The sequence below is a fragment of the Oncorhynchus gorbuscha genome, unplaced genomic scaffold (assembly GCF_021184085.1).
Source record: "Oncorhynchus gorbuscha isolate QuinsamMale2020 ecotype Even-year unplaced genomic scaffold, OgorEven_v1.0 Un_scaffold_766, whole genome shotgun sequence".
Taxonomy (NCBI): domain Eukaryota; kingdom Metazoa; phylum Chordata; class Actinopteri; order Salmoniformes; family Salmonidae; genus Oncorhynchus; species Oncorhynchus gorbuscha.
The window spans coordinates 7471-131172 of NW_025745801.1; the positions used below are offsets into that span (position 1 = coordinate 7471).

General features: G+C 43.3%; 4 protein-coding genes, 1 long non-coding RNA gene and 2 other non-coding genes across 8 annotated transcripts; 5 read left to right on the plus strand and 2 right to left on the minus strand.

Annotated features, from left to right (window-relative positions):
- Positions 1-8966: 8966 nt before the first annotated feature.
- Positions 8967-32460, plus strand: LOC124020185 (zinc finger protein 79-like). Its single transcript, XM_046335518.1, has 3 exons — positions 8967-9286; positions 31769-31928; positions 32021-32460. The coding sequence occupies exons 1-3, from the start codon at positions 9278-9280 to the stop codon at positions 32458-32460; spliced, it is 609 nt and encodes a 202-aa protein (XP_046191474.1). The 5' UTR covers positions 8967-9277.
- A 22459-nt stretch (positions 32461-54919) lies between these two features.
- Positions 54920-63234, plus strand: LOC124020189 (zinc finger protein 239-like). Of its 2 annotated transcripts, XM_046335522.1 has the most exons (3): positions 54920-55747; positions 59081-59171; positions 63186-63234. In XM_046335522.1, the coding sequence occupies exons 1-3, from the start codon at positions 55465-55467 to the stop codon at positions 63217-63219; spliced, it is 408 nt and encodes a 135-aa protein (XP_046191478.1). In that variant the 5' UTR covers positions 54920-55464; the 3' UTR covers positions 63220-63234. The 2 variants fall into 2 exon arrangements, with proteins under 2 accessions (XP_046191478.1, XP_046191477.1); XM_046335521.1 differs by lacking the exon at positions 63186-63234 and having other exon boundaries at positions 59081-60272.
- Positions 63235-73703: 10469 nt separating this feature from the next.
- LOC124020190 (zinc finger protein 239-like) lies at positions 73704-85226 on the plus strand. The gene is made up of 2 exons (XM_046335523.1): positions 73704-73845; positions 84408-85226. The coding sequence occupies exons 1-2, from the start codon at positions 73773-73775 to the stop codon at positions 85148-85150; spliced, it is 816 nt and encodes a 271-aa protein (XP_046191479.1). The 5' UTR covers positions 73704-73772; the 3' UTR covers positions 85151-85226.
- Positions 85227-97888: 12662 nt separating this feature from the next.
- Positions 97889-100704, plus strand: LOC124020186 (zinc finger protein 436-like). Its single transcript, XM_046335519.1, has 2 exons — positions 97889-98345; positions 100532-100704. The coding sequence occupies exons 1-2, from the start codon at positions 98033-98035 to the stop codon at positions 100702-100704; spliced, it is 486 nt and encodes a 161-aa protein (XP_046191475.1). The 5' UTR covers positions 97889-98032.
- Positions 100705-109278: 8574 nt separating this feature from the next.
- Positions 109279-109360, minus strand: trnal-aag. Its single transcript has one exon. It is a non-coding gene; the product is annotated as a tRNA-Leu (tRNA).
- A 3042-nt stretch (positions 109361-112402) lies between these two features.
- On the minus strand, positions 112403-112484 carry trnal-aag. The gene has a single exon. It is a non-coding gene; the product is annotated as a tRNA-Leu (tRNA).
- A 1245-nt stretch (positions 112485-113729) lies between these two features.
- LOC124020191 lies at positions 113730-120231 on the plus strand. The gene is made up of 3 exons (XR_006835929.1): positions 113730-114919; positions 115055-115232; positions 120096-120231. It is a non-coding gene; the product is annotated as an uncharacterized LOC124020191 (long non-coding RNA).
- The last annotated feature ends 3471 nt before the right edge of the window (positions 120232-123702 follow it).

Consider the following 123702-nt stretch of genomic DNA (forward strand, 5'->3'; position numbering starts at 1 on the left):
CCAACAGTGCAGTAGTATCTAACTAAATGCTTGTGTTCCTAGCTCCAACAGTGCAGTAGTGTCTAACTAAATGCTTGTGTTTCTAGCTCCAACAGTGCAGTAGTATCTAACTAAATGCTTGTGTTCCTAGCTCCAACAGTGCAGTAGTATCTAACTAAATGCTTGTGTTCCTAGCTCCAACAGTGCAGTAGTGTCTAACTAAATGCTTGTGTTCCTAGCTCCAACAGTGCAGTAGTATCTAACTAAATGCTTGTGTTCCTAGCTCCAACAGTGCAGTAGTGTCTAACTAAATGCTTGTGTTTCTAGCTCCAACAGTGCAGTAGTATCTAACTAAATGCTTGTGTTCCTAGCTCCAACAGTGCAGTAGTATCTAACTAAATGCTTGTGTTCCTAGCTCCAACAGTGCAGTAGTATCTAACTAAATGCTTGTGTTCCTAGCTCAACAGTGCAGTAGTGTCTAACTAAATGCTTGTGTTCCTAGCTCCAACAGTGCAGTAGTGTCTAACTAAATGCTTGTGTTCCTAGCTCCAACAGTGCAGTAGTATCTAACTAAATGCTTGTGTTCCTAGCTCCAACAGTGCAGTAGTATCTAACTAAATGCTTGTGTTCCTAGCTCCAACAGTGAAGTAGTATCTAACTAAATGCTTGTGTTTCTAGCTCCAACAGTGCAGTAGTAAATGCTTGTCTAACAATAGTGTCACCTAAATGCTTGTGTTTCTAGCTCCAACCAGTAGTATTAACTAAATGCTTTGTAAAGCTCCAACATTTATCTAACTAAACTTCATTTCTAGCTCCAAAGTGCAAAAGGATGGAATTAATGAAATATAGCTAACATCAGTAGGACGAGCAATGTCATGTTGTGTTCCTAGCTGAGTGCAGTAGTGTCTAACTAAATGCTTGTCCCACATTTACCTCCAACAGTGCATTTACATAGGGAAGTAGTATCATTAACTAAAGGGACGTGTCACATTTCATAGCGTGTTGCAGTAGTATCTAATAAATGCTTGTGTTCCTATTCTTAAGTGTCATTTACTTCATTTCCACATTTACAGTGGAGTAGTATCTAACTAAATGCTTGTGTCAACAGTGCAGTAGTGTCTAATAATGCACATTTCTAGGGAGCTCCAACAGTCAGTAGTATCTCTAAATGCTTGTTTCATAGGGAGACTCTCTGACATGGAGTATCTGGCTTGTGAACATTTGCAGGTAGTATCACATTTAAATGAGGGTGTTCCTATTTCCATAGTGGAGGGACGTGTCACATTTACAAATGCTTGTGGAGTGGGTATCTAACTAAATGCTTGTGTCAACAGTGTCTAACAATTCACAACAATACACACAAATCTTAGTAAAAGGATGGAATTAAGTCACATATAAATATTAGGAGGGCAATGTCAGAGTGGCATTTACTAAAATAGGGAGGGACCCTTTATTTTAAATATTTTCTTACGTGTCACATTTACTTAGGGCATTGTTGGTTAATAATGACCCATCAGTCAGCTCTCTGTTTCCACTTTCTGAATGGAGCTGGCCTGAACTGCTCAGGTTTCACACCCCACATTTACATAGGGAGGGACGTGTCACATTTACATAGGGAGGGACGTGTCACATTTACATAGGGAGGGACGTGTCACATTTACATAGGGAGGGACGTGTCACATTTACATAGGGAGGGACGTGTCACATTTACATAGGGAGGGACGTGTCACATTTACATAGGGAGGGACGTGTCACATTTACATAGGGAGGGACGTGTCACATTCTCTGGCCTATCCAGAAAAATGCTAAATGTCTCTTCCTTTGAGAAAGTAAGCTGAGAGACCAGCACCCAGTGTGGAATGATGTTTACCCGCTGACTAAACTAAATACATTTAGATGTAAATGGACAATAAAGTATCAATCATTTAAAAGTAAAAAAATGTATGTACCAATCGCAGACTGCCCCTTTATCAATTCCTCCAGTACTGAACAACATATTTGAGAGCATAACTTCAGTAGAATGCCCCTTTAAAACCACACCGTAGCCTAGTTCAACAACTGCTGAGTTGTTTTTAAGATAATACTCACTGGTGTTAATAAGATCTTCTGTCTCCTCCTCTTTCACTCCCAGAACGGCTTCAACCTTCTCTTTTATTGAGACAGCCTCCTCTTCCTCCTCCCCAAAAGGTTTGTCTTTCACTGAAACAGCCTCCTCTTCCTGCTTTTTCATTCTGAAAGCTTCTACCTCCTCTTCCACTGTGAAAGACTCTATCCCCTCTTCCTCTTTCACTGTGACAGCCTGTATCCCTCTTCCTCTGTGACAGCCTGTATCCCCACTTCCTCTTCCACTGTGACAGCCTGTATCCCCTCTTCCTCTTCCTCTGTGAAAGACTGTATCCCCTCTTCCTCTTCCACTGTGACAGCCTGTATCCCCTCTTCCTCTTCCACTGTGACAGCCTGTATCCCCTCTTCCTCTTCCTCTGTGACAGCCTGTATCCCCTCTTCCTCTTCCACTGTGACAGCCTGTATCCCCTCTTCCTCTTTCACTGTGACAGCCTGTATCCCCTCTTCCTCTTCCACTGTGACAGCCTGTATCCCCTCTTGCTCTTCCACTGTGACAGCCTGTATCCCCTCTTCCTCTTCCACTGTGACAGCCTGTATCCCCTCTTCCTCTTCCACTGTGACAGCCTGTATCTCCTCCTCCTCTTCCTCTGTGACAGCCTGTATCCCTCTTCCTCTTCCTCTGTGACAGCCTGTATCCCCTCTTCCTCTTCCACTGTGACAGCCTGTATCCCCTCTTCCTCTTCCACTGTGACAGCCTGTATCCCCTCTTCCTCTTCCGCTGTGACAGCCTGTATCCCCTCTTCCTCTTCCTCTGTGAAAGACTGTATCCCCTCTTCCTCTGTGAAAGACTGTATCCCCTCTTCCTCTTCCACTGTGACAGCCTGTATCCCCTCTTCCTCTTCCTCTTCCACTGTGACAGCCTGTATCCCCTCTTCCTCTTCCTCTGTGACAGCCTGTATCCCCTCTTCCTCTGTGACAGCCTGTATCCCCTCTTCCTCTGTGACAGCCTGTATCCCCTCTTCCTCTTCCACTGTGACAGCCTGTATCCCCTCTTCCTCTTCCACTGTGACAGCCTGTATCCCCTCTTCCTCTTCCACTGTGACAGCCTGTATCCCCTCTTCCTCTTCCACTGTGACAGCCTGTATCCCTCTTCCTCTTCCACTGTGACAGCCTGTATCCCTCTTCCTCTTCCACTGTGACAGCCTGTATCCCCTCTTCCTCTGTGACAGCCTGTATCCCCTCTTCCTCTGTGTCAGCCTCCATCCCCTCTTCCTCTGTGACAGCCTGTATCCCCTCTTCCTCTGTGACAGCCTGTATCCCCTCTTCCTCTGTGACAGCCTGTATCCAACACCCTCTTCCTCTGTGACAGCCTGTATCCCCTCTTCCTCTGTGACAGCCTGTAACCCCTCTTCCTCTGTGACAGCCTGTATCCCCTCTTCCTCTGTGACAGCCTGTATCCCTCTTCCTCTGTGACAGCCTGTATCACCCTCTTCCTCTGTGACAGCCTGTATCCCCTCTTCCTCTGTGACAGCCTGTATCCAACACTCTTCCTCTTCCTCTGTGACAGCCTGTATCCCCTCTTCCTCTTCCTCTGTGACAGCCTATATCCCCTCTTCCTCTGTGACAGCCTGTATCCCCTCTTCCACTGTGACAGCCTGTATCCCCTCAGACTTCCTCTTCCACTGTGACAGCCTGTATCCCCTCTTCCTCTGTGACAGCCTGTCCATCAACACTCCTCTTTCTCTGTGACAGCCTATATCCCCTCTTCCACTGTGACAGCCTGTATCCCCTCTTCCACTGTGACAGCCTGTATCCCCTCTTCCTCTTCCACTGTGACAGCCTGTATCTCCTCTTCCACTGTGACAGCCTGTATCCCCCCTCTTCCACTGTGACAGCCTGTATCCCTCTTCCTCTTCCACTGTGACAGCCTGTATCCCCTCTTCCACTGTGACAGCCTGTATCCCCTCTTCCACTGTGACAGCCTGTATCCCCTCTTCCACTGTGACAGCCTGTATCCAACACTCTTCCACTGTGACAGCCTGTATCCCCATCCCTCTTCCACTGTGACAGCCTGTATCTCCTCTTCCACTCAGACATCAGCCTGTATCCCCTCTTCCACTGACATCAGCCTGTATCCCCTCTTCCACTGTGACATCATTTACCTGTATCCCCTCTTCCTCATTCATTTACCTAAAGTTTCATCAGACTCTTCTTTCAATGTGATAGCACTCAGACTCTTTCTCCTTTTTCATTCTGACAAGACATCATTTCCTTTCACTGTGATAACCTCAGACTCTTTTAAGTCAATGTTCAGCCCCAGAGCTTCTTTCTCCAGGGTACAGCAGACCTCCTCACGTAGCCATCTGCTGGCTGCATTTACCTGTAAGGGTCACAGATGGCTCTGACATCAAACAATATCATAACAAATCATTTCAGTACGTTTTTTTACCACACTACTTTTTTACCTGTAGCCACAACTCCAACACTCAGACATCATTTACCTGTAGTTCAACTCCAAAAGAAAAGCCAGGGTCACACTCCAAAAGACATTTCCGGTTTTCAGGGATATCAGATTATGTTTAACCCAAATGATCATGTATCGGTAGCGTGGCTCCAGCGGTCAGACATCAAGTAGCGCTGGATTAAGGCTCAGAGTCATTTCTTCGGAGGCGCGGTTCAGACATCATTTACCTGTAGCCAGGGTCGCTCCAACACTCAGACATCATTTTGTAGCTCACCTCGAACACTCAGCATCGGTCTAAGGCACTGCATCTCAGTACCTGTAGCACTGGTTCGATTCCAGGCTGACATGATTGGGTCCCAGGTGTCACACAATTAGTCCAGACATCGGGTTTGCAAGGGTTTTTGTAAAATAACAATTTTTGGCTTGACTAGTTATATAAGGTCACACTCCAAAAAAATAACTGAAGTTCAAATTGATTACATGTAGCCAGGGACTTTTTTTGTCACTGGTGTACACATCATTTACCAGAGGGTCACATCCAACACTCAGACATTTACCTGTAGTCTAAAAAAGTACTCAGATTGTCATACTTAGAGTAAAAGTCAAAGATTTACCTGTAATCACAAAATCAGACTCAAGTAACCTGTAGAAAGTCACACTCCCAGTAACATCATTTACCTGTAGCCAGGGTCACAAAGTCTAAAAGTATCTGGTTTTACATGTACACAGTATCAGAAGTAAAGGGTCACACCAACACTTTGAAATTAATTTACCTTAAGGGTCACACTCCAAACTCAGACAAACCTGTAGCCAGGGCACAATCAGTATTTTTAGCCAGGGTCACACTTCAGACATCATTTACCTGTAGCCAGGGTCACACTCCAACACTCAAACATCATTTACCTGTAGCCAGGGTCACACTCCAACACTCAGACATCATTTACCTGTAGCCAGGGTCACACTCCAACACTCAGACATCATTTACCTGTAGCCAGGGTCACACTCCAACACTCAGACATCATTTACCTGTAGCCAGGGTCACACTCCAACACTCAGACATCATTTACCTGTAGCCAGGGTCACACTCCAACACTCAGACATCATTTACCTGTAGCCAGGGTCACACTCCAACACTCAGACATCATTTACCTGTAGCCAGGGTCACACTCCAACACTCAGACATCATTTACCTGTAGCCAGGGTCACACTCCAACACTCAGACATCATTTACCTGTAGCCAGGGTCACACTCCAACACTCAGACATCATTTACCTGTAGCCAGGGTCACACTCCAACACTCAGACATCATTTACCTGTAGCCAGGGTCACACTCCAACACTCAGACATCATTTACCTGTAGCCAGGGTCACACTCCAACACTCAGACATCATTTACCTGTAGCCAGGGTCACACTCCAACACTCAGACATCATTTACCTGTAGCCAGGGTCACACTCCAACACTCAGACATCATTTACCTGTAGCCAGGTCACACTCCAACACTCAGACATCATTTACCTGTAGCCAGGGTCACACTCCAACACTCAGACATCATTTACCTGTAGCCAGGGTCACACTCCAACACTCAGACATCATTTACCTGTAGCCAGGGTCACACTCCAACACTCAGACATCATTTACCTGTAGCCAGGGTCACACTCCAACACTCAGACATCATTTACCTGTAGCCAGGGTCACACTCCAACACTCAGACATCATTTACCTGTAGCCAGGGTCACACTCCAACACTCAGACATCATTTACCTGTAGCCAGGGTCACACTCCAACACTCAGACATCATTTACCTGTAGCCAGGGTCACACTCCAACACTCAGACATCATTTACCTGTAGCCAGGGTCACACTCCAACACTCAGACATCATTTACCTGTAGCCAGGGTCACACTCCAACACTCAGACATCATTTACCTGTAGCCAGGGTCACTCTCCAACACTCAGACATCCTTTACAGATGAAGCGTTTGTGTTAAGTGAGTCCGCCTGAGCAGAGGCAGTAGAGATGACCAGGGATGTTCTCTGTTTAGTGAGTCCTCCAGATCAGAGGCAGTAGAGATGACCAGGGATGTTCTCTGTTTAGTGAGTCCTCCAGATCAGAGGCAGTAGAGATGACCAGGGATGTTCTCTGTTTAGTGAGTCCTCCAGATCAGAGGCAGTAGGGATGACCAGGGATGTTCTCTGTTTAGTGAGTCCTCCAGATCAGAGGCAGTAGAGATGACCAGGGATGTTCTCTGTTTAGTGAGTCCTCCAGATCAGAGGCAGTAGAGATGACCAGGGATGTTCTCTGTTTAGTGAGTCCTCCAGATCAGAGGCAGTAGAGATGACCAGGGATGTTCTCTGTTTAGTGAGTCCTCCAGATCAGAGGCAGTAGAGATGACCAGGGATGTTCTCTGTTTAGTGAGTCCTCCAGATCAGAGGCAGTAGAGATGACCAGGGATGTTCTCTGTTTAGTGAGTCCTCCAGAGCAGAGGCAGTAGGGATGACATGGGATGTTCTCTTGATAAGTGTGTGAATTTGACCATTTTCCTGTCATAATGTAACAAGTACTTTTGGGTGTCAGGGAAATGTATGGAGTAAAAAAAGTACATTATTGTCTTTAGGAATGTAAGTGAAGTAAAATTAAAAGTTGGCAAAAATATAAATGGTAAAGTACAGATACCCCAAACAACTACTTCATTTTTACTGAAGTACATTACACCACTGCATACACACACTACCACACAATGTCAAAGTGGAATCATGTTTTCAACGGTTTTAAATGTTTTCAATGTTTTCAAATGAATTCAAAATGAAAAGCTGAAATGTCTTGAGTTTATAAGTATTCAACCCATTTGTTATGGCAAGGAGCCTAAATAAGTTCAGGAGTAGACATGTGCTTTTTAACAAGTCACACATAATTAGTTGCATGGACTCACTCTGTGTGCAATGATAGTGTTTAATATGACGACCTCATCTCCGTACCCCAGATATACTGTACAATTATCTGTACGGTCGAGAAGTGAATTTCAAACACAGATTCAACCACAAAGACCAGGGAAGTTTTCCAATGCCTCGCAAATAAGGGCACCTATTGGTAGATAAAGAAATATATATATATATATATATTAAAATCCATTTTGAATTCAGGCTGTTTCACAACAAAATGTGGAATAAGTCAAGGGGTATGAATACATTCTGAGGGCACTGTAGCTCGAGATAAATCATGATAATGAAAGTATAACGAAAAGCTATACATACCCAGAAACTCTATCATCGATTAATTAGGCATGCAGCCAATTAGACACGTCACTATTTCAACACGATGGACAGCGATCCGTTTGTGAGATGGCTGACTGGCTGAAATATTGGATTTTATTTTAGAGCGGGGCCCAAACTCCAACCTTGCGGGGCCCAAACTCCAACCTTGCGGGGCCCAAACTCCAACCTTGCGGGCCCAAACTCCAACCTTGCGGGCTCAAACTCCAACCTTGCGGGGCCCAAACTCCAACTTTGCGGGGCCCAAACTCCAACCTTGCGGGGCTCAAACTCCAACCTTTCGGGGTCCAAAGAAACTGCCTTAACTTTAGAAAATGAGCGACTAAAATCAGAAGGCCACCAACGACTGGAGTAGTATTTGTATTTCCAATGTTTCAGTTAAACAGGTGCTGTGCCGAATAGCTCCCCCCTGCCAGAATCCCCCTTCGCGTAAACGCGCAAGCACTCAATTCTTCATCGATTTACTTGCTCGTTGAGATTTCTCATCACGTTAGGCTGCATTTCATTTTTTTAATGTCATTTTGATTTCACTAGTAATGTCTGCAGTTTTCGGTTTGGCTATTTGTTTCAAGCGTATTAATCTATAAATAAATATCTTTGCCAAAAGTCGTCATTTCTCCCGTGTCTTATTCGACTAGTAGTTGTTCTGAAAAGTGTATTGCTTTCCTACATTTTACTCCCTCCTCTGTTTAATATAACACACATACATTAAGTATTCATTTCGGTTGTCTATCCTGACATGAATTTTGTTCTGTATAAAGTATTTGACTCTAGTGACAGAATTAAGGAAATTAGAAGGGGGTTTTCTTGCCGACCGAAATTCCTGTATTTTAGTGGCCATCTAGTCAGAATGTGGATCAAAGATAAACCTTGAAAGATCCATATAATTTTTTTATATACAATTATATTAAATTGAACATATTTCTGCTGTTTCTCTCATGATGTTAACATCTTTGTCCATATTTGAAAAGACAATCGACACCAATACTCAAATAACAAATCAAATAACATGAAACACAGTGATCACTGACAGCTGCCTTGAAGAACACACATGTACAATTATTTCTGCTTCTAAGATCAGTGAAATGGAGGCTGAACTGACAACGGAGTGAAGAGCAAAGAAAAGCAAGTCGCAGCAATGAAGAATTGAATGAAGAATTGAATGAAGAATTGAATGAAGAATTGAATGAAGATTTGAATGAAGAATTGAATGAAGATTTGAATGAAGATTTGAATGAAGTGAAGAATTGAATGAAGATTGAATGAAGATTTGAGTGCGCAGAATTCTGGCAGGGGGGAGGCTTTTCTGCACAACACCGGAAGTGAAGGTGGAGCCTCGGCTCTTTTGTCTTGTGATTTTGGGCAGAGAGCCACGTGTTGAAATATAACGTCTCAGACCTCTACCTCCCTAATCTACAATATCAGTAGACTAGACGTAAATATTCCCATCTGGTTAACTTCGCAGGATCTCTGTAATCGACAATAACGGAAGAATCTACAATGAATAAGGTCGGTTTATATACATTTAAGACCAGGGGTCTTTGTAGCCAACTTCCTGCTTTTACACAGCACCCGTTTAACGGTCAAAACAAATGCTATGGGTAACATACACTATTATTGCGGGTGTAGCGAAATGCTATTGACATTTGTGCTGTTTTTGTACGTGAAAATAATGTATTTGTTATTTTTAAACTCGTTAGGAAGGTTCGTAAGCAACCATTTCACTGTGAAGTCGCATGCTGAAAGTTGGTGGCCATATGCATAAATCGCTCCGCCATTTCCTTGTTTGCAAAAAAATATAATAGTTTACCTAATTTCAGTTTATGTGACAAAAGAAGCACGCACAGTATAGAGAATCTTTGTACCATCTAAACCACTGAAATATATTTTCAATAACCAACCATATTGTTTTTTGAAGCTGGTGAACAAAACCAAGTATACAGAACAAAAAATACAAACGCGACATGCAACAATTTAATAGATTTTACAGAGTTACAGTTCATTTGAGTAAATCTGTCAATTTTAAATAAATTCATTAGGCCCTAATCGATAGATTGTACATGACTGGGAATACAGATATGCATCTGTTGGCCACAGATATCTGTGGACATCGGAGGGTTGGAGTAGTTCAGATCAGAATGAATGGTGGATTGGCCGCTGTGGGTGAAAATCCAGCACTCGAAGAAAAAGGAAATTAACAATATCTGTAATTATTTAACTACAGGTACTGTGCCTGAGAGAGAGAGAGAGAGAGAGAGAGAGAGAGAGAGAGAGAGAGAGAGAGAAAGTAGCAGTATTGTTGTCAGTTTAACTCTAACTCCAATCAATTCGTTTTCCCCAATATGAAATCGGATCTGCTGTAGCATATTATAAATAGTCTTGTAAATCCCTGACCTCGGGCACAGCACATGGTCTGGGACAAGTGGGGGGGTTGAAAGGGGTAGGTAGCATAAACGTAACCACGTGGGGTTTCATTAGTAATATGCATCAAAAGTCCCAATGCCAAGTTACTCCTCACGTGTGTCTATTTTTCTAGTTATTACATCAATCCGATCATAATGCGGAAGTATTGCAGGAAAACTGGTTTGCAGCGTTTTTTTTACTAGTGTAACGGATGTGAAACGGGTAGCTTAGTTTCAATCGGTGACGTCACTTGCTCTGAGACCTTGAAGTAGTGGTTTTGTGGAGAGATGGGTAACGATGCTTCGTGGGTGACTGTTGTTGATGTGTGCAGAGGGTCCCTGGTTCGCGCCTGGGTATGGGGCGAGGGGACGGTCTAAAGTTACACTGTTCCACTAACATAGAGGACCTGGTAAACTAGCCTATTCAGACCTGGTAAATAGCCTATTCCCTATCATGTTATTAACTATAACCCCAACAGAAATAACTTCAAACCAAATCGTTTGGGTGACTGTTGTTGATGTGTGCAGAGGGTCCTGGTTCGCAAACCCGGGTATGGGGCGAGGGTCCCTGGACGGGTCTAAAGTTACACTGTTCCACTAACATAGAGGACCTGGTAAACTAGCCTATTCCCTATCATGTTATTAACTATAACCCCAACAGAAATAACTTCAAACCAAATCGTTTGGGTGACTGTTGTTGATGTGCAGAGGGTCCCTGGTTCGCGCCGGGTATGGGGCGAGGGACGGTCTAAAGTTACACTGTTCCACTAACATAGAGGACCTGGTAAACTAGCCTATTCCCTATCATGTTATTAACTATAACCCCAACAGAAATAACTTCAAACCAAATCGTTTGGGTGACTGTTGTTGATGTGTGCAGAGGGTCCCTGGTTCGCGCCGGGTATGGGGCGAGGGACGGTCTAAAGTTACACTGTTCCACTAACATAGAGGACCTGGTAAACTAGCCTATTCCCTATCATGTTATTAATTATAACCCCAACAGAAATAACTTCAAACCAAATCGTTTGGGTGACTGTTGTTGATGTGTGCAGAGGGTCCCTGGTTCGCGCCGGGTATGGGGGCGAGGGGACGGTCTAAAGTTACACTGTTCCACTAACATAGAGGACCTGGTAAACTAGCCTATTCCCTATCATGTTATTAACTATAACCCCAACAGAAATAACTTCAAACCAAATCGTTTGGGTGACTGTTGTTGATGTGTGCAGAGGGTCCCTGGTTCGCGCCCGGGTATGGGGCGAGGGACGGTCTAAAGTTACACTGTTCCACTAACATAGAGGACCTGGTAAACTAGCCTATTCCCTATCATGTTATTAACTATAACCCCAACAGAAATAACTTCAAACCAAATCGTTTGGGTGACTGTTGTCATGACTACTCATGACTACTGCTTTCAGACAGTTTACAAGCAAATGCGATGTGAATGTATTTTTTAATAAATAGCTTGCAATGTTGCTAACTAGCCTGCTAATGTTCTGTGACTGCAGGAGACAGACAGCAGCTATCAACACCAATTCTTACAGCTACATTAAAGTAAACCGATGTTACTGGTATATAGTTATCTAAGCCAGCCAGCTAAGCCACAGCACTCTGTTATATTCTATCAAAGCCCCCCCACAGCACTCTGTTATATTCTATCAAAGCCCCCACATCACTCTGTTATATTCTATCAAAGTTCCACTAACCCCCTGGTAAACAGCCTATTCCCCTCTGTTATATTCTATCAAAGAAATAACTTCCCCCCACAGCCCTCTGTTATACTGTTTCTATCAAAGCCTATTCCCTATCCTATAACCCCACAGCACTCTGTTATATTCTATCAAAGCCCCCCCCCACAGCCCTCTGTTATATTCTATCAAAGCCCCCCACAGCCCTCTGTTATATTCTATCAAACTGTTCCACTAACATGTTATATTCTATCAAAGCCCCCCCACAGCCCTCTGTTATATTCTATCAAAGCCCCCACAGCACTCTGTTATGTTCTATCAAAGCACAGCACTCTGTTATATTCTATCAAACCCGTTTAGGTGACTGTTTGATGCCCCACAGCACTCTGTTATATCCTATCAAAGCCCCCCCCACAGCACTCTGTTATATTCTATCAAAGACCTGGTAAACTAGCCTATTCCTATCTGTTATATCCTATCAAAGCCCTCCCCACTCTGAAATATTCTATCAAACCCCCACAGCACTCTGTTATATCCTATCAAAGCCCCCCCACAGCACTCTGTTATATGTTCACTATCAAAGACCCCCCCACAGCACTCTGTTATAACTATAACCCCAAAGCCCTTCCCCACAGCACTTTGGGTGACTGTTATATCCTATCAAAGCCCCCCCCACAGCACTCTGTTATATCCTATCAAAGCCCCCCCCCCCCCACAGCACTAACATGTTATACCTATCAAAGCCCCCCACATCACTCTGTTATATCCTATCAAAGCCCCCCTTCAAACAGCACTCTGTTATATCCTATCAAAGCCCCCCCCACAGCACTCTGTTATATCCTATCAAATCCACAGCACTCTGTTATATCCTATCAAAGCCCCCCCCACAGCACTCTGTTATATCCTATCAAAGCCCCCCTACAGCACTCTGTTATATCCTATCAAAGCCCCCACACTCTGTTATATCCTATCAAAGTTTACAGCACTCTGTTATATCCTATAAATCAGCACTCTGTTATATCCTATCAAAGCCCCCCCCACAGCACTCTGTTATATCCTATCAAAGCCCCCACAGCACTCTGTTATATCCTATCAAAGCCCCCCCACAGCTCTGTTATATCCTATCAAAGCCCCCCCCCCCCCACAGCACTCTGTTATATCCTATCAAAGCCCCCCCCCCCCACAGCACTCTGTTATATCCTATCAAAGCCCCCCCCCACATCACTCTGTTATATCCTATCAAAGCTTTTACACATCACTCTGTTATATCCTATCAAAGCCCCCCCACAGCACTCTGTTATATCCTATCAAAGCCCCCCCCCACAGCACTCTGTTATATCCTATCAAAGCCCCCCCCCACAGCACTCTGTTATATCCTATCAAAAAGTATTGTGTTCTAAACAGCACTCTGTTATATCCTATCAAAGCCCCCCCCCACAGCCCTCTGTTAATCCCAATATGTTTGTACAGCACTCAAATCCGTCATCCCCCTGTCCCCACAGCACTCTGTTATATCCTATCAAAGCCCCCCACATCACTCTGTTATATCCTATCAAAGCCCCCCCACATCACTCTGTTATATCCTATCAAAGCCCCCCCCCCCCCCCCCCACAGCACTCTGTTATATCCTATCAAAGCCCCCCCCCCCCCCCCCCCCACAGCACTCTGTTATATCCTATCAAAGCCTGTTATATCCTACATGTTCTGTTTATACTCCACAGCAGCACTCTGTTATATCCTATCAAAGCCCCCCCCCCACAGCACTCTGTTATATCCTATCAAAGCCCCCCCCCCCACAGCACTCTGTTATATCCTATCAATCAACAGCACTCTGTTATATCCTATCAAAGCCCCCCCACAGCACTCTGTTATATCCTATCAAAGCCCCCCCACAGCACTCTGTTATATCCTATCAAAGCCCCCCCCCCCACAGCACTCTGTTATATCCTATCAAAGCCCCCCCCCCCCACAGCACTCTGTTATATCCTATCAAAGCTCCCCCCACAGCACTCTGTTATATCCTATCAAAGCCCCCCCCCACAGCACTCTGTTATATCCTATCAAAGCCCCCCCCCCCACAGCACTCTGTTATATCCTATCAAGCCCCCCCAGCACTCTGTTATATCCTAATGCCCCCCCCCCCCCACAGCACTCTGTTATATCCTATCAAATTTTACAGCACTCTGTTATATCCTATCAAAGCCCCCCCCCACAGCACTCTGTTATATCCTATCAAAGCCCCCCCCCCCACAGCACTCTGTTATATCCTATCAAAGGCCCCCCACAGCACTCTGTTATATCCTATCAAAGCCCCCCCACAGCACTCTGTTATATCCTATCAAAGCCCCCTACAGCACTCTGTTATATCCTATCAAAGCCCCCCCCCCCACAGCACTCTGTTATATCCTATCAAAGCCCCCCACAGCACTCTGTTATATCCTATCAAAGCCCCCCCCCACAGCACTCTGTTATATCCTATCAAAGCCCCCACAGCACTCTGTTATATCCTATCAAAGCCCCCACAGCACTCTGTTATATCCTATCAAAGCCCCCCCCCCCACAGCACTCTGTTATATCCTATCAAAGCCCCCCCCCCACAGCACTCTGTTATATCCTATCAAAGCCCCCCCCCCCCCACAGCACTCTGTTATATCCTATCAAAGCCCCCAGCACTCTGTTATATCCCCCCACAGCACTCTGTTATATCCTATCAAAGCCCCCCACAGCACTCTGTTATATCCTATCAAAGCCCCCCCCCCCCCCCCCCACAGCACTCTGTTATATCCTATCAAAGCTCCCCCCACAGCACTCTGTTATATCCTATCAAAGCCCCCCCCACAGCACTCTGTTATATCCTATCAAAGCCCCCCCCACAGCACTCTGTTATATCCTATCAAATTTTACAGCACTCTGTTATATCCTATCAAAGCCCCCACAGCACTCTGTTATATCCTATCAAATTCCCCCACAGCACTCTGTTATATCCTATCAAAGCCCCCACAGCACTCTGTTATATCCTATCAAAGCCCCCCCACATCACTCTGTTATATCCTATCAAAGCCTCTCCACATCACTCTGTTATATCCTATCAAAGCCCCCACAGCACTCTGTTATATCCTATCAAAGCCCCCCACAGCACTCTGTTATATCCTATCAAAGCCCCCCCACAGCACTCTGTTATATCCTATCAAAGCCCCCTACAGCACTCTGTTATATCCTATCAAAGCCCCCCCCTCCCACAGCACTCTGTTATATCCTATCAAAGCCCCTCCCACAGCACTCTGTTATATCCTATCAAAAATTTTACAGCACTCTGTTATATCCTATCAAAGCCTCCACAGCACTCTGTTATATCCTATCAAAATTTTACAGCACTCTGTTATATCCTATCAAAGCCCTTTCCCACACAGCACTCTGTTATATCCTATCAAAGCCCCCACAGCACTCTGTTATATCCTATCAAAGCCCCCCCCCCACAGCACTCTGTTATATCCTATCAAAGCTCCCCTACAGCACTCTGTTATATCCTATCAAATTTTACAGCACTCTGTTATATCCTATCAAAGCCCCCCCCCCACACAGCACTCTGTTATATCCTATCAAAGCCCCCCCCCCCCCACAGCACTCTGTTATATCCTATCAAAGCCCCACAGCACTCTGTTATATCCTATCAAATTTTACAGCACTCTGTTATATCCTATCAAAGCCCTCCCCACAGCACTCTGTTATATCCTATCAAAGCCCCCCACAGCACTCTGTTATATCCTATCAAAGCCCCCCCCCACAGCACTCTGTTATATCCTATCAAAGCCCCCACAGCAGCACTCTGTTATATCCTATCAAAGCTCCCCCCCCACAGCACTCTGTTATATCCTATCAAAGCCCTCCCCCACAGCACTCTGTTATATCCTATCAAATTCCACAGCACTCTGTTATATCTATCAAATTTTACAGCACTCTGTTATATCCTATCAAAGCCCCCCCCACATCACTCTGTTATATCCTATCAAATTTCCCACAGCACTCTGTTATATCTATCAAATTTTCCCCACATCACTCTGTTATATCCTATCAAAGCCCCCACATCACTCTGTTATATCCTATCAAATTTTACAGCACTCTGTTGTAATCCTATCAAGCCCCCCCCCCCCCCACAGCACTCTGTTGTATCCTATCAAAGCTTTTACATCACTCTGTTATATCCTATCAAATTTTACAGCACTCTGTTATATCCTATCAAATTTTACAGCACTCTGTTATATCCTATCAAAGCCCCCACAGCACTCTGTTATATCCTATCAAAGCCCCCCCCCCCCCCCACATCACTCTGTTATATCCTATCCCCCCCCCCCCCACAGCACTCTGTTATATCCTATCAAAACCCTGTTGTAATCCCAAATTTTACAGCACTCTGTTATATCCTATCAAAGCCCCCCACAGCACTCTGTTATATCCTATCAAAGCCCCCCCCACAGCACTCTGTTATATCCTATCAAAGCCCCCCCCACAGCACTCTGTTATATCCTATCAAAGCCCCCCACAGCACTCTGTTATATCCTATCAAAGCCCCCCCACAGCACTCTGTTATATCCTATCAAATTCCCCACAGCACTCTGTTATATCCTATCAAAGCCCCCCCCACAGCACTCTGTTATATCCTATCAAATTCCACAGCACTCTGTTATATCCTATCAAAGCCCCCCCACACAGCACTCTGTTATATCCTATCAAAGCTCCCCCCCCCCCCCCACAGCACTCTGTTATATCCTATCAAAGCCCCCCACAGCACTCTGTTATATCCTATCAAATTTACAGCACTCTGTTATATCCTATCAAAGCCCCCCGACAGCACTCTGTTATATCCTATCAAAGCCTCTGTTATATCCTACAGCACTCTGTTATATCCTATCAAAGCCCCCCCCCACAGCACTCTGTTATATCCTATCAAAGCCCACAGCACTCTGTTATATCCTATCAAAGCCCCCCCCCACAGCACTCTGTTATATCCTATCAAAGCCCCCACAGCCCTCTGTTATATCCTATCAAAGGCCCCCCCCCCCCCCCCCACAGCACTCTGTTATATCCTATCAATTTTTACAGCACTCTGTTATAATCCTATCAAAGCCCCCCACAGCCCTCTGTTATATCCTATCAAAGCCCCCCCCCCCACCCCCCAGCCCTCTGTTATATCCTATCAAAGCCCCCCCCCACAGCACTCTGTTATATCCTATCAAAGCCCCTCTATCCTACAGCACTCTGTTATATCCTATCAAAGCCCCCCCCCACAGCACTCTGTTATATCCTATCCCCCCCCCCCACAGCACTCTGTTATATCCTATCAAATTTTACACAGCACTCTGTTATATCCTATCAAAGCCCCCCCCCCACAGCACTCTGTTATATCCTATCAAAGCCCCCCACAGCACTCTGTTATATCCTATCAAATTTTACACAGCCTCTGTTATATCCTATCAAAGCCCCCCCACAGCACTCTGTTATATCCTATCAAAGCCCCCCCCACAGCACTCTGTTATATCCTATCAAAGCCCCCACAGCACTCTGTTATATCCTATCAAAGCCCCCCCCCCCCCCCCACAGCACTCTGTTATATCCTATCAAAGCCCCCCACAGCACTCTGTTATATCCTATCAAAGCCCCCCCCCACAGCACTCTGTTATAATCTATCAAAGCCCCCCCCCACAGCACTCTGTTATATCCTATCAAAGCCCCCCACAGCACTCTGTTATATCCTATCAAAGCCCCCCCACAGCCCTCTGTTATATCCTATCAAAGCCCCCCCCCCCCCCCACAGCACTCTGTTATATCCTATCAAAGCCCCCCCCCCCCCCCCACAGCACTCTGTTATATCCTATCAAAGCCCCCCCCCCCCACAGCACTCTGTTATATCCTATCAAAGCCCCTACAGCACTGTTATATCCTATCAAAGCCCCCCCCACAGCACTCTGTTATATCCTATCAAAGCCCCCCACAGCACTCTGTTATATCCTATCAAAGCCCCCCCCCACAGCACTCTGTTATATCCTATCAAAGCCCCCCCCCCACAGCACTCTGTTATATCCTATCAAAGCCCCCCCACAGCACTCTGTTATATCCTATCAAAGCCCCCCACAGCACTCTGTTATATCCTATCAAAGCCCCCCACTCCCCCACAGCACTCTGTTATATCCTATCAAAGCCCCCCCACAGCACTCTGTTATATCCTATCAAATTTTACAGCACTCTGTTATATCCTATCAAAGCCCCCCCACAGCACTCTGTTATATCCTATCAATTATATCCTACAGCAGCACTCTGTTATATCCTATCAAATTTTACAGCACTCTGTTATATCCTATCAAAGCCCCCACAGCACTCTGTTATATCCTATCAAAGCCCCCCCACAGTCCTCTGTTATATCCTATCAAATTTTACAGCACTCTGTTATATCCTATCAAAGCCCCCCCCACAGCACTCTGTTATATCCTATCAAAGCCCCCCCCCCCACAGCACTCTGTTATATCCTATCAAATTTTACAGCACTCTGTTATATCCTATCAAAGCCCCCCCCAGCATCTGTTATATCCTATCAAAGCCCCCCCCCCCACAGCACTCTGTTATATCCTATCAAAGCCCCCCCCCCACAGCACTCTGTTATATCCTATCAAAGCCCCCCCCACAGCACTCTGTTATATCCTATCAAAGCCCCCCCCCACAGCCCTCTGTTATATCCTATCAAATTCCACAGCACTCTGTTATATCCTATCAAATCCCCCCACAGCATCTGTTATATCCTATCAAATTTTACAGCACTCTGTTATATCCTATCAAATTTTACAGCACTCTGTTATATCCTATCAAAGCCCCCCCCCACAGCACTCTGTTATATCCTATCAAAGCCCCCCCCACAGCACTCTGTTATATCCTATCAAAGCCCCCCCCCCCCACAGCACTCTGTTATATCCTATCAAAGCCCCACAGCACTCTGTTATATCCTATCAGCCCCCCCCCCCCACAGCACTCTGTTATATCCTATCAAAGTCCCCCCCCACAGCACTCTGTTATATCCTATCAAAGCCCCCACCCCCCCCCACAGCACTCTGTTATATCCTATCAAAGCCCCCCCCACAGCACTCTGTTATATCCTATCAAAGCCCCCCCCCCCCACAGCACTCTGTTATATCCTATCAAAGCCCCCCCACAGCACTCTGTTATATCCTATCAAAGCCCCCCCCCCCCCACAGCACTCTGTTATATCCTATCAAAGCCCCCCCCCCCCACAGCACTCTGTTATATCCTATCAAAGCCCCCCCCCACAGCACTCTGTTATATCCTATCAAAGCCCCCACCCCCCCCACAGCACTCTGTTATATCCTATCAAAGCCCCCCCCCACAGCACTCTGTTATATCCTATCAAAGCCCCCACCCCCCCACAGCACTCTGTTATATCCTATCAAAGCCCCCCCACAGCACTCTGTTATATCCTATCAAAGCCCCCACAGCACTCTGTTATATCCTATCAAAGCCCCCCCCCCCACAGCACTCTGTTATATCCTATCAAAGCCCCCCCCACAGCACTCTGTTATATCCTATCAAAGCCCCCTCCCACAGCACTCTGTTATATCCATCAAAGCCCCCCCCCCCCCCCCCACAGCACTCTGTTATATCCTATCAAAGCCCCCCCCCCACAGCACTCTGTTATATCCTATCAAAGCTCCCCCCCCACAGCACTCTGTTATATCCTATCAAAGCCCCACAGCACTCTGTTATATCCTATCAAAGCCCCCCCACAGCACTCTGTTATATCCTATCAAAGCCCCCCCCCCACAGCACTCTGTTATATCCTATCAAAGCCCCCACAGCACTCTGTTATATCCTATCAAAGCCTCCACAGCACTCTGTTATATCCCTATCAAAGCCCCTCCACAGCACTCTGTTATATCTATCAAAGCCCCCACAGCACTCTGTTATATCCTATCAAAGCCCCCCCCCCACAGCACTCTGTTATATTCTATCAAAGCCCCCACAGCACTCTGTTATATCCTATCAAAGCCCCCCCCCCCCCCCCCCACAGCACTCTGTTATATCCTATCAAAGCCCCTACAGCACTCTGTTATATCCTATCAAAGCCCCCCACAGCACTCTGTTATATCCTATCAAAGCCCCCCCCCCACAGCACTCTGTTATATCCTATCAAAGCCCCCCCCACAGCACTCTGTTATATCCTATCAAAGCCCCCCCACAGCACTCTGTTATATCCTATCAAAGCTCCCCCCCCACAGCACTCTGTTATATCCTATCAAAGCCCCCCCCCCCCCCACAGCACTCTGTTATATCCTATCAAAGCCCCCCCCCCCACAGCACTCTGTTATATCCTATCAAAGCCCCCCCCCCCCCCACAGCACTCTGTTATATCCTATCAAAGCCCCCCCCCCCACAGCACTCTGTTATATCCTATCAAAGCCCCCCCCCCACAGCACTCTGTTATATCCTATCAAAGCCCCCCACAGCACTCTGTTATATCCTATCAAAGCCCCCCCCCACAGCACTCTGTTATATCCTATCAAAGCCCCCCCCACAGCACTCTGTTATATCCTATCAAAGCCCCCCCACAGCACACTCTGTTATATCCTATCAAAGCCCCCCACAGCACTCTGTTATATCCTATCAAAGCCCTCCACAGCACTCTGTTATATCCTATCAGCAAGCCCTCCACAGCACTCTGTTATATCCTATCAAAAATTTTACAGCACTCTGTTATATCCTATCAAAGCCCCCACAGCACTCTGTTATATCCTATCAAAGCCCCCCACAGCACTCTGTTATATTCTATCAAAGCCCCCCCCACATCACTCTGTTATATCCTATCAAAGCCCCCACAGCACTCTGTTATATCCTATCAAAGCCCCCCCCCCCACAGCACTCTGTTATATCCTATCAAAGCCCCCCCCCCACAGCACTCTGTTATATCCTATCAAAGCCCCCTCACAGCACTCTGTTATATCCTATCAAAGCCCCCCCCCACAGCACTCTGTTATATCCTATCAAAGCCCCCCCACAGCACTCTGTTATATCCTATCAAAGCCCCCCCCACAGCACTCTGTTATATCCTATCAAAGCCCCCCACAGCACTCTGTTATATCCTATCAAAGCCCCCCCCCCACAGCACTCTGTTATATCCTATCAAAGCCCCCCCAGCACAGCACTCTGTTATATCCTATCAAAGCCCCACACAGCACTCTGTTATATCCTATCAAAGCCCCCACAGCATCTGTTATATATATCAATTTACCCCACAGCACTCTGTTATATCCTATCAAATTTTACAGCACTCTGTTATATCCTATCAAATTTCCACAGCACTCTGTTATATCTATCAAAGCCCCCCCCCACAGCACTCTGTTACATCCTATCAAATTTTACAGCACTCTGTTATATCCTATCAAAGCCCCCCCCCCCCCCCCCCACAGCACTCTGTTATATCCAATCAAAGCCCCCACCCCCCCACAGCACTCTGTTATATCCTATCAAATTCCCCCCCCCCACAGCACTCTGTTATATCCTATCAAAGCCCCCCCCACAGCACTCTGTTATATCCTATCAAATTTTCCACACAGCACTCTGTTATATCCTATCAAAGCCCCCCACAGCACTCTGTTATATCCTATCAAAGCCCCCACAGCACTCTGTTATATCCTATCAAAGCCCCCCACAGCACTCTGTTATATCCTATCAAAGCCCCCACCCCCCCACAGCACTCTGTTATATCCTATCAAAGCCCCTTTACAGCACTCTGTTATATCCTATCAAAGCCCCCCCCACAGCACTCTGTTATATCCTATCAAAGCCCCCCACATCACTCTGTTATATCCTATCAAAGCCCCCCCCCACAGCACTCTGTTATATCCTATCAAAGCCCCCACAGCACTCTGTTATATCCTATCAAAGCCCCCACAGCACTCTGTTATATCCTATCAAAGCCCCCCCCCACACAGCACTCTGTTATATCCTATCAAAGCCCCCCCCCACAGCACTCTGTTATATCCTATCAAAGCCCCCCCCCCCCCCCCCCCCACAGCACTCTGTTATATCCTATCAAAGCCCCCACAGCACTCTGTTATATCCTATCAAAGCCCCCCCCCCACAGCACTCTGTTATATCCTATCAAAGCCCCCCCCCACAGCACTCTGTTATATCCTATCAAAGCCCCCCACAGCACTCTGTTATATCCTATCAAAGCCCCCACAGCACTCTGTTATATCCTATCAAAGCCCACAGCACTCTGTTATATCCTATCAAAGCCCCCCCCCCCCCCCCACAGCACTCTGTTATATCCTATCAAAGCCCCCCCCCACAGCACTCTGTTATATCCCTATCAAAGCCCCCCACAGCACTCTGTTATATCCTATCAAAGCCCCCCCCCCCCCCACAGCACTCTGTTATATCCTATCAAATTTTACAGCACTCTGTTATATCCTATCAAAGCCCCCCCCACAGCACTCTGTTATATTCTATCAAAGCCCCCCCCCCCCCCACACATCACTCTGTTATATCCTATCAAAGCCCCCACAGCACTCTGTTATATCCATCAAAGCCCCCCTGGCACATCACTCTGTTATATCCTATCAAAGCCCCCCCACAGCACTCTGTTATATCCTATCAAAGCCCCCCCCCCACAGCACTCTGTTATATCCTATCAAAGCCCCCCCCACAGCACTCTGTTATATCCTATCAAAGCCCCCCCCACAGCACTCTGTTATATCCTATCAAAGCCCCCCCACAGCACTCTGTTATATCCTATCAAAGCCCCCCCCCCCCCCACAGCACTCTGTTATATCCTATCAAAGCCCCCCCACAGCACTCTGTTATATCCTATCAAAGCCCCCCCACAGCACTCTGTTATATCCTATCAAAGCCCCCCACATCACTCTGTTATATCCTATCAAAGTTATATCTGTTATATCCTATCAAAGCCCTCCCCCACACAGCACTCTGTTATATCCTATCAAAGCCCCCCCACAGCACTCTGTTATATCCTATCAAAGCCCTCCCCACAGCACTCTGTTATATCTATCAAAGCCCCCCCCACAGCACTCTGTTATATCCTATCAAAGCCCCCACAGCACTCTGTTATATCTATCAAAGCCCCACAGCACTCTGTTATATCCTATCAAAGCCCCCCCACAGCACTCTGTTATATTCCCTATCAAAGCCCCCCCCCACATCACTCTGTTATATCCTATCAAATTTTACAGCACTCTGTTATATCCTATCAGCCCCCCCCCCCCCCACAGCACTCTGTTATATCCTAATCAAAGCCCCCCCCCCACAGCACTGTTATATCCTATCAAAGCCCCCCCCCACAGCACTCTGTTATATCCTATCAAATTTTTTACACAGCACTCTGTTATATCCTATCAAAGCCCCCCCCCCACAGCACTCTGTTATATCCTATCAATTTTTACAGCACTCTGTTATATCCTATCAAAGCCTTTTACAGCACTCTGTTATATCCTATCAAAATTTTACAGCACTCTGTTTATATCCTATCAAAGCCCTTTTACAGCACTCTGTTATATCCTATCAAAGCCCCCCACAGCACTCTGTTATATCCTATCAAAGCCCCCACCCCCCCCCCCACAGCACTCTGTTATATCCTATCAAAGCCCCCCCCCCCCCCACAGCACTCTGTTATATCCTATCAGCCCCCCCCACAGCACTCTGTTATATCCTATCAAAGCCCCCCACAGCACTCTGTTATATCCTATCAAAGCCCTACAGCACTCTGTTATATCCTATCAAAGCCCCCCCACAGCACTCTGTTATATCCTATCAAATTTTACAGCACTCTGTTATATCCTATCAAATTTTTACAGCACTGTCTGTTATATCCTATCAAAGTCCTCCCCCCCCCCACAGCACTCTGTTATATCCTATCAAAGCCCCCCCCCACAGCACTCTGTTATATCCTATCAAAGCCCCCCCCCACAGCACTCTGTTATATCCTATCAAAGCCCCCCTCCACAGCACTCTGTTATATTCTATCAAAGCCCCCCACAGCACTCTGTTATATCCTATCAAATTTTACAGCACTCTGTTATATCCTATCAAAGCCCTTCCACAGCACTCTGTTATATCCTATCAAAGCCCCCCACAGCACTCTGTTATATCCTATCAAAGCCCTACATCACTCTGTTATATCCTATCAAAGCCCCCCACAGCACTCTGTTATATCCTATCAAATTTTACAGCACTCTGTTATCAAATCCTATCAAAGTCCTCCACAGCACTCTGTTATATCTATCAAATTTTACATCACTCTGTTGTATCCTATCAAATTTTACAGCACTCTGTTATATCCTATCAAATTTTACAGCACTCTCTGTTATATCCTATCAAAGCTCCCCCCACAGCACTCTGTTATATCCTATCAAATTTTACAGCACTCTGTTATATCCCTATCAAAGCCCCCCCACAGCACTCTGTTATATCCTATCAAAGCCCCCCCCACAGCCCTCTGTTATATCCTATCAAAGCCCCCCCCCCCCACAGCACTCTGTTATATCCTATCAAATTTTACAGCACTCTGTTATATCCTATCAAAGCCCCAGCACTTGTTATATCCCCCACAGCACTCTGTTATATCCTATCAAATTTTACAGCACTCTGTTATATCCTATCAAAGCCCCCCTCTCTCTCCCCACAGCACTCTGTTATATCCTATCAAAGCCCCCCCCACAGCACTCTGTTATATCCTATCAAAGCCCCCCCCCACAGCACTCTGTTATATCCTATCAAAGCCCCCCCACAGCACTCTGTTATATCCTATCAAAGCCCCCCACAGCACTCTGTTATATCCTATCAAAGCCCCCTCCACAGCACTCTGTTATATCCTATCAAAGCCCCCCCCCCCCCACAGCACTCTGTTATATCCTATCAAAGCCCCCCCTACAGCACTCTGTTATATCCTATCAAAGCCCCCCCCCACAGCACTCTGTTATATCCTATCAAAGCCCCTCTCTACAGCACTCTGTTATATCCTATCAAAGCCCTCTACAGCACTCTGTTATATCCTATCAAAGCTCCCCCCCCCCCACAGCACTCTGTTATATCCTATCAAAGCCCCCCCCCCCCCCACAGCACTCTGTTATATCCTATCAAAGCCCCCCACAGCACTCTGTTATATCCTATCAAAGCCCCCCCACAGCACTCTGTTATATCCTATCAAAGCCCCCCACAGCACTCTGTTATATCCTATCAAAGCCCCCCCCACAGCACTCTGTTATATCCTATCAAAGTCCCCCCCCACAGCACTCTGTTATATCCTATCAAAGCCCCCCCACAGCACTCTGTTATATCCTATCAAAGCCCCCCCACAGCACTCTGTTATATCCTATCAAAGCCCCCCCACAGCACTCTGTTATATCCTATCAAAGCCCCCCCACAGCACTCTGTTATATCCTATCAAAGCTCCCCCCCACAGCACTCTGTTATATCCTATCAAAGCCCCCACAGCCCCTGTTATATCCCCCCACAGCACTCTGTTATATCCTATCAAATCCCCCCCCCACAGCACTCTGTTATATCCTATCAAAGCCCCCCCCCCCCCACAGCACTCTGTTATATCCTATCAAAGCCCCCCCCACAGCACTCTGTTATATCCTATCAAAGCCCCCCCCCCCCCCCCCCCACAGCACTCTGTTATATCCTATCAAAGCCCCCCCACAGCACCACAGCACTGTTATATCCTATCAAAGCCCCCCCCCCCCACAGCACTCTGTTATATCCTATCAAAGCCCCCCCCCCCCCACAGCACTCTGTTATATCCTATCAAAGCCCCCCCCCACAGCACTCTGTTATATCCTATCAAAGCCCCCCCCCCCACAGCACTCTGTTATATCCTATCAAAGCCCCCCCCCCCCCCCCACAGCACTCTGTTATATCCTATCAAAGCCCCCACAGCACTCTGTTATATCCTATCAAAGCCCCCCCCCCCCCACAGCACTCTGTTATATCCTATCAAAGCCCTCTGTTATATCCCACAGCACTCTGTTATATCCTATCAAAGCCTCCCCCCCCACAGCACTCTGTTATATCCTATCAAAGCCCCCCCCCACAGCACTCTGTTATATCCTATCAAAGCCCCCCCCCCACAGCACTCTGTTATATCCTATCAAAGCCCCCCCCCCCACAGCACTCTGTTATATCCTATCAAAGCCCCCCCCCCCCCCCACAGCACTCTGTTATATCCTATCAAAGCCCCCCCACAGCACTCTGTTATATCCTATCAAAGCCCCCCCACAGCACTCTGTTATATCCTATCAAAGCCCCCCCCCCCCCACAGCACTCTGTTATATCCTATCAAAGCCCCCCCCCCCCCACAGCACTCTGTTATATCCTATCAAAGCCCCCCCCCCCACAGCACTCTGTTATATCCTATCAAAGCCCCCCCCCACAGCACTCTGTTATATCCTATCAAAGCCCCCCCCCCCACAGCACTCTGTTATATCCTATCAAAGCCCCCCCCCCCCCACAGCACTCTGTTATATCCTATCAAAGCCCCCCACAGCACTCTGTTATATCCTATCAAAGCCCCCCCCCCACAGCACTCTGTTATATCCTATCAAAGCCCCCCCCCACAGCACTCTGTTATATCCTATCAAAGCCCCCCCCCCACAGCACTCTGTTATATCCTATCAAAGCCCCCCCACACACACTCTGTTATATCCTATCAAAGCCCCCCCCACAGCACTCTGTTATATCCTATCCCCCCCCCCACAGCACTCTGTTATATCCTATCAAAGCCCCCCCACAGCACTCTGTTATATCCTATCAAAGCCCCCCACAGCACTCTGTTATATCCTATCAAAGCCCCCCCCACAGCACTCTGTTATATCCCCCCCACAGCACTCTGTTATATCCTATCAAAGCCCCCCCCCACAGCACTCTGTTATATCCTATCAAAGCCCCCCCCCCCCCCCACAGCACTCTGTTATATCCTATCAAAGCCCCCACCCTGTTATACAGCACCCCACAGCACTCTGTTATATCTATCAAAGCCCCCACAGCACTCTGTTATATCCTATCAAAGCCCCCACAGCACTCTGTTATATCCTATCAAAGCCCCCCCCCCCCCACAGCACTCTGTTATATCCTATCAAAGCCCCCCAGCACTCTGTTATATCCTATCAAAGCCCCCACACTCTGTTATATCCTATCAAAGCCCCCCCCCCACAGCACTCTGTTATATCCTATCAAAGCCCCCCCCCCCACAGCACTCTGTTATATCCTATCAAAGCCCCCCCCCCACAGCACTCTCCCACAGCACTCTGTTATATCCTATCAAAGCCCCCCCCCCACAGCACTCTGTTATATCCTATCAAAGCCCCCCCCCCCACAGCACTCTGTTATATCCCCCACAGCACTCTGTTATATCCTATCAAAGCCCCCCCCCACAGCACTCTGTTATATCCTATCAAAGCCCCCCCACAGCACTCTGTTATATCCTATCAAAGCCCCCCCCCACAGCACTCTGTTATATCCTATCAAAGCCCCCCCCCCACAGCACTCTGTTATATCCTATCAAAGCCCCCCCCACAGCACTCTGTTATATCCTATCAAAGCCCCCCCCCACAGCACTCTGTTATATCCTATCAAAGCCCCCCACAGCACTCTGTTATATCCTATCAAAGCCCCCCCCCCACAGCACTCTGTTATATCCTATCAAAGCTCCCCCCCCCCCCCCCCCCCCACAGCACTCTGTTATATCCTATCAAAGCCCCCCCCCACAGCACTCTGTTATATCCTATCAAAGCCCCCCCCCCCCCCCCCCCCCACAGCACTCTGTTATATCCTATCAAAGCCCCCCCACAGCACTCTGTTATATCCTATCAAAGCCCCCACAGCACTCTGTTATATCCTATCAAAGCCCCCCCCCACAGCACTCTGTTATATCCTATCAAAGCCCCCCCCCACAGCACTCTGTTATATCCTATCAAAGCCCTGTTATATCCCCCCCCCCACAGCACTCTGTTATATCCTATCCCCACAGCACTCTGTTATATCCTATCAAAGCCCCCCCCCACAGCACTCTGTTATATCCTATCAAAGCCCCCCCACAGCACTCTGTTATATCCTATCAAAGCCCCCCCCCCCACAGCACTCTGTTATATCCTATCAAAGCCCCCCCCCACAGCACTCTGTTATATCCTATCAAAGCCCCCCCCCCCCCACAGCACTCTGTTATATCCTATCAAAGCCCCCCCCCCCACAGCACTCTGTTATATCCTATCAAAGCCCCCCCCCCCACAGCACTCTGTTATATCCTATCAAAGCCCCCCACAGCACTCTGTTATATCCTATCAAAGCCCCCCCCCCACAGCACTCTGTTATATCCTATCAAAGCCCCCCACAGCACTCTGTTATATCCTATCAAAGCCCCCCCCCCCACAGCACTCTGTTATATCCTATCAAAGCCCCCACAGCACTCTGTTATATCCTATCAAAGCCTATCCCCCACAGCACTCTGTTATATCCTATCAAAGCCCCCCCCACAGCACTCTGTTATATCCTATCAAAGCCCCCCACAGCACTCTGTTATATCCTATCAAAGCCCCCCCACAGCACTCTGTTATATCCTATCAAAGCCCCCCCCCCCCCCACAGCACTCTGTTATATCCTATCAAAGCCCCCCCCCACAGCACTCTGTTATATCCTATCAAAGCCCCCCCCCCCCACAGCACTCTGTTATATCCTATCAAAGCCCCCCACAGCACTCTGTTATATCCTATCAAAGCCCCCCACAGCACTCTGTTATATCCTATCAAAGCCCCACACAGCACTCTGTTATATCCTATCAAAGCCCCCCCCCCCCCCACAGCACTCTGTTATATCCTATCAAAGCCCCCCCCACAGCACTCTGTTATATCCTATCAAAGCCCCCCCCCCCACAGCACTGTTATATCCTATCAAAGCCCCCCCCCCCACAGCACTCTGTTATATCCTATCAAAGCTCCCCCCCCCCCCCCCCACAGCACTCTGTTATATCCTATCAAAGCCCCCCCCCCCCCACAGCACTCTGTTATATTCTATCAAAGCCCCCCCCCACAGCACTCTGTTGTATTCTATCAATGCCCAAGGGACTGGGCCCCGAGAAATACTTATTTTCCACCATAATTTGCAAACAAATTCATTAAAAATCCTACAATGTGATTTTCTGGATTTTTTTCCCTAATTTTGTCTGTCATAGTTGAAGTGTACCTATGATGAAAATTACAGGCCTCATCTTTAAGTGGGAGAACTTGCACAATTGGTGGCTGACTAAATACTTTTGTGTGTGTGTGTGTGTGTGTGTGTGTGTGTGTGTGTGTGTGTGTGTGTGTGTGTGTGTGTGTGTGTGTGTGTGTGTGTGTGTGTGTGTGTGTGTGTGTGTGTAGTTGCAAAAAAAATCTAAACTGTTTTTGCTTTGTTATTGTGTGCAGATTGAGGAGAGAAAAATAACTATTAAATCAATTTTAGAATAAGGTGGTAAATGTAACAACGGTGGAAAAAGTCAAGGGGTCTGAATACTTTCCAAATGCTCTGCATGAAACGCACATGTCTCAGTCATAGTTCGTAGATTAATGCATGGATTGGTAACATTTTGGCACCGTCATGTTATACTGCCTGGTAACATCTGGTACATGTATTTCGTGAAACACATTTGCTACAACACATAAATTCCTGTTGTTGTGGGAGTGGATTTACGGGTCTGTTAGCTAATCTTTATCAGGGAGTGCAGGACCGCAAAACATTCCTGTTGCTGTGGGAGTGGACTTACGGGTCTGTTAGCTAATCTTTATCAGGGAAGTGCAGGACCCTTTCAGGGCCGCAAAACAACAGCTCTGAATTATAGCCCCTCTTTCACGTGACGCTCCGTGCAGAGTAGAATACTTGACCACGTGATGGAACAAACGAGGCATGTTAAAAGGCTATCGGACGTGTAACTTTTGAAAAAATGCGCTATAAGCAGAAGCCTACGGCTGGACTGTTATTTGTATGTTGGCCGAAGTCCTCTTTTTCAATCGAACGGCAGTGAAAGTGGAGTCCGTCTCTATTCTCCATTTTCTCTTGTGACTTTACACGCTGACCAAACTGACGCGAGCGTTGCAAAATAAATGTACAACGTGCATGTTATTCAATTATTGCGCCCACACTGCTCGCACGCGCCAATGAACGTCAGCGTTGCCATTGTGCGTTTCAGGTAAAATAACAGCTCGAAATGTATATCCCAGGACAAATTAGCTAGCAACTGCAAGCTAGCTCATTTAAATTGTCATAAATGTTTAATGCTTTTCGAACCTGTCGACGAAATGATTATAATTGGTTCAGAGTTTGTTTTGATATTTCAATCTGCCATGTCGTGTTCGCTTTTAGTGTGTTGGGGACAAAATACATTTGCACGCGCCTCCGGTCTGGGCATGGTGTTAGGCAGAGAGTAACGTGTTGGAATGATTGGGAGAGCACATGCTGATCCTAGATCTGTAGTTGAGGGAGGCTTCACCCCCGTTATATAATAAACACACTAATAGTTAGGATTGGGAGATCTTACGCTGATCCTAGATCTTAAAATCTATTTTATTTTTGTACTTGTTGCAGACGCCTACTGTAGCATATTATAATTGGTCTCTGGTATCCCTGACCTAGGGGGGACAACACGAGGGTCTGGGGTCTCTGGTATCCCTGACCTAGGGTCTCTGGTATCCCTGACCTAGGGGGGGGACAACACAGGGGTCTGGGGTCTCTGGTATCCCCCTGACCTGGGTCTGGGGGGACAACACGAGGTCTGGGGTCTCTGGTATCCCTGACCTAGGGGGAACAACACGAGGTCTGGGGTCTCTGGTATCCCTGACCTAGGGGGGAACAACACGAGGTCTGGGGTCTCTGGTATCCCTGACCTAGGGGGGACTACACGAGGTCTGGGGTCTCTGGTATCCCTGACCTAGGGGGGAACAACACGAGGTCTGGGGTCTCTGGTATCCCTGACCTAGGGGGAACAACACAAGGGTCTGGGGTCTCTGGTATCCCTGACCTAGGGGGAACAACACGAGGTCTGGGGTCTCTGGTATCCCTGACCTAGGGGGAACAACACGAGGTCTGGGGTCTCTGGTATCCCTGACCTAGGGGGACTACACGAGGTCTGGGGTCTCTGGTATCCCTGACCTAGGGGGAACAACACGAGGTCAATCCCTGACCTAGGGGGGGGGGTCTGGGGTCTCTGGTATCCCTGACCTAGGGGGGGGACAACACGAGGTCTGGGGTCTCTGGTATCCCTGACCTAAGGGGGGAAAATGAGTACCTTTTTTTTTTTAGTTAAATTAATCTAGGCACCAAAAGCCATGTATCTGTAACAAGATGTGTTTGTACTAATCAAGCATTATGAAAGCACTTATATTAGGAAAGTATTTTATGCAATAAATGTATTATTGTATTAATATCATGGCGCCGCTACCAATACAATCTAGACTGAGCGAAGATCAGTCAGGTCTCAGATTAGATCATCATTGTGTTTTATCCTTGTGTTCTAACATGAGATCAGATCTAAGATTAGATCATCATTGTGTTCTATAACATGAGATCAGATCTCAGATTAGATCATCATTGTGTTTTATCCTTGTGTTCTAACATGAGATCAGATCTCAGATTAGATCATCATTGTGTTCTATAACATGAGATCAGATCTCAGATTAGATCTATAACATGAGATCAGATCTCAGATTAGATCATCATTGTGTTCTATAACATGAGATCAGATCTCAGATTAGATCATCATTGTGTTCTATAACATGAGATCAGATCTCAGATTAGATCATCATTGTGTTTTACCCTTCAGTGTTGTAACTTCACTACCCTCTTTTTCGGATTTACAGGAAACACCTATCCCACCCCTCTCCTCCCTCTCCCTCCGACCCTCCTCCCCCTTCACCCTCCCGGGGGCCCCAGGTCGTGCCTCTCCCGGTAGCGCCTCACTGCAGGGTATGATGAGGTTGTCTGTGTTGTTGGTGGACTGCAGGAAAACAACAGGGCTGAGTGGGTTTATGTTCTTACATACATTTATTTTGGGACACTCCCTAGATGTTCTTAATTACCATTCAATATAACGGTCTGTCGTTGTTTCACAGGGGACAGCCGTAACCGTCGCTCTCTCAGTAGAAGAGTCATATCTGGGGAGGCTAACGAACATGATGCTGACGAGGCAGAGAACAGTCTCTCCAGATCAGAACACCTCAAACACCAGCAGAGAGTGGCAGGGAAGAAACCTCACCGCTGCTCTGACTGTGGAAAGAGTTTCACCTCTTCGTCAAAACTTAAAACACACCAGAGAATTCATACTGGAGAGAAACCGTTTCACTGCACAGACTGTGGGAAGAGTTTTGTTCAATTAGGCAACCTGAAAATTCATCTGCGGACACACACACAAGAGAAGCCTTACCACTGCTCTGTCTGTGAGAAGAGCTTTCAACATCACATGGCAATAAACTGCACCAGAGAACGCACACCGGAGAGAAGCCTTACCACTGCTCTGACTGTGGGAAGAGTTTTTCTCATTCAAGAAATCTGATAAAGCACCAGCGCATACACACAGGAGAGAAACCTTACAGCTGTGATCAATGTGGGAAGAGATTTACTAGCTCAAATGACATGATAGTACACAATAGAATACACACTGGAGAGAAACCATACCACTGTTTGGACTGCGGGAAGAGTTTTACTCAGGCAAGCAACCTGAAAACACACCAGCGCAGACATCTGGGCCAGAAGCTTCACCACTGTTCAGATTGTGGAAGTAACTTTTCAACATCAAGGGGTTTAGAGCTGCACCAGCGAACACACACAGGTGTGAAGCCTTACTACTGCTTCAGCTGTAGTAAAAGTTTTGCTAGATTAGACGGACTGACAGTGCACCAGCGAACACACACAGGTGAGAAGCCTTTTAGCTGTGATCAGTGTGGAAAGGGATTTACTCAGGCAGCACACTTGACTGTACACCAGAGAATACACACTGGAGAGAAACCATACCACTGCTCAGACTGTGGAATGAGCTTTATTAATTCAAGTCACCTTAAGGTACATCAGAGAGTACACACAGGAGAGAAGCCTTATAACTGTGATGTATGTGGAAAAAGTTTTGTTACATCAGGAAGTCTGGCTTCACACCTTCGAACCCACACAGGAGACAAGCCTTACCATTGTACCGACTGTGGGACAAGCTTTGGCAAGTCAGGCCATTTAAAAGTGCACCAGAGAACACACACAGGAGAGAAGCCTTACCATTGTGCCGACTGTGGGAAAAGCTTTTCTGTGTCAGGCGGTTTAAAGTCACACCAGAGAACACACACAGGAGAGAAGCCTTACCACTGTTCTGACTGCGGAATGGACTTAACCACTTCAGCTGGACTTAAAATACACCGGAGAACACACACAGGAGAAAAACCATTCCACTGCTCTGACTGTGGGAAAAGATTTAATCAGTCTGGGCAGTTGGTTTTACACCAGCGAATACACACTGGCGAAAAGCCTTACCACTGCTCAGACTGTGGGCTGAGTTGTACTTCTTCAGGGGATTTAAAAGTACACCTGCGAACACACACTGGAGAGAAGCCTTTTGGCTGTGATCAGTGTGGGAAGAGGTTCGCTAAGTCAGGAAGCCTGGCTGGACACAAGAGAACACACACTGGAGAGAAGCCTTTTGGCTGTGATCAGTGTGGCAAGAGGTTCAGTCAGTCAGGAAGCCTGGCTGGACACAAGAGGAAACACCACACTGGTGGGTAACCTTTCCATTTTTTTTTAATAGCTGAAACCAGTTAATGGTAGACTATCAGAGAGAAGCCTTGCAGGGTGAGCTTTCTTAATGTGGCCATGCTTGGTGTAAGAAGGGAACTTTAAATAACTGTCCATTTAATTACAATATTTTTAATTTATTTAACTAGGCAAGTCAGTTAAGAACAAATTCTTATTTACAATGACAGCCTAGGAGAACAGTCTCTCTAGGAACAGTGGGTTAACTGCCTGTTCAAGGGCAGAACAACAGATTTGTACCTTGTCAGCTCGGGGGTTTGAACTTACAACCTCCCGGCTACTAGTCCAACACTCTAACCACTAGGCTACCCTGCCGTCCCAATATGAGTGACAAAGTCTGTGTTTGAATGGTGTGGGCGTATACCGGTCATTAAAATGATTCATGACAAGTTAACAGTGGATTTGTCAGCTCAGAGAAATACACCGGGGAAAACACACACAGCTCAGGAGGTAGCTCCTCCCCCTCTCTCTGCAAGTTTCAGGCAAGTCTGTCCTTAGGGATAAGGCAAGGGTCCGTTTGAAAATGTTCAACCCTGTCCACCATCCAACTCACCATGGTCAACCCTGTCCACCATCCAACTCACCATGGTCAACCCTGTCGACCATCCAACTCACCATGGTCAACCCTGTCGACCATCCAACTCACCATGGTCAACCCTGTCGACCATCCAACTCACCATGGTCAACCCTGTCGACCATCCAACTCACCATCACCATGGTCAACCCTGTCCACCATCCATCTCACCATGGTCAACCCTGTCTACCATCCAACTCACCATGGTCAACCCTGTCCACCATCCAACTCACCATGGTCAACCCTGTCCACCATCCAACTCACCATCACCATGGTCAACCCTGTCCACCATCCAACTCACCATCACCATGGTCAACCCTGTCCACCATCCATCTCACCATGGTCAACCCTGTCTACCATCCAACTCACCATTATTAACCCTGTCTACCATCCAACTCACCATTATTAACCCTGTCTACCATCCAACTCAACATGGTCAACCCTGTCTACCATCCAACTCACCATGGTCAACCCTGTCCACCATCCAACTCACCATGGTCAACCCTGTCTACCATCCAACTCACCATGGTCAACCCTGTCTACCATCCAACTCACCATGGTCAACCCTGTCTACCATCCAACTCACCATGGTCAACCCTGTCTACCATCCAACTCACCATGGTCAACCCTGTCTACCATCCGACTCACCATGATCACCCCTGTCCATCATCCGACTCACCATGATCAACCCTGTCCACCATCCGACTCACCATGGTCAACCCTGTCCACCCTCCAACTCACCATGGTCACCCTGTCCACCATCCAACTCACCATGATCAACCCTGTCCACCATCAAACTCACCATCACCATGGTCAACCCTGTCCACCATCCAACTCACCATCACCATGGTCAACCCTGTCCACCATCCATCTCACCATTATTAACCCTGTCTACCATCCATTTCACCATTATTAACCCTGTCCAACATCCAACTCACCATGGTCAACCCTGTCCACCATCCAACTCACCATCACCATGGTCAACCCTGTCCAACATCCATCTCACCATGGTCAACCCTGTCCACCATCCATCTCACCATTATTAACCCTGTCCAACATCCAACTCACCATGGTCAACCCTGTCCACCATCCAACTCAACATGGTCAACCCTGTCCACCATCCAACTCACCATCACCATGGTCAACCCTGTCCACCATCCAACTCACCATCACCATGGTCAACCCTGTCCACCATCCAACTCAACATGGTCAACCCTGTCCACCATCCAACTCACCATCACCATGGTCAACCCTGTCCACCATCCAACTCACCATGGTCAACCCTGTCCACCATCCAACTCACCATGGTCAACCCTGTCCACCATCCAACTCACCATGGTCAATCCTGTCCACCATCCAACTCACCATGGTCAACCCTGTCCACCATCCAACTCACCATCACCATGGTCAACCCTGTCCACCATCCAACTCACCATCACCATGGTCAACCCTGTCCACCATCCATCTCACCATTATTAACCCTGTCTACCATCCAACTCACCATTATTAACCCTGTCTACCATCCAACTCACCATTATTAACCCTGTCTACCATCCAACTCAACATGGTCAACCCTGTCCACCATCCAACTCACCATCACCATGGTCAACCCTGTCCACCATCCATCTCACCATTATTAACCCTGTCTACCATCCAACTCACCATTATTAACCCTGTCTACCATCCAACTCACCATTATTAACCCTGTCCACCATCCAACTTGGCTGCCATCAGAATATATGTTCTCTTCTTCTTTCCTTAAAGTTCATACTTTACCTGTCAGTGAGACAGCCTTTGATACAGCCATGTCCTTCTCTTGTCTGTAAACTGCAGTTCATATTGTACCTGTCAGTGAGACAGCCTTTGATACAGCCATGTGTATGAGTGTTAGTGGAATTTATGTTTAAATTAATGATTAGAATATTCCACCCCGAAACCATATTAATTGTATGAAATTGATTAGAATCATAAAATTATTATTAATGATGTGTGTAGTTTTAGTCAGTAAAAGCATAATTAATTATGTGTGTAGTTTTAGTCAGAATTAGAGTAAAACAATATATCTGTACAATATATCTTTATAGTATCTTAAAACACAGACTGTCTGAGCAAAATTCGTTGCCGACCTTGCTAGGGCCCTCTGAGAGATTTGGGAGAGGGCGGGAGTACTTCTCAAGTCCTCCTAATCTTGGGGAGGACAAGGAGTGCTTCCCACAGTCTCCTAATCTTGAGGCAGGACAAGGAGTGCTTCCCACAGTCTCCCTAATCTCGAGGGAGGACAAGGAGTGCTTCCCACTGTCTCCCTAATCTTGAGGGAGGACAAGGAGTGCTTCCCACAGTCTCCCTAATCTTGAGGGAGGACAAGGAGTGCTTCCCACAGTCTCCCTAATCTTGAGGGAGGACAAGGAGTGCTTCCCACAGTCTCCCTAATCTTGAGGGAGGACAATGAGTGCTTCCCAAGGTCTCCCTAATCTCGAGGGAGGACAAGGAGTGCTTCCCAAGGTCTCCCTAATCTTTGTCGGCTGGGTGGTGATACAGCGTGTGCGTATGATACCTACTGTCTGTGTGTGAATGTAAGTGCGTAAGGAGCCAGTATAATATGAATGGTTTTGTGCAACAGACTAGCGGTCTCGTGAATAAACATTTTGACTTTAATAGCTGGGCCTCCGTCTGTTTCATTCAACCAGAATCTCATAGCTGGGCCTCCGTCTGTTTCATTCAACCAGAATCTCATAGCTGGGCCTCCGTCTGTTTCATTCAACCAGAATCTCATAGCTGGGCCTCCGTCTGTTTCATTCAACCAGAATCTCATAGCTGGGCCTCCGTCTGTTTCATTCAACCAGAATCTCATAGCTGGGCCTCCGTCTGTTTCATTCAACCAGAATCTCATAGCTGGGCCTCCGTCTGTTTCATTCAACCAGAATCTTACAAATTCTGGGTTGCAGACTGAGTAGTTTAATTGGTTTATGAACATTGAGAACATAATTCTCGCAACAATGAGACAGCCTAACCAATCACAATAAAGCATTGATATAACCATGTTTATGAGACAGCCTAATTTAATAAAGCTTTGATATAACCATGTTTATGATATAACCGTGTGTGTGTGTGTGTGTGTGTGAAGGTTGATTGAATGTTTTAAAGTATGGGACAAGAGGTCTGCCCTTCTCGCTCCTTCCTCATTGTAAATGCATCTCTAACCGGTTCCATCTCCACTATATTGCAACAAAGAGCCAGGAGATAAGATGTTGCTAAACAACCAGTTTAGTAAATAAAGCTTAGAGCCAGGAGATGAGATGTTTCTAAACAACCAGTTTAGTAAATAAAGCTTTGAGCCAGGAGGTGAGATGTTGCTAAACAACCAGTTTAGTAAATAAAGCTTTGAGCCAGGAGATTAGATGTTGCTAAACAACCAGTTTAGTAAATAAAGCTTTGAGTCAGAAGATTAGAGATTTTGCTAAACAACCAGTTTCATAGTGATCATATTTGATTGTTCACTTTTCTGTCATCTTAGATTGTTTGTTTGTGTAGTTTGACATTTCTGGCCATTGGCTGATTTTTCTAACACTTCCAGTTACCTTAAACATTAACACTTCCAGTTACCTTAAACATTAAAAACACTTCCAGTTACCTTAAACATTTTAAAAACACTTCCAGTTACCTTAAACATTAACACTTCCAGTTACCTTAAACATTTAAAAAACACGTCCAGTTACCTTAAACATTTAAAACTCTTCCAGTTACCTTAAACATTAAAAACACTTCCAGTTACCTTAAACATTTAAAAAAACACTTCCAGTTACCTTAAACATAAACACTTCCAGTTACCTTAAACATTAAAAACACTTCCAGTTACCTTAAACATTAAACAACCACTTCCAGCTAACCTTTAAAAAACACTTCCAGTTACCTTAAACATTAAACAAACACTTCCAGATAACATTTAAAAAACACTTCCAGTTACCTTAAACATTAAACAACCACTTCCAGCTAACATTTAAAAAACACTTCCAGTTACCTTAAACATTAAACAAACACTTCCAGCTAACATTTAAAAAACACTTCCAGTTACCTTAAACATTAAAAACACTTCCAGTTACCTTAAACATTAAAAACACTTCCAGTTACCTTAAACATTAAAACACTTCCAGTTACCTTAAACATTAAAACACTTCCAGTTACCTTAAACATAAAAACACTTCCAGTTACCTTAAACATAAAAAACACTTCCAGTTACCTTAAACATTAAAAACACTTCCAGTTACCTTAAACATTAAAAACACTTCCAGTTACCTTAAACATTTTAAAAACACTTCCAGTTACCTTAAACATTAACACTTCCAGTTACCTTAAACATTAACACTTCCAGTTACCTTAAACATTTAAAAAACACGTCCAGTTACCTTAAACATTTAAAACTCTTCCAGTTACCTTAAACATTAAAAACACTTCCAGTTACCTTAAACATTTAAAAAAACACTTCCAGTTACCTTAAACATAAACACTTCCAGTTACCTTAAACATTAAAACACTTCCAGTTACCTTAAACATTAAAACACTTCCAGTTACCTTAAACATTAAAACACTTCCAGTTACCTTAAACAAAACACTTCCAGTTACCTTAAACATTAAAACACTTCCAGTTACCTTAAACATTAAAACACTTCCAGTTACCTTAAACATTAAAACACTTCCAGTTACCTTAAACATTAAAACACTTCCAGTTACCTTAAACATAACACTTCCAGTTACCTTAAACATAACACTTCCAGTTACCTTAAACATTAACACTTCCAGTTACCTTAAACATTAAAAACACTTCCAGTTACCTTAAACATTAAACACACTTCCAGTTACCTTAAACATTTAAAAACACTTCCAGTTACCTTAAACATTAAACACACTTCCAGTTACCTTAAACATTAAAACACTTCCAGTTACCTTAAACATTAAAACACTTCCAGTTACCTTAAACATTAAAACACTTCCAGTTACCTTAAACATTAAAACACTTCCAGTTACCTTAAACATTAAAACACTTCCAGTTACCTAAAACATAAACACTTCCAGTTACCTTAAACATTAAACACTTCCAGTTACCTTAAACATTAAAACACTTCCAGTTACCTTAAACATTAAAACACTTCCAGTTACCTTAAACATAAACACTTCCAGTTACCTTAAACATAAACACTTCCAGTTACCTTAAACATAAACACTTCCAGTTACCTTAAACATTAAAAACACTTCCAGTTACCTTAAACATTAAAAACACTTCCAGTTACCTTAAACATTAAAAACACTTCCAGTTACCTTAAACATTAAAAACACTTCCAGTTACCTTAAACATTAAACACACTTCCAGTTACCTTAAACATTTAAAAACACTTCCAGTTACCTTAAACATTAAAAACACTTCCAGTTACCTTAAAAACATTACCTTAAAACACTTCCAGTTACCTTAAACAGTTTAAAAAAAAACACTTCCAGTTACCTTAAACATTAAAAACACTTCCAGTTACCTTAAACATTACTTCCAGTTACCTTAAACATTAAAAACACTTCCAGTTACCTTAAACAAAAACACTTCCAGTTACCTTAAACATTAAACAAACACTTCCAGATAACATTTAAAAACACTTCCAGTTACCTTAAACATTAAACAACCACTTCCAGCTAACATTTAAAAAACACTTCCAGTTACCTTAAACATTAAACAAACACTTCCAGCTAACATTTAAAAAAACACTTCCAGTTACCTTAAACATTAAAAACACTTCCAGTTACATTAAACAAACACTTCCAGCTAACATTTAAAAAACACTTCCAGTTACCTTAAACATTAAAAACACTTCCAGTTACCTTAAACATTAAAACACTTCCAGTTACCTTAAACATTAAAACACTTCCAGTTACCTTAAACATTAAAACACTTCCAGTTACCTTAAACATAAACACTTCCAGTTACCTTAAACATTAAAAACACTTCCAGTTACCTTAAACATTAAACAACCACTTCCAGCTAACCTTTAAAAAACACTTCCAGTTACCTTAAACATTAAACAAACACTTCCAGATAACATTTAAAAAACACTTCCAGTTACCTTAAACATTAAACAACCACTTCCAGCTAACATTTAAAAAACACTTCCAGTTACCTTAAACATTAAACAAACACTTCCAGCTAACATTTAAAAAACACTTCCAGTTACCTTAAACATTAAAAACACTTCCAGTTACCTTAAACATTAAAACACTTCCAGTTACCTTAAACATTAAAACACTTCCAGTTACCTTAAACATTAAAACACTTCCAGTTACCTTAAACATTAAAACACTTCCAGTTACCTTAAACATTAAAACACTTCCAGTTACCTTAAACATTAAAACACTTCCAGTTACCTTAAACATTAAAACACTTCCAGTTACCTTAAACATTAAAACACTTCCAGTTACCTTAAACATAACACTTCCAGTTACCTTAAACATTAACACTTCCAGTTACCTTAAACATTAAAAACACTTCCAGTTACCTTAAACATTAAACACACTTCCAGTTACCTTAAACATTAAACACACTTCCAGTTACCTTAAACATTTAAACACACTTCCAGTTACCTTAAACAAAACACTTCCAGTTACCTTAAACATTAAAACACTTCCAGTTACCTTAAACATTAAAACACTTCCAGTTACCTTAAACATTAAAACACTTCCAGTTACCTTAAACATAACACTTCCAGTTACCTTAAACATAACACTTCCAGTTACCTTAAACATTAACACTTCCAGTTACCTTAAACATTAACACTTCCAGTTACCTTAAACATAAAAACAAAAACACTTCCAGTTACCTTAAACATTTAAAAACACTTCCAGTTACCTTAAACATTAAACACACTTCCAGTTACCTTAAACATTAAAACACTTCCAGTTACCTTAAACATTAAAACACTTCCAGTTACCTTAAACATTAAAACACTTCCAGTTACCTTAAACATTAAAACACTTCCAGTTACCTTAAACATTAAACACTTCCAGTTACCTTAAACATTAAAACACTTCCAGTTACCTTAAACATTAAAACACTTCCAGTTACCTTAAACATAAACACTTCCAGTTACCTTAAACATTAAACACTTCCAGTTACCTAAAACATAAACACTTCCAGTTACCTTAAACATAAACACTTCCAGTTACCTTAAACATAAACACTTCCAGTTACCTTAAACATTAAACACTTCCAGTTACCTTAAACATTAAACACTTCCAGTTACCTTAAACATTAAAAACACTTCCAGTTACCTTAAACATTAAAAACACTTCCAGTTACCTTAAACATTAAACACTTCCAGTTACCTAAAACATTAAAACACTTCCAGTTACCTTAAACATAAACACTTCCAGTTACCTTAAACATAAACACTTCCAGTTACCTTAAACATAAACACTTCCAGTTACCTTAAACATAAACACTTCCAGTTACCTTAAACATAAACACTTCCAGTTACCTTAAACATAAACACTTCCAGTTACCTTAAACATAAACACTTCCAGTTACCTTAAACATAAACACTTCCAGTTACCTTAAACATAAACACTTCCAGTTACCTTAAACATAAACACTTCCAGTTACCTTAAACATAAACACTTCCAGTTACCTTAAACATAAACACTTCCAGTTACCTTAAACATAAAAACACTTCCAGTTACCTTAAACATTATAAACACTTCCAGTTACCTTAAACATTAAAAACACTTCCAGTTACCTTAAACATTATAAACACTTCCAGTTACCTTAAACATGAAAAACACTTCCATTTGATATGAGACATATTGACAACATGACGGTGAAAACATGTAGAAAAATAATGTTGAAATACAAATGTGATAATAATATAAAACTGACAGCTGTCAATGGAGTTCGCAGCCTTACCCGTTTCTCAGTCGATTCTGTTGAGACTGTATCATGGCCTTCATGTCCATCCATCTAACACAGCAGACAGAAACTCTGGTGATCGCTAGGAAACCTTCTAGCAGCCCTTTATACAGCCTTACCTGTTTCTCAGTCGATTCTGTTGAGACTGTATCATGGCCTTCATGTCCATCCATCTAACACAGCAGACAGAAACTCTGGTGATCGCTAGGAAACCTTCTAGCAGCCCTTTATACAGCCTTACCTGTTTCTCAGTCGATTCTGTTGAGACTGTATCATGGCCTTCATGTCCATCCATCTAACACAGCAGACAGAAACTCTGGTGATCGCTAGGAAACCTTCTAGCAGCCCTTTATACAGCCTTACCTGTTTCTCAGTCGATTCTGTTGAGACTGTATCATGGCCTTCATGTCCATCCATCTAACACAGCAGACAGAAACTCTGGTGATCGCTAGGAAACCTTCTAGCAGCCCTTTATACAGCCTTACCTGTTTCTCAGTCGATTCTGTTGAGACTGTATCATGGCCTTCATGTCCATCCATCTAACACAGCAGACAGAAACTCTGGTGATCGCTAGGAAACCTTCTAGCAGCCCTTTATACAGCCTTACCTGTTTCTCAGTCGATTCTGTTGAGACTGTATCATGGCCTTCATGTCCATCCATCTAACACAGCAGACAGAAACTCTGGTGATTGCTAGGAAACCTTCTAGCAGCCCTTTATACAGCCTTACCTGTTTCTCAGTCGATTCTGTTGAGACTGTATCATGGCCTTCATGTCCATCCATCTAACACAGCAGACAGAAACTCTGGTGATCACTAGGAAACCTTCAAGCAGCCCTTTATACAGTAGCTGTGTCCACAGGAAGTAGTCACTTCAGTAGCTTCAGACAGATGAACACCTGATCACAGGAAGTAGTCACTGCAGTAGCTCCAGACAGATGAACACCTGATCACAGGAAGTAGTCACTGCAGTAGCTCCAGACAGATGAACACCTGATCACAGGAAGTAGTCACTGCAGTAGCTCCAGACAGATGAACACCTGATCACAGGAAGTAGTCACTGCAGTAGCTCCAGACAGATGAACACCTGATCAAGTCCGAGGCCTCTGTTGATACACAAACTACCAGTCTGAGCATTGGCGTGTCAGCGGAAGGTATAACTGTTTATAACTGATTATTCTGAGGAGTAGGAGCGGCTTCCACCTAACTCACCTGTATACTGTGAAAGGTAACTTCCTGTTTTTGTGGAACCCTAAGGCTAAGGACAGAAAGTAATTGCATTGGGTTATAGAGTAAAAACATATATATATATATTTTTTAAATAAGATGCCTGAGGCTTCGTCCAGCAGTAATTATGTTGATCTGCGCTCGCTCTCTCCCCATGCATATGGTGGTCATGTGACCAGGACGCAGACACGAACAAGCCGCAGTGTTCCATATTGCCGCTGTCAACGGAATCGGACCAACTGAACACAATAGATGGGAAAATAGAAGAGAATTACTAAAGCTATGTTTCGGCTTGAGCAAAGAGGATGTAGGATTATCCCGACCAGGCTAAACTAGGATAGTTAGAAGAAGCCTAATCATTTCAACCATTATTATCCAGCCCAGGCTAAACTAGGATAGCTAGAAGAAGCCTAATCATTTCAACCATTATTATCCAGCCCAGGCTAAACTAGGATAGTTAGAAGAAGCCTAATCATTTCAACCATTATTATCCAGCCCAGGCTAAACTAGGATAGCTAGAAGAAGCCTAATCATTTCAACCATTATTATCCAGCCCAGGCTAAACTAGGATAGCTAGAAGAAGCCTAATCATTTCAACCATTATTATCCAGCCCAGGCTAAACTAGGATAGCTAGAAGAAGCCTAATCATTTCAACCATTATTATCCAGCCCAGGCTAAACTAGGATAGCTAGAAGAAGCCTAATCATTTCAACCATTATTATCCAGCCCAGGCTAAACTAGGATAGCTAGAAGAAGCCTAATCATTTCAACCATTATTATCCAGCCCAGGCTAAACTAGGATAGCTAGAAGAAGCCTAATCATTTCAAACATTATTATCCAGCCCAGGCTAAACTAGGATAGCTAGAAGAAGCCTAATCATTTCAACCATTATTATCCAGCCCAGGCTAAACTAGGATAGCTAGAAGAAGCCTAATCATTTCAACCATTATTATCCAGCCCAGGCTAAACTAGGATAGTTAGAAGAAGCCTAATCATTTCAACCATTATTATCCAGCCCAGGCTAAACTAGGATAGCTAGAAGAAGCCTAATCATTTCAACCATTATTATCCAGCCCAGGCTAAACTAGGATAGCTAGAAGAAGCCTAATCATTTCAACCATTATTATCCAGCCCAGGCTAAACTAGGATAGCTAGAAGAAGCCTAATCATTTCAACCATTATTATCCAGCCCAGGCTAAACTAGGATAGCTAGAAGAAGCCTAATCATTTCAACCATTATTATCCAGCCCAGGCTAAACTAGGATAGCTAGAAGAAGCCTAATCATTTCAAACATTATTATCCAGCCCAGGCTAAACTAGGATAGCTAGAAGAAGCCTAATCATTTCAACCATTATTATCCAGCCCAGGCTAAACTAGGATAGTTAGAAGAAGCCTAATCATTTCAACCATTATTATCCAGCCCAGGCTAAACTTGGATAGCTAGAAGAAGCCTAATCATTTCAAACATTATTATCCAGACGATTTATTTTTCTTCCAGCCTGTCTTGTTTCTATCAGTTTTGAGAATTGTGATGCGGCAGAAATATTGCTATGCATTTTATAACCCTGGTTGTACGGACATAATCTGCGTAGAGGAGAGAGTATTAGCTGTTACTTTAATTTAAAACATTTTTTTATGTACAAGACAGGTCAAATAAGAACAAATTGTTGTTTATTATGACGGCCTGGTAAGAGGCAAAAGGCCTCTCAAAAGTGATAAGAAGTAAGTGTAACGGTATAACTTTAGTCCGTCTCCTCGCCCATACCCGGGCCCCTCTGCACACATCAACATCAGTCACCCACGAAGCATCGTTATACCCATCACTCCACAAAAGCCGCGGCCCTTGCAGAGCAAGGGGAACCACTACTTCAAGGTCTCAGAGCAAGTGACGTCACCGATTGAAACGCTATTTAGCGCACACCGCTAACTAAGCTAGCCGTTTCACATCCGTTACATAAGAAAACAAATATCTGGTTATTTTGTTATGACATATTGTTTGGCAGAATAAACACGGTGTAGTGAATATTTTCCAAAATTGCGTTATCCACTCCAGTCAGCAGATGGCGATGTGAGTCTTTCAAGTAATTTTTCTTGCGTGACGTATAATCTAGTGGACGGAGCGGGAAGCTTTTTCAACAGCAAGACGGACTCGTCAACAGTTAGCTTGCTAGCAAACATACAAACCAAAACATCGGAGCTCTTTTCACCATTTTGTGTATATTAGGTTTTTAAGCACACAGTCTGTCTGCTTACTAGTTATTAAATGTCAAAAATATGTTGTTAGTCAGCTAACTTGTTAAGATAGCCTAGCACTACGGTAGTCGCTAATGCTAATTAACTAGCTAGCCAACTAACATCCACCACCATGAGCTCAATAAGCTACTCGACCCTATTAAAGAAGAGGTCTGCAGGTCGGAAAAAGAAGCTCTGGGGCTGAACATTATCATGAAAGAGGAAGAGGAGGATGATATCACCGTGAAAGGCGAGGATCCAGAGATGACTGTCACAGGAAATGGGAGGAAGAAGCTGTGTTAGTGAAGGAGCTGTGTTAGGGGAGGAGGGGAGATGACTGTCACAGTGAAAGGGGAGGAAGAAGCTGTGTTAGTGAAGGAGGAAGAGGAGGGGGAGATGACTGTCACAGGGAAAGGGGAGGAAGAAGCTGTGTTAGTGAAGGAGGAAGAGGAGGGGGAGATGACTGTCACAGTGAAAGGGGAGGAAGAAGCTGTGTTAGTGGAGGAGGAGGGGGAGATGACTGTCACAGGGAAAGGGGAGGAAGAAGCTGTGTTAGTGAAGGAGGAAGAGGAAGGGGAGATGACTGTCACAGAGGAAAGGGAGATGGAGGAAGAAGCTGTGTTAGTGGAGGAGGAAGAGGAGGGGGAGATGACTGTCACATGGAAAGGGGAGGAAGAAGCTGTGTTGGTGAAGGAGGACGTTTTAAGAGTGAAAGAGGAGGAAGAAAAGGAAGATATGACTGTCACGGTGAAAGAGGGGGAGGAGGGTGAGGAGGAGAAGAAGGGTGAAGAAGAGGACACTGGAGATCTGATTAACACCATTGAGTACTGTCTTAAAAACAGTGGCACAAACTCTGCAGTTGTTTAAAAAATAGTGTTTTTTAAGGGTATTGTACTGAAGTTCTACACGTGAATAAATTATTCTGTATTGTAGGAATTGTTAAAGCTACAAAGACTGAGGGCCATCAACAAAACATTAACGTTGAAAAACAGCATCACTATAGGGAAAGAAGGAAACACCCAGATTGGAGAAAAGGCCATAGGTCCGTAGTATTTGATTCTACAAGGTACGACAGACCGATCCGATTGAAATCTCTACGGTGTTTATTAATCGGTATCAGCTTTTTTGGTCCTCCAATAATCAGTATCTGTATCGGCGTTGAAAAATCATAATCTGTCGACCTCTAGTCCTTTATAGTGTGTTGATGATAATAATCCACAGGGCTGAAACAATCCTTTATAGTGTGTTGATGATAATCCACAGGTCTGAAACAGTCCTTTATAGTGTGTTGATGATGATAATCCACAGGGCTGAAACAGTCCTTTATAGTGTGTTGATGATAATAATCCACAGGGCTGAAACAGTCCTTTATAGTGTGTTGATGATAATAATCCACAGGGCTGAAACAGTCCTTTATAGTGTGTTGATGATATTAGTCCACAGGGCTGAAACAGTCCTTTATAGTGTGATGATAATAATCCACAGGGCTGAAACAGTCCTTTATAGCGTGTTGATGATATTAGTCCACAGGGCTGAAACAGTCCTTTATAGTGTGTTGATGATATTAGTCCACAGGGCTGAAACAATCCTTTATAGTGTGTTGATGATATTAGTCCACAGGGCTGAAACAGTCCTTTATAGTGTGTTGATGATAATAATCCACAGGGCTGAAACAGTCCTTTATAGTGTGTTGATAATAATCCACAGGGCTGAAACAGTCCTTTATAGTGTGTTGATGATGATAATCCACAGGGTTGAAACAGTCCTTTATAGTGTGTTGATGATGATAATCCACAGGGTTGAAACAGTCCTTTATAGTGTGTTGATGATAATAATCCACAGGGCTGAAACAGTCCTTTATAGTGTGTTGATGATATTAGTCCACAGGGCTGAAACAGTCCTTTATAGTGTGTTGATGATGATAATCCACAGGGCTGAAACAGTCCTTTATAGTGTGTTGATGATGATAATCCACAGGGTTGAAACAGTCCTTTATAGTGTGTTGATGATAATCCACAGGGCTGAAACAGTCCTTTATAGTGTGTTGATGATAATAATCCACAGGGCTGAAACAGTCCTTTATAGTGTGTTGATGATGATAATCCACAGGGCTGAAACAGTCCTTTATAGTGTGTTGATGATGATAATCCACAGGGCTGAAACAGTCCTTTATAGTGTGTTGATGATGATAATCCACAGGGTTGAAACAGTCCTTTATAGTGTGTTGATGATGATAATCCACAGGGTTGAAACAGTCCTTTATAGTGTGTTGATGATAATAATCCACAGGGCTGAAACAGTCCTTTATAGTGTGTTGATGATAATGTTAGACTAGTAGCCATGGGTTAATGATGACCGTATGCTTATATGCTTTTCTTCCAGTGGAGATTAGTTTATGAATTACCTGGCTGGGCTGTGGGACAGTGGAGATTAGTTTATAAATTACCTGGCTGGGCTGTGGGACAGTGGAGATTAGTTTATAAATTACCTGGCTGGGCTGTGGGACAGTGGAGATTAGTTTATAAATTACCTGGCTGGGCTGTGGGACAGTGGAGATTAGTTTATGAATTACCTGGCTGGGCTGTGGGACAGTGGAGATTAGTTTATGAATTGCCTGGCTGGGCTGTGGGACAGTGGAGATTAGTTTATAAATTACCTGGGTGGGCTGTGGGACAGTGGAGATTAGTTTATAAATTACCTGGCTGGGCTGTGGGACAGTGGAGATTAGTTTATAAATTACCTGGCTGGGCTGTGGGACAGTGGAGATTAGTTTATGAATTACCTGGCTGGGCTGTGGGACAGTGGAGATTAGTTTATGAATTGCCTGGCTGGGCTGTGGGACAGTGGAGATTAGTTTATAAATTACCTGGCTGGGCTGTGGGACAGTGGAGATTAGTTTATGAATTGCCTGGCTGGGCTGTGGGACAGTGGAGATTAGTTTATGAATTGCCTGGCTGGGCTGTGGGACAGTGGAGATTAGTTTATAAATTACCTGGCTGGGCTGTGGGACAGTGGAGATTAGTTTATAAATTACCTGGCTGGGCTGTGGGACAGTGGAGATTAGTTTATAAATTACCTGGCTGGGCTGTGGGACAGTGGAGATTAGTTTATAAATTACCTGGCTGGGCTGTGGGACAGTGGAGATTAGTTTATGAATTACCTGGCTGGGCTGTGGGACAGTGGAGATTAGTTTATAAATTACCTGGCTGGGCTGTGGGACAGTGGAGATTAGTTTATGAATTACCTGGCTGGGCTGTGGGACAGTGGAGATTAGTTTATAAATTACCCGGCTGGGCTGTGGGACAGTGGAGATTAGTTTATGAATTACCTGGCTGGGCTGTGGGACAGTGGAGATTAGTTTATGAATTACCTGGCTGGGCTGTGGGACAGTGGAGATTAGTTTATGAATTGCCTGGCTGGGCTGTGGGGCAGTGGAGATTAGTTTATAAATTACCCGGCTGGGCTGTGGGGCAGTGGAGATGAGTTTATAAATGGCCTGGCTGGGCTGTGGGGCAGTGGAGATTAGTTTATAAATTACTCGGCTGGGCTGTGGGGCAGTGGAGATGAGTTTATAAATGGCCTGGCTGGGCTGTGGGACAGTGGATCTTTTGGGATAATTCAAATGGAACTGTTAACCAGTATTACCAGTCTATTATTGCAAATGTGTATCAACCAATTAGCATTCAGTATCCATTCAGGATCCAAACTACACATTTTCTAATGAGGAATCTAGACTTGATTAAACCGCATACGACATTTTTATCATGTGTAGGTTTCATTCATTCTGTTTGAACCAAATACTATGTTTGTCTTTGACAGGAGAGAGGCCAGACTCTCGCTCTGACACTAGGAAGAGTCCTACAGGGGAATCGGCCCCAGAGACGTCCAAACCAGCAAGACCCCACCACTGCTCCCAGTGTGGAAAGAGATTTATCCGGTTAGGGCACCTGAAACAACATAAGAGAACACACACAGGGGAGAAGCCTTATCACTGCTCCCTGTGTGGAAAGGGTTTTGGACACTTGGGGTATCTAAAAGTGCATGAAAGAACACACACTGGAGAGAAGCCGTATCAATGCTCCCAGTGTGAAAAGAAATTTTTGTCATCAGGGTACCTGAAATCACATGAGAAAACACACTTAGTAGAGCGGCCTTTCCAATGCTCTCGGTGTGGAAAGGGATTTATCCAGTCATCGCATCTGCAAGACCATGAAAGAATACACACAGGAGAGAAGCCATTCCAATGCTCCCAGTGTGGAAAGAGTTTTACCCAAAGGGGGAAGCTGAAAGATCATGAAAGAACACATACAGGGGAGAAGCCTCATCACTGCTCTCAGTGTGGAAAGGGTTTTGGACAGTCAGGGCATTTAAAAGTGCATGAAAGAACACACACTGGAGAGAAGCCATATCAATGCTCCCAGTGTGAAAATAAATTTTTCTCATCAGGGGACCTGAAATCACATGAGAGAACACACTTAGTAGAGAGGCCTTTCCAATGCTCTCAGTGTGGAAAGGGATATATTCACTCATGGCATCTGAAAGAGCATATGAGAATACACACGAGAACAACCATTCCAGTGCTCTGTATGGAAAGGGGTTTAACTGGGTAGTGAGCCTGAAAACGCATAAAATGACACACACAGGAGAGAAGCCTTTCCACTGCTCCCAGTGTGGAAAAAGTTTGACCCATTTAGGGAATCTAAAAACACACGAGAGGACACACACATGAGTGTAGCCTCACCTTTGCTCCCAGTGTAGAAAGGGTTTTCTTCAGTTAAGGGGCCTGAAAGAAAATGAGAGACACACGTGGGTAGAAGACACGAATGAAGCCCTGCTCCATTGATTTCAAAACCAGTGTTTACATTACCTAGATATGAAAAAACAACCAGTTGAATAATGGAATGTATTTACAAATTCTTCAACTACATATCATATTAAGAATTTGAAAGACAGTATAATAAATACTAGAATTATTTGGATGTATTTAAAATAGTTGTGAATGTACTTAGTAGTTTAAAAACAGTAACAAACAACTTCACATGGTCTTATTTCACTGTTTAATCACAATATAAAGCCCTCAACTCTACAACAAACAACTTCACATGGTCTTATTTCACTGTTTAATCACAATATAAAGCCCTCAACTCTACAACAAACAACTTCACATGTCCAGGTCTTATTTCACTGTTTAATCACAATATAAAGCCCTCAACTCTACAACAAACAACTTCACATGTCCAGGTCTTATTTCACTGTTTAATCACAATATAAAGCCCTCAACTCTACAACAAACAACTTCACATGTCCAGGTCTTATTTCACTGTTTAATCACAATATAAAGCCCTCAACTCTACAACAAACAACTTCACATGTCCAGGTCTTATTTCACTGTTTAATCACAATATAAAGCCCTCAACTCTACAACAAACAACTTCACATGTCCAGGTCTTATTTCACTGTTTAATCACAATATAAAGCCCTCAACTCTACAACAAACAACTTCACATGTCCAGGTCTTATTTCACTGTTTAATCACAATATAAAGCCCGCAACTCTACAACAAACAACTTCACATGTCCAGGTCTTATTTCACTGTTTAATCACAATATAAAGCCCTCAACTCTACAACAAACAACTTCACATGTCCAGGTCTTATTTCACTGTTTAATCACAATATAAAGCCCGCAACTCTACAACAAACAACTTCACATGTCCAGGTCTTATTTCACTGTTTAATCACAATATAAAGCCCTCAACTCTACAACAAACACCTTCACATGTCCAGGTCTTATTTCACTGTTTAATCACAATATAAAGCCCTCAACTCTACAACAAACAACTTCACATGTCCAGGTCTTATTTCACTGTTTAATCACAATATAAAGCCCTCAACTCCCATCTGGTGTGGCTTCTTCTGCTCATCTGCTTCTTTCAGATTTTTGACAAGCTTTCCATTGTACCTGGCAGAGCAATTGGTGAGATGTTTAATCAGTTCTCTTATTTTTTTATTTTACCTTTATTTAACTAGGCAAGTCAGTTAAAGAACAAATTCACTGTACCTGATTTGTACCTTGTCAGCTCGAGGGTTTGAATGTGCAAGCTTCCAGGTTACTAGTCCAACGCTCTAACCACTAGGCTACCCTGCCGCCCCACCCCTCTGATGTATGGAATGATGTAGCTGTGCTGTGATGATTTCGAATCCTTGCACGCAATCTGTGGCAAGCATGTAGGAGCAGTATAGACCTAGTCTGTTCATTATATACATCTACATCATGTATTGTTACACCATGTAGGAGCAGTATAGACCTAGTCTGTTCATTATATACATCTACATGATGTATTGTTACACCATGTAGGAGCAGTATAGACCTAGTCTGTTCATTATATACATCTACATGATGTATTGTTACACCATGTAGGAGCAGTATAGACCTAGTCTGTTCATTATATACATGATGTATTGTTACACCATGTAGGAGCAGTATAGACCTAGTCTGTTCATTATATACATGATGTATTGTTACACCATGTAGGAGCAGTATAGACCTAGTCTGTTCATTATATACATCTACATGATGTATTGTTACACCATGTAGGAGCAGTATAGACCTAGTCTGTTCATTATATACATCTACATGATGTATTGTTACACCATGTAGGAGCAGTATAGACCTAGTCTGTTCATTATATACATCTACATGATGTATTGTTACACCATGTAGGAGCAGTATAGACCTAGTCTGTTCATTTATATACATGATGTATTGTTACACCATGTAGGAGCAGTATAGACCTAGTATGTTCATTATATACATCTACATGATGTATTGTTACACCATGTAGGAGCAGATAGACCTAGTTGTTCATTATTACATGATGTATTGTTACACCATGTAGGAGCAGTATAGACCTAGTCTGTTCATTATATACATCTACATGATGTATTGTTACACCATGTAGGAGCAGTATAGACCTAGTCTGTTCATTATATACATCTACATGATGTATTGTTACACCACGTAGGAGCAGTATAGACCTAGTCTGTTCATTATATACATGATGTATTGTTACACCATGTAGGAGTAGTATAGACCTAGTATGTTCATTATATACATCTACATGATGTATTGTTACACCATGTAGGAGCAGTATAGACCTAGTCTGTTCATTATATACATTGCATTGTTACACTATGTAGGAGCAGTATAGACCTAGTCTGTTCATTATATACATCTACATGATGTATTGTTACACCATGTAGGAGCAGTATAGACCTAGTCTGTTCATTATATACATTGCATTGTTACACTATGTAGGAGCAGTATAGACCTAGTCTGTTCATTATATACATTGCATTGTTACACTATGTAGGAGCAGTATAGACCTAGTCTGTTCATTATATACATTGCATTGTTACACTATGTAGGAGCAGTATAGACCTAGTCTGTTCATTATATACATTGCATTGTTACACTATGTAGGAGCAGTATAGATCCAGCTGCATATTGTGAGATGATCTGTTTGATTATTGATATCCTAAATGCAGATGTGTAGTATAGTAGCCTATGTTTTAAAAACGTGCTCATTAAAAATCTGTTCTGATTAACACATGCTTCTCTTTTGTACGTATCCATATAGTTTTTAAAAATAAAAATACATGAAAAATATAAGTTTTGTCTGAAAATAAAAAATAAAATAAAGATTTTTTTTTTACCACGTTCACGTGCCAGTCGGAACTAGGAAACTTGCGTTCAACTAATCAGCAAGTCAGGAATGTTCGAGTGTCCTGGTTCAGCGCATTACCAACTTCAGTCGGTAGTGAATGGTGTGGCCAGTGTGACGTATAATCTAGTGGACGGAACTCTTCCTCAACAACAGCGTGTCGGTTACCTTGGTAACCAACATAGCCGAAACATTGAAGCTCTTAACCTTTTTTTTTTACTGCAAATGGGGTTAAATCAGGGTCACACAGGAGTGATTCATGGTCATCTCAAAACAAATGTACTTTGTCTCACATCTCACAAAAGTCTCACATCTCACATTCATGGTTTATGGGCAACAACAAAAAAAGAAGACACATTTACATTTACATTTAAGTCATTTAGCAGACGCTCTTATCCAGAGCGACTTACAAATTGGCTTACAATTTGGTGCATTCACCTTATGACAATTTGGTGCATTCACCTTATGACAGACACGTTTTTGGGGTTTGTTTATTACACTCTATATACAGAAGACATATAACAAAACTGTTTGACATAGAAACACCAGAGTTTTGTCGGGATGTTTGAATGAGCCTTTATTTACAATGAAATTCTGAAATAACTTTAAATAAATAAATAATTGCAGCATGAATGACTGCAGGAAATGGTTACAGCGCTTTCTGTGCATATCTGCCGCTGTGTTTTAGACGCACTTCTCTCGGATATGGCTGGTTGTCCCATTTAATGTCATATTTATTTTACTAGTTGCTAGTTGGCTTGCTTTGGTAGCCAGACACTAGACTATCAAAGATATTTATAACTAGCAACCCACTGGGCACAGACGTCAATTCAACGTCTATTCCACTTTGGTTCAATTGTAATTTTCATTGAAATTACGTGTAAAGCCGAGACACTCCATTTCGTATGATATGTTACGAATTTCTATTTGTTATGGCTAACATTAGCTAGGCTAGGGGTTGGGGTTAAGGTTGGGGTTAAGCTAACAGGGTTGATTCCTCAGATGGGGCCACAGTGTCTCCTGACCCCTCCTGTCTCAGCCTCCAGTATTTATGCTGCAGTAGTTTGTGTCGGGGGGCTAGGGTCAGTTTGTTATATCTGGAGTACTTCTCCTGTCCTATTCGGTGTCCTGTGTGAATTTCAGTGTGCTCTCTCTAATTCTCTCTTTCTCTCTCCCGGAGGACCTGAGCCCTAGGACCATGCCCCAGGACTACCTGACATGATGACTCCTTGCTGTCCCCAGTCCACCTGGCCATGCTGCTGCTCCAATTTAAACTGTTCTGCCTTACTATTATTGGACCATGCTGGTCATTTATGAACATTTGAACATCTTGGCCATGTTCTGTTATAATCTCCACCCGGCACAGCCAGAAGAGGACTGGCCACCCCACATAGCCTGGTTCCTCTCTAGGTTTCTTCCTAGGTTTTGGCCTTTCTAGGGAGTTTTTCCTAGCCACCGTGCTTCTACACCTGCATTGCTTGCTGTTTGGGGTTTTAGGCTGGGTTTCTGTACAGCACTTTGAGATATCAGCTGATGTCCAATTTGTAAGTCGCTCTGGATAAGAGCGTCTGCTAAATGACTTAAATGTAAATGTAAATGTACGAAGGGCTTTATAAATACATTTGATTTATTTGATTCCTAACAGGGTTTATTCATAATGTACAAATCCCTATTCAGCCTCTACATTTGCGTAGAGTAAATTAATATATGTAAGAACTAAGAGAACTGGTTATTTAACCATTATTATTTAACAATTATTTTTTAAACGTTTTCCAGAATATTGTTTTTGTTCAACTGCGTTACCCACTCCAGTCAGCAGATGGCGATGAGTTTTTCAGGTGATGCTTCTAGCGTGACGTATAATGTACGGGACGGGATGTTTTTTCAACAACAACAATTCATCCACCTCGGTAGCGTGCTAGCCAACATAAAACTAAAACATTGATGCCTTTCGGCCATTTTTGTGTACATTAACCTCAGTGTTTTAAACACACTGTCTGCGTATTTACTAATTACTCTATTTAATTTACTATTTACGCTGTTAGCTATCTAGCTAGGTAACATTAGGCAAATGCTAGCTAGCTTTCTAACATCCTCGACCATGAGCTCACTAAGCTACTCCCTCCCTGCTAAAGAAGAGGAGAAAGAAGCCCCCGTGAAAGAGGAGGAGGAAGAGGAGGCTGTTACAGTTAAACAAGAAGTAGAGGGTGAGGCTGTTACAGTTAAAGAGGAAGAATTTACATTGAAAGAGGAAGAAGTGAAAGAAGAGGAAGAATCTTTAAGAGTGAAAGAGGGAATGAAGGAGGGGGAGATTACTGTCACATTGGAGGAGACTGGAGATCTGATTAACACCAGTAAGTGCTGTTTTAAAAACAGTGGAACAAACTCTGTAGTTGTTTTAACTATTGAACTAATGTGCAGTGTTAAAGACTGCGGTCAAGTGCTTCGTGCTTCTACACCTGCATTGCTTGCTGTTTGGGGTTTTATGCTGGGTTTCTGTACATCACTTTGAGATATCAGCTGATGTAAGAAGAGCTATATAAATCAATTTGATTTGGTCAAATGAGCCATAATTCGCAAAAGGTGGTCAAGCCACCCATGCATCTGTTTCTGCCTGAAGTGGGTAGACAACACTTTACGGTAGCGCGTGTTTTCTGGGAGGGAAACTGAGTCGGGGGTTCTCTAATGCGCAGATAGAAACGACAGCTACAAATTATTCCAAGCAAACAGTTTCACGTACGCTTATTCAATCTTCCATAATCAAAAAGATACCAAATCGTTTAGTTCATTTTCGCACCTTTTTAGTGCGTTAAGTTGTTTTTAGTCAGTTAAGAACAAAGTGCTATTTTCAATGGCGGCCTAGGAACAGTGGGTTAACTGCCTTGTTCAGTGGCAGAACGACAGATTTTGACCTTGTCTGCTCAGGGATTTGATCTTGCAACCTTTCGGTTACTGGTCCAATGATCTAACAGCCCCACTGTGGGCTACCTGCCGAATTTAACAAAAATGACCTTTGTATCAGGGGTAGAGTGAGTCTGCTTCATCAAGTTTATTATTATTATTATATATTATTATTATAAGTACTGAGTAAAGGGTCTGAATACTTATGTAAATCAGTTCCAGATTTGCAAAGATGTATACAAACCTGTTTTCGCTTTGTCATTGTGGGGTATTGTGTGTAGAATAAAAATCGGAGTAAAATAAATGTAATCCTTTTTAGAACAAGGCTGTAATGTAACACAATGTGGAAAAAGTCAAGGGGTCTGTATAAAAGAGTGCAAAATATCCAATCAGAAATTATTATTTTCTCTGTTGAACATTGGATGATCTGGGCCAATAGTTGAAGTCTATTTTTATAGTGGACACTCGGGTGTCTTATTGCTCACACGTTCTATTTTCTCTCCATTTGATCCAGTGTTGAGGCTCAGCGGAGTGGATATGTTGTTTCCTACCTTCACCACCTGGGGGCGGTGATACGACTTGGTCTATTAAGACACTCAGTTTAATGCCGGTTAGATTTCTCGTGATCAATTTCATGATCAAACAATGAATACATCTAACAGGGTTCTAGGCTTTATCAGAAAGTTAGACGTTGTTTCTGAATAACCTAAAACATGGGAACCCTCAAGTAATAATGAGAGAGAGAAGGAACAATAGCAAGATATAAAAAAATCACATGAGAAATTTGAACAAACCTTTATAACAAAGCGTTATCAAGACAGAAATTATGCATGCAAGCCCCGCCCCCAATTGGAACCAAAAGACAAAAAAAAACCCACTAATTTAAATATCATAACAGCATTAAGACAAAAATTCAAGTTATGACGAGTATTTTCCAAACTGTTCTAATGAAGTGTTTAAAATCCTAATGTTGCAGCTTTTAAAATGTGAATAATTTTGGAAAGTCTGATTCTATGCTATTTGTCAAACACACATAAATATATATATATATATTCAGAATGACAAATCTCACAAGAAGTGAGATTGAGAAAACAATACCAAGATGGGAAAATTCAATGAGGAGTGAAAGGCAAAGACGTTGTTGGTCTATTAGATAATCAGATAGGGCTACTACACAGCTCATTACTACCACAGATAGGGCTACTACACAGCTCATTACTACCACAGATAACCACATAGGGCTACTACACAGCTCATTACTACCACAGATAACCACATAGGGCTACTACACAGCTCATTACTACCACAGATAACCACATAGGGCTACTACACAGCTCATTACTACCACAGATAACCACATAGGGCTACTACACAGCTCATTACTACCACAGATAACCACATAGGGCTACTACACAGCTCATTACTACCACAGATAGGGATACTACACAGCTCATTACTACCACAGATAACCACATAGGGCTACTACACAGCTCATTACTACCACAGATAGGGATACTACACAGCTCATTACTACCACAGATAACCACATAGGGCTACTACACAGCTCATTACTACCACAGATAACCACATAGGGCTACTACACAGCTCATTACTACCACAGATAACCACATAGGGATACTACACAGCTCATTACTACCACAGATAACCACATAGGGCTACTACACAGCTCATTACTACCACAGATAACCACATAGGGCTACTACACAGCTCATTACTACCCCAGATAACCACATAGGGCTACTACACAGCTCATTACTACCCCAGATAACCACATAGGGCTACTACACAGGTCATTACTACCCCAGATAACCACATAGGGCTACTACACAGCTCATTACTACCACAGATAACCACATAGGGCTACTACACAGCTCATTACTACCACAGATAACCACATAGGGCTACTACACAGCTCATTACTACCACAGATAGGGATACTACACAGCTCATTACTACCACAGATAACCACATAGGGCTACTACACAGCTCATTACTACCACAGATAACCACATAGGGCTACTACACAGCTCATTACTACCACAGATAGGGCTACTACACAGCTCATTACTACCACAGATAACCACATAGGGCTACTACACAGCTCATTACTACCACAGATAGGGCTACTACACAGCTCATTACTACCACAGATAGGGCTACTACACAGCTCATTACTGTCACAGCTCCACATGAGTTGGAATGGGCAAAACGATTTGGCTCCACTAAATATAGTTTGTCAATGCCATGATTCCTCTCGTCCTTCCTGTAGCAATGCAAGTCATTTTCAGTCAACCTTCAGCTTTTGGAAAAGTAAAAAATTACTCCTACTTATTCAAATTACACCAATATTTTTTTTAATTAGATTTTTTTTGTAATCTGGCCTCAGGTTATTCAATCACATTTATTTCTAAAGCCCTTTTTACATCAGCCGATGTCACAAAATGCTATACAGAAACCCAGCCTAAAACCCCAAACAGCAAGCAATGCAGATGTAGAAGCACGGTGGCTAGAAAAACTCCCTAGAAAGGCCGGAACCTAGGAAGAAACCTAGAGAGGAACCAGTCTCTGAGGGGTGGCCAGTCCTCTTCTGGCTGTGCCAGGTGGAGATTATAACACTACATGGCCAAGATGTTCAAACGGTCATAGGTGACCAGCAGGGTCAAATAATAATATTGAGGGATCTGATTTGAATTCAACCTCCTTGCAAGATAGTTGTGGAGGTTTCATTCAGGTCTCTATTTAAATAAACACTCTGTCTTTGGCAGGAGAAAGACCAGACTCGGAGAAACCAGAGACGTCCAAACCAGCAAGACGACACCACTGCTCCCACTGTGGAATGATGTTTAACCAGTTAAGGTGTCTGAAACGACATGAGAGAATACACACAGGGGAGAAGCCTTTCCAATGCTCCCACTGTGGAAAGGGTTTTAACCAGTTAGGGGACCTGAAAACACACGAGAGAATACATACAGGAGAAAAGCCATACCACTGCTCCAAGTGTGAAAAAGGTTTTAACCAGTTAGGAAACTTGAAGCGGCATGAGAGAATACATACAGGAGAAAAGCCGTACCACTGCTCCCACTGTGGAAAGGGTTTTAACCAGTTGTGGGACCTGAAAGGCCACAAGACTTTGCACACAGCGGAGAAGCCTTATCACTGCTCCCTTTGCGGAAAGAGTTTTACCGTGTTAGGGAGCTTGAAAATACATGAGATACATCACACAGGAGGGAAGCCTTACTACTGCTCCCAGTGTGGAAAGCGATTTACCCAGTTAGGAAGTCTGAAAGAGCATAAGATACTGCATACAAGGGAGAAGCCATACCACTGCTCCCAATGTGAAACGAGTTTTGCCTGGTTAGGGGACCTGAGAAGACATGAGAGGACGCACATGGGGGAAAAGCCTCATCACTGCTCCCAGTGTGGAAAGAGTTTTACCCAGTTAAGACACATGAAAAGACATGAGATAATACACACAGGAGATACAAATGTAGGCTGAGCAGTGGGACATAGGACAGATGTAGGCTGCTGAACAGTAGGACATAGGACAGATATAGACTGAACAGTGGAACAGAGGACAGATGAAGGCCCAATTAATGATGGGTCAGTAGTTCCCAGACACTCTGAATGTGTCTTGACTTTCCAGTGTTTCCCTCCTGCATGTATTATAAAGGATTGTGTTTGTGGATGTGTTTTCTGGGTGAGGGTTTGGTTTGTGCCCTCTAGTGCACAGTTGATTCAAATAACCAACTCATCATCAAGCTTTTCTTATTTGAATGGGCTGTGTAGTGTTAGAGGACCTGAAAGAATACAGAGGTTTTGTTCTGACTTCTCTCTTTTTCTTTAAGTTGTTCAAATGTTTCACTGACCTTCACATCTTAAAAGTAATGATGGACTATCATTTAGCTGTCTTCTGTATATCACATCTTAAAGTAATGATGGACTATGATTTAGCTGTCTTCTGTATATCACATCTTAAAGTAATGATGGACTATCATTTAGCTCTCTTCTGTATACCCCCCCCCCTACCTTGTCACAATACAACTGATTGGCTCAAACGCAGTAAGAAGGAAATACATTCCACAAATTAACTTTTAACAAGGCACACCTGTTAATTGAAATACATTCCAGGTGACATCCTCATGAAACTGGTTGAGAGAATGCCAAGAGTGTGCGAAGCTGTCATCAAGACAAAGGGTGGTTACTTTGAAGAATTTCAAATATAAAAAATATTTTATAATAATATAATAATAATAATAATATAATAATAATATATAATAATATAATATATGCCATTTAGCAGACGCTTTTATCCAAAGCTTGGCACTCCTGTATTTGGTGGGGTTCTCTCTCTCACCCTAATATAATAATATAATATATGCCATTTAGCAGACGCTTTTATCCAAAGCGACTTACAGTCATGTGTGCATACATTCTACGTATGGGTGGTCCCGGGGATCGAACCCACTACCCTGGCGTTACAAGCGCCATGCTCTACCAACTGAGCTACAGAAGGACCACATTTTGATTTGTTTCGCACTTTTTGGGCTACTAAATGATTCCATATGTGTTATTTCATAGTTTTCATGTGTTCTCTTTTATTCTACAATGTATAAAGTAGTAAAAATTAATAAAAACCCTTGAGTAGGTGTGTCCAAACTTTGACTGGTATATATGTATGTATGTATGATTATTTATAAGTGTATGTACAGTTGAAGTCGGAAGTTTACATACACTTAGGTTGGAGTCATTAAAACTAGTTTTTCATCCACTCCACAAATTTCTTGTTAACAAACTATAGTTTTGGGAAGTCGGTTAGAAGATCTACTGTGTGCATGACACAGGTATTTTTCCAGCAATTGTTTACAGACAGTGTATTTCACTTATAATTCATAATATCTTTAGAAGCTTCTGATAGGCTAATTGACATAATTTGAGTCAATTGGAGGTGTACCTGTGGATGTATTTCAAGGTCTACCTTCAAACTCAGTACCTCTTTGCTTGACATAATGGGAAAATCAACAACAACAAAAATCAGCCAAGACCTCAGAAAGAAAATGGTAGACCTCCACAAGTCTGGTTCGTCCTTGGGAGCAATTTACAAACGCCCTAAGGTACCACGTTCATCACGACAAACAATAGTATGCAAGTATAAACACCATGGGAACACGCAGCCGTCATACCGCTCAGGAAGGAGACACGTTCTGTCTCCTAGAGATGAACGTACTTTGGTGCGAAAAGTGCAAATCAATCCCAGAACAACAGCAAAGGACATTGTGAAGATGCTGGAGTTAACAGGTACAAAAGTATCTATATCCACAGTAAAACAAGTCCTATATCGACATAATCTGAAAGACCGCTCAGGACGGAAGATGCTACTGCTCCAGAACCGCCATAAAAAAGACAAGACTACGGTTTGCAACTCCACATGGGGACAAACCTGCTTTTTGGAAAAATGTGCTCTGGTCTGATGACACACAAATAGAACTGTTTAGCCATATTGACCATCATTATGTTTGGAGGAAAAGGGGGAGGCTTGCAAGCCTAAGAATAAAATCCTAACCGTGAAGCATGGGGATGGCAGCATCATGTTGTGGGGGTGCTTTGCTGCAGGAGGGACTGGTGCACTTCACAAAATAAAGGGCATCATGAGGGAGGGAAATTATGTGGGATATATTGAAGCAACATCTCAAGACATCACAGGAAGTTAAAGCTTGGTCGCAAATGGGTCTTCCAAATGGACAATGACCCCAAGGATACTTCCAAAGTTGTGGCAAAATGGCTTAAGGACAACAAAGTCAAGGTATTGGAGTGGCCATCACAAAGCCCTGACCTCAATCCTGTCGTGTCTTTGGCTATGCCGGATTAAGTGATATGACATGCTATTCTATAAAATCATTTCTCCGTAATTACTATTACCTGATTGAGGTAATCATGTAAATGTAATTAACTAGAGAGTCGGGGCACCACAAAATAATATTTATAGAGCAGTTATCTTCCGAATAAACTCTTAAAGACCTAGTAATATTTTACATCAATAGCAGTCAATATCAATCGTCACCTTAATTCAGTTTCATTTGAAAGTTGTAAATTCTTAGTAAATCCCTGGCTAACAATTTGAATCAGCAATACAAAATTGGGTTTAATTATTTATTTACTAAATACCTAACTCATCACACAGAATTACACATATGCATAATTAAATCATAACTTGATTACAAATTACGTCATAAAGGAAAATGTCCCTAGCGGGCGGTACAGATATGACAGCTTGTAACAAAGGAAAAGGGACTGGGTTGAGTGAAGGAGCGGGAAGACTGAGAAACAAAGGTGAAGCTGTGCTATCGTAAATACAGTATCATATGCATTCTAACTTACCGTCCATTTGGAAAAGGAAAATGCAATAAATATTTACTCTGAGCTGGTGGTAGATGGAAGGCCGTGTTGCCCAACCGAGTCCTCTGAAGAATGTCTCTGGTGGTCAATTGGATACGTTGTAGTAACGTTGTTGTGTGGTAGACGGGATACTCTGTCTGTTCCTTCCTAACCTGCGTTTTTAGCTGCGGTTGCTAACTCAACGGCTAGGAGGTATCACTTCTGTAGTGAATAAGAGTTCAAATGTTGGCTTCGTTCTGTAGTTATAATCTGAACCATTCTGATGTTGGACCGTTGTCCTACATCCCCGGAACCGGAAGTTCTATTGTCGTAAAGGGCTTATATAGGAAGGGAGAGAACGGTGTGTTTGAATAGTTTTAGAGCCCATGTCCCTTCACAGGGTCTGAATGGGTCTGAGCCACTGATTGAGCAACTCCATCTTATGAAAACACACATCTCACATTTTAGAAGCTAAAATCCCATTTCATCCCATCACAGGTCCTGGAGTGGCCTAGCCAGTCTTCAGATCTAAACCCCATAGAAAATCTTTGACGGGAGTTGAAAGTCCGTGTTGCCCAGCCCAGCAACAGCCCCAAAACATCACTGCTCTAGAGGAGATCTGCATGGAGGAATGGGCCAAAATACCAGCAACAGTGTGTGAAAGTCTTCACAAGGTTTATAGGAAACGTTTGACCTCTGTCATTGCCAACAAAGGGTATATAACAAAGTATTGAGATCAACTTTTGTTATTGACCAAATACTTATTTTCCACCATAATTTGCAAATAAATTCGTTAAAAATCCTACAATGTGATTTTCTGGATTTTTTTTTCTAATTTTGTCTGTCATAGTTGAAGTGTACCTATGATGAAAATTACAGGCCTCTCATCTTTTTAAGTGGGAGAACTTGCACAATTGGTGGCTGACTAAATACTTTTTTGCCCCACTGTATGTCCAACAATAATGTATGTTGATGATAATAATGACACACACCTTACTATTGTCACTAATTGCACTTGTTTGTCTACATAACCTGGTTCAAGTATTCATGACATTATGACATCACCCTGAGGGAGGTACAGTGATGCTGAAACCATTGGTAAATACCCGTTCAATTGCTGGGAGTTTATATATATGGAGTGTGTTATATATATGGAGTGTGTTATATATATGGAGTGTGTTATATATATGGAGTGTGTTATATATATGGAGTGTGTTATATATATGGAGTGTGTTATATATATGGAGTGTGTTATATATATGGAGTGTGTTATATATATGGAGTGTGCGACTTTATTTTGATCGTTTGAAGTCTTGATCAATGAACACATTATCCGTGGCCACGAAGGCTTGAATCTGGAACTGACGGATGTCCTAGACAGTGACTGGGTAGCCGGGTGAAAAAGCAGGGTCTCTCCTTGTCCTGGCGAGCCCTGGCAGATTTCCCGTCAGCTCTGGGCATGTAGCACGGAGATGGCCAAGACCTACGCAGTAGAGGCAGCAGCCTTTGCGCATGCGCCTGTCACGTTCCTGTGGGTTCAGGCGTGTGCGTCACAGCTGCATGGGCTCCGTAATGTCGGAAGGCTTGGGGTGCTCAGTGGTTAAGGGTGTCGCAGTGGTTAAGGGTGCTGTACTGCACCGCCAGCTGTGCCACCAGAGACTCTGGGTTCGCGCCCAGGCTCTGTCGTAACCGGCCGCAACCAGGAGATCCGTGGGGCGACGCACAATTGGCATAGCGTCGTCCGGGTTAGGGAGGGTTTGGTCTGTAGGTATATCCTTGTCTCATCGCGCACCAGCGACTCCTGTGGCGGGCCGGTGCGCAATGCACGCTAACCAAGGTTGCCAGGTGCACGGTGTTTCCTCCAACACATTGGCTTCTGGGTTGGGTGCGCACTGTGTTAAGAAGCAGTGCGGCTTGGTTGGGTTGTGTATCGGAGGACGCATGACTTTCAACCTTCATCTCTCCCGAGCCTGTACGGATGAGACAAGATCGTAGCTACTAACAATTGGATATCACAAAATTGGGGAGAAAAAGGAGGTAAAAATTTAAAAATAAATAAAAAAGATTTTTTTTAAAACCCTGTCTCACACATTCTCGAAGGCGGTTGTCGATCCAGATTTCCATCGTTATCAGGGGCTTGAGGTCATCTCCCAGTTCCCGAGAGGCCAGTTCATCCTTCATGGAGTTAAATAGACCCTGTTGCTAAAATTAAATTGTACTACACCAGCTCCGATGCTGGACTTATGTGGCAGGGCTTGCATACTATTACAGACTACAAAGGGAAGCACAGCCACGTGCTGCCCAGAGACACGAGCCTACCAGACGAGCTAAATCACTTCTATGCTCGCTTCGAGGCAAGCAACACTGAGGCATGTATGAGAGCTATTTCAGGCAACTGTGTGATCACGCTCTCCGTAGCCGATGTGAGTAATACCTTAAAGAGGTCAACATTCACAAGGCCGCAGGGCCAGACGGACTACAAGGACGTGTGCTCCAGGCATGCGGTGACCAACTGGCAGGTGTCTTCACTGACATTTTCAACATGTCCCTGATTGAGTCTGTAATACCAACATGTTTCAAGCACACCACCATAGTCTCTGTGCCCAAGAACACTAAGGCAACCTGCCTAAATGACTACAGACCCGTAGCACTCACGTACGTAGCCATGAAGTGCTTTGAAAGGCTGGTAACGGCTCATATCATCACCATTATCGAAGAAACCCTAGACCCACTCAAATTTGCATACCGCCCAAAGAGATCCACAGATGATGCTATCTTTATTGCACTCCACACTGCCCTTTCCCACCTGGACAAAAGGAACACCTACGTGAGAATGCTATTCATTGACTACAGCTCAGCGTTCAACACCATAGTGCCCTCAAAGCTCATCTTTAAGCTTAGGAACCTGGGACTAAACATCTCCCTCTGCAACTGGATCCTGGACTTCTTGATGAGCCGCCCCAGGTGGTAAGAGTAAGTAACAACACATCTGCCACGCTGATCCTCATCACGGGAGCCCCTCAGGGGTGCATGCTCAGCCCTCTCCTGTACTCCCTGTTCACTCATGACTGCATAACCAGACACGACTCCAACGCCATCATTGAACAGTGTCATCAGGCCTGATCACTGACAACAACAACAAAGCCTACAGGGAGGAGGTCAGAGACCAGGGACTTTTTTGTACTTTACAAGTATTTTTCTTAACTGCATTGTTGGTTAAGGGCTTGTGGCCAGGCACGACTCCAAAACCATCATTAAGTTTGCAGACGACAAAACAGTGGTAAGCCTGATCACCGACAACGATGAGACAGCCTATAGGGAGGAGGTCAGAGACCTGGCTGGGTGGTGCCAGAATAACAACAGATCCCTCAGCGTAACCAAGACTAAGGAGATGATTGTGGACTACAGGAAAAGGAGGACCGAGCACGCCCCCATTCTCATCGCCGGGGCTGTACAAATCAAATCAAATTTATTTATATAGCCCTTCGTACATCAGCTGATATCTCAAAGTGCTGTACAGAAACCCAGCCTAAAACCCCAAACAGCAAACAATGCAGGTGTAAAAGCACGGTGGCTAGGAAAAACTCCCTAGAAAGGCCAAAACCTAGGAAGAAACCTAGAGAGGAACCGGGCTATGTGGGGTGGCCAGTCCTCTTCTGGCTGTGCCGGGTAGAGATTATAACAGAAAATGACCAAGATGTTCAAATGTTCATAAATGACCAGCATGGTCAAATAATAATAAGGCAGAACAGTTGAAACTGGAGCAGCAGCACAGTCAGGTGGACTGGGGACAGCAAGGAGCCATCATGTCAGGTAGTCCTGGGGCACGGTCCTAGGGCTCAGGTCCTCCGAGAGAGAGAAAGAAAGAGAGAATTAGAGAGAGCATATGTGGGGTGGCCAGTCCTCTTCTGGCTGTGCCGGGTGGAGATTATAACAGAACGTGGCCAAGATGTTCAAATGTTCATAAATGACCAGCATGGTTGAATAATAGTAAGGCAGAACAGTTGAAACTGGAGCAGGAGCATGGCCAGGTGGACTGGGGACAGCAAGGAGTCATCATGTCAGGTAGTCCTGGGGCATGGTTCTAGGGCTCAGGTCCTCCGAGAGAGAGAAAGAAGGAGAGAAGGAGAGAATTAGAGAACGCACACTTAGATTTACACAGGACACCGAATAGGACAGGAGAAGTACTCCAGATAAACAAACTGACCCTAGCCCCCCGACACATAAACTACTGCAGCATAAATACTGGAGGCTGAGACAGGAGGGGTCAGGAGACACTGTGGCCCCATCCGAGGACACCCCCGGACAGGGCCAAACAGGAAGGATATAACCCCACCCACTTTGCCAAAGCACAGCCCCCACACCACTAGAGGGAAATCTACAACCACCAACTTACCATCCTGAGACAAGGCCGAGTATAGCCCACAAAGATCTCCGACACGGTACAACCCAAAGGGGGGAAACCCAGACAGGCCGACCACAACAGTGAATCAACCCACCCAGGTGACGCACCCCCCCAGGGACGGCACGAGAGAGCCCCAGCAAGCCAGTGACTCAGCCCCGTAACAGGGCTAGAGGCAGAGAATCCCAGTGGAAAAAGGGGAACCGGCCAGGCAGAGACAGCAAGGGCGGTTCGTTGCTCCAGAGCCTTTCCGTTCACCTTCCCACTCCTGGGCCAGACTACACTCAATCATATGACCCACTGAAGAGATGAGTCTTCAGTAAAGACTTAAAGGTTGAGACCGAGTTTGCGTCTCTGACATGGGTAGGCAGACCGTTCCATAAAAATGGAGCTCTATAGGAGAAAGCCCTGCCTCCAGCTGTTTGCTTAGAAATTCTAGGGACAATTAGGAGGCCTGCGTCTTGTGACCGTAGCGTACGTATAGGTATGTACGGCAGGACCAAATCAGAGAGGTAGGTAGGAGCAAGCCCATGTAATGCTTTGTAGGTTAGCAGTAAAACCTTGAAATCAGCCCTTGCTTTGACAGGAAGCCAGTGTAGAGAGGCTAGCACTGGAGTAATATGATCAAATTTTTTGGTTCTAGTCAGGATTCTAGCAGCCGTATTTAGCACTAACTGAAGTTTATTTAGTGCTTTATCCGGGTAGCCGGAAAATAGAGCATTGCAGTAGTCTAACCTAGAAGTGACAAAAGCATGGATTAATTTTTCTGCATCATTTTTGGACAGAAAGTTTCTGATTTTTGCAATGTTACGTAGATGGAAAAAAGCTGTCCTCGAAATGGTCTTGATATGTTCTTCAAAAGAGAGATCAGGGTCCAGAGTAACGCCGAGGTCCTTCACAGTTTTATTTGAGACGACTGTACAACCATTAAGATTAATTGTCAGATTCAACAGAAGATCTCTTTGTTTCTTGGGACCTAGAACAAGCATCTCTGTTTTGTCCGAGTTTAATAGTAGAAAGTTTGCAGCCATCCACTTCCTTATGTCTGAAACACATGCTTCTAGCGAGGGCAATTTTGGTGCTTCACCGTGTTTCATTGAAATGTACAGCTGTGTGTCATCCGCATAGCAGTGAAAGTTTACATTATGTTTTCGAATAACATCCCCAAGAGGTAAAATATATAGTGAAAACAATAGTGGTCCTAAAACAGAACCTTGAGGAACACCGAAATGTACAGTTGATTTGTCAGAGGACAAACCATTCACAGAGACAAACTGATATCTTTCCGACAGATAAGACCTAAACCAGGCCAGAACATGTCCGTGTAGACCAATTTGGGTTTCCAATCTCTCCAAAAGAATGTGGTGATCGATGGTATCAAAAGCAGCACTAAGGTCTAGGAGCACGAGGACAGATGCAGAGCCTCGGTCCGATGCCATCAAAATGTCATTTACCACCTTCACAAGTGCCGTCTCAGTGCTATGATGGGGTCTAAAACCAGACTGAAGCATTTCATATACATTGTTTGTCTTCAGGAAGGCAGTGAGTTGCTGCGCAACAGCCTTCTCTAAAATCTTTGAGAGGAATGGAAGATTTGATATAGGCCGATAGTTTTTTATATTTTCTGGGTCAAGGTTTGGCTTTTTCAAGAGAGGCTTTATTACTGCCACTTTTAGTGAGTTTGGTACACATCCAGTGGATAGAGAGCCGTTTATTATGTTCAACATAGGAGGGCCAAGCACAGGAAGCAGCTCTTTCAGTAGTTTAGTTGGAATAGGGTCCAGTATACAGCTTGAAGGTTTAGAGGCCATGATTATTTTCATCATTGTGTCAAGAGATATAGTACTAAAACACTTGAGCGTCTCTCTTGATCCTAGGTCCTGGCAGAGTTGTGCAGACTCAGGACAACTGAGGTTTGGAGGAATACGCAGGTTTAAAGAGGAGTCCGTAATTTGCTTTCTAATAATCATAATCTTTTCCTCAAAGAAGTTCATGAATTTATCACTGCTAAAGTGCAAGTCATCCTCTCTTGGGGAATGCTGCTTTTTAGTTAGCTTTGCCACAGTATCAAAAGGAATTTTGGATTGTTCTTATTTTCCTCAATTAAGTTAGAAAAATAGGACGATCGAGCAGCAGTAAGGGCTCTTCGGTACTGCACGGTACCATCCTTCCAAGCTAGTCGGAAGACTTCCAGTTTGGTGTGGCGCCATTTCCGTTCCAATTTTCTGGAAGCTTGCTTCAGAGCTCGGGTATTTTCTGTGTACCATGGAGCTAGTTTCTTATGAGACATTTTTTAGTTTTTAGGGGTGCAACTGCATCTAGGGTATTGCGCAAGGTTAAATTGAGATCCTCAGTTAGGTGGTTAACGGATTTTTGTCCTCTGGCGTCCTTGGGTAGGCAGAGGGAGTCTGGAAGGGCATCAAGGAATCTTTGTGTTGTCTGTGAATTTATAGCACGACTTTTGATGTTCCTTGGTTGGGGTCTGAGCAGATTATTTGTTGCAATTGCAAACGTAATAAAATGGTGGTCTGATAGTCCAGGATTATGAGGAAAAACATTAAGATCCACAACATTTATTCCATGGGACAAAACTAGGTCCAGCGTATGACTGTGAGAGTGAGTGGGTCCAGAGACATGTTGGACAAAACCCACTGAGTCGATGATGGCTCCAAAAGCCTTTTGGAGTGGGTCTGTGGACTTTTCCATGTGAATATTAAAGTCACCAAAGATTAGAATATTATCTGCAATGACTACAAGGTCTGATAGGAATTCAGGGAACTCAGTGAGAAACGCTGTATATGGCCCAGGAGGCCTGTAAACAGTAGCTATAAAAAGTGATTGAGTAGGCTGCATAGATTTCATGACTAGAAGCTCAAAAGACGAAAACGTCATTTTCTTTTTTGTAAATTGAAATTTGCTATCGTAAATGTTAGCAACACCTCCGCCTTTGCGGGATGCACGGGGGATATGGTCACTAGTGTAGCCAGGAGGTGAGGCCTCATTTAACACAGTAAATTCATCAGGCTTAAGCCATGTTTCAGTCAGGCCAATCACATCAAGATTATGATCAGTGATTAGTTCATTGACTATAATTGCCTTTGAAGTAAGGGATCTAACATTAAGTAGCCCTATTTTGAGATGTGAGGTATCATGATCTCTTTCAGTAATGACAGGAATGGAGGTGGTCTTTATCCTAGTGAGATTGCTAAGGCAAACACCGCCATGTTTAGTTTTGCCCAACCCAGGTCGAGGCACAGACACGGTCTCAATGGTGATAGCTAAGCTGACTACACTAACTATGCTAGTGGCAGACTCCACTATGCTGGCAGGCTGGCTAATAGCCTGCTGCCTGGCCTGCACCCTATTTCATTGTGGAGCTAGAGGAGTTAGAGCCCTGTCTATGTTGGCAGATAAGATGAGAGCACCCCTCCAGCTAGGATGGAGTCCGTCACTCCTCAGCAGGTCAGGCTTGGTCCTGTTTGTGGGCGAGTCCCAGAAAGAGGGCCAATTATCTACAAATTCTATCTTTTGGGAGGGGCAGAAAACAGTTTTCAACCAGCGATTGAGTTGTGAGACTCTGCTGTAGAGCTCATCACTCCCCCTAACTGGGAGGGGGCCAGAGACAATTACTCGATGCCGACACATCTTTCTAGCTGATATGCACGCAGAAGCTATGTTGCGCTTGGTGATCTCTGACTGTTTCATCCTAACATCGTTGGTGCCGACGTGGATAACAATATCTCTATACTCTCTACACTCGCCAGTTTTAGCTTTAGCCAGCACCATCTTCAGATTAGCCTTAACGTCGGTAGCCCTGCCCCGGGTAAACAGTGTATGATCGCTGGATGATTCGCTTTAAGTCTAATACTGCGGGTAATGGAGTCGCCAATGACTAGAGTTTTCAATTTGTCAGAGCTAATGGTGGGAAGCTTCGGCGTCTCAGACCCCGTAACGGGAGGAGTAGAGACCAGAGAAGACTCGGCCTCTGACACCGACCCGCTGCTTAATGGGGAGAACCGGTTGAAAGTTTCTGTCTGCTGAATGAGCGACACCGGTTGAGCGTTCCTACAGCATTTCCTACCAGAAACCGTGAGAAAGTTGTCCGGCTGCGGGGACTGTGCCAGGGGATTTATACTACTATCTGTACTTACTGGTGGCACAGACGCTGTTTCATCCTTTCCTACACTGAAATTACCCTTGCCTAACGATTGCGTCTGAAGCTGGGCTTGCAGTACAGCTATCCTCGCCGTAAGGCGAGCACAGCGGCTGCAATTAGAAGGCATCATGTTAATGTTACTACTTAGCTTCGGCTGTTGGAGGTCCTGACGAATCGTGTCCAGATAAAGCGTCCGGAGTGAAAAAGTCGAGGAAAAAATAAATATATGAACGGTAATTAAAAAGTGAAACCCGTAAAGTTGTCAGGTAGCAAAATAGGTTGGCAACAAAACGCACAGAAATACCACTAATGGGTCATTTTAGCCCATGTATCGAACAGAGACTGTTTTTCATACTAAGAGGGACCAAGAGTCTGTTGATTGGACGGTCACTGGGTTAATTGGTTTTGCAATAAACAAAACCTATTCCCCCTCAGGAGACTAAAAAAATTTGGCATGGGTCCTCAGATCCTCAAAAGGTTCTACAGCTGCAACATCGAGAGTATCCTGACTGGCTGCATCACTGCCTGGTACGGCAACTGCTTGGCCTCCGACTGCAAAGCGCGACAGAGGGTAGTGCGAATGGCCCAGTAAATCACTGGGACCAAGCTGCCTGCCATCCAGGACTTCTACACCAGGCGGTGTCAGAGGAAGGCCAAAAAATTGTCAAAGACCCCAGACACCCCAGTCATAGACTGTTCTCTCTACTACCGCGTGGCAAACAACCATTATGATGGTTGACCATGACAGGGTTTATTAATGACAGGGTTGATTAATGACAGGGTTTATTAATGACAGGGTTTATTAATGACAGGGTTTATTAATGACAGGGTTGATTAATGACAGGGTTGATTCATGACAGGGTTGATCATGACAGGGTTGATAATGACAGGGTTGATTAATGACAGGGTTGATTAATGACAGGGTTGATTAATGACAGGGTTGATTAATGACAGGATTGATTATGACAGGGTTTATTAATGACAGGGTTTATTAATGACAGGGTTGATTCATGACAGGGTTGATTAATGACAGGGTTGATTAATGACAGGGTTTATTAATGACAGGGTTGATAATGACAGGGTTGATCATGACAGTGTTTATTAATGACAGGGTTTATTAATGACAGGGTTGATTCATGACAGGGTTTATTAATGACAGGGTTTATTAATGACAGGGTTTATTAATGACAGGGTTGATTAATGACAGGGTTTATTAATGACAGGGTTGATAATGACAGGGTTGATCATGACAGTGTTTATTAATGACAGGGTTTATTAATGACAGGGTTTATTAATGACAGGGTTGATTAATGACAGGGTTTATTAATGACAGGGTTGATAATGACAGGGTTGATCATGACAGTGTTTATTAATGACAGGGTTTATTAATGACAGGGTTTATTAATGACAGGGTTGATTAATGACAGGGTTTATTAATGACAGGGTTGATAATGACAGGGTTGATCATGACAGTGTTTATTAATGACAGGGTTTATTAATGACAGGGTTTATTAATGACAGGGTTTATTAATGACAGGGTTTATTAATGACAGGGTTGATTCATGACAGGGTTTATTAATGACAGGGTTTATTAATGACAGGGTTGATTAATGACAGGGTTTATTAATGACAGGGTTTATTAATGACAGGGTTGATTCATGACAGGGTTTATTAATGACAGGGTTTATTAATGACAGGGTTGATTCATGACAGGGTTTATTAATGACAGGGTTTATTAATGACAGGGTTTATTAATGACAGGGTTGATTCATGACAGGGTTTATTAATGACAGGGTTGATTCATGACAGGGTTGATCATGACAGGGTTGATTCATGACAGGGTTGATAATGACAGGGTTGATTCATGACAGGGTTTACTATGACAGGGTTTATCATAATGTACAAATCTCTATTCAGCTTCTATATCTGCGTAAAGGAAATTGTTATCTGTAAGAAGTAAGAGAACTGGTTATTTAACAATTATTTGTTTACTTTGTTTTCCAGAATGTTTTTGTTCAACTGTGTTACCCACTCCAGTCAGCAGATGGCGATGAGTTTTTCAGGTGATGCTTCTAGCGTGACGTATAATGTACGGGACGGGATGTTTTTTTCACCAACAACAATTCATCTACCTCGGTAGCGTGCTAGCCAACATAAAACCACAACATTTAAGCTCTTTAGGCAAGGTATATTAACCTCAGTGTTTTAAACACACCGTCAGAGTAACGTTAACTAGTAAATAGGCCATTTAATTTACTATTTACGTTATTAGCTATCTGGCTAAGTAACACTCGGCTAATGCTAACTAGCTTACTTGCTAACATCCTCGACCATGAGCTCACCAAGCTACACCCTCCCTGCTAAAGAAGAGGAGAAAGAAGCCCCCGTGAAAGAGGAGGAGGAAGAGGAGGCTGTTACAGTTAAACAAGAAGTAGAGGATGAGGCTGTTACAGTGAAAGAAGAAGAATTTACATTGAAAGAAGAGGAAGAATATTTAAGAGTGAAAGAGGAGGATGCAGTTTGTGGAATGAAGGAGGATGAGGGGGAGATTACTGTCACGTTGGAGGAGGAAGGGAAGACTGGAGATCTGATTAACACCAGTAAGTACTATTTTAGAAACACTGTGTTTCTATCCGACTGTTTCTGTCAGAGTTTTTCTGACTCTGTAGTTGTTGAACTGTCTTACTAATGTGTCGTGTTAAAGACATCCGACATTCGCAAAAACGCTGTCAAGCCACCCACTCTTCTGTTTCCGACTGCATTTTCTTACACCGAGATCATTCCGAAAGTTGTTATTGCATTTTGGGGACACCAAAAGTACATTTTCCAATGCGAATACACAAGGATTTATGGTACCGGGGGAGACTGAGGCGGATGCTCTTTAAACATCTCGATCAGCATCATCTGCAATACAAGTTTTTCAGGGATCTTTTTATTTCAGCTCCTGAAAGGTTTTAAGTATATTTATAAAATACCTGGGACATTTGTCAAGTCTTGTTCCAGCCCATATGTGTCATCTACCTACGTTATATAGGTATGTAGGTCATCTACCTACGTTATATAGGTATGTAGGTCATCTACCTACGTTATATAGGTATGTAGGGTCATCTACCTATATATGCCATTTAGCAGACGCTTTTATCCAAAGCGACTTACAGTCATGTGTGCATACATTCTACGTATGGGTGGTCCCGGGGATCGAACCCACTACCCTGGCGTTACAAGCGCCATGCTCTACCAACTGAGCTACAGAAGGACCACCTACGTTATATAGGTATGTAGGGTCATCTACCTACGTTATATAGGTATGTAGGTCATCTACCTACGTTATATAGGTATGTAGGTCATCTACCTACGTTATATAGGTATGTAGGTCATCTACCTACGTTATATAGGTATGTAGGTCATCTACCTACGTTATATAGGTATGTAGGTCATCTACCTACGTTATATAGGTATGTAGGTCATCTACCTACGTTATGTAGGTATGTAGGTCATCTACCTACGTTATATAGGTATGTAGGTCATCTACCTACGTTATATAGGTATGTAGGTCATCTACCTACGTTATGTAGGTCATCTACCTACGTTATATAGGTATGTAGGTCATCTACCTACGTTATATAGGTCATCTACCTACGTTATATAGGTATGTAGGTCATCTACCTACGTTATATAGGTCATCTACCTACGTTATACAGGTATGTAGGGTCATCTACCTACGTTATATAGGTATGTAGGTCATCTACCTACGTTATATAGGTATGTAGGTCATCTACCTACGTTATATAGGTATGTAGGTCATCTACCTACGTTATATAGGTATGTAGGTCATCTACCTACGTTATATAGGTATGTAGGTCATCTACCTACATTATATAGGTATGTAGGTCATCTACCTACGTTATATAGGTCATCTACCTACGTTATATAGGTATGTAGGTCATCTACCTACGTTATATAGGTCATCTACCTACGTTATATAGGTATGTAGGTCATCTACCTACGTTATACAGGTATGTAGGGTCATCTACCTACGTTATATAGGTATGTAGGTCATCTACCTACGTTATATAGGTATGTAGGTCATCTACCTACGTTATATAGGTATGTAGGTCATCTACCTACGTTATATAGGTATGTAGGTCATCAACCTACGTTATAAAGGTATGTAGGTCATCTACCTACGTTATATAGGTATGTAGGTCATCTACCTACGTTATATAGGTATGTAGGTCATCTACCTACGTTATATAGGTATGTAGGTCATCTACCTACGTTATATAGGTATGTAGGTCATCAACCTACGTTATAAAGGTATGTAGGTCATCAACCTACGTTATATAGGTATGTAGGTCATCTACCTACGTTATATAGGTATGTAGGTCATCTACCTACGTTATATAGGTATGTAGGTCATCTACCTACGTTATATAGGTATGTAGGTCATCTACCTACGTTATATAGGTATGTAGGTCATCTACCTACGTTATATAGGTATGTAGGTCATCTACCTACGTTATATAGGTATGTAGGGTCATCTACCTACGTTATATAGGTATGTAGGTCATCTACCTACGTTATATAGGTATGTAGGGTCATCTACCTACGTTATGTAGGTCATCTACCTGCGTTATATAGGTATGTAGGGTCATCTACCTACGTTATATAGGTATGTAGGTCATCTACCTACGTTATGTAGGTCATCTACCTACGTTATATAGGTATGTAGGGTCATCTACCTGCGTTATATAGGTATGTAAGGGTCATCTTATGTAGGTCATCTACCTACGTTATATAGGTATGGCACGTCAGCTTTGACATCGTTTTTGCACATCGGTGTTAAACTAGACATCCGGTCGATGCCGATGTTGGCATTTTTAGTTAATATTGGCCGATTCTTTTGATATTCTTACCGATATATCGTGCTTCCCGAATTAATATGAAAGTTTAAGATTGAATACATTTACGTTAAAATGTGCATTTCAGAATGTAGACATACTGGACGTTATAAGGATCATAATGACGAGATGTTGGCTGTATCGTTCATGGATCACAGGGTCTTACAGGAGGGGGCATATTTTGGCCTAAAATGACCCACTTTCATCATGATGTTGTCAGAAAGGGGTTTGTGATACAAATGTAAAACATATTTCCACCCCATTTTAAGTTTCTATGTGAGAATTGGCAGAGATTCCACACACATTTTCCGAACCATGATGGTGTGGAATCACCGTGCACTGCCAATCCACTCCTTCTCAAGGACCTTTCCGATGCTCTGGTTCAGGTATCCCGGGGTCCCGGTGCTCGTTCAGGTAACCCTGGGTCCCGGTGCTCGTTCAGGTAACCCTGGGTCCTGGTGCTCGTTCAGGTAACCCTGGGTCCTGGTGCTCGTTCTGGTAACCCTGGGTCCTGGTGCTCGTTCAGGTAACCCTGGGTCCTGGTGCTCGTTCAGGTAACCCTGGGTCCCGGTGCTCGTTCAGGTAACCCTGGGTCCCGGTGCTCGTTCAGGTAACCCGGGGTCTCGGTGCTCGTTCAGGTAACCTGGGGGTCCCGGTGCACAGAAACTCATATTTAAAAAAAAAACACTCTTTGCCTACTCCATAATGTTTCATCATTAGATGCTACAGTCCTCCTTTAAGACTCTATAATGTTTCATCATTAGATGCTACAGTCCTCCTTTAAGACTCCATAATGTTTCATCATTAGATGCTACAGTCCTCATTTAAGACTCCATAATGTTTAAACTGTAGATGCTACAGTCCTCCTTTAAGACTCCATAATGTTTCATCATTAGATGCTACAATCCTCCTTTAAGACTCTATAATGTTTCATCATTAGATGCTACAGTCCTCCTTTAAGACTCCATAATGTTTCATCATTAGCTGTTACAGTCCTCCTTTAAGACTCCATAATGTTTCATCATTAGATGCTACAGTCCTCCTTTAAGACTCCATAATGTTTCATCATTAGATGCTACAGTCCTCCTTTAAGACTCCATAATGTTTAAGCTGTAGATGCAGGGCTCCGGGCAGCCGAGCGGAAATGGAGGAAAACTCGCCTCCCTGCGGACCTGGCATCCTTTCACTCCCTCCTCTCTACATTTTCCTCCTCTGTCTCTGCTGCTAAAGCCACTTTCTACCACTCTAAATTCCAAGCATCTGCCTCTAACCCTAGGAAGCTCTTTGCCACCTTCTCCTCCCTCCTGAATCCTCCCTCCTCCCTCTCTGCAGATGACTTCGTCAACCATTTTGAAAAGAAGGTCGACGACATCCGATCCTCGTTTGCTAAGTCAAACGACACCGCTGGTTCTGCTCACACTGCCCTACCCTGTGCTCTGACCTCTTTTTCCCCTCTCTCTCCAGATGAAATCTCGCGTCTTGTGACGGCCGGCCGCCCAACAACCTGCCCGCTTGACCCTATCCCCTCCTCTCTTCTCCAGACCATTTCCGGAGACCTTCTCCCTTACCTCACCTCGCTCATCAACTCATCCCTGACCGCTGGCTACGTCCCTTCCGTCTTCAAGAGAGCGAGAGTTGCACCCCTTCTGAAAAAACCTACACTCGATCCCTCCGATGTCAACAACTACAGACCAGTATCCCTTCTTTATTTTCTCTCCAAAACTCTTGAACGTGCCGTCCTTGGCCAGCTCTCCCGCTATCTCTCTCTGAATGACCTTCTTGATCCAAATCAGTCAGGTTTCAAGACTAGTCATTCAACTGAGACTGCTCTCCTCTGTATCACGGAGGCGCTCCGCACTGCTAAAGCTAACTCTCTCTCCTCTGCTCTCATCCTTCTAGACCTATCGGCTGCCTTCGATACTGTGAACCATCAGATCCTCCTCTCCACCCTCTCCGAGTTGGGCATCTCCGGCGCGGCCCACGCTTGGATTGCGTCCTACCTGACAGGTCGCTCCTACCAGGTGGCGTGGCGAGAATCTGTCTCCTCACCACGCGCTCTCACCACTGGTGTCCCCCAGGGCTCTGTTCTAGGCCCTCTCCTATTCTCGCTATACACCAAGTCACTTGGCTCTGTCATAACCTCACATGGTCTCTCCTATCATTGCTATGCAGACGACACACAATTAATCTTCTCCTTTCCCCCTTCTGATGACCAGGTGGCGAATCGCATCTCTGCATGTCTGGCAGACATATCAGTGTGGATGACGGATCACCACCTCAAGCTGAACCTCGGCAAGACGGAGCTGCTCTTCCTCCCGGGGAAGGACTGCCCGTTCCATGATCTCGCCATCACGGTTGACAACTCCATTGTGTCCTCCTCCCAGAGCGCTAAGAACCTTGGCGTGATCCTGGACAACACCCTGTCGTTCTCAACTAACATCAAGGCGGTGGCCCGTTCCTGTAGGTTCCTGCTCTACAACATCCGCAGAGTACGACCCTGCCTCACACAGGAAGCGGCGCAGGTCCTAATCCAGGCACTTGTCATCTCCCGTCTGGATTACTGCAACTCGCTGTTGGCTGGGCTCCCTGCCTGTGCCATTAAACCCCTACAACTCATCCAGAACGCCACAGCCCGTCTGGTGTTCAACCTTCCCAAGTTCTCTCACGTCACCCCGCTCCTCCGCTCTCTCCACTGGCTTCCAGTTGAAGCTCGCATCCGCTACAAGACCATGGTGCTTGCCTACGGAGCTGTGAGGGGAACGGCACCTCAGTACCTCCAGGCTCTGATCAGGCCCTACACCCAAACAAGGGCACTGCGTTCATCCACCTCTGGCCTGCTCGCCTCCCTACCACTGAGGAAGTACAGTTCCCGCTCAGCCCAGTCAAAACTGTTCGCTGCTCTGGCCCCCCAATGGTGGAACAAACTCCCTCACGACGCCAGGACAGCAGAGTCAATCACCACCTTCCGGAGACACCTGAAACCCCACCTCTTTAAGGAATACCTAGGATAGGATAAGTAATCCCTCTCACCCCCCCCCCCTTTAAGATTTAGATGCACTACTGTAAAGTGACTGTTCCACTGGATGTCATAAGGTGAATGCACCAATCTGTAAGTCGCTCTGGATAAGAGCGTCTGCTAAATGACTTAAATGTAAAATGTAAATGTAATGCTGCAAATCAAAAATTCTAAGATGAGAATTGGTGTCATTATACACCTGCTTTACATTTCTTACATGTATTTATTCATATTGAAACATATCAACATTAATATTGAAATAATACATTTTTATTTGGCTTAATTTTTCAATCTATTTTTGAGCGTAATATACTCCATGGACATATCAAAGATAAGATTGAGAGTTGAATCTCTGCTACTTGTAGAGATATACGATCCATTTGGGAAGCCACTATATGATCCATTTGGGAAGCCACTATATGATCCATTTGGGAAGCCACTATATGATCCATTTGGGAAGCCACTATACGATCCATTTGGGAAGCCACTATATGATCCATTTGGGAAGCCACTATATGATCCATTTGGGAAGCCACTATATGATCCATTTGGGAAGCCACTATATGATCCATTTGGGAAGCCACCATATGATCCATTTGGGAAGCTACTATATGATCCATTTGGGAAGCCACTATATGATCCATTTGGGAAGCTACTATATGATCCATTTGGGAAGCTACTATATGATCCATTTGGGAAGCCACTATATGATCCATTTGGGAAGCCACCACATTATCCATTTGGGAAGCCACTATATGATCCATTTGGGAAGCCACTATATGATCCATTTGGGAAGCTACCATATGATCCATTTGGGAAGCCACTATATGATCCATTTGGGAAGCCACTATATGATCCATTTGGGAAGCTACTATATGATCCATTTGGGAAGCCACTATATGATCCATTTGGGAAGCCACTATATGAGCCTTACCAACATCATGAATGTAAAAAACTGTATTGAAAAAGCTTGCCCTCTGCTGGAGATTTGCAGGTCAAAGAAGGGCTGTGATTGGTTACATTTCCTACTATGCCAATTGGTCCATCACATTACAACTAGTAGAGATCCTGCTCTGAAACTCTGTCTAAAATGCTCCATCACATTAAAACTGATAGAGATCCTGCTCTGAAACTCTGTCTAAAATGGTCCATCACATTAAAACTAGTAGAGATCCTGCTCTGAAACTCTGTCTAAAATGGTCCATCACATTAAAACTAGTAGAGATCCTACTCTGAAACTCTGTCTAAAATGGTCCATCACATTAAAACTAGTAGAGCTCCTGCTCTGAAACTCTGTCTAGAATGGTCCATCACATTAAAACTAGTAGAGATCCTGCTCTGAAACTCTGATGCTCAACCCACCACCACCAATGTTGTTAAAATCTCTGTCTGATAAATTGTATGAGTATGGAAGTGTTTTGTCTCTGTCTGATAAATTGTATGAGTATGGAAGTGTTTTGTCTCTGTCTGATAAATTGTATGAGTATGGAAGTGTTTTGACTCAGTCTCTGATAAATTGTATGAGTGTGGAAGTGTTTTGTCTCTGTCTGATAAATTGTATGAGTATGGAAGTGTTTTGACTCTGTCTGATAAATTGTATGAGTATGGAAGTGTTTTGTCTCTGTCTGATAAATTGTATGAGTATGGAAGTGTTTTGACTCAGTCTCTGATAAATTGTATGAGTGTGGAAGTGTTTTGTCTGTCTGATAAATTGTATGAGTATGGAAGGGTTTTGTCTCTGTCTGATAAATTGTATGAGTATGGAAGTGTTTTGTCTCTGTCTCTGATAAATTGTATGAGTATGGAAGTGTTTTGTCTCTGTCTTTGATAACTTGTATGAGTATGGAAGTGTTTTGACTCAGTCTCTGATAAATTGTATGAGTGTGGAAGTGTTTTGTCTCTGTCTGATAAATTGTATGAGTAAGGAAGTGTTTTGTCTCTGTCTGATAAATTGTATGAGTGTGGAAGTGTTTTGTCTCTGTCTGATAAATTGTATGAGTGTGGAAGTGTTTTGTCTCTGTCTGATAAATTGTATGAGTGTGGAAGTGTTTTGTCTCTGTCTGATAAATTGTATGAGTGTGGAAGTGTTTTGAGGATACAATATACAGGTAACTGCCAAATAAAGGAGACGCTTGAGTCAATGAGGGAAACAAAGTCGACTGAACTAAAATATAAACGCAACATGTAGTATAGTGTTGTTCCCCTTGTTTCATGAGCTGAAATAAAAAGTCCCAGAAATGTTCCATGCGCACAAAAAGTGTATTTCTCTCAAATTGTGTGCTCAAATTTGGTTTCATCCCTGTTACTGTGCATTTCTCCTTTGGCAAGATATTCCTATATTCCAATGTACTTGACGAACACTTGAGTCAATGAGGGATACAAAGTATTTTGAAAAGCAGGTGCTTCCACACAGGTGTGGTTCCTGAGTTAATTAAGCAATTCACATCCCATCATGCTTAGGGTCATGTATAAAAATGCCCAGTTGACCATTATCTTGGCTACCATGGCTAGAAGAAGAGATCTCAGAGACTTTGCAAGAGGGCTCTGAAAGGAGCATAGGGGTTTTAAAGGGTGTTTGTGTCTCAGTCACCTTATTGAACACTTCTGGGAGATTCTGGAGTGGCGTTGTCCATCACCATCAACAAAAATATCAAATTATTGAATTTCTCATGAAGGAATTGGGTGTCATCCCTCCAATACAGTTCCAGAAAATGTGCAAAATCTATGCCAAGGCGCACTGAGGCTGTTGTGGGGGCCCAACGTCCAATACACTTTATGTTGGGGTTTCCTTTACTTGGGCATTTATGACACTTTATGTTGGGGATTCAATTATTTGGGCAGTTATGACTCTTTATGTTGGGGATTCAATTATTTGGGCAGTTGTGACTCTTTATGTTGGGGATTCAATTATTTGGGCAGTTATGACTCTTTATGTTGGGGATTCAATTATTTGGGCAGTTATGACTCTTTATGTTGGGGATTCCTTTATTTTGGTAGTTATGATGCTTTATGTTGGGGATTCCTTTATTTTGGCAGTTATGACTCTTTATGTTGGGGATTCCTTTATTTTGGCAGTTATGACTCTTTATGTTGGGGATTCCTTTATTTGGGCAGTTATGACTCTTTATGTTGGGGATTCCTTTATTGGGGCAGTTATGACTCTTTATGTTGGGGGATTCCTTTATTTTGGTAGTTATGACTCTTTATGTTGGGGATTCCTTTATTTTGGTAGTTATGACTCTTTATGTTGGGGATTCCTTTATTTTGGTAGTTATGACTCTTTATGTTGGGGATTCCTTTATTTGGGCAGTTATGACTCTTTATGTTGGGGGATTCCTTTATTTTGGTAGTTATGACTCTTTATGTTGGGGATTCCTTTATTTGGGCAGTTATGACTCTTTATGTTGGGGATTCCTTTATTTTGGTAGTTATGACTCTTTATGTTGGGGATTCCTTTATTTTGGTAGTTATGACTCTTTATTTTGGGGATTCCTTTATTTTGGTAGTTATGACTCTTTATGTTGGGGATTCCTTTATTTTGGTAGTTATGACTCTTTATGTTGGGGATTCCTTTATTTGGGCAGTTATGACTCTTTATGTTGGGGGATTCCTTTATTTTGGTAGTTATGACTCTTTATGTTGGGGATTCCTTTATTTGGGCAGTTATGACTCTTTATGTTGGGGATTCCTTTATTTTGGTAGTTATGACTCTTTATGTTGGGGGATTCCTTTATTTGGGCAGTTATGACTCTTTATGTTGGGGATTCCTTTATTTGGGCAGTTATGACTCTTTATGTTGGGGATTCCTTTATTTTGGCAGTTATGACTCTTTATGTTGGGGTTTCCTTTATTGGGGCAGTTATGACTCTTTATGTTGGGGATTCCTTTATTTGGGCAGTTATGACTCTTTATGTTGGGGATTCCTTTATTTTGGCAGTTATGACTCTTTATGTTGGGGATTCCTTTATTTTGGTAGTTATGACCCTTTATGTTGGGGATTCCTTTATTTTGGCAGTTATGACTCTTTATGTTGGGGGATTCCTTTATTTTGGCAGTTATGACTCTTTATGTTGGGGATTCCTTTATTTTGGCAGTTATGACTCTTTATGTTGGGGGATTCCTTTATTTTGGTAGTTATGACTCTTTATGTTGGGGATTCCTTTATTTTGGTAGTTATGACTCTTTATGTTGGGGATTCCTTTATTTTGGTAGTTATGACTCTATGTTGGGGATTCCTTTATTTTGGTAGTTATGACTCTTTATGTTGGGGATTCCTTTATTTTGGTAGTTATGACTCTTTATGTTGGGGATTCCTTTATTTTGGTAGTTATGACTCTTTATGTTGGGGATTCCTTTATTTTGGCAGTTACCTGTAGCCATTATTATTAATTTCTTGGATCATTTATACTTTTTTTTTAAACACAAAAAAAAACATTTTTTTACCTCCTTTTTCTCCCCCGGACACAGCCCGGGATCGAACCTGGCTCTGTAGGGATGCCTCAAGCACTGCAGTGCCTTAGACCGCTGTGCCACTCGGGAGGCCCCCACGGATCATTTCGGACCTGAATACATGTCAACAATCCTTCCCCTCAAAGGACACTTCTTCTATGGATGTTAAAATCCCCCGTTACGGACATTCTACTCAAGTTTTACATTGAACATGTTGTTTTTAACGCAGGACTTGTTAAAGGGCTACTGTGTGATTCAAACGAGTCCTATTCAACACCAGAATGTCACAGTCTGTAAGATGTGTTCACCGTCAAAGAGCGGGCCACCAACAAAACATTAATAACAATGGATCAAATGCAGCCTATGACATTGATTGAAATACTGTAGTCCACAATATATATTATTATAGAGCTCTATTCAGCCTGTAACCATGACATTATCTATTATTATAGAGCTCTGTTCAGCCTGTAAACATGACATTATCTATTATTATAGTGCTCTGTTCAGCCTGTAAACATGACATTATCTATTATTATAGAGCTCTGTTCAGCCTGTAACCATGACATTATCTATTATTATAGAGCTCTGCTCAGCCTGTAACCATGACATTATCTATTATTATAGAGCTATGCTCACCCTAAAAACACAACATTCCATGCGAGCAAGATTCTAGTTGAAACTCTACATCTTTTGTTTTAAATTATTGAGGGATCTGATTTAGATTTAACGTCCTAGCAAGAGAGTTGTGGAGGTTTCATTCAGGTCTCTGTTTAAATAGACACTCTGTCTTTGGCAGGAGAAAGACCAGACTCAGAGGAACCAGAGACGTCCAAACCAACAAGACGACACCACTGCTCCCACTGTGGAAAGAGTTTTAACCATTTAAGGGACCTGCAACGACATGAGAGAATACACACAGGGGAGAAGCCTTTCCAATGCTCCCAGTGTGGAAAAAGTTTTTCCTTGTTAGCGAGCCTGAAACGACATGAGAGGACACACACAGGAGAGAAGCCTCATCACTGCTCCCAGTGTGGAAAGAGTTTTACCCAGTTAGGACACCTGAAAGTGCACGAGAGGATACACACAGGGGAGAAGCCCTACCACTGCTCCCAATGTGGAAAGAGTTTTAACCGGAAAGAATCCCTGAAAGAGCATGAAAGAATACACACAGTGCAGAAGCAAGAGAAACCGTACCACTGCTCCCACTGTGTAAAGGGTTTTACCGAGTTAGGGGACCTGAAAATGCATGAGAGAATACACACATGCGATAAATCTTTCCAATGCTTCCAGTGTGGAAAGAGTTTTTCCGCGTCAGGGTGCCTGAAAAGACATGAGAGAACACACACAGGGGAAAAACGTCATCACTGCTCCCAGTGTGGAAAGAGTTTTAACCGGAACGAACACTTGAAAGAGCATGAGAGAATACACACAGGAGACAAACCCTACCACTGCTCCCAATGTAAAAAGAGTTTTGCCTGGTTAGGACACATGAGAAGACATGAGAGAACACACACAGGAGATAAGGATGTAGGCTGCTGAACAGTGGGACATGGAACTGATAAAGGCTGCTGAACAGTGGGACATAGGACAGATATAGACTGAACAGTGGGACATAGGACAGATGTAGGCTGAACAGTGGGACATAGGACAGATGTAGGCTGAACAGTGGGACATAGGACAGATATAGACTGAACAGTGGGACATAGGACAGATGTAGGCTGAACAGTGGGACAGATGTAGGCTGAACAGTGGGACATAGGACAGATGTAGGCTGAACAGTGGGACATAGGACAGATATAGACTGAACAGTGGGACATAGGACAGATGTAGGCTGAACAGTGGGACATAGGACAGATGTAGGCTGAACAATGGAACATAGGACAGGTGAAGGCTGAACAGTGGCTCATAGGACAGATGTAGGCTGAACAGTAGGACAGATGTAGGCTGAACAGTGGGACAGATATAGGCTGAACAGTGGGACATAGGACAGATGTAGGCTGAACAGTGGGTCATAGGACAGATGTAGGCTGAACAGTGGGACAGATGTGGGCTGAACAGTGGGACATAGGACAGATGTGGGCTGAACAGTGGAACATAGGACAGATGTAGGCTGAACAGTGGGACAGATGTAGGCTGAACAGTGGGACAGATGTAGGCTGAACAGTGGAACATAGGACAGGTGAAGGCTGAACAGTGGAACATAGGACAGATGTAGGCTGAACAGTGGGACAGATGTAGGCTGAACAGTGGAACATAGGACAGGTGAAGGCTGAACAGTGGAACATAGGACAGGTGCAGGCTGAACAGTGGAACATAGGACAGATGTAGGCTGAACAGTGGGACAGATGTAGGCTGAACAGTGGGACATAGGACAGATGTAGGCTGAACAGTAGGACAGATATAGACTGAACAGTGGGACATCGGACAGATGTAGGCTGAACAGTGGAACATAGGACAGGTGAAGGCTGAACAGTGGGACATAGGACAGATGTAGGCTGAACAGTGGGACATAGGACAGATGAAGGCTGAACAGTGGGACATAGGACAGATGTAGGCTGAACAGTAGGACAGATGTGGGCTGAACAGTGGGACATAGGACAGGTGTAGGCTGAACAGTGGGACATAGGACAGGTGAAGGCTGAACAGTGGGACATAGGACAGATGTAGGCTGAACAGTGGGACATAGGACAGGTAAAGGCTGAACAGTGGGACATAGGACAGATGTAGGCTGAACAGTGGGACATAGGACAGATATAGACTGAACAGTGGAACATAGGACAGATGTAGGCTGAACAGTGGGACATAGGACAGGTGAAGGCTGAACAGTGGGACAGATGTAGGCTGAACAGTGGGACATAGGACAGGTGAAGGCTGAACAGTGGAACATAGGACAGGTGAAGGCTGAACAGTGGGACAGATGTAGGCTGAACAGTGGGACATAGGACAGATGTAGGCTGAACAGTGGAACATAGGACAGATGTGGGCTGAACAGTGGGACATAGGACAGATATAGACTGAACAGTGGGACATAGGACAGGTGAAGGCTGAACAGTGGGACATAGGACAGATGTAGGCTGAACAGTGGGACAGGTGTAGGCTGAACAGTGGGACAGATGTGGGCTGAACAGTGGGACAGATGTGGGCTGAACAGTGGAACATAGGACAGATGAAGGCTGAACAGTGGGACATAGGACAGATGTAGGCTGAACAGTGGAACATAGGACAGATGTAGGCTGAACAGTGGGACATAGGACAGATGTAGGCTGAACAGTGGGACAGATGTGGGCTGAACAGTGGAACATAGGACAGATGTAGGCTGAACAGTGGGACATAGGACAGATGTAGGCTGAACAGTGGGACATAGGACAGATGTAGGCTGAACAGTGGGACAGATGTGGGCTGAACAGTGGAACATAGGACAGATGTAGGCTGAACAGTGGGACATAGGACAGATGTAGGCTGAACAGTGGGACATAGGACAGATATAGACTGAACAGTGGGACATAGGACAGATGTAGGCTGAACAGTGGGACAGATGTAGGCTGAACAGTGGGACATAGGACAGATGTAGGCTGAACAGTGGGACATAGGACAGATGTAGGCTGAACAGTGTGTCATAGGACAGATATAGACTGAACAGTGGGTCATAGGACAGATGTAGGCTGAACAGTGGGACAGATATAGGCTGAACAGTGGGACATAGGACAGATGTAGGCTGAACAGTGGGACATAGGACAGATGTGGGCTGAACAGTGGGACAGATGTAGGCTGAACAGTGGGACATAGGACAGATGTGGGCTGAACAGTGGGACAGATGTAGGCTGAACAGTGGGACAGATATAGGCTGAACAGTGGGACATAGGACAGATATAGACTGAACAGTGGGACATAGGACAGATGTAGGCTGAACAGTGGGACATAGGACAGATGTAGGCTGAACAGTGGGACATAGGACAGATGTAGGCTGAACAGTAGGACATAGGACAGATATAGACTGAACAGTGGGACATAGGACAGATATAGACTGAACAGTGGGACATAGGACAGATATAGGCTGAACAGTGGCTCATAGGACAGATGTAGGCTGAACAGTGGGACATAGGACAGATGTAGGCTGAACAGTGGGACATAGGACAGATATAGACTGAACAGTGGGACAGATGTGGGCTGAACAGTGGGACATAGGACAGATGAAGGCCCAATACATGATGGGTCAGTAGTTCCCAGACACTCGGAATGTGTCTAGACTTTCCAGTGTTTTCCCTCCTGCATGTATTATAAAGGATTGTGTTTGTGGATGTGTTTTCTGGGCGAGGGTTTGGTTTGTGCCCTAGTGCACAGTTGATTCAAATAACCAACTCATCATCAAGCTTTTCTTGATGTGTGTTAGAGGACCTGAAATCACATGAGAGAATATAGAGGCTCTGTTATAATCTCCACCCGGCACAGCCAGAAGAGGACTGGCCACCCCACATAGCCTGGTTCCTCTCTAGGTTTCTTCCTAGGTTTTGGCCTTTCTAGGGAGTTTTTCATGAGAGAATATAGAGGCTCTGTTATAATCTCCACCCGGCACAGCCAGAAGAGGACTGGCCACCCCACATAGCCTGGTTCCTCTCTAGGTTTCTTCCTAGGTTTTGGCCTTTCTAGGGAGTTTTTCATGAGAGAATATAGAGGCTCTGTTATAATCTCCACCCGGCACAGCCAGAAGAGGACTGGCCACCCCACATAGCCTGGTTCCTCTCTAGGTTTCTTCCTAGGTTTTGGCCTTTCTAGGGAGTTTTTCATGAGAGAATATAGAGGCTCTGTTATAATCTCCACCCGGCACAGCCAGAAGAGGACTGGCCACCCCACATAGCCTGGTTCCTCTCTAGGTTTCTTCCTAGGTTTTGGCCTTTCTAGGGAGTTTTTCATGAGAGAATATAGAGGCTCTGTTATAATCTCCACCCGGCACAGCCAGAAGAGGACTGGCCACCCCACATAGCCTGGTTCCTCTCTAGGTTTCTTCCTAGGTTTTGGCCTTTCTAGGGAGTTTTTCATGAGAGAATATAGAGGCTCTGTTATAATCTCCACCCGGCACAGCCAGAAGAGGACTGGCCACCCCACATAGCCTGGTTCCTCTCTAGGTTTCTTCCTAGGTTTTGGCCTTTCTAGGGAGTTTTTCATGAGAGAATATAGAGGCTCTGTTATAATCTCCACCCGGCACAGCCAGAAGAGGACTGGCCACCCCACATAGCCTGGTTCCTCTCTAGGTTTCTTCCTAGGTTTTGGCCTTTCTAGGGAGTTTTTCATGAGAGAATATAGAGGCTCTGTTATAATCTCCACCCGGCACAGCCAGAAGAGGACTGCCCACCCCACATAGCCTGGTTCCTCTCTAGGTTTCTTCCTAGGTTTTGGCCTTTCTAGGGAGTTTTTCATGAGAGAATATAGAGGCTCTGTTATAATCTCCACCCGGCACAGCCAGAAGAGGACTGGCCACCCCACATAGCCTGGTTCCTCTCTAGGTTTCTTCCTAGGTTTTGGCCTTTCTAGGGAGTTTTTCATGAGAGAATATAGAGGCTTTGTTCTGACTGTTGTTTTTGACTGAGAATATTTATTGTTTTTCTCTTTTCCTTTAATGGTTGACATGTTCTGGATTCACTGACCTTCATGTCTTAAAGTAATGATGGACTGACCTTCATGTCTTAAAGTAATGATGGACTGACCTTCATGTCTTAAAGTAATGATGGACTGACCTTCATGTCTTAAAGTAATGATGGACTGACCTTCATGTCTTAAAGTAATGATGGACTGACCTTCATGTCTTAAAGTAATGATGGACTGACCTTCATGTCTTAAAGTAATGATGGACTGACCTTCATGTCTTAAAGTAATGATGGACTGACCTTCATGTCTTAAAGTCATGATGGACTGACCTTCATGTCTTAAAGTAATGATGGACTGACCTTCATGTCTTAAAGTAATGATGGACTGACCTTCATGTCTTAAAGTAATGATGGACTGACCTTCATGTCTTAAAGTAATGATGGACTGACCTTCATGTCTTAAAGTAATGATGGACTGACCTTCATGTCTTAAAGTAATGATGGACTGACCTTCATGTCTTAAAGTAATGATGGACTGACCTTCATGTCTTAAAGTAATGATGGACTGACCTTCATGTCTTAAAGTAATGATGGACTGACCTTCATGTCTTAAAGTAATGATGGACTGACCTTCATGTCTTAAAGTAATGATGGACTGACCTTCATGTCTTAAAGTAATGATGGACTGACCTTCATGTCTTAAAGTAATGATGGACTGACCTTCATGTCTTAAAGTAATGATGGACTGACCTTCATGTCTTAAAGTAATGATGGACTGACCTTCATGTCTTAAAGTAATGATGGACTGACCTTCATGTCTTAAAGTAATGATGGACTGACCTTCATGTCTTAAAGTAATGATGGACTGACCTTCATGTCTTAAAGTAATGATGGACTGACCTTCATGTCTTAAAGTAATGATGGACTGACCTTCATGTCTTAAAGTAATGATGGACTGACCTTCATGTCTTAAAGTAATGATGGACTGACCTTCATGTCTTAAAGTAATGATGGACTGTCGTTTCTCTTTGCTTATTTGAGCTGTTCTTGCCATAATATGGACTTGGTCTTTTACCCAATAGGGCTGGCTATCTTCTGTATACCACCCCTACCTTGTCACAACACAACTGATTGGCTCAAAACGCATTAAGAAATTTCACAAATGAACTTTAAACAAGGCACACCTGTTCATTGAAATGCATTCCAGGTGACTACCTCATGAAGCTGGTCGAGTCATCAAGGCAAAGGGTGGCAACTTCGAAGAATATAAAATGTATTTTGATTTGTTTAACACTTTGTTTTTGGTTATTACATGATTCCATATCTGTTATTTTATAGTGTTGATGTCTTCACTATTATTCTACAATGTAGAAAAAATAGTAAAAATAAATAAATAAATTAACTTTTCAATCAGTAGGTCCAAAAGTCTAAGGCTGTTATAAATATAAGGCTGCGCACATTGCAACAATATGCCAACAAAACAGGATAAACAGTTACAAATGAAGGGCATTATTATGTGATCCTCCACCCATGTTGTGAGTTGTGTTATGTTGTGGGCTGTGTTATGTTGTGTTATGTTGTGTTATGTTGTGTTATGTTTTGGGCTGTGTTATGTTGTGTTATGTTGTGGGCTGTGTTATGTTGTGTTATGTAGTGGGCTGTGTTATGTTGTGTTATGTTGCGGGCTGTGTTATGTTGTGTTATGTTGTGGGCTGTGTTATGTAGTGGGCTGTGTTATGTTGTGTGTTATGTTGTTATGTTGTGTTATGTTGTGGGCTGTGTTATGTTGTGTTATGTAGTGGGCTGTGTTATGTTGTGTTATGTTGTGGGCTGTGTTGTGTTGTGGGCTGTGTTGTGTTGTGGGCTGTGTTGTGTTGTGGGCTGTGTTATGTTGTGGGCTGTGTTGTGTTGTGGGCTGTGTTATGTAGTGTTATGTTGTGGGCTGTGTTGTGTTGTGTTATGTTGTGGGCTGTGTTGTGTTGTGTTATGTTGTGGGCTGTGTTATGTTGTGGGCTGTGTTATGTAGTGGGCTGTGTTGTGTTGTGTTATGTTGTGTTATGTTGTGGGCTGTGTTGTGTTGTGTTATGTTGTGTTATGTTGTGGGCTGTGTTGTGTTGTGTTATGTTGTGTTATGTTGTGGGCTGTGTTATGTTGTGTTATGTTGTGGGCTGTGTTGTGTTGTGTTATGTTGTGTTATGTTGTGGGCTGTGTTATGTTGTGGGCTGTGTTATGTTGTGTTATGTTGTGGGCTGTGTTGTGTTATGTTATGTTGTGTTATGTTGTGGGCTGTGTTATGTTGTGTTATGTTGTGGGCTGTGTTGTGTTGTGGGCTGTGTTATGTTGTGGGCTGTGTTATGTTGTGTTATGTTGTGTTATGTTGTGGGCTGTGTTATGTTGTGGGCTGTGTTATGTTGTGTTATGTTGTGGGCTGTGTTGTGTTATGTTGTGGGCTGTGTTATGTTGTGTTGTGTTGTGGGCTGTGTTGTGTTGTGGGCTGTGTTATGTTGTGGGCTGTGTTGTGTTGTGGGCTGTGTTGTGTTGTGGGCTGTGTTATGTTGTGGGCTGTGTTATGTTGTGGGCTGTGTTATGTTGTGGGCTGTGTTATGTTGTGGGCTGTGTTATGTTGTGTTATGTTGTGTTATGGGCTGTGTTATGTTGTGGGCTGTGTTGTGCTGTGGGCTGTGTTATGTTGTGGGCTGTGTTATGTTGTGTTATGTTATGGGCTGTGTTATGTTGTGTTGTGTTATGGGCTGTGTTATGTTGTGTTATGTTGTGGGCTGTGTTATGTTGTGGGCTGTGTTATGTTGTGTTATGTTGTGGGCTGTGTTATGTTGTGGGCTGTGTTATGTTGTGTTATGTTGTGGGCTGTGTTATGTTGTGTTATGTTGTGGGCTGTGTTATGTTGTGGGCTGTGTTATGTTGTGGGTTGTGTTATGTTGTGTTATGTTGTGGGCTGTGTTATGTTGTGGGCTGTGTTATGTAGTGGGCTGTGTTATGTTGTGGGCTGTGTTTTGTTGTGGGCTGTGTTATGTTGTGGGTTGTGTTATGTTGTGTTATGTTGTGGGCTGTGTTATGTTGTGTTATGTTGTGGGCTGTGTTATGTTGTGGGCTGTGTTATGTTGTGGGTTGTGTTATGTTGTGTTATGTTGTGGGCTGTGTTATGTTGTGTTATGTTGTGGGCTGTGTTATGTTGTGGGCTGTGTTATGTTGTGGGCTGTGTTATGTTGTGTTATGTTGTGGGCTGTCTTATGTTGTGTTATGTTGTGGGCTGTGTTATGTTGTGTTATGTTGTGGGCTGTGTTATGTTGTGGGCTGTGTTATGTTGTGGGTTGTGTTATGTTGTGTTGTGGGTTGTGTTATGTTGTGTTATGGGCTGTGTTGTGTTGTGGGCTGTGTTGTGTTGTGTTATGTTGTGGGCTGTGTTATGTTGTGGGTTGTGTTGTGTTATGTTGTGGGCTGTGTTATGTTGTGGGCTGTGTTATGTAGTGGGCTGTGTTATGTTGTGGGCTGTGTTTTGTTGTGGGCTGTGTTATGTTGTGGGCTGTGTTATGTTGTGTTATGTTGTGGGCTGTGTTATGTTGTGGGCTGTGTTATGTTGTGGGCTGTGTTATGTTGTGGGCTGTGTTATGTTGTGTTATGTTGTGGGCTGTGTTGTGTTGTGGGCTGTGTTATGTTGTGGGCTGTGTTGTGTTGTGGGCTGTGTTATGTTGTGGGCTGTGTTATGTTGTGGGCTGTGTTATGTTGTGTTATGTAGTGTTATGTTGTGGACTGTGTTGTGTTGTGGGCTGTGTTATGTTGTGTTATGTTGTGGGCTGTGTTATGTTGTGGGCTGTGTTGTGTTGTGGGCTGTGTTATGTTGTGTTATGTTGTGGGCTGTGTTATGTTGTGGGCTGTGTTATGTTGTGGGCTGTGTTGTGTTGTGGGCTGTGTTATGTTGTGTTATGTTGTGGGCTGTGTTGTGTTGTGGGTTGTGTTATGTTGTGGGCTGTGTTATGTTGTGGGTTGTGTTATGTTGTGTTATGTTGTGGGCTGTGTTATGTTGTGGGTTGTGTTATGTTGTGTTATGTTGTGGGCTGTGTTATGTTGTGGGCTGTGTTGTGTTGTGGGCTGTGTTATGTTGTGTTGTGGGTTGTGTTATGTTGTGTTATGGGCTGTGTTGTGTTGTGGGCTGTGTTATGTTGTGGGCTGTGTTATGTTGTGTTATGTTGTGGGCTGTGTTATGTTGTGTTATGTTGTGGGCTGTGTTATGTTGTGGGCTGTGTTGTGTTGTGGGCTGTGTTATGTTGTGGGTTGTGTTATGTTGTGTTATGTTGTGGGCTGTGTTATGTTGTGGGCTGTGTTATGTTGTGTTGTGTTATGTTGTGGGCTGTGCTGTGTTATGTTGTGGGCTGTGTTATGTTGTGTTGTGGGTTGTGTTATGTTGTGTTATGGGCTGTGTTGTGTTGTGGGCTGTGTTGTGTTATGTTGTGGGCTGTGTTATGTTGTGGGCTGTGTTATGTTGTGTTGTGGGTTGTGTTATGTTGTGTTATGGGCTGTGTTGTGTTGTGGGCTGTGTTATGTTGTGGGCTGTGTTATGTTGTGTTATGTTGTGGGCTGTGTTATGTTGTGTTATGTTGTGGGCTGTGTTATGTTGTGGGCTGTGTTATGTTGTGTTGTGTTGTGGGCTGTGTTATGTTGTGGGTTGTGTTATGTTGTGCTATGTTGTGTTATGTTGTGGGCTGTGTTATGTTGTGGGCTGTGTTATGTTGTGGGCTGTGTTATGTTGTGTTGTGTTATGTTGTGGGCTGTGTTATGTAGTGGGCTGTGTTATGTTGTGGGCTGTGTTGTGTTGTGGGCTGTGTTATGTTGTGTTATGTTGTGGGCTGTGTTATGTTGTGGGCTGTGTTATGTAGTGGGCCGTGTTATGTTGTGGGCTGTGTTGTGTTGTGGGCTGTGTTATGTTGTGGGCTGTGTTATGTAGTGTTATGTTGTGGGCTGTGTTATGTTGTGGGCTGTGTTATGTTGTGTTATGTTGTGGGCTGTGTTGTGTTGTGGGCTGTGTTATGTTGTGTTATGTAGTGGGCTGTGTTGTGTTGTGGGCTGTGTTATGTTGTGGGCTGTGTTATGTTGTGGGCTGTGTTATGTTGTGGGCTGTGTTATGTTGTGTTATGTTGTGTTGTGTTGTGGGCTGTGTTGTGTTGTGGGCTGTGTTATGTTGTGGGCTGTGTTGTGTTGTGGGCTGTGTTATGTTGTGTTATGATGTGGGCTGTGTTATGTTGTGGGCTGTGTTATGTTGTGGGCTGTGTTATGTTGTGTTATGTTGTGGGCTGTGTTATGTTGTGTTATGTTGTGTTATGTTGTGGGCTGTGTTATGTTGTGTTATGTTGTGGGCTGTGTTATGTTGTGGGTTGTGTTGTGGGCTGTGTTATGTTGTGGGTTGTGTTGTGGGCTGTGTTATGTAGTGGGTTGTGTTGTGTTGTGGGCTGTGTTGTGGGTTGTGTTATGTTGTGGGCTGTGTTATGTTGTGGGCTGTGTTATGTAGTGGGCTGTGTTATGTTGTGTTATGTTATGTTGTGGGCTGTGTTATGTTGTGGGCTGTGTTATGTTGTGTTATGTTGTGTTATGTTGTGTTATGTTGTGGGCTGTGTTATGTTGTGTTTTGTTGTGGGCTGTGTTATGTTGTGGGCTGTGTTATGTTGTGTTGTGGGCTGTGTTATGTTGTGGGCTGTGTTATGTTGTGGGCTGTGTTATGTTGTGGGCTGTGTTATGTTGTGGGCTGTGTTATGTTGTGGGCTGTGTTATGTTGTGGGCTGTGTTATGTTGTGGGCTGTGTTATGTTGTGGGCTGTGTTATGTAGTGGGCTGTGTTATGTTGTGTTATGTTATGTTGTGGGCTGTGTTTTGTTGTGGGCTGTGTTATGTTGTGTTATGTTGTGGGCTGTGTTATGTTGTGGGCTGTGTTGTGTTGTGGGCTGTGTTGTGTTGTGGGCTGTGTTATGTTGTGGGCTGTGTTATGTTGTGGGCTGTGCTATGTTGTGGGCTGTGTTGTGTTCTGTTGTGTTCTGTTGTGGACTGTGTTGTGTTGTAGGCTGTGTTATGTTGTGTTATGTTGTGGGCTGTGTTATGTTGTGTTATGTTGTGGGCTGTGTTGTGTTGTGGGCTGTGTTATGTTGTGGGCTGTGTTATGTTGTGGGCTGTGTTATGTTGTGGGCTGTGTTATGTAGTGGGCTGTGTTATGTTGTGTTATGTTATGTTGTGGGCTGTGTTATGTTGTGGGCTGTGTTATGTTGTGGGCTGTGTTATGTTGTGGGCCGTGTTTTGTTGTGGGCTGTGTTATGTTGTGTTGTGGGCTGTGTTATGTTGTGGGCTGTGTTATGTTGTGGGTTGTGTTATGTAGTGGGCTGTGTTATGTAGTGGGCTGTGTTATGTTGTGTTATGTTGTGGGCTGTGTTATGTAGTGGGTTGTGTTATGTTGTGGGCTGTGTTATGTTGTGTTGTGGGTTGTGTTATGTTGTGGGCTGTGTTATGTTGTGGGCTGTGTTATGTTGTGGGCTGTGCTATGTTGTGGGCTGTGTTGTGTTCTGTTGTGGACTGTGTTATGTTGTGTTATGTTGTGGGCTGTGTTATGTTGTGTTATGTTGTGGGCTGTGTTATGTTGTGTTATGTTGTGGGCTGTGTTATGTTGTGTTAGGTTGTGGGTTGTGTTATGTTGTGTTATGTTGTGTTATGTTGTGGGCTGTGCTATGTTGTGGGCTGTGTTGTGTTCTGTTGTGTTATGTTGTGGACTGTGTTATGTTGTGTTATGTTGTGGGCTGTGTTATGTTGTGTTATGTTGTGGGCTGTGTTATGTTGTGTTATGTTGTGGGCTGTGTTATGTTGTGTTATGTTGTGGGTTGTGTTATGTTGTGTTATGTTGTGTTATGTTGTGGGCTGTGTTATGTTGTGTTATGTTGTGGGCTGTGTTATGTTGTGGGCTGTGTTATGTTGTGTTATGTTGTGTTATGTTGTGGGCTGTGTTATGTTGTGTTATGTTGTGTTGTGTTGTGTTGTGTTGTGTTGTGTTGTGTTGTGTTGTGTTGTGTTATGTTGTGGGCTGTGTTATGTTGTGTTGTGTTGTGGGCTGTGTTATGTAGTGGGCTGTGTTATGTTGTGGGCTGTGTTATGTTGTGTTATGTTGTGGGCTGTGTTATGTAGTGGGCTGTTTTATGTTGTGTTATGTTGTGTTATGTTGTGTTATGTTGTGGGCTGTGTTATGTTGTGGGCTGTGTTATGTTGTGTTATGTTGTGTTATGTTGTGTTATGTTGTGGGCTGTGTTATGTAGTGGGCTGTGTTATGTTGTGGGTTGTGTTATGTTGTGGGCTGTGTTATGTTGTGGGCTGTGTTATGTTGTGGGCTGTGTTATGTTATGTTATGTTGTGGGCTGTGTTATGTAGTGGGCTGTGTTATGTTGTGGGTTGTGTTGTGGGTTGTGTTATGTTGGTAAAACCTCTGTCTCTCAAACATAATTTGTGAACATAAAATTTAAACTAGAAGAAACGACAGGGATTATCCAGAACATTTAAATGACCAAAAACATCTACCTTTTTTAGATTTTGTGGCGTAGAGAAAGTCTAGATATCAGACAGGGGAGGTGATATAAATAACACTGAGTAAAAGAGAATGTTTTGGTATTTTCACCCTCCAGACATGATTCCCTAAAGGTCTTAATGATGTGATGCCCATGTTATGTTATGTTGTAAATGTGAACATGAATTGATGCCGCCACACCGCTTCAGCCGACTCTGACGTTTCTTTCCTGCGCTGTACCCAATGATTTGTGGAAACGTCCTTGATAGGTCGATGTCCTCGTTGTGGTTTCACAGACGTGTTTATTAAGTGTTATGTTGACGTGTTTATAAAGTGATATGTTATGTTGACGTGTTTATAAAGTGATATGTTATGTTGACGTGTTTATTAAGTGTTATGTTCACGCTGGATTAGAATATTTATGAAATGCACATTGTTATATTTGGTAGCACTTCTTTCGTGATGCTTGTTTTCCCTCGACTCCAACCCCATTGGATGCGTGGAACGGATGTGGGTGTGGCTATGTCTAAATACGGGTGCTAATTTTTGTTTTAACTCACAAAAGCTGTGAGGAAGGCCTCACCGCCGATACGTTTAATTGAGAGCGGTGACACTTTCAGGAGCAGTGTGGGAGTTTCTTATTGTTTCTCGCCATTACTGATGTCACCTTTAAAAACGTGTTCGGGTATAAAGCTGTAGTCATTTATGGGGGGGGGTGCAGGTTTTCTCATAACAGGGTTTGCCGTAACAGGGTTTACCATAACAGGTGTTATCATAACAGGGTTTCTTATAACAGGGTTTTCCAATAACAGGGTTTACCATAACAGGGTTTACCATAACAGGGTTTTCATAACAGGGCTTATTTGTAACAGGGTTGATTCGTAACATGTTTGTTAATAATGTACCTTTCCCTATTCAGCCTATACATTTGCGTAGAGGAAAGTATTATCTGTAAGAAGTAAGAGAACTGGTTATTTAACAATGATTTGTTTACATTGTTTTGCCAGAATATTGTTTTTGTTCAACTGTGTTACCCACTCCAGTCAGCAGATGGAGTGGTCAGCAGGTGATGCTTCATTCGTGACGTATAATGTAGTGGACGGGGAAGTTTTTTTCTACAACATCAATTCATCCACCTCGGTAGCGTGCTAGCCAACATAAAACCACAACATTTAAGCGCTTTAGGCCATTTTTGTTCATTTTATCCTCGGTGTTTTAAACACACTTAATGCGTATTTACTAGTTACTCTATTTAATGTACTATTTACGTGTTTAGCTAAGTAACACTCGGCTAATGCTAACTATCTTTCTAACATCCTCGACCATGAGCTCACTAAGCTACTCCCTCCCTGCTAAAGAAGAGGAGAAAGAAGCCCCCGTAAAAGAGGAGAAGGAAGAGGAGGCTGTTACAGTTAAACAAGAAGTAGAGGATGAGGCTGTTACAGTGAAAGAAGAGGAGAAAGACGTGAAAGAGGAAGAATTTACAGTGAAAGAAGAGGAAGAATATTTAAGAGTGAAAGAGGAGGATGCAGTTTTTGGAATGAAGGAGGAGGAGATTACTGTCCCGTTGGAGGAGGAAGGGAAGACTGGAGATCTGATTAACACCAGTAGGTGCTGTTTTAAAAACAGTGGAACAAACACTTTACGGTTCCAGCGTGTTTTCTGGGAGGGGAAACTGATTAGGATGTTCTCTAATGCTCAGAAAGAAACGACAGCTACAAATTATTCCAAACAAACCGTTTCACGCACACTTTTTCAATCTTCCATAATCAAAGTGATACCAAATCGTTTAGTTCATTTCCGCACCTTATCATAAAATTGCTTTGACATCACGGGTAGACTGAGGCTACAGTAGCCTAATAATGTTTAGGAAATGTTAAATTATCAATCCAAGATGTGTTTATGATTTCATGACACACAGGACGATCTAATTGAGTCTGATATGTTTTCAGTATATTATTTATCCAGTGTGATGACCATATTCTGCCAATTTAAAATATGGGTTAAGATAATTGATAATTCTATATTACAGTAAATGCTGAAGCGAAATCGGATGATAGAAAATGTGTCACGTCTGCCACCAGTACATCCCTATTCCACTGTCATTAACATTGTAATGTATAACGGCAGGGTAGCCTAGTGGTTAGTAACCGGAAGGTTGCAAGTTCAAACCCCCGAGCTGCCATGGTACAAATCTGTCGTTCTGCCCCTGAACAGGCAGTTAACCCACTGTTCCTAGGCCGTCATTGAAAATAAGAATTTGTTCTTAACTGACTTGCCTAGTTAAATAAAGGTAAAATAAATAACATGCCCATATGACAGATACAACATTGGAAAAACACTAGTTTACTGTACATTCGGAAAGTATTCAGACCCTTTACTCAGTACTTTTGAGTTCGAGGCTTTATCAGAAAGTTAGACGTTGTTTCTGAATAACCTAAAACATGGGAACCCTCCAGTAATAATGAGAGCGAGAGAGAAGGAACAATAGCAATATTGAAAAATCAGATGTGAAATTTGAACAAACCTTACAGTTGAGCAAAGCATTATGAAGACAGAAATGACATTAGAAAAAGCCCACCTTGTCATTTGGGAACCAAAAGCCTAATTCCTACTCATTTAAATATGAGGAAAGCAAGCCATGAAGAGTATTTTCCAAACAAATCTAATGAAGTGTTTAATGTCCTAAAGGCCAAGGCACACTGAAGCCGTTGTCGGGGCCCAACGCTCAACACACTTTATGTTGGGGTTTCCTTTATATTGGCAGTTACGACACTTAGTTGGTTTCCTTTATTTTCTCCGCCTGGGATCGAACCTGGCGAACCTACATTCATAACAATGGATATAATGCAGCCTATGACATTGATTGAAATACTGTAGTCCACAATATCCATTATTATAGAGCTCTGTTCAGCCTATAAACATGACATTATCTATTATTATGGAGCTCTGTTCAGCCTGTAACCATGATATTATCTATTATTATAGAGCTCTGCTCAGCCTATAAACATGACATTATCTATTATTATAGAGCTCTGTTCAGCCTGTAACCATGACATTATCTATTATTATAGAGCTCTGTTCAACCTGTAACCATGACATTATCTATTATTATAGAGCTCTGTTCAGCCTGTAACCATGACATTATCTATTATTATAGAGCTCTGTTCAACCTGTAACCATGACATTATCTATTATTATAGAGCTCTGTTCAGCCTGTAACCATGACATTATCTATTATTATAGAGCTCTGTTCAACCTGTAACCATGACATTATCTATTATTATAGAGCTCTGTTCAGCCTGTAACCATGACATTATCTATTATTATAGAGCTCTGTTCAACCTGTAACCATGACATTATCTATTATTATAGAGCTCTGATCAGCCTGTAACCATGACATTATCTATTATTATAGAGCTCTGTTCAGCCTAAAGACATGACATTATCTATTATTATAGAGCTCTGTTCAGCCTCAACATGACATTATCTATTATTATAGAGCTCTGTTCAGCCTAAAGACATGACATTATCTATTATTATAGAGCTCTGTTCAGCCTCAACATGACATTATCTATTATTATAGAGCTCTGATTATGACATCATGACATTCCATGAGATCAGGATTCTAGTTGGAACTCCACGTCTTTTGATTTTCAAATTACACCAAGACTTTTTTTGTAAACTGGCCTATGGTTATTGAGGCATGTGATTTGGATTCAACCTCCTAGCAAGAGAGTTGTGGAGGTGTCATTCAGGTCTCTATTTAAATAAACACTCTTGTCTTTGGCAGGAGAAAGACCAGACTCTGAGAAACCAGAGACGTCCAAACCAACAAGACGACACCACTGCTCCCACTGTGGAATGATGTTTAACCAGTTAAGGTGTCTGAAACGACATGAGAGAATACACACAGGGGAGAAGCCTTTCCAATGCTTCCAGTGTGGAAAGTGTTTTCCTTGTTAGCGAGCATGAAAAGACATGAGAGGACACACACAGGAGAGAAGCCTCATCACTGCTCCCAGTGTGGAAAGAGTTTTTTCTCATTAGGGTGCCTGAAAAGACATGAGATGATACACACAGGGGAAAAACCTCATCACTGCTCCCAGTGTGGAAAGAGTTTTAACCGGAAAGAATACCTGAAAGAGCATGAGAGAATACACACAGGTGAGAAGCGAGATAAATCTTTCCAATGCTCTAAGTGTGGAAATAATTTTTCCTTGTTAGCGAGCCTGAAAATACATGATAGAATACACACAGGGGAGAAGCCTCATCATTGCTCCCAGTGTGGAAAGAGTTTTAAGCTGAAAGGACAATTGAAACAGCATGAGATAATCCACACAGGGGAGAAGCCATACCACTGCTCCCAATGTGAAAAGAGTTTTTCCTGGTTGGGTCACATGAGAAGACATAAGAGAGTACACACAGGAGATAAGGATGTAGGCTGCTGAACAGTAGGACATAGAACAGACAGTCGTGAAGAGGGCACGAGAAAGCCTATTCCCCCTCAGGAGACTGAAAAGTTTTGACATGAGTCCTCAGATCCTCAATAGGTTTTACAGCTGCACCATAGAGAGCATCCTAAATGGTTGAATCACTGCCTGGTATGGCAACTGCTCGGCCTCCGACTGCAAGGCACTACAGAGGGCAGTGCGTACGGCCCAGTACATCACCGGGGCCAAGCTTCTTGCCATCCAGGACCTCTAAACCAGGCGGTGTCAGAGGAAGGACCAAAAAATGGTCAAAGACTCCAGCCACCCTAGTCATAGACTCTTGTCTCTACTACCACACGGCAAGCCTTACCGGAGCGCCAAGTCTAGGTCCAAGCCATAAGACTCCTGAACATCTAATGGCTTCCCAGACGATTTGCATTGCCCCCCCCCTTCCCCCTTTTACACTGCTGCTACTCTCTGTTATAATCGTCCGTGCATATTCACTTTAATAACTCTACCTACATGTACATATTACCTCGACTAACCGGTGCCCCTGCACATTGACTCTGTACTGTTACCCCCTGTATATAGTCTCCACATTGACTCTGTACTGGTACCCCCTGTATATAGCCTCCACATTGACTCTGTACTGGTACCCCTGTATATAGCCTCCACATTGACTCTGTACTGGTACCTCCTGTATATAGCCTCCACATTGACTCTGTACTGGTAACCCCTTGTATATAGCCTCCACATTGACTCTGTACTGGTACCTTCTGTATATAGCCTCCACATTGACTCTGTACTGGTACCTCCTGTATATAGCCTCCACATTGACTCTGTACTGGTACCTCCTGTATATAGCCTCCACATTGACTCTGTACTGGTAACCCCTGTATATAGCCTCCACATTGACTCTGTACTGGTACCTCCTGTATATAGCCTCCACATTGACTCTGTACTGGTAACCCCTTGTATATGGTCTCACTATTGTTATTTTACTGCTGTTCTTTAATTACTTGTTACTTTTATTTATTTTTCTTATTTTACATTTTCTGTAAATGACTGAATTGTTGGTTAGGGGCTCGTAAGCATTTCACTGTAAAGTCTTCACCTGTTGTATTTGGTGCATTTGACTAATAACATTAGATTTGATATTAAAGCTGATCTACCCCTTAAAATAACAAATAACTGTTACTGATTAAACCCAAAAGGCATATTCTATTCTATGGTTACCAACTCCTCCATTAATACCTGTTGTAGGTCAGTCCAACAAGAAGCTGTGTCTGTGTAAGTCCTATCAGGGGCACAACTCCTCCATTTAATACATGTACATACAGAAATGCAATTGTTCATTGAATCAGTCTAAGACTTTGCACATACACTGCTGCCATCTAGTGGACAAAATCTAAATTGTGCCTAACCTGGAATAGTACACTATGGCCTTTCTCTTGCATTTAAAAGATGATGATGCAAAAAAATATATATATATCTTTGTGTTATCTTTTACCAGATCTAATGAGTTACAGTCTCCTACATTAATTTCACATTTCCACAAACTTCAACTTCCTTTCAAATGGTATGAAGAATATGCATATCCTTGCTTCAGGTCCTGAGCTACCGGCAGTTAGATTTGGGTCATTTTCTGGGAGGAATTTGGGGGGGGGAAAAAGGGGTCTGATCCTTATTAAGGGCTGTGTTTCGTGTGGGCGTGACCCTGGTGTGACGTTTTAAGAACCATGTAAATCTCTATGACACCTCCACTGTGGGGCTTTATTTCCTTTGTTACCATAGCGAGTTCTGAAATATGCTACGTCAATTATTCATTGAGGCTGAAGATGGAATAAGAAGCGTATTGATTGTGTAATCGATGTGTAGGTTCAATCATTATTCTAATTTAAATTATGAGTCTAAGTTCCTGAAAGACACGTAAAACGTAGCCTACCGATCGTCCAAAACATTAGAGTCTGGTCCAGTCATTCAATGTGATGATTTTGAACCTTGGTTGTTTAGATTAAAGGATCTGTTACTGCTAGGGCTCCTCATTCAGGCTCTGTTGTGTATCTTTATGTATCCTACTGTAGGGCTTGGTTGTTCTAGATTAAAGGTCTGTTGTATCCTACTGTAGGGCTTGGTTGTTCTAGATTAAAGGTCATCCTACAGGCTCCTGGTATCCTACTGTATCTAGATTAAAGGTCTGTTGTATCCTACTGTAGGGCTTGGTTGTTCTAGATTAAAGGTCTGTTGTATCCTACTGTAGGGCTTGGTTGTTCTAGATTAAAGGTATCCTCTGTTGTAATCCTACTGTAGGGCTTGGTTGTTCTAGATTAAAGGTCTGTTGTATCCTACTGTAGGGCTTGGTTGTTCTAGATTAAAGGTCTGTTGTATCCTACTGTAGGGCTTGGTTGTTCTAGATTAAAGGTCTGTTGTATCCTACTGTAGGGCTTGGTTGTTCTAGATTAAAGGTCTGTTGTATCCTACTAGGGCTTGGTTGTTCTAGATTAAAGGTCTGTTGTATCCTACTTGGTTGTTCTAGATTAAAGGTCTGTTGTTCTAGATTAAAGGTCTGTTGTAATCCTACTGTAGGGCTTGGTTGTTCTAGATTAAAGGTCTGTTGTATCCTACTGTAGGGCTTGGTTGTTCTAGATTAAAGGTCTGTTGTATCCTACTGTAGGGCTTGGTTGTTCTAGATTAAAGGTCTGTTGTATCCTACTGTAGGGCTTGGTTGTTCTAGATTAAAGGTCTGTTGTATCCTACTGTAGGGCTTGGTTGTTCTAGATTAAAGGTCTGTTGTATCCTACTGTAGGGCTTGGTTGTTCTAGATTAAAGGTCTGTTGTATCCTACTGTAGGGCTTGGTTGTTCTAGATTAAAGGTCTGTTGTATCCTACTGTAGGGCTTGGTTGTTCTAGATTAAAGGTCTGTTGTATCCTACTAGGGCTTGGTTGTTCTAGATTAAAGGTCTGGTATCCTACTTAGGGCTTTGTTCTAGATTAAAGGTCTGTTGTATCCTACTGTAGGGCTTGGTTGTTCTAGATTAAAGGTCTGTTGTATCCTACTGTAGGGCTGTTCTAGATTAAAGGTCTGTTGTATCCTACTGTACTGTTCTAGAGGGCTTGGTTGTTTAAAGGTCTGTTGTATCCTACTGTAGGGCTTGGCTTTGTTCTAGATTAAAGATTAAAGGTCTGTTGTACTGTATCCTACTGTAGGGCTTGGTTGTTCTAGATTAAAGGTCTGTTGTATCCTACTGTAGGGCTTGGTTGTTCTAGATTAAAGGTCTGTTGTATCCTACTGTAGGGCTTGGTTGTTCTAGATTAAAGGTCTGTTGTAATCCTACTGTAGGGCTTGGTTGTTCTAGATTAAAGGTCTGTTGTATCCTACTGTAGGGCTTGGTTGTTCTAGATTAAAGGTCTGTTGTATCCTACTGTAGGGCTTGGTTGTTCTAGATTAAAGGTCTGTTGTATCCTACTGTAGGGCTTGGTTGTTCTAGATTGTTCTAGATTAAAGGTCTGTTGTATCCTACTGTAGGGCTTGGTTGTTCTAGATTAAAGGTCTGTTGTATCCTACTGTAGGGCTTGGTTGTTCTAGATTAAGGTCTGTTGTATCCTACTGTAGGGCTTGGTTGTTCTAGATTAAAGGTCTGTTGTATCCTACTGTAGGGCTTGGTTGTTCTAGATTAAAGGTCTGTTGTATCCTACTGTAGGGCTTGGTTGTTCTAGATTAAAGGTCTGTTGTATCCTACTGTAGGGCTTGGTTGTTCTAGATTAAAGGTCTGTTGTATCCTACTGTAGGGCTTGGTTGTTCTAGATTAAAGGTCTGTTGTATCCTACTGTAGGGCTTGGTTGTTCTAGATTAAAGGTCTGTTGTATCCTACTGTAGGGCTTGGTTGTTCTGATTAAAGGTCTGTTGTATCCTACTGTAGGGCTTGGTTGTTCTAGATTAAAGGTCTGTTGTATCCTACTGTAGGGCTTGGTTGTTCTAGATTAAAGGTCTGTTGTATCCTACTGTAGGGCTTGGTTGTTCTAGATTAAAGGTCTGTTGTATCCTACTGTAGGGCTTGGTTGTTCTAGATTAAAGGTCTGTTGTATCCTACTGTAGGGCTTGGTTGTTCTAGATTAAAGGTCTGTTGTAATACTGTAGGGCTAGATTAAAGGTCTGTTGTAATCCTACTGTAGGGCTTGGTTGTTCTAGATTAAAGGTCTGTTGTATCCTACTGTAGGGCTTGGTTGTTCTAGATTAAAGGTCTGTTGTATCCTACTGTAGGGCTTGGTTGTTCTAGATTAAAGGTCTGTTGTATCCTACTGTAGGGCTTGGTTGTTCTTGGTTGTTCTAGATTAAAGGTCTGTTGTATCCTACTGTAGGGCTTGGTTGTTCTAGATTAAAGGTCTGTTGTATCCTACTGTAGGGCTTGGTTGTTCTAGATTAAAGGTCTGTTGTATCCTACTGTAGGGCTTGGTTGTTCTAGATTAAAGGTCTGTTGTATCCTACTGTAGGGCTTGGTTGTTCTAGATTAAAGGTCTGTTGTATGCTACTGTAGGGCTTGGTTGTTCTAGATTAAAGGTCTGGGCTTGGCTTTGTTCTAGATTAAAGGTCTGTTGTATCCTACTGTAGGGCTTGGTTGTTCTAGATTAAAGGTCTGTTGTATCCTACTGTAGGGCTTGGTTGTTCTAGATTAAAGGTCTGTTGTATCCTACTGTAGGGCTTGGTTGTTCTAGATTAAAGGTCTGTTGTATCCTACTGTAGGGCTTGGTTGTTCTAGATTAAAGGTCTGTTGTATCCTACTGTAGGGCTTGGTTGTTCTAGATTAAAGGTCTGTTGTATCTACTAGGGCTTGGTTGTTCTAGATTAAAGGTCTGTTGTATCCTACTGTAGGGCTTGGTTGTTCTAGATTAAAGGTCTGTTGTATGCTACTGTAGGGCTTGGTTGTTCTAGATTAAAGGTCTGTTGTATCCTACTGTAGGGCTTTCTAGTTGTTCTAGATTAAAGGTCTGTTGTATCCTACTGTAGGGCTTGGTTGTTCTAGATTAAAGGTCTGTTGTATCCTACTGTAGGGCTTGGTTGTTCTAGATTAAAGGTCTGTTGTATCCTACTGTAGGGCTTGGTTGTTCTAGATTAAAGGTCTGTTGTATCCTACTGTAGGGCTTGGTTGTTCTAGATTAAAGGTCTGTTGTATCCTACTGTAGGGCTTGGTTGTTCTAGATTAAAGGTCTGTTGTATCTACTGTAGGGCTTGGTTGTTCTAGATTAAAGGTCTGTTGTATCCTACTGTAGGGCTTGGTTGTTCTAGATTAAAGGTCTGTTGTATCCTATTGGTTGTTCTAGATTAAAGGTCTGTTGTTCCTACTGTAGGGCTTGGTTGTTCTAGATTAAAGGTCTGTTGTATCCTACTGTAGGGCTTGGTTGTTCTAGATTAAAGGTCTGTTGTATCCTACTGTAGGGCTTGTTGTTCTTAAAGGTTCTAGCTTGGTTGTTTAATTAAAGGTCTGTTGTATCCTACTGTAGGGCTTGGTTGTTCTAGATTAAAGGTCTGTTGTATCCTACTGTAGGGCTTGGTTGTTCTAGATTAAAGGTCTGTTGTATCCTACTGTAGGGCTTGGTTGTTCTAGATTAAAGGTCTGTTGTATCCTACTGTAGGGCTTGGTTGTTCTAGATTAAAGTTTCTAGATTAAAGGTCTGTTGTAATCCTACTGTAGGGCTTGGTTGTTCTAGATTAAAGGTCTGTTGTATCCTACTGTAGGGCTTGGTTGTTCTAGATTAAAGGTCTGTTGTATCCTACTGTAGGGCTTGGTTGTTCTAGATTAAAGGTCTGTTGTATCCTACTGTAGGGCTTGGTTGTTCTAGATTAAAGGTCTGTTGTATCCTACTGTAGGGCTTGGTTGTTCTAGATTAAAGGTCTGTTGTATCCTACTGTAGGGCTTGGTTGTTCTAGATTAAAGGTCTGTTGTATCCTACTGTAGGGCTTGGTTGTTCTAGATTATCCTAAGGTCTGTTCTGATTATCCTACTGTAGGGCTTGGTTGTTCTAGATTAAAGGTCTGTTGTATCCTACTGTAGGGCTTGGTTGTTCTAGATTAAAGGTCTGTTGTATCCTACTGTAGGGCTTGGTTGTTCTAGATTAAAGGTCTGTTGTAATCCTACTGTAGGGCTTGGTTGTTCTAGATTAAAGGTCTGTTGTAATCCTACTGTAGGGCTTGGTTGTTCTAGATTAAAGGTCTGTTGTATCCTACTGTAGGGCTTGGTTGTTCTAGATTAAAGGTCTGTTGTATCCTAGGGCTTGGTTGTTCTAGATTAAAGGGCTTGGTTGTTCTAGATTAAAGGTCTGTTGTATCCTACTGTAGGGCTTGGTTGTTCTAAAGGTCTGTTGATTAAAGGTCTGTTGTATCCTACTGTAGGGCTTGGTTGTTCTAGATTAAAGGTCTGTTGTATCCTACTGTAGGGCTTGGTTGTTCTAGATTAAAGGTCTGTTGTATCCTACTGTAGGGCTTGGTTGTCTAGATTGTCTGTTGTATCCTACAGGGCTTGGTTGTTTTCTAGATTAAAGGTCTGTTGTATCCTACTGTAGGTCTTGGTTGTCACCCCCATCTAGCCTGATTAGGTCGGTGCAGATGTTGCCTGTAATCCATGGCTTGGTTGTTCTGGTTGGGATATGTAGGGCTTGGTTGTTCTAGATTAAAAGGTCACTGTAGGGGGATTACTTTGTTGATGCTCTTATTGATGAAGTCTGGTGACTAGGGGGGTGATTAAAGGTCTGTTGTATCCTCAATGCCATTAGATTAAAGAATCCCGATACATATTCCAGTCTGTGCTAGCAAAACAGTCCTGTAGCATAGCATCCGGCCATTTGACAACTTCCGATTACTTTGATTGAGACTCACTGGTACTTCCTGCTTTAGTTTTTGTCTTGTAGCAAAAAGCAGGAATCAGGAGGATAGAATTATGGTCAGATTTGACAAATGGAGTGGACAAATGGAGTGGGGAGAGCTTTGTATGCGTCTCTGTGTGTGGAGTAAAGGTGGTCTAGTGTTTTTTTTTCTCTGGTTGCACATGTGACATGCTGGTAGAAATGAGGTAAAACTGATGTAAGTTTGCCTGCAGTATATTCCCCAGCCACTAGGAGCACCAGTTCTGGATGAGCATTTTCTTGTTTATGGCCAGGACCTCTACAGCTGGCTACTCCTGCAGTATTATCTGGGGGCGGGTGCGGTGCTGAGGAGTATTTCTGTCTGTAATTAAAGCCCTTTTGTGGGGAAAAAAATATTCTGATTGGCTAGGTCTGGCTCCCCAGTGGCTAGGCCTGGCTCCCCAGTGGGTGTGGCTATACGCTCCCAGGGCCTGGCTCCCCAGTGGGTGTGGCTATACGCTCCCAGGGCCTGCCTCCCCAGTGGGTGTGGCTATACGCTCCCAGGGCCTGCCTCCCCAGTGGGTATGGCTATACGCTCCCAGGGCCTGGCTCCCCAGTGGCTAGGCCTGGCTCCCCAGTGGGTGTGGCTATACGCTCCCAGGGCCTGGCTCCCCAGTGGGTGTGGCTATACGCTCCCAGGGCCTGCCTCCCCAGTGGGTGTGGCTATACACTCCCAGGGCCTGGCTCCCCAGTGGGTGTGGCCTGCCTCCCCAGTGGGTGTGGCTATATACGCTCCCAGGCCCACCCATGGTTGCACCCCTGCCCAGTCATGTGAAATCCATAGATTAGGGCCTAATACATTTATTTAAATTTACTGATTTCCATCTATGAATTGTAAATCAGTAAAGTCTTTGAAATTGTTGCATGTTGCGTTTATATTTTTGTTCAGTATATATGAAAGCAGGTGCTTCCATACAGGTGAGTCAATGTGCTAACACTAGGTACCAGAATCTCGCAGTATCCTTTTAAAGCCACGGTGTAAGATGTTTTACCATCAAAGAGTGGGCCAGTGGCTGTCAGTTCTGATGATATATATAAATATTATTTTTTTGCCCCGTATTTAACTAGGCAAGTCAGTTAATTAAGAACAATTCTTATTTACAATGACCGCAAACATGGGCCAATTGTGAGCGGCACTGTGGGACGTCCGATCATGACCGTTTGTGATAGAGTTTAGAATCGAACAGCGCCACTCAAGAGCCAAAATATATGGCAGCGGCGGGATTCGAACCCGCGCCTCCGAAGAGACTGGAGCCTTAATCCAGCGCCTTAGACCGCTCGGCCACGCTACCGATGAACGTATATGTTTTCCACATGATTCCGTGTAAATCAGTAAAGTCTTTGAAATTGTTGCATGTTGCGTTTATATTTTTGTTCAGTATATATGAAAGCAGGTGCTTCCACACAGGTGAGTCAATGTGCTAACACTAGGTACCAGAATCTCGCAGTATCCTTTTAAAGCCACGGTGTAAGATGTTTTACCATCAAAGAGTGGGCCACCAACAAAACATTATTAAAAATTGATCAAATGCAGCCTATGACATTGATTGAAATACTGTAGTCCACAATATATATTATTATAGAGCTCTGCTCAGCCTGTAACCATGACATTATCTATTATTATAGAGCTCTGTTCAGCCTATAAACATGACATTATCTATTATTATAGAACTCTGCTCAGCCTCAACATGACATTATCTATTATTATAGAGCTCTGCTGAGCCTATAAACATGACATTATCTATTATTATAGAGCTCTGTTCAGCCTATAACCATGACATTATCTATTATTATAGAGCTATGCTCAGCCTGTAACCATGCATTATCAGCCTGATAATGACATCATGACATTATCTATTATTATAGAGCTCTGTTCAGCCTGTATGACATTATCTATTATTATGACATTCATCATGACATTCCATGAGCAGGATTCTAGTTGGAACTCCACGTCTTTTGATTTTCAAATTACACCAAGATTATTATTTATTAGATTTTTTGGTTGGAAACTGGCCAATGGTTATTGGAACCAGAGACGTCCAAACCAGCAAGAGGACGCAACTGTTCCCACTGTGGAAAGGGTTTTAACCAGTTAGGGGACCTGAAACGACACGAGAGGACACACACAGGCGATAAACCTTTCCAATGCTCCCACTGTAAAGAGTTTTTCCTCTCGCAAAGATTGCGTACAGATGTAGGATCTTAGTCTCTCTTCCTGTGCAGCAGTACATTCAAACTTGTAGTTTATTCACCTTTTTAAAAACGCTTCCAAAGTTTGTAATTTCCACTTAACATTTCAGACTTAATTTGCCCTAACGTAAAATGCATCAATCCCTAAAATAAAAAAATAAAAAAATATAATAATCAGCATAATATTTCACATTTCCGGGAGTAATTTCCTGCTGTAGCAAAATGGCTGAAATCAATATTTTCCCCATGTGCGCTGTATTTTTAAATCAAATCAAATTGTATTTCTCACAAACACCGAATGCAACAGGTGTGGACTTTTACTCTGAAATGACGAGTTAAAAAAGAAAAAGAAAAAAGGAAATGGAAACAGAAAAGAACAATAAGGAGGTTATATACAAGACGTACCTGTACAGAGTCAATGTGTAGGGGGTTATATACAAGACGTACCTGTACAGAGTCAATGTGCAGGGGTTATATACAAGACGTACCTGTACAGAGTCAATGTGTAGGGGGTTATATACAAGACGTACCTGTACAGAGTCAATGTGCAGGGGTTATATACAAGACGTACCTGTACAGAGTCAATGTGCACCTGTACAGAGTCAATGTGCAGGGGTTATATACAAGACGTACCTGTACAGAGTCAATGTGTAGGGGGTTATATACAAGACGTACCTGTACAGAGTCAATGTACCTGTACAGAGTCAATGTGGGGGTTATATACAAGACGTACCTGTACAGAGTCAATGTGTAGGGGTTATATACAAGACGTACCTGTACAGAGTCAATGTGCAGGGGGTTATATACAAGACGTACCTGTACAGAGGCAATGTGCAGGGGTTATATACAAGACGTACCTGTACAGAGTCAATGTGTAGGGGGTTATATACAAGACGTACCTGTACAGAGTCAATGTGCAGGGGGTTATATACAAGACGTACCTGTACAGAGTCAATGTGCAGGGGGTTATATACGTACCTGTACAGAGTCAATGTGCAGGGGTTATATACAAGCCGTACCTGTACAGAGTCAATGTGTAGGGGGTTATATACAAGAACCTGTACAGAGTCAATGTGCAGGGGTTATATACAAGACGTACCTGTACAGAGTCAATGTGCAGGGGGTTATATACAAGACGTACCTGTACAGAGTCAATGTGCAGGGGTTATATACAAGACGTACCTGTACAGAGTCAATGTGCAGGGGGTTATATACAAGACGTACCTGTACAGAGTCAATGTGCAGGGGGTTATATACAAGACGTACCTGTACAGAGTCAATGTGCAGGGGGTTATATACAAGACGTACCTGTACAGAGTCAATGTGCAGGGGGTTATATACAAGGTACCTGTACAGAGTCAATGTGCAGGTTGCAGGGGTACGAGGTTGTTGAGGTAATGTGTACATGTAGGTAGGGGTTAAAGTGACTAGGTAGATGACAGACATATTTTTATTTTATTCATCAGATATGTTTTATTAAAATAAAAAAATACTAACATTCAAATCATTGTTCTGCAATTATTGCGTCCTAAATTCCACAGCCGACTGCAGTTACTGCACTTGGACTGCAGTTTCAAAAGAGCAGTCTTTTTTTGTTGTCAGGGAAAACGACATTTTTTTACCGTTATTTGCCACATAGCCTAGGTTTTTCAGGACACGGTGAAATGTTTAGTTGATGTCATGTTGAATTCACTTTATTTGACAATTTGACCAAATGTAAAGCAAACCTCGACGTTGAAATGACGTCTGAACCCAGTGGGTTTTAATTAGCTGCAGGTGTTGGATCAACATTCACCTTCGAGACATAAATCTACGACGAGGAACCATCGTTTAGGAAAAGGAGGCGAGTAGTAGTAGGATGAAATGGAGAAAATGGTTGGTGAAGCAACAGCTGTGCTGGAATGAGGACAATATGGCTGTCAGTTCTGATGATATATATAAATATTTTTTTTAGCTCCGTATTTAACTAGGCAAGTCAGTTAAGAACAATTCTTATTTACAATGACCGCAAACATGGGCCAATTGTGAGCCGCACTATGGCACTTCCGATCACGACCGTTTGTGATACAGTTTAGTATCGAACCAGGGTCTGTAGTGAAGCCTTTAGCACTGAGATGCAGCGCCACTCAAGAGCCAAAAATATCTGGCAGCGGCGGGATTCGAACCCGCGCCTCCGAAGAGACTGGAGCCTTAATCCAGCGCCTTAGACCGCTCGGCCACGCTACCGGTGAACGTATATACATTCCACATGATACAACATATTGACATCCATCAATACCGGATGTTTCCGGTTTTTATCAACTCCGAAGATAGTTGTATAGTGTGTATGTATAAGAAGTGTGGAAAAACCTTTAAATTATTTGTTATGAAATTGTTTGACAGAATCCTCTTTGCGTCACAGATGGCGACGTGAGTCATTCTTACGTGACGTATAATCTAGTGGACGGGAAGAGCAACACGGCTCCTTATTCATCCACCTTGATAGCTTGCTAGGTAACATGAAACCGAAATATTGAAGCTCTTTTAGGCCATTTTTGTGTATATTAGTCTCAGTGTCTTAAACACAATTGTGTTAACGTATCAACTGCTTAAATGTAACGTCATTTGCATGTTAAATGTGTTAACTTGTTAAGATTGACACTGAGCCCGGCACTAGGTTAGTCTCTAATGCTAACCAGCTAATGCTATTTAGCGAACTAATATCCCCGACCATGAGCTCACTAAGCTACTTCTCCCCTGCTAAAGAGGTCTGCTGGACTCAGAAAGAAGCTCTGGGGCTTAACATTGTCGTAAAAGAGGATGATATTACAGTGAAAGGAGAGGAAGAAGCTTTCAGAATGAAAAAGGAGGAAGAGGAGGCTGTTATAGGGAAAGAAGAGGAGGAGCATTTTGGAGTGGAGGGAGTATCGGCTGTCACAGTGGTAAAAGAGGTAGAAGCTTTCAGAATGAAAGAGGAGGTAATCACATTGAAAGAAGAGAATGACACTTTAGGAGTGAAAGAGGAAGAGGGGATACAGGCTGTCACAGTGGAAAAGGAGGAAGAAGCTTTCCGAATGAAAAAGGAGGAAGAGGCGGCTGTTAGAGTGAAAGACGAACCTTTTTGGGAGGAAGACGAGGCTGTCTCAATAAAAGAGAAGGTTGAAGACGTTCTGGGAGTGAAAGAGGAGGAGACAGAAGATCTTATAAACAGCAGTGAGTATTGTCTAAAAACAACTCAGCAGTTGTTGAACTAGGCTACGGTGTGGTTTTAAAGGGGCATTCTACTGAAGTTATGCTCTCAAATATGTTGTTCAGTACTGGAGGAATTGATAAAGAGTCAATCTGCGATTGGTACATACATTTTTTTTAAACTTGTAAATTATTGATACTTTATTGTCTATTTACATGAATTTAGTTTAGTCAGCGGGTAAACATCATTCCACACTGGGAGCTGTCTCCCAAACTGGGCTCACTCTCTCAGAGGAAGAGATCATTTTTCTGGAATGGCCAGAAAATGTGACATGTTACTCCCTATGTAAATGTGGGGTGTGAAACCTGGCGGTTCAGGTCAGCTCCGTTGAGAGAGTGGAAACAGAGAGCTGACATGGGGCGTTGTGACACTATAAGGCATGGGAACCTATGAAATTCACAGAGCGCTCTATACACCAATAATGTCACTCGGAACATTTACATTACATTACATTTAAGTCATTTAGCAGACGCTCTTATCCAGAGCGACTTACAAATTGGTGAACAATCAACAGGGATTTCGTTTCAAAATGTCCTCCTCGAGCATGTGTTCTGTGATGGGTTCAGGTCCAACTGGGGGCAAGTTTAACACCTCAACCATCCACAGGCTCCCTCTCCAGCCCAGAGGCTGCTGACCCTTCACATGCCATGGTGGGCCAGCCCAGCAGATATCACTAATCATGGGCCTTCTCTGCTTTGTTTGTCCACACAGGCTTCCGTTTCTCTATGAAGGCCCGTATCCCCTCCTGTCCGGAACCAGTCCACAACTTCACATCTCACAGTTGTTTAAAAGCAGAGAAGAAGTCCCAGAACCTGATGACACATAGGAGAGAGTTGTAGCCATTGATTCTTGAAGAATATAACTTCTAAATGCCCAATGACCTCAGTTCAACGGTCATACCCCATCTGAATCCAATATATACCGAGTTTACAAAACATTATGAACACCTGCTCAACTTTGATTTCCCATCAGAACCCACAACAGCCTGTTTAACTCTGAGGGGTAATATACTATGTAGTGGGATAGAGGAGTTAGTGAGCTGACTTTGCTTCAATTCTGAATTCGACTCACTGAATTCAACTCAGGATAACTGTTGAAGGTCTCTTACCTCTTAACCATGTAAGTTTCTAGGGCAACAAATCTTTCATCTCTAACCTGTTCCTGGGCAGGCTAGTTGAGGACCAATCAGGGGGCAGGCTAACCCTACTTTATCCTGACTCAAGTGTTGTGTCTGAGCTGTGATTTGAGGACCAATCAAATCGAAATCCCTTCCATCTGTGATTGCAATAAAAAGTCATAAGTTTACCATCTGTTTGATGTTATCATTCACACAGGAGAGAGACATGACTATTATGGATCCTCTGGGGAGCCTCAACAACATCCTGATGCTGACGAGGCAGAGAAGAGTCTCTCCAGATCAGAACACCAGATGGTACAGCTTGGTCTGGTCTAGCATACAGCTTGCTCTATCTGGGTCTGGGCTGGGTTTCTGTAATGCACTTCATGACAACAGTGACATCAGCATCCATAATGATGTGTGTCTGTGTCCCCTCTTTATGGTTACCAGGACAACGCTAGCCCTTCCTCCCTCCCGGAGTCCCTGTGTCGTGCCTCTCCCGGTATCACCTTACTGCTGGGTATGAAGAGGTTGTCTGTGCTGCTGGTGGACTGCAGGAAAACAACGGGGCTGAGTGGAAATGTGAGAAGAGGAGAAGAGAAGAAAGGATCAGATTTGACACTTCAAAGTAAGTAGTTTAGTTTGAACAAATAGAATAGATCTGCCCACTCGGGTCTGTTCCCAGTAGGGCTGGTATCTGGTCCCAGTAGGGCTGGTATCTGGTCCCAGTAGGGCTGGTATCTGGTCCCAGTAGGGCTGGTATCTGGTCCCAGTAGGGCTGGTATCTGTTCCCAGTAGGGCTGGTATCTGTTCCCAGTAGGGCTGGTATCTGGTCCCAGTAGGGCTGGTATCTGGTCCCAGTAGGGCTGGTATCTGGTCCCAGTAGGGCTGGTATCTGTTCCCAGTAGGGCTGGTATCTGTTCCCAGTAGGGCTGGTATCTGGTCTCAGTAGGGTCTGTTCCCAGTAGGGTCTGTTCCCAGTAGGGCTGGTATCTGGTCCCAGTAGGGTCTGTTCCCAGTAGGGTCTGTTCCCAGTAGGGCTGGTATCTGTTCCCAGTAGGGCTGGTATCTGTTCCCAGTAGGGTCTGTTCCCAGTAGGGCTGGTATCTGTTCCCAGTAGGGCTGGTATCTGGTCCCAGTAGGGTCTGTTCCCAGTAGGGCTGGTATCTGGTCCCAGTAGGGTCTGTTCCCAGTAGGGCTGGTATCTGTTCCCAGTAGGGCTGGTATCTGTTCCCAGTAGGGCTGGTATCTGGTCCCAGTAGGGTCTGTTCCCAGTAGGGCTGGTATCTGTTCCCAGTAGGGCTGGTATCTGTTCCCAGTAGGGCTGGTATCTGTTCCCAGTAGGGCTGGTATCTGTTCCCAGTAGGGCTGGTATCTGGTCCCAGTAGGGCTGGTATCTGGTCCCAGTAGGGTCTGTTCCCAGTAGGGTCTGTTCCCAGTAGGGTCTGTTCCCAGTAGGGTCTGTTCCCAGTAGGGCTGGTATCTGTTCCCAGTAGGGCTGGTATCTGTTCCCAGTAGGGCTGGTATCTGTCCCAGTAGGGCTGGTATCTGGTCCCAGTAGGGTATCTGGTCCCAGTAGGGTCTGTTCCCAGTAGGGTCTGTTCCCAGTAGGGTCTGTTCCCAGTAGGGCTGGTATCTGTTCCCAGTAGGGGGTCTGTTCCCAGTAGGGCTGGTATCTGTTCCCAGTAGGGCTGGTATCTGTTCCCAGTAGGGCTGGTATCTGTTCCCAGTAGGGCTGGTATCTGGTCCCAGTAGGGCTGGTATCTGTTCCCAGTAGGGCTGGTATCTGTCCCAGTAGGGCTGGTATCTGGTCCCAGTAGGGCTGGTATCTGGTCCCAGTAGGGCTGGTATCTGGTCCCAGTAGGGCTGGTATCTGGTCCCAGTAGGGCTGGTATCTGGTCCCAGTAGGGCTGGTATCTGGTCCCAGTAGGGCTGGTATCTGGTCCCAGTAGGGCTGGTATCTGTGCCCAGTAGGGCTGGTATCTGGTCCCAGTAGGGCTGGTATCTGGTCCCAGTAGGGCTGGTATCTGGTCCCAGTAGGGCTGGTATCTGGTCCCAGTAGGGCTGGTATCTGTTCCCAGTAGGGCTGGTATCTGTTCCCAGTAGGGCTGGTATCTGGTCCCAGTAGGGCTGGTATCTGGTCCCAGTAGGGCTGGTATCTGGTCCCAGTAGGGCTGGTATCTGGTCCCAGTAGGGCTGGTATCTGTTCCCAGTAGGGCTGGTATCTGTTCCCAGTAGGGCTGGTATCTGTTCCCAGTAGGGCTGGTATCTGTTCCCAGTAGGGCTGGTATCTGTTCCCAGTAGGGCTGGTATCTGTTCCCAGTAGGGCTGGTATCTGTTCCCAGTAGGGCTGGTATCTGTTCCCAGTAGGGCTGGTATCTGGTCCCAGTAGGGCTGGTATCTGGTCCCAGTAGGGCTGGTATCTGTTCCCAGTAGGGCTGGTATCTGTTCCCAGTAGGGCTGGTATCTGTTCCCAGTAGGGCTGGTATCTGGTCCCAGTAGGTCTGGTATCTGGTCCCAGTAGGGCTGGTATCTGGTCCCAGTAGGGCTGGTATCTGGTCCATATATAGACACCATTCTGCCAAGTTATCGTACAATTTCTACTGATCTGCGTGCCAGATGTGGTTTTCATGGAACATTTTAAATGCATTTATAATAAACGTCTTCATATGTCAAAATCATTGTCCTGTTGTTCATCAATATTCAATCTAAATGAAAATTTATAAAAAACCTAAAAGTATTTTCTGTTTCCAACTATGTAAAAATAGCTGACATAAAGTCAACAAATAAAAACATTGCAGCCTGCATGTAGAAAATATCCTGATTAAAAAAATTAATTAAAAATCCTATAAATCACATTGACTGTGCATGGCCTGTCTGCAACCAACTTGACACACTGTATCAACTATTAACTTGGGTCAGGCCTGAAGCTTGTGCTAGTAACCTAGCAACATAGTATAACATATTCTGCATCCTCAGAGTTTCCCCTCAACCGGTGAGCTCAGGACAGACAGACAGACAGACAGACAGACAGACAGACAGACAGACAGACAGACAGACAGACAGACAGACAGACAGACAGACAGACAGACAGACAGACAGACAGACAGACAGACAGACAGACAGACAGACAGACAGACAGACAGACAGACAGACAGACAGACAGACAGACAGACAGACAGACAGACAGACAGACAGACAGACAGACAGACAGACAGACAGACAGACAGACAGACAGACAGAGCTATTTGCGCAAGAGATAAGAAGCAATGCTCGACTTGGACAGGCGCTCACTGGAGTTGTGTAGCGAAACCTCAAATGTTCCTCTTATAGAATATTAGCTCAGAAGTATAGTGGAGCACCTGCACCTACATATAAACAGTACCAGCACCCAAAATGAGTACCGGAATCTATTCCAGTCCAAGTCAAGCACTGATGAGAAGTAATCAGGTCTATTTCATGACGTTTCCACTGGACCAGAGCATTTACTTGTTTCCCGCTGAGTGGTTCATCGAAAAGGAGAGAGCTGGAAAATATTTTTTATATACATTGAGGAACTATTGTAATTCTCAATGGATGTAAAAACACACTTTTGTTTTGCTAGCTGTTTTAGGTGAAGAAAACATTACATTGAGAAGCTCCACAGGTCCACAGCGTTGGACTAGTAACCGGAAGGTTGCAAGTTCAAACCCCCCCGAGCTGACAAGGTACAAATCTGTCGTTCTGCCCCTGAACAAGGCAGTTAACCCCACTGTTCCCCGGCCGTCATTGAAAATAAGAATTTGTTCTTTAACTGACTTAGTTCAAATTAAAATAAATAGTGGTGGTGCGTTAAGCCAATCAGACATACTGTCAAATTGGCGGTGAGGTGAATTGTGCATCTGGGCGCTGCATAGTTAATATGACGTCTGCATTGACCATGTAGCATTTACAGTGATACGACCTCTTCAGAAGTAGAGGGGCATTCATACTTGACCATGTAGCATTTACAGTGATACGACCTCTTCAGAAGTAGAAGGGCATTCATACTTCTTGCACTTCGTGAAGCAGTGCAGAGCTGTTGTCCAGGAAGTTGTCCAGGAAGTTGTCCAGGAAGTTGTCCAGGAAGTGAGTTTGTTTTTGTACAGGATGTACTGTTGACGCCCTGTGGAATCCATAGGAATTGCATCAGGGAGCTATTTTACAATATGACCTTTCTCTTGCATTTCTAAGAGGATGGTCTCTCCAATAAATGAAATCCGGTTGGATTTTCTCCTACCATATCTATTGTGTTATAGTCTCCTACATTATTGTAACATTTCTACAAACTTCAACGTTTTTTTAATATTTCCAATGGTACCAATTATATGCATATCCTCTCTTCAGGACCTGAGCTACAGTCAGTTTACTTTGGGCACGTCATTCAGACAGGAAGTGGACATAAGGGGGGCCCTATCCCTAAGGGCATGTGCTACAGTCAGTTTACTTTGGGCACGTCATTCAGACAGGAAGTGGACATAAAAGGGGGGCCCTATCCCTAAGGGCATGTGCTACAGTCAGTTTCCTTTGGGCACGTCATTCAGACAGGAAGTGGACATAAAAGGGGGCCCTATCCCTGAGGGCATGTCCGAGCACACTCCTCCAGTTCACCTAGCTGAGTTAAAAGCAAAAGAATATCAACAAATAAATAAATCAATCAATATTGTTTTTAAACTTCCTGTTTCTGTTTATTTACCCATTTTGATGTCATATATTGAATCTGGATTTACTTCCAAAGTCTTAGTCAATAATTGAAACCAACCTCATTTAATCTGACATCCACATTCCATTGATGCCTCCTAACCCTATATCAGATGTTGGATGTGGAGATCAATAAGGAGGTTATAGAGCTAGATCAGATTTCGATAAATTCCCTTACAACCCCTAAGAAGTAGATCAGATTTGAATGTCATTTTTTTATCAATAAGGATGTCAAGAGGATAAGGATATCATAAATCTAGATCAGATTAGGATGTCATAAATCTAGATCAGATTAGGATGTCATAAATCTAGATCAGATTAGGATGTCTTAAATCTAGATCAGATTAGGATGTCATAAATCTAGATCAGATTTAGGATGTCATAAATCTAGATCAGATTTAGGATGTCATAAATCTAGATCAGATTAGGATGTCATAAATCTAGATCAGATTTAGGATGTCTTAAATCTAGATCAGATTAGGATGTCATAAATCTAGATCAGATTTAGGATGTCATAAATCTAGATCAGATTTAGGATGTCATAAATCTAGATCAGATTTAGGATGTCATAAATCTAGATCAGATTTAGGACGTCAACAAAAAAAGACACAACAACATGTAAAGTTCAATAGGATTTATTTTATTAGCCTACAGTTCTCTACATCCACTCTGCTCTAAGGGATCTATATTAAACCCCATACAAAGACTTAGCAGGAGGTTTCATCATGTGGACTTCGTACATGTCTGTCTAACTAAACACTGTCTTTGGCAGGAGAGAGATCAGACTCTCACGTTGACAGCGGTAAGAGTCCTCCGGGGGATCCGGACCCAGCGATGCCCAAACCAGCTGGACGACACCACTGCGCCCAGTGTGGAAAGAGTTTTAACCATTTAGGGAACCTGAAAACGCATGGCAGGACACATACGGGAGAGAAGCCGTACCACTGCGCCCTGTGTGGAAAGCGATTCACCCATTCAGGGAGCCTGAAAGCACACACAAAAATACACACAGGGGAGAAACCTTATCACTGCTCTCAGTGCGGAAAGAGATTTATCCAGTTAGGGAACCTGGAATCACACGAGAGAACTCACACAGAAGAAAAGAGGCTTTTCCACTGTTCTCATTGTGAAAAAACGTTTAAGAATTTAGGGAACCTGAAAGTGCATGAGAAATGCCATACAGGCGGGAAGCTTTTTCGCTGCTCCCAGTGTGGAACGATATTTACCCAGTTTAGGCACCTGACAGACCACGAGGTAACACACACAGGGAAGATGCCTTACCACTGCTCCCGGTGTGGAAAGACCTATTTCACGTCACATGCACTTAGTCTTCATGAGAGAACACACACAGTGCTCCCGCCCTTATCTCATATTTTTGACTGAAAAATCGTGTTTTTTTTGTTTATGCCACATTAAATCAAATTGTGTTTTTCCAGCTAGGGGATACAGTACAGTGAAATGTATGTGTTTTTCCAGCTAGATACAGTACAGGATACAGTACAGTGAAATGTATGTGTTTTCCAGCTAGGGATACAGTACAGTGAAATGATACAGTACAGTGAAATGTATGTGTTTTTCCAGCTAGGGGATACAGTACAGTGAAATGTATGTGTTTTTCCAGCTAGGGGATACAGTACAGTGAAATGTATGTGTTTTCCAGCTAGGGGATACAGTACAGTGAAATGTATGTGTTTTTCCAGCTAGTGGATACAGTACAGTGAAATGTATGTGTTTTTCCAGCTAGGGGATACAGTACAGTGAAATGTATGTGTTTTTCCAGCTAGTGGATACAGTACAGTGAAATGTATGTGTTTTTCCAGCTAGGGATACAGTACAGTGAAATGTATGTGTTTTTCCAGCTAGTGGATACAGTACAGTGAAATGTATGTGTTTTTCCAGCTAGGGATACAGTACAGTGAAATGTATGTGTTTTTCCAGCTAGGGATACAGTACAGTGAAATGTATGTGTTTTTCCAGCTAGTGGATACAGTACAGTGAAATGTATGTGTTTTTCCAGCTAGGGATACAGTACAGTGAAATGTATGTGTTTTTCCAGCTAGGGGATACAGTACAGTGAAATGTATGTGTTTTTCCAGCTAGGGGATACAACAGTGAAATGTATGTGTTTTCCAGCTAGTGGATACAGTACAGTGAAATGTATGTGTTTTTCCAGCTAGGGATACAGTACAGTGAAATGTATGTGTTTTTCCAGCTAGGGGATACAGTACAGTGAAATGTATGTGTTTTTCCAGCTAGGGGATACAGTACAGTGAAATGTATGTGTTTTTCCAGCTAGGGGATACAGTACAGTGAAATGTATGTGTTTTTCCAGCTAGTGGATACAGTACAGTGAAATGTATGTGTTTTTCCAGCTAGGGGATACAGTACAGTGAAATGTATGTGTTTTTCCAGCTAGGGATACAGTACAGTGAAATGTATGTGTTTTTCCAGCTAGTGGATACAGTACAGTGAAATGTATGTTTTTCCAGCTAGTGGATACAGTACAGTGAAATGTATGTGTTTTTCCAGCTAGTGGATACAGTACAGTGAAATGTATGTGTTTTTCCAGCTAGGGGATACAGTACAGTGAAATGTATGTGTTTTTCCAGCTAGTGGATACAGTACAGTGAAATGTATGTGTTTTTCCAGCTAGGGGATACAGTACAGTGAAATGTATGTGTTTTTCCAGCTAGTGGATACAGTACAGTGAAATGTATGTGTTTTTCCAGCTAGGGGATACAGTACAGTGAAATGTATGTGTTTTTCCAGCTAGGGGATACAGTACAGTGAAATGTATGTGTTTTCCAGCTAGGGATACAGTACAGTGAAATGTATGTGTTTTTCCAGCTAGTGGATACAGTACAGTGAAATGTATGTGTTTTTCCAGCTAGGGATACAGTACAGTGAAATGTATGTGTTTTTCCAGCTAGTATGGATACAGTACAGTGAAATGTATGTGTTTTTCCAGCTAGGGGATACAGTACAGTGAAATGTATGTGTTTTCCAGCTAGTGGATACAGTACAGTGAAATGTATGTGTTTTTCCAGCTAGGGATACAGTACAGTGAAATGTATGTGTTTTTCCAGCTAGGGATACAGTACAGTGAAATGTATGTGTTTTTCCAGCTAGGGGATACAGTACAGTGAAATGTATGTGTTTTTCCAGCTAGTGGATACAGTACAGTGAAATGTACGTGTTTTTCCAGCTAGGGGATACAGTACAGTGAAATGTATGTGTTTTTCCAGATAGTGGATACAGTACAGTGAAATGTATGTGTTTTTCCAGCTAGGGGATACAGTACAGTGAAATGTATGTGTTTTTCCAGCTAGTGGATACAGTACAGTGAAATGTACGTGTTTTCCAGCTAGGGGATACAGTACAGTGAAATGTGTGTTTTTCCAGCTAGTGGATACAGTAAGTGAAATTTGTTTTTCCAGCTAGTGGAAATACAGTACAGTGAAATGTATGTGTTTTTCCAGCTAGTGGATACAGTACAGTGAAATGTATGTGTTTTTCCAGCTAGTGGATACAGTACAGTGAAATGTATGTGTTTTTCCAGCTAGTGGATACAGTACAGTGAAATGTACGTGTTTTTCCAGCTAGGGGATACAGTACAGTGAAATGTATGTGTTTTTCCAGCTAGTGGATACAGTACAGTGAAATGTATGTGTTTTTCCAGCTAGTGGATACAGTACAGTGAAATGTACGTGTTTTTCCAGCTAGGGGATACTAGGGGATACAGTACAGTGAAATGTATGTGTTTTTCCAGCTAGGGATACAGTACAGTGAAATGTACGTGTTTTTCCAGCTAGGGGATACAGTACAGTGAAATGTATGTGTTTTTCCAGCTAGGGGATACAGTACAGTGAAATGTACGTGTTTTTCCAGCTAGGGGATACAGTACAGTGAAATGTATGTGTTTTTCCAGCTAGGGGATACAGTACAGTGAAATGTATGTGTTTTTCCAGCTAGTGGATACAGTACAGTGAAATGTATGTGTTTTTCCAGCTAGTGGATACAGTACAGTGAAAGTGTTTTCCAGCTAATGTAGTGTGTGTTTTCCAGCTAGTGGATACAGTACAGTGAAATGTATGTGTTTTTCCAGTATGTGTTTTTAGTAGGGGATACAGTACAGTGAAATGTATGTGTTTTTCCAGCTAGTGGATACAGTACAGTGAAATGTACGTGTTTTTCCAGCTAGGGGATACAGTACAGTGAAATGTATGTGTTTTTCCAGCTAGGGATACAGTACAGTGAAATGTATGTGTTTTTCCAGCTAGTGGATACAGTACAGTGAAATGTACGTGTTTTTCCAGCTAGGGGATACAGTACAGTGAAATGTACGTGTTTTTCCAGCTAGGGGATACAGTACAGTGAAA

Bases quoted from the DNA above. Each gene is read 5' to 3' on its own strand.
- LOC124020185 (XM_046335518.1), top strand. The intron at 31,929-32,020 runs GTGGGTTTATGT...GTTGTTTCACAG, and splicing joins CAGGAAAACAACAGGGCTGA to GGGACAGCCGTAACCGTCGC.
- LOC124020189 (XM_046335521.1), top strand. From the start codon at position 55,465: ATGCTAGCTAGCTTTCTAACATCCTCGACCATGAGCTCACTAAGCTAC. The intron at 55,748-59,080 runs GTAAGTGCTGTT...TGTCTTTGGCAG, and splicing joins TGGAGATCTGATTAACACCA to GAGAAAGACCAGACTCGGAG.
- LOC124020190 (XM_046335523.1), top strand. From the start codon at position 73,773: ATGAAGGAGGATGAGGGGGAGATTACTGTCACGTTGGAGGAGGAAGGG. The intron at 73,846-84,407 runs GTAAGTACTATT...TGTCTTTGGCAG, and splicing joins TGGAGATCTGATTAACACCA to GAGAAAGACCAGACTCAGAG.
- LOC124020186 (XM_046335519.1), top strand. From the start codon at position 98,033: ATGCTAACTATCTTTCTAACATCCTCGACCATGAGCTCACTAAGCTAC. The intron at 98,346-100,531 runs GTAGGTGCTGTT...TGTCTTTGGCAG, and splicing joins TGGAGATCTGATTAACACCA to GAGAAAGACCAGACTCTGAG.